Genomic DNA, 142938 nt, shown 5'->3' with positions numbered 1-142938 from the left:
CTTCTACAGCCATTTTGTAGGTAAACACCATTAATTTCTTTCTTGGACTGAGTGAAGCTTCTCACAACTTGCCTGAAGGTCAAAAAGTCATCCCATTTTTGCCCAGACAGCACAGCATGGACTTGATAATATTCTCCTGTCCAGCTGCAGCCAAAGAACCCACTGCTTCCATTTGTTTCATCCCTGCTGCATCTCAAATTGCTGCAGTCCAACAAAACCTACTACAGCCACTGCAGCGCTTTTCCTGAATTTCATCAGTTAATGTCAAAGCACAGGACACCTAACACACATCTACTGCAGCAGCCCTGAGAAAGCAGCTCACAAACATACAGTCCACTGTAATTCTTCCAAACACCACCCTGCACAACACATCTCAAGTGCTCACATTTTCATATTGACCTGCCCCCTACCTGTGCCAATCGTGGTCTCTAACCCATTCAACATCACCACAAATGGAGGAACAAACCATGGGTATGAAGAAAGACATAAAAAGGCAATTTAAACAGAAATTCCTCCAAAATACCATCTAAATATATATGAGAGTTATAAAAGATCAAACAACAGATAAGGGCCAAATTACAAAAAAAAAAATTGTCATTTGTACATCATGCTCACAAAAAGACATTCTAATTCCATTTTCTTTCATGTCTCTTTTCTTCTGCACAGCTCACTGTGTTTAAAACAACCTAAAGAAATAAAATTGGGGGTGAGGAGAGCGAGAAATATAAACAAAATTAATTAGTGACCTAAAATAAATGTATTTTATGCCTAGAATTTACAATTACATTAATCTAGTGTGAGTTCTGCACACAATACAGACCACCAGATTCCACAAAGTAGCTCCAGAATTCAATCAATATCTTTAGAGGACTCTGTTGAAAAGCCTTGCAGCCTGGAAGGTCTAAGCAACACATCAAACAAAGCCATTAGATTTCTCTTATTGCAATTACAACCAACACCAGAGAATTTTATCTACAAACAGCCACTTTTAACCAAAAAAAAAAAAAAAAGAAAAAGAAATGCAAAGCTAGTGATCTGAATCCTGCTCACTGACATATGACTTGCGGTTTCATTCAGAACTTAAAGACTGATAAACAGTCACAAGTTACACATTTCAGATCTTTTGGTGAATGCGTACCTTTATTCTTTTTTCTTCTCCTCTTCTGCCTTTTCATGAATCCTTATTCAAAAGTGACACATTTGTTCAGTTCAGGGAGATTCTTCTCTCTGGAGGGGAAATAATTTTTATCAGTAAGACTCCCTGGTGATCAGGTAGACTTGGAACTGCTGTTAATCAGCCTTTTTGACATGGTACCTTGAATAGCACTTCCCATGATGCTTTGTGTGCCTACCTTAATTCTTTCCTTTTGAACTCACCATGACTTATAGGTGTCTTTTTTTCCTTTTGTGTGTCTGAAGTTATCCCTCTATTAACTTTAATTGGAAAGGTACCTTTTGTTCCCCTAGAGTAGTCATATACTAACCACTGAACTCCCTAGGCTCAAATTTCTGGGGTAGCAAGAGTTCAGTTTTCTGACAACTCGTAAAAAAAAAAAAAAATCTAGAGGAAAAAATTGATGTCTTTATTTTTGCTAATAACATAAATTATATTTACACTAAAGATTAACTGTTGCATCCATTGATACCAGCAAATATAGATGATTCTGCTGGAAGTCACAGTGAACTCAAAATAAAGGAATTAAGGGCAGACAGACAGAACATCACAGAACTCCGACCCTTGCCATCTGCAAACCCTACTGAAAGGCATGCTGCTAAAAATTAATAAATAAATAGACTTTTTCTGAGGCACTGGGAGAAACATAGGTTCTCTCATAAAGGCAACAAAGCTTTGTTTCCTGTAGACTTGTGCCTCTCCCTCCACTGTTGGCAAGGGAGAGGGGACACATCCAGGCCAGCCTGCACCTCACTGGGTTCCAATTACCTGCACAGGACACTTGCATGGGATGGCCAGACAGTTACCAAGCACAATATGTTACAGCTGAGTTCCCCTCTCTCCCTCAGCATTTGCTCTCATTTGGGGCCTGTTCAACACCCAAGTGTTTTACAATTAATTTGTCAGAACTTCTGGGACCTGCAGCTCTTCTAGGTCTAGATGAAGGCATGCAGAAGCTCTAAAAGATTCTGCAAAGTGACAGGCATATTCTTTGGATATAACACATTTCTCTAGGAAAGCCAACTAAAAGTAAAATATCCTCTTGCACTGTATTGCCCATTCAAGAGATTTGTTCTCACCTACTTCATAGCCTGGTCATGGTCACATGAAAAGCTAAAGAAAAAAAATGTTCCACATAGGGTTCTGAATCAGAAGCTATATTTGAATCTTCCCAGAAAGCCGAGTTTCATCAACTTCATGCTTTTCAGCTGTTTGTATCCACAGAATGTCATCCAATCTTCTTGATTTTCTTTTTTCCAGAAGAAAAATTTGGACCTAGAAGGGCCAGGGCAGTCATACAGACAATTCTGCTGTCCCACAGATTCAGAAAACCCTGAGTTAAAGCAGCAGCTACCACCCTCTCTGTACTGACAGAATTAAAAACCCCACCAGTTGTATGTCAAGGATTAGCACCTCAACCCTGACATGAAAGTGATGCCCTAGAAGGAAAGACTGCTGGAGTATCCCCTTCCTGAAGACCTATGCAGCAGCTACAGCATTGCATTCTGAAAGGGGATGAAAATGAGATGGAAAAGTTTGTGGGTCATGGACATCACTTAAGGACAAAAAGAGACTCAACTTGGGGAAAAATAATGTAATTTATTGCCAATTAAAATAGAGTTGGATGCTGAGAAAAAATTAAATGTCTACCTTGCTACCATCTACTCCTTTTCCCAGGCTCATCATCTCTCCCGACTCCTCTACTCCCCTAGCCCTGAAGGCTCCTGCAGTCAGCCCAGGGCTGTGCCCATCTGTGCCCAGCACAGGGCAGCCCAGCCTGACCCCACTGACACCCCTGTGGCTGCCACTAGGACCTGCCCCCAGCCCAGGGCCACTCTGAAGAGCAGCATGAGCAGCAGCTTTTTGGGGCCAGCAGTATGATGGGACCATCAGCCACTGACCCTGGGCAGCCCCCAGCCAAGGCTGCTCCCAGCCCACCTCAGCCTGCCAGCACCCAGGCTGCTCCTGGCACATGTAGTTAGCCTGCTGACGGAAAGCAGCACAGGGACAGAAATTGCAGTTCTTAGAAACAGTGTGTAATTTTCTCTTATCTATCAAGAAGGTAGTACAAATAGAGCTTTCCTTACCATAAAAACAAATTGTTTTTTGGAGGGGAAGAATCCCAGGCAGCAGCTTTTCCCAGTGTGATTCAACTTGTTGGGGAAGTTTCTGGGAAAGCAGCCTTGCCAGAATTTTGGCCTTTAGGTGTGAAGTAACAGGCAGTAATAAAAAGTGAATTAAGATGACCATTGAGCTAAAAGAAGATGCTCCAAGCCACAGCACCAGCAGCCTCCTCTGCTGGGACTGCAAGGCTACCTGGTACTGGCTCCAAAATTAGTTCATCTTCATCCCTCTGACTGCCAAATTGCCTCCCTTCCCAGCTGAGGCAGCACACCAAGGAGATGTGCACAGGGACTTCGTAAAAGAAAAGCCAGCCCTGGAAGTCCTTCCTCCAGCCCCAAGAGAAGCTGCTTGAGCACAAGCAAGGCCATGCACAGGGTGGGAACAGCCTTTCCTACATGCCCCTTGGGCTCAAGGGGAAATCAAGCTCTGCCATTAGGGGAGAAAGGGAAGCAAGCCCCTAGCAGAGGTCACTGACAGGACCTGTGCTGTCATGCATGATGGCATGGGTGTCATACACAGCTCTGATCTACACCAGCCTGTTCCTTGGCTGCCAGTGGTGGTCAGCCCAGTACCCAAGTGCTACCTGCTACATCTGCTGGAAGTGTTCAAAAAACACGTGGACGTGGCACTTGGGGAAGTGCTGGTGGCTTGGTGGTGCACATGGTGGTACTGGGCTAATGGCTGGAGGTCTTTTCCAAACTTAACCTGTGATTCTCCCTCCCTTCCCCTCCCACCTTCGTTACCAACTTGCAAGCCAGGCACCAAAGCAAAGACAGCTACCTCACCTAGGGTGATCCTCTAAAGAAGGCACAGAATGTCTCACAGGTACAAAAATCCTCACAGGCAGCTCTGCAGCACTGGCAGCCCTCACGCCCCTCCAGCTCCACAGCTTGTCTTTGAAACAGCCTGATGACTGATTATGGGAATCTTCCCCATGCAGTACCCCCACACCATGACATCTCAATCATACTCCCATTTCTTTTTTAAAGTAAAAAATGTTTTTTTCTGGCCCAGTATGTTTATCAGTTAGTCTGAGCCAGTTATCTGCACAGGTTTACAGTATGCAGCCTAGAACCATTAGATTTTTATCACGTCTTATGAAAATCATACACAGCTTACTCTTGTAGCTGTATATTACAAGGGAATCATGCACAGAGAGACTGGTTCTCCTTAGATTACTATCTCTGAATTGATGCTGTATGAGGCACAACTGCTTAAAAGGTTATAACTGATGTAATTTTTGCCATTACAGGTAATTTATGGCTCCTGTGTGTCTGACTTGTCAAATCTTCTTACAGAGATCAAACAGGATCTGTTTGTCATATGCATTTATCTAACACTTGTTCCTCTGCAAGCTTCAAAAAGCAATAGTTATTCTTTTCTTGGGTGTCAATTTTCTCCTATACATCTCTCCTCTTAGTCCTTGTAAATGTCCTCCTAATGCAAAATGCAGGGGTGCTTCAGCAGCAAATATGCGCAATGACTTCTTCTCTAGAGGAATTTTTAAGAGAATTTTTTTCCCAAGCAGGGCTCCAGTCCTTCAGACAGGTCTGAAGTCATGCACACAGATGTTTGGAAACTCCAGCTGTGCTTCAAACCTTGCTGCAACCTCAACCCCTCAACTTTACATAACTCTAAGCTGATCTCTGCTGTTGTGAAAGAAACCCTTCAGGAAAACTCCTGGAGAACAAAATACCCTTTCATTGAATAAGGCAGGGGGATACACACATCAGGTGTACGTCCTCAGCTCCTGCCTCTACATCTGCCTCCATTTCACCTCAAGGCCAAACCCTCATATCCTGCTGTGTCTCCACTCTGTTTCCTCACCTCACATTGCTGGAAGTCATATTCTGCCTTACATACTGAGGCTAAACCCCAACTACTCACAGGGTGACAAAAGCCATGACAGTTCCTTGTTTACTCTGCACAGATTTCACAGCAAACTGAGCAGGTGTAAAGGCAGGAGGGAAAGCAGCGACAACACCCCCAGGGCTGCACAGGGGAGCACAGAGCTCTACCCACACCTGCTTTCTGCTGTGCAGATCCATCAGGGCTACAACAAGGGCATGCACAACAGAGGCAAAATATTTGCTAGGTAACAGAGAGGAGGGACACTTTTCATGAGGTCTGGGGATTTTGAGAATTACCAGTCTTTAGGAAATTCTCCAGTAGAGCTGAAATGGGAAAGGCTGCTGAAAACTTCATCCTGTTTGCCCAAGCAAGGAACACCTGGAGATGAAAGGATGTGCTTTGGCATCAGGCATGGGAGTCCCGAGGCTAACAGAGAGAGGAGCAGGCACCAGAGAGTTCAGCTCCAATGCTATTCAATTGGTATCTTCACTGACACACCACTTTTGACAGGGTTTACAGTACAGAAGATTTGTGCAGCAAATGGGAATATTCTGAAAAAGTACAAATAATTCTTCAAACATACATACAGAACAAGATTTCAAAACAGGATGTTCGTGCAAATTCACAAAAAATCTAGAGTTCTTAAGATCTAAGGATTTGGCCCAATAATACCATATGTGTTTGAGAAATGCCAGTCTTTGATTCAGAAACATCTAACGCCTTGCAAAAGCTGTTTTTAATATGAGGGACAACTTTGGTCTTGCCAATTGCTTAACATGGTTTTAATGTCAGGTAGAATTAAAGACTGGCAATTTAATAGCCATAAACAGTAAATTCCTGATGCAATATGCTGATGTTATGTATGATTTACATGTATGACTACAGAAGTTGCAAAAGCATGTTAGTAGCAAAACAACACTAACAACTTCATAATAATTATATAACTAGCATCCTGTTGGAAATATTGCCCAGTTCTATGGACATTTTGCATCCACATTTGGAATCTTTCTAGATTGTTTGAAAAGAATTCCAGCATATTTATTCAACAATCATTAAAATCCTAATAAGTGTAATAATAAATAATTTGCTTCTTCACAGATTAATTTTAACACTGACTTACTTTACCACGCTGATAAAATCTATCCCAATCTCAAATACTATTCAAACTGCCTCAGGATCTGCCATCTCTTTTTTTTCCCTAAGTTTGTTTTTAGTTTCTTTCTTTTCCTTCCAGTGTCTTAGATGAGGATCTCTCTTTATCTTTGCCCCAAGCTTTACGCTATAACAGTGTTGAATGGCATATCAGAGTCTATTTCTGAGTACTGGAACAATGTCTCTGACAATATGTATTAGTGTTCTGGCACTTTCCTCTAGAAGAAATTTTTATGTGCCTCAAACAATAGACAATGTCAGGGGATTTGGACAGACATTAAGAAGAAAAGTATTTAGTCAATCTTCTCAGAAACCACTCCAGTACTGGAAGCAGGAGTTGACAGAAGGCAGAAATACCGAGAGAGTCAACTACAAACCAGAAAGGAGCTCAGAGGTTGAGGATTTTATGAAACAGAGAGAATACTGTACTTCCTCTGGGTGGACTGATCCATCCAAAGGAAACATAGGCCCAAAAATCATGTGTTTGAGCCATTTTAGTCAACATATAAAGACCTGAAAAGAGTATGAAATAATTTCACTATCCATAGCTGCATGTTGCCTGCCTTTAGAGTAAAACATGAAAAAAAATAGAAAGGAGAAAGACAGATAAGAAAGTATTTTTCATTTATGAGCATAACTACATACTTACTTAGACTATCAACATGTGCTGGAAACACCTTCCTAAAATGAAAGTATGTGGTTTATAAAAACATACCGACGAGGGAACTAGTGCTCCCATTCAGATAGGACTGATTAAAGGAAATCCATGTGTCATGCCAGACAGACATATGCCAGTTCTGTGACAGTTAAGCACAACAGTCCTGGATAATGGGCTTCATGTGTATGATAGAAATAGTGACTGGAAATGATGCAGTTGATAGCACTGACTTAAACTGACTTTAATTTCAGAAAAATTTTACTGACCAGTTTTCACTCCAGAAAATTAAGTGCAGGCTGTACACAATCTAATTGCACAGCCAAGTGCTGTGCTGTTTTCTCTTTAGGGTATGATCATCAGAAAGACTCTCTTAGACCTTTTACAGACATCGACTGTACAAAATATTGATAGAGAGCCTTAGCAGCATTTGCCATCCATAACATGTTTTTTATGATAGCAACAACTTCAGAAACAGAAAACAGTGTGCCTTATTACAAATAATTTTCTTTTGTTCACCAGTGATATATTTACAATTTCTCCAGTCTGGCAGGCCCAAATAATTTATTCTGTAAGTTTCCTACAATTTACAGAAATGCTTTGCATGTTGTTACTGACACAATCCTTTGAGAAGATGAACTTTAATTTAGGTTATGAATTTGGAGGAATTTCAGCTGCCTTATTCACTAGTTATGGTGAGGTGTTATTTTCTCAAAATCATTTTCACAATTAAATCTACTGGAAAAATACACATAACCTTCCAATGAAATAGTACCTTTTATGTAAAAAAAAAAACCTCAACAAGCATTGTCATTAATTAATAATTAAAGTAATTAATTAAAATAATTAATCCACTCTGTGAAAGATACCTTACTTTGAAGGCACTTTTGTTTCAAATCAATGGACTCATGCTCTATGAGGTCCAAGACAGTTGACTAAAATAAATTATTTCATATGTGCTTTGCAGAAATCTATATATCCAAAATTTTATAATAGGAAATGTGTGAATCTGATAACCAGAGTAAAACCCACTGATTCACGCCATCAACTGCAAGTGTTGGTATATACTACAAATCAGTGCCTTCACATTAGTGACTAACATTTCAGCAGTACTCAGTACTGCCAGTAAAACAGACAGTGAAACCTCTGTCAACTCATTCCGGAATCATCATCTTGTGCATTAATACTACATGAGAACAGGATAACAGGAAATCAGGGAGAAAGAAAAATGGCAATGAAAGGCAGTGTCCCACAGAGGGTGTTCTCTCTGACCGAATCTCAGAACCGGGGATGAAGGTAACAAGAGAATAAAAAGCAGTAAGAGCCACAGTACTTGTGCTTCAAGGCAGAAGCATTCTGATTTCATTCATTAGATGAGCTGTGATCTGTAAAGAGAAGCAATACTCTTCCTTGCTAAAAAGACTTTTTCAATGCCACACAAATATAAACAAGTAACTGTCTGAAGTGTTAGCACAACCTTGGAGGTTTCTAGTAAGGGGAAGAGAAAGAACGTCTCTTTTTATCAGCCCTGTTACTCCTAGTCACACTGAAGGGACACTGTGCAGTCCCTCACTCAAGCTTTGCTCTCAGAAGTGCATGATCACCTTATCCCACGATCCAGCACAGGCTGTTACAGTCATCTGAACTGAGTAATTGCAGCAGGTCTTCCTGCACCCTTCCTAGTGCTGCACTATGCTCATTATACAGTGCAAGCACACCTAGGGATATGCAACAGGGAAAATTTTGCTCCTGGACCAGTACTGGCAGATCCCAAAATCTTTCCAACCAGTGCCATCGATCCGATGGCACTGGCATCCAACACGGCAGAATATGAGGGTTTGGCCCTGAGGTGGAGGCAGATGTAGAGGCAGGAGCTGAGGATGTACACCTGATGTGTGTTTTTACAGGGAAAAAGCAACCAGAAGCACTTTCAAAGCCCTCTCCCATGGGAGAACAGTGCAAATGAGGAATTTAGACTTTGTTATACCACTTTTCTCAAAATCTAGTTTGTGAACAATACCCTGTTTTCACTTCAGAGTGGCACATTTTCCACACAAAACCTGCTGTCTCCTTGCATCTATTAAAGCTGGAAGAGGCATTATTTACACCAAGCAGACAAGCTTGGGGCATCTTAAATCCCTTCCATTCATCGTGAAGCTCCTGTTAAACGGTGCAGTTCCCATTAGGGGCTGGACAAGTTTCTCCCTCCAATTAACAATGACACTTCCCCCACTTCAACTCAAAACACAAATACGGTGCAGGGATCATGCAGAAACACCCTTGAAATTGAGGAAGTTTTTCCCTGACATGGAAGACAGAGAACCCAGAGGCTCACATATGAAGTACCAACTACTCAGTTCCAAATTTTATACAAGTATTTGCATTTCATATTAACAACAACAACAACAAAAAAATCCCAACCATTCTGAGGGCCATATTTTTTCAGTGAAAAAAGAAAAAAAAAAGGAGAAAAAGGAAGAGAATATAAAAGGTGAATCAATTGTTAGCCTACAGGTGAATATCCTGAGGATAGCTATTTTCCCACCAACAGAATTTCAGATTGTTTCTATGTTTCTATTGTTCTATGTTTTGTTGTTTGATACTTGGAGAGGAAAACTTAATAGAAAACTGAGTGAAGTTTTCCCCTTTTGCCTCACAATGAACAAAAAATATTACTGCCTGTCATCTTCTGTGTCTGGCTAGTCACAGGCATCCAAGCATCAGGTAATAAACTGCAATAATCATGAAGCCTAAAATCTACCTGATTTCCTAAATTCCAAGTGCAGTAAAGGTAAGCTGGGTTGTCTGGATACTTCTGTTTTCAATTCTTACTCTTCTGACCTCTGTAGTTCTTCACTTTTCAAGCTGTTCTCTGCAAGGCTGGAGACTAACCATTTCTTCAATAGATCTGGATACCTAAAAGACCAGCCTCCAGCAGGAGCTGCTTACCACTCAGTTAAGCTGTATACAACTATCTCTATTTCCTGGGTTGCACATTTTTGCATTACACAGACTTGTGATGCTGCAAAGATTTATTATAACCCCTCTGTTCACTTCAAGTGCTCTAGAGGGTTTGACTGGATTTCTCATTGGGTATTTTTCCCAGGGCATTAGCCGAGCCTGCATGAGCAGTGGGAGCAGGGCTTTTCCATGAGTGGATCGAACCAGGAAGCACAGGTGACCCAGCTCAGGCCATGCCCTCACTGGTAGAGCAGCAGTCCCACAAGGTCTGAGGATGGGGCAGAGCCCAGTGGCCACAACAATGAACCAGCAGCCTCTGACCAGACAAAGTAACCAGGCACTTCCAAGGTCCATCCAGCAGACAAGGGCAAGATGTTGGACTGGAGACAGGACAGGGGTCCATCCAGAAGGCAAGGTCAGAGATAAACACGCCCACAGCATACACAGTTCAGGCCAGGACTGAGTGCCAAGCCCCATGATGAAACTGGTCTCCTGGAGAGAGGGGAGAAGCTGGTCAGGGTCAGTAAGGTTCAGCAGTGCCCCAAGGCAACTGAGAGCCATAAGCTCTGAGGGGAAGCTCAGGCACAGCCTCATGGAAAATGAAAGAAAATGCTGCCATTAATTTCCATGAGTTCAGGATCCACCTGATGTGTTTCTTTTCTAGCTCCTGTGACATGTACCTCAAATACCCTTGGGTCATGTATCAAATAAATAGATAAGAGTGACAAACGTTAACTAAAGCCATGCAACACTCATAGCACCTCTCAGTCACAGCTGTTTAGGATATTAACACTGTATCAACCACCAACAAAATAAAAATTGCTATTGTGTTTCTGGCCAGCACTGGAAGGTTTTGAAGTTTTTTTCCTAAGGCTAGCTGCCAACAGTGCCATGGGAGTGCTAACACACTGCCATTTCATTTCAAGGCTAATATTGAGATACAGTAAAAATCTGCATTTAAACAGAGCTATAAAGGCCAAAGAAAAGAATCCTCTTGCTTTCAGCAAGTTTTGGATCAAGCAGCGTACAAATAGTTTTCATGTGTGAGAGTGATGTTGCCCTCTGCTGGGTAACCCACAACCCGAGAAAGCTCTGCTCTTCAGAGTCCCAGCAGATTCAAGCAGAGGCAGCCTATTTTTGACACTAGCATATTTGCAAATAGCAGGTGATTTAGGTTTGCTGTACCCCAAAGAGGAGGTAGGAGTACACTGTTGGCCTCTTTTATAAGAGCAGAGGAAGGATGCAGTCTCAGTCCTCATCTCTTTGTGGAATATGGCCCATTGATTTCCAGTGCAGAATTAGCCCCATCCAATTTTTCCAAGGTCATCTGGAAAATCTGTAGGAAAGTCAAACAAAAAGAAACAATGAAAATTAAATACTCTGTTTCATGACTCTCAAGTTTTAAGCACATGATGGAAAGAAAAAACAAACCCTTAAATACATTCAGTCTTAAAACCCCTAGACACCAATTATTTACTGCAGGGTACGTCTACATCAATTCTCACCTATATTCATTTATTTGTTTTCCCTCCTTTCACGAAATCAGATTTAATTTTTCTTAAATAACAGATAAATTACTAGTGTCTATATTATCAGCACTCTATTAAGAGCAGGAATCCAGCTCGATGCCACTAGGACGTTGTAACATTCCTATCTCATCAGTGATCAGACTAAGGTCTAGGGAGTGAAATTTATCAAATGCCATTGTACAGTGTATCTGGAAGGATGATAAACATGATTAAAATTCATTTCACCAACACAGTTGCTCGTATGTATTTGATGTCCTTTTCCTTGGAATGGTTAGACAAATTGCACAGTTCCCTAAAATGAAATTCAGTCTTGGATTTTATACAATGTGCCCTGATAATACAAATCAATATTTTGACAAAAACACATTTTTGCCTGAAGATTAAGTATAATGTGTAATAAAATACATTTAAGTACTTTATAATTTATCCTGAAAGAACAGTGCATTTGACCAAATGTCATACATCATTCCATAGAAAACTAGGTGGAATATATAATCTATAATCCTTTAAGAAGCAACTGCATTGAGAGTGCACACAATATTCTTAACACTTAATATTCAGAAAACATTTCAAATTAAGGATGTATGTGAAACCTCTTGAAGATGTGCATTGTTCTACACAATTTAATTGCAAGATCACAGTTTTTCCTCAAATGCAGTATCATATTTTCTAATTACTTTCATCTTTAAGATGGAATACATTATCTTCTGTGTGTCAACTTGCTTTTTCCACGGACCTCACAAAGCCTGTTTACACATGTAATAGAAGGGGAGCCAAAAAAACCCCAAAAAGTTTCTGTGGACCTGCATGCTTTGTGACCGCCGCCCAATATCTCTAATGAATTAGATGTTTTCCTCTGAAATTTCCATGTCCTAGACCCATTTGGCTATTCATCCTCCAAGCCCTCTCCTGCTATGGAGCACACAGCAGAAAAATTTAATGAGCTAGAGTGGCACAGCTAGAAATTTAAATTTGGTAACATGTTCCTAAATCCAGTGCAGTCCAAAAGCATCAAGAACATTTAGGAGCTGGATTCTTCTTCATTTTACAGAAAAATATGACAATCTACATATCTTAATGGGTCTTGGCACCAAGTACCATGTGCATGGTCAGGTAAATAAATGAGTAGGGATTTAACCTTTGACTGAAGTATGAGCTGGGTGAGGGTGTATTTAATGGGAAGACTAACTCACCAGGCAAGACTCACAGATAAATAAAACCTGTGTATTTTGCTTACTAAGGTTTGCTCTGTACAGCAACACAACTTACTGCAGTCTCATTTACTGGTCTCTTGCCCAAAACAGCCTGGCATTTAGTCTTTACAAGGACTTTATGAGAATTCAAGACCTAAGTGCCTGGACCATAATCATTACACATGGATTGTTTTTGCTGAGGCCAAGACATGAGCACGTTCAGGCAGTACACAAAGATCTTGTTGCTAAAACATTTCCCACTTGAATGTAATTGTTCTCCAGTAAGGAAGCAATCACTGAAAAGCAAAATCCTACAGATGACACGCTGAGTTTTATGTTCACAGGAGGTTGATATATTTTCCATCCACAGCGGAACTGTGTGTAATTTATAGGCAAAAATCCAGCCCTGGTGCAGGCAAGTGCAGCTCTTATTGATCTCAATATTAGATGCACTCATTTATAGCAGGGCTGCTTTTGGCGTCATGTCTGTTTAGCACAGAATGAATAATATTACAAGGCAGGGCATAGGTTCACCGTGTGTGCTGAAAGCTTTTGCATTTGTGAATGTTAAAATAGCCTGCCTCCACAATAGCAACTATTTTGGGCTGGAGAACACAACATGTGCCAATCTTGAGTTGCATAATGCTTTCACATGTCTCAGGGTTCGTTACTCTGAATAGTTCCATGCCGAATGGCTGCTTAATATCTCCGTTACTGCGTATAGGTCCTGTCTCTAACAGCACGGTGCAGCGTGGTGCTCAATAGATGAGCCCTGAATTCACTCTCAAAAGCCCAAGCCAGGCTGCAGGAGAGGCTGAGGCAGAGCTTCATTTGAAGAGCCCTGTGGCTTACGCTATTTTGGTACGAGTTTAAAGAAAAACACTCACATTTTTTACACATTTGGTTTTCATTTGTTTGAAACAGTTTTGTAGCCTAATAAAAAGACCTACAGTTTCATAAAAGGAAGTTAACTGGTTGTCTTTGGGCAGTAGGAGACGTTTTCATATATTACTGGGTTATTTTAAGGGCATTAACTGCAGTCAGCCCATGAGCTCTGTTATAGAACTGATTTGATTTAGTTTTTTTTTTAATTACACTGTGTTTTATTAAAAAACAAACCCGAATGTCAGTGTGAAAAACTGGATCCTTTCTTATTACACTGCTCTGGCCTGGAAGGCAGAGCACTCCTTGTGTTCTAGCTTGTAAGCCATTCCCATTGTCCACTGCCTGTCTGCCTCCTGGCTAGCAGCAGACTTCCCCAACAGGAACAGAGGTTCAGGGTGCAGGTGTTCCCATCCAGGCTCCTTCAAGCAGCAGGAAGGGATCTAATTTACCAATACATTTTCACCTTCCAACAGAAAGAAATGTGACAGCCTGATCTCACCTTCCAGCACTCAGACCCAAGGGGAAGGCAATTTGACTGTCTAACCTTGTGTTTTGGCAGTGGGACAGGAAGGGAAGTAACCTGACCAGTACTGCCTTCCCACTGATAACGTGCAGACCTCAGGATGGCCATAACTTACCCAGTCAGCCGCAGTGCCTGCCATCCTCAAAATACACCTGGAACACTCTTCGGAAATGGATAATCACGGCACACAGCTCAGGCGTAAAACACGTGTGTTTTCCTTCCTAAAGCTCAAGGAAACATACACATACTGTGCTCGAAATATGTTTACATTCCTGTCTTCTTCTAGACAGCACAAACAAACTGCTGTGTGTAAGCATAAAACACTGGCAGCTACCCTTCACCTCAGTGGTATTATACAGGATAACAATCTTAATGAAAGTTTCATTTCCAAGAACCTAGCTTTCCTTTTTTAATTCCATATATTATATGCTATCTCAATACATCCCCTTTACATTTATGACTAGAATGGCTATTCAATGTATTAATTCAACCTTACATCAAGGGGCAAATTAAGATAAGGGCATAGTCCAGGTAAGTAGAGTAACAATCCTGGGTAGGTATATGGAAAGCTGAGTGGTTTGCTCAAACTGAGAGAGAAGAGAGAGGAGAAAAAGAAAAAAAATAAAATAGAAAATAAAATAAAATACAGGAAAATGAAAGATAAATAAAAGCTGTCTGGAGTCTCTTTAACAGGAAGATTAGCCACTGACTATAGAGTCATGGATCTTTTTGCTCTGGCCTAATACAATGCATCTTTTGTCCTTCTTTCTCAAATCATGTCCTATCAGGCAAGGTCACTGTCACATCCTCTCTCAGTAAAAAAAAAAGGAATTTATTTCCTAGACAAAACTCATGCCTCTGAGTCACACTGGAGTTGAGTCTGGAGGAACAGCATAGTAATGTGGGAGAACTACACAAACCCTGGAGCTATACCTAGAGGAAGAAGGGAAAAACAAAACCAAAACAGAAACGTAAGTGATAGAACACTCTTAGTGGGTTGGACCTGAAACCTACTCTAACTTGTGAACAACCAGAGTCCTAGAACAAGCAGTAAACTCTAGACATTTGAAAGCCAATATCTGCTGAGACAAAATCTCAGTGGCTGGAAATTTATGTAAATCGGGGAATCAGCATTTCTGGACATTTGGGTCTGTTATGGGTAGGTTAAAAACGAAGCCTAAGGAACATTACAAGTATCACACAGAGTATCAGAAGTCATTTGGCTTCAACATGCTACAGATTGGTCTTGCTCAGAGCTAATTACTCATCAGGAGAATCTGAGAGAAATTCCTGTATAAAAAGTCTGTGATACTAAAGTGCCTGCTCCCTCTTCCATCAAAGACAACAGCAAACTTCAGCCAAGCAAGAACCAGGTTGATAACTGCAGGTTCCTTAAAGCAGAGGAAGGTTGGGCTCTGAGTGAAAAACAAAATTTGCTATTCGATACACTAAGCATGGCACAAAACGAAAAAGTTGTTTTGCTTTGCAGGATGATGGAAGCCCCTTCTTTTATTGGAGCTGAATTCTATATCTGTTATGTCCAGCCAGAGTTTTTTAAAAAAACTCACACATGCATGTCAGTTATTGAATGATATTGTTTAAAGCTAGAAACTGTGAGCTGTTAGGCTTTAAAGAATAGGCAGACAGGCAAGAAATTCCACCAAGTGATTTATAAGCAGGTGGATGAGAAAGTGGAAACTTTTGTGAATCTTGGTTGTGATCCAGTTCAGAGCCTTATTTTGATGGAGGGCTCCCTCTTCTGGATTTTGATTGAAGCATATTTCCCAAAGTCCAAACCAGTTTATTTTTTTCCAATGCAATTGAAAGGTGTTTTCAACTAGAAAACAGATCAAGGAAAGTCTCTATGCACTCTCATAGTCAAACAGTGCCCCTGCCCAGATTACTGTGGGGATCTGGGTTTTGGGCAGCACATCTGACTGCATCTGCCCCACAGACCTGCTGGAGAGAAAGGGAGCTGACACCATGGTTTTTAATTTGTACATTTGTGTCCTAGGTACAAGGATAAGGGATTACTTTAGCTTATGATTCTTTATTTTTCTTGCTATCTAAATGCAGATTTTGGATAATTACATCATTAAGAAATAGTTTTAGTTGTAACAACTCCTAGGAACTCTGCCTCTGAACAAGAAGACCTTCAAGTTAGGAAGCTTCAAAAGAAAAATATCTGTTTGGCTGGAAGTTATCCAGTGACATGAAAAATAGCCTTTTAGTCCCTTACACAAATCAAAATAGTCTTACATGAAAAATCCTTCCTAATCTGTGGGGAATTTCCTCCCCCATAGGAATTCCATCTGAAAACAGACACTTCCTGAATGGCAGGTGGGACTGCAAGAAACTGAAACTGCAGCTTTGATTAATTTACATTTCTTAAAGTGAACAACCTTTTCAGGCAGAAACCTGCTTCAAGGCAGATTTTTCTTTAATACAGCCTGAGTTTAGTACCCCAGTGCAAATCTATCCATAAGACTGTGCTCCAAACTGTTATTGTGGTCACAAGGGAATTCTTTATTTCAGAAAGAGATAGGAATGCAAACAAAACTCTGAGTTTTGCTGAAAATTAAATAATAGCAATAATAATACATATGGCTTAGTGAAAAAGCATCAGATATCTCTGATTTTAAACAATGACTGCCAAGTGTGCATTTAGTTTACATGGAATAATAATCCAAATTTGAAGTAAACAGCTTAAATTTGAAAACAAGGAGGTGACAAAAGCTATACATCCCTTTATGAGAGAATTCTACACTGATATATGCCAGACCTTTGCCTTCTAATGTTACTGCCGCCCACAAGACAGCATTCATCTAGACCAGCTATCCCTTGGCTTTTTTTCCTTCCAGATTAGCGAGCAACAATCAGCCCAGTCAACACTGGGGGATAATAATGCCCACAGAACATTTACTGTGAGCTCCCAGACCCACCCACAGGCCCCCAGACCTCGATTTGGGAGCCACCAACTCACAAAGCCCTGGTTGACACCAAGTGACTCCTCCCTGCCCTGGGTGATTTTAGGCTACATTGAAAGCAGGCACACCAGCCCTAGCATTTGTCATTCGAAAAGATGAGATACTTAAGGGGTATGAGGAAGAGCAGAAGGAAAGTGAACTGCTTAGTGCCAAGCAGCAGACTGGATGGAAAGCCAGGAACAGAGCACAGGCTTCTTAGGAACAAGCTCAAAGCTCTCTGTGGAGCTACAGTCCTTAAACCGAGTCTGCAGACAAAGAAGGGATCATAAAAATGTACGCCCTGGAACACAGATACTTCAAACTTATGTAGAAATTTATGTTTAGGATAAGAGGTCCCCACAACTTCCAGCACTAAAACAAAAAAAAAGCCAAAACAAAACAACAACAAAAAAATAGCCAAGAACTGCCCTTCTGCTGAACTGGACAGCTACAGCTCTGCAATGACTTGGCCTGTAGTTTTGGGACAGTGTTGCATTTATATATTTTTTTTTAATACTTACTACTGTCATAATATAGAAGGAGAAAAGCTGTGATGTACACTAAACTCCTGTTACTTAGCTTTGCCAGGAGAGAGATCACAGCAAATTTGACCAGCATTATAAGAAAATTCTTTATTCCAAGAGAATAATTAATAAATAAACAAAAAGGCCTACTGTTTTCTTACTTAAGTGGGGCAAATAAAGTAAGAAGTTAATTTTCAAATTCATACAACTTGGTGGTGTTACAACAGGCTGTTGTTGAGAAACAGAAAGTTTTTAGTTTTTTCTAATGCACCCTAATTTAGCTTTGGTAAGGCTTTGTGTTCATATTTCCTGGAGGCAGAGTTGCTCAACACTATCAGCATTCCCCAGTGCTTCAGGCCACAGTTCTCCTGCATTTTAGCATCTGCCTGGGATATGTGAGCCCTGCGCTTGGCTCCCTCTGGAGCTATGACAACTTTAACCATTTGACAAGCCTTGTGACATAAAGCATTAAAAAAACACAACCACCCAGAACTATTAAAAACAATAGAACCAGCATAAGCCATATTAAACTGTTCCACAGAGAAAATCTGAGTGGACAAACTGCATTTGTTTTTTCCCAGGATCTCTGCCTCCATCTGTCTCTCAGGTCAGCCTGTCTGCTGGCAGTGCCTGGTAATATCCACCTCACAACAGGAATCAAGGCAATTCTTAATATTCAGTATTCCTCTCTGCTGGTAGTTATGACTTCCAATCAAACTGGGCTTGCAACAAGAAACAAGGTTTTCGATAATAATACCCATCCCACCTCACCTCTCTGGGAATATATTATGCTGCTTTCCTCCTGCCCTTCCTCGCAAATGGCCAAGGCACTGACATGACAAAATCCCACACCATATTAATTAGATTGTTACTATGGCTTTTCCTCAGAGAAACACAGCAGCTTCATTCTGTTACATTCAGACAAACCTCATTCAAGAACACAGTATCAGTTTTCCAGGAAAAAAGGCTTCAGAAAGGTGCTATTAGATGCAAGAAGAGCTGTCGAGCTGTGCCTTATTCCTTGCAAAGTTCCCATTATCTGTGAGAACCTCTCCCAGGGAGAGGTTCCTATTCCTTCCCAATCTCTTCACACATGCTCCTCCTTCCTACAGCTATTAATGGTGACGTCCAATTTCACACATTCCTCCAGGTGGATTCCTGCACTGTCCTTATAACACTTCCTTAATTTCTTCTGTTGTACCCACACAATCCTTACCAATATTTCCTAATTTCCCATGCTTCCCTTCTCCCATCACCACCACCACCTCCCAGTACCTGCTGGTCTGTGGCTTTGTCCTCTCTGTTGCTTAGAGGCTCCTTTCTGCTCTTTTCTGATAAACTTCAGCAGGGAAGAGCATGGGAAGACTTTGGGATCTGGGAGATTTTTCCCTCTTCTATGCCCTACATACCTATCCCCACCAAAAAGATGCTGGACATCTGTCACACCCCTGGACATCTATTATTGTGTCTATCATATACATAAAATGACATTCAAATATTGCTGTGAACATTGCACAGCCCACTACTCCACCTTTAGGAAGTGGCAGATCTGATTTCCCATGCAATATTTATACAAGTCCTCTCAGTCACATGCTGATATAACCTAAGTCTGCTGCTTCATCCAGAGTCCGTAACGGATAGCTGAACTAGGGAATGGCTATTCAGTTTTACCATAATTATTTGGTTTATGGTATTAAGAGCATATCTTCCCCCTGCTGGCCTATGCACAGAATTACAAACCCTAACAGGCTTTTCCACAGTATTCATCAGGAATATGATATCGTATTATATTATAAAATCATAATTAGAATATAATATATATATATTATATATATATATATATTCCTTATATATATATGGAATATTCCCCCAGCACATCAGAAACATACCTAAAACACTTGCAACATGCCTGTTCATCTCAGTGCCACGGGATTCATGGCTGCTGCCCCTTTTGGCAGAAGCAGTCTCTGCTTTACCTGTTTGCTCCAAGGGTCTCTTTGGCACTGGCAGCCTTCTCACTGTTTAGTTCTCGGAACAGTTTCAGCAGAGGATCAGACACCCTGCCCTAAGGCAAAGATAGAAGCATGCCTCTTGTGATGGGAAACAGGGAAAGAAGGACTGCCCTTTTTGGGAGCAGTTGCATTTGCTTACAAACATCCTAACAGACCAAACCCTGAGTTCCATTACATTGCCCAAGTGCTTGGCATATATTTTGTGAAATCAATAATGTAGGATAAATTCAAACTATATTTTAGAGGTATTTTAAATAGAGCTATTCGAGCTCTACTAGAACACAAACTGTTTAATTGATTAAAACACCTCAATAAGTCCTATAGCCAAAACTTCAGCTCCACTTCTAAATGGTCAACAAGCTTAATCTCTCTAGAGGTCAGCGCAGTACCAGAAACAAGCAAAGACAGAACAAAATAAAACCAAACTTGATTGACTGAAATTTTACATTTCCTCTGGAACTTCCGAGAAAGAGATAGAAGAAATTAATCATTTTCCAGAAGAGACAGGATTCACAGTATTTTTAGCTTGTAAAATAATTGATGCTGTCCAGAGAATGGAAGAACTTGGGGAGGTCTCTGGAGCTCAGGCTACAGCTCGCTGTGGTACTTAGTTCCTAACCAAGAGGTTGCTAACAAATCATAACAGATGTGACCAGGACTGCCAAGTTTGAACCAAAGTGTCAGGCTGAGGCATGGCACATGCACTCATGGTGTCACCTCAAGAATCATCCTTATAAACAGTTTTAGACTGGCTTTTATGTTCATGTGACCAAATCTAACTGAGTGTTGGTAGAGCAAATGCAAACAGCTTGGTCTTCCATTAAGGCAATCACATACCCAGATGTAAAATCCAGGACTCTGAGACTTCATATAAATCTGACAGTCCTTGGGGAACTTGGGTTTAATGAAAAATATATATAAATATTATAATCTGTGACAGATATAATCTCGCTCCAATATTTTCCACTTTATTTAAAAGGAAAGCTACCTATTTGGTTCAGTCCCACAGTCTGGCATTTACAGAGATAAAAGGACCTTTCAGCATGAGCAAACTGCAAAACATATTTGAAAAAAAAACTCTTAATGACAATTGGCATTAAACAATTTCTTTTCAAATACATTTTGCAGACTGTTCATGCTGAAGGGTGCTTTTATCTTCTGAACTGGATGCTGCTAGGCTGAGCAGAGATGAAATTTTAACTCTTTCAGTACCTCACAGAGAGCAGATTCCATCAGGATTTTCTGATAAAGCACTTACACCTGTATTAGATGAACATTGCGTTACAGGGGCTCAGCTTCTACTCCCAAGATAAGAAGCAGATAACCACAGTTCTCCTAGCCAATCATCTGACAAAAACTTCTAACTCAAAGAATATTTCTTCTTTAGTACAGTCATCAACCCCCCCCACCCCCTCTTTTTTCTCAAGAGAAATTTCAATTGCAGTGCTAGCAGTGCCTTTTTGGTTGGCCACAAATCACAGCAGCTTTACCTACTAAGTAGCAGGCACGCTTCTCAAGACCAGAATTTCCCATCTGCCAGGTGGGAGTCAGCATCCTATGTTACAAATAGCTCCTTTGTTGGCAAGGGAAAGGCAAGCTCTGCCTGTGTTTCTGGCATCCACTCCACTTTGCGTGCCTCAACCTCCATTGCAACTCAGGTGCTTTGAAAGTCACAAAATAAAGCTGGATCACTGCTGAACTGTGTAGTCCATCCTCCTCAGCTCTGCCCTGCTACAGTCATTACTATGCTTTCCCTTCGGATATTCACGCAGCTGCACCAGGACTGGAGGAAAAAAAAAAAAAGCAGCAGAAATCACCCTTTCTGTTTTAAGCCCTTTTTCAGCAAAATAGTTCCCCTGGCTTGTCTGCATAGCCAGACAAATGTCACAGAGGCAAGCTTAGAGGGTGGAAATAAGAGGGGGGATGTGCTGGAATTTGCATTTAAAAAGTAACCACAGACTAAAACAGAGGTATAATAGAAATTTCAATATAAAATTCTAGGAACCTCAAGGAAGTTGGGAGGCATATACATTACCCAGTATTATGAACCACCTAGGGGCTGCACCATGGTGCCAAGCTGACCATTATTTTCATTCCTGGCTTCACACTGTAATATAGGGAAACTAACATAACCAAACAAATGAGAACGAGAAGGGCCTGGAGAAAGTCAAACCCTTCCTGATGCCACTGGAAGTTAGATAAGAGTGTAGAATGTAATCCCTCCCCTGTGAAAACTCCATTTTTATTTCTCTGTGGGCAGAATGAGAAGAAAGAGAAATCATCTGAATACAGGACACAAGTTGTAAAAATGACTAAAGAAGAAATTCTGAAACATTCATTTTTGCCCAGCTTGCTCTGCCTTGGGAAGGAGGTGGGTAAAGGGAAAGTCAGAAGAGTTATTTTGGATCACTGCATCCAACCCCCCCAGTTATCCCCTTCAGATCACATAATCCCTTTCCATCTGACTGGTTAAACATCCTTCATAGCCATTCAGTTCACAAAGACAAACAGCGCATACCATAACTGCCAACTGAGTTGAATCCATGACTATCCAAGCCCACATCTAAGAGAATTATCAGAATGCTAAGGAAAGCTGTTGCTTGATCCAACAGCTGCTGCACTCAAGGGCTTTTGATATGGAAAACTTACCAAGAGTGGTAACAATAAACGTATGGAGTCAGAGCAAAGATGCATACCAAAAAGGTGTCCATAGAGAATAAAAAAGCTGTATGAACCCAATTTACTAGTGTGATATTAATGTGAAGAGGAACATCCCAGGAGAGGAAGATGACTCCTTCACTCATATAAGATTAAAAAAGGCAGAAGATATGAGTTCAAGCACTCCTCACAGCTGCTCTTATTGAAGTTGATAACACATCTTCTACTAGCTTTAAAAACACTGAATCCTAAAGAAGAAAAAATAATTAATAATAAACATGCTTCCCTGGTACAAGAAAGATGCTCATGAAATCTAACTTTATTATGATGCTTGCAAACCATTTTCAAAGCAGTCTCCCATTTTCCCAAGAACCTGCTGGAACTGGGATACTACGGTGGACACCTTTGACAGAACAGGTGAGCTCTGGTATCTGTGCTGTGCTGGCACTTGCTTTTTCATAAATCTTTACCTACACAAAGCATTCCATTTCAGAAAAGCTCCCATAGACAATGGGAAGCCATGACATATGGAGTCAAATATGCTGCTTGGTAAACCAAAGTTTTCAACAGTTGAGTAGGGTCACATTATCTCTGAGTAAGCATCTTTGCCCTCTGGCAGAAAGCTGAGAAGTCAAAGTTTCACAGATAAGAAAATGCTTCTGTCCACTCCTTCCTGGCAAAGTTCAGGTGAGCTCCTTCCCTCCTGACCTCTTTCAGATGAATGTCCGTGGAAGGGAGACCAAAGCTGTCTTATGAAACAGTGACAAACATGCATTTAGAAAAAAATGGCAGGAGAAGGATATGCAGAAAGGAAAGACTGAAAGGACACCACAATGTTGTGACATGAAGGGACACGGAACAAGAATACAAAGTGGAAAATATTGTCTTGATAAAAGCAAGCCTGCATCTCCTACTAAACAAACTAGCAGGTGAATGTATCAGCTAATCAATCCCATTTGTCTGTCTTTTCTCAGCAGAGCACCACTGCAAACTGCACATCTGCTTTGCTGGCTTGTACACTCTTGCCTGGTCTCAAATGGCAATCCCTGTCACTGTTAGTAACTATGGACAAGGTTGGGGGGCAGGAGAATTTCCACTAAAATCAACAAGGCTTGGGGGAAAGCTCAAAGTGCATTTCTGAGCTGTAGCACACCAATCCACAGCTCTGTCTGGTGCTGCCAAGTCCACTAGTGCCAGAAATTGCACGGGGGCTCTTCTGAGACAGCTCTGCTGTTCTGGCCCAAAACTACTACTTCCATATCAGCTCCATTTGGACTAATTACTGCTAATTTGTTCTTACATAGACAAAAAGCAGTTACAACCCACAGTTTCAATTTGTATCTTTCAAGAGCATTATGGAGCTACTAGATGAGATCAGCTGAGACAAGCAGCCACTGACATACTCTGTTCTTGGCCATGTGTTTCCACTGTTTCTCTGTATCACCACCAGTATTCACTTGACCTCTACTGAGGTATCCTAATTCTCCAGTACAGTAAGAAAATAAAGTTTTCTGCCTCATCAGCAGGTTGAATCAGCATCCCAGAAGGAAGTTAAGCAGCACTGGTACCAGAAGAGAAAGCACCAGGACAAAGCAGAAGAGGTGAGAGGATCAAGACTTCCTGGGTGACATTTCTGCTTTGTTAGTTAAGCTGGTTGAGTAACCTGTTATCACTTTACCCAGGTTCAATTCATGCAAGTCATAATAACGTCCAATTTAAGTTGTGGCAAATTACACCTCTCAAAATTAAACAGGAGCTTCTGTCAAGGCTTTTATATCAGTTCATATGCAAAAATTAAAATGAACATCCAAATTTACATGGCCAAAATTAGAGTACGCTCAATAAAGAACACAAAAAGTAAAGATTTACATGCTCTGTCTTCACTCCTTCAGTTGGTACAACTAACAGTGTTGTAGTGCATCTAAAAATCTTGGTACCTCCCAAGGGTAAAACTCACCTCTGTTTTGTGTAATGTTAGTTCCTACCTGAGAACCTTCTTTCCCTTCCCCCTTCCCATTGGCTGTGACCTCCCTGCATCCCCTAATCACCCCTGCCCCCTGGTATAAGAGATAAGACCCAGAGCATTTCGCTCTCTCTCTTGCCCCGGATGGACGACAGACAATAAAGCCAGGATTATTCCAGCAAGTCTGAGCCTCCTGTGTCTAGATACTTTGAGTCCGTGTTGTATCCACTCCAGGACCCCCTCTGCCGCTTGTGCCCAGAGACCAGCAGGCTCTCACCACGGGGGGTGGGACAGAGGGGTCCCATCGGGGAGGAGGATTACAACATAACAGGATATCAAAGTGAAGTGCTTAAGCAAAGCAGAAACTTTCTACAGAGGAACAAAGGGCTGCACAGCTTCAGAGAACTTCCAGTTTACTATGTTATAAACTCAAAGACTTGGCAGAAAAGATTAGACATAAAACCACCTCCTCAGTCCTTACAGCTTTAGAGGAGCTGCCTCTTATTTATCTACAGTATTTTCATTTCATTCATTTAATAACATCATATTAGGATATATTACCTAATGACTACCTGAGTGTTAAATAGAGAGCACAATTCTCTGTGGAAGTTGCATGAACCACTCCCTAGGAGACAACCACTTAAGCAAAACAGAATCAGACCATTCTCTTCGACACGAAGTGGCTTAAAGCTGCCTTACTTGAGCAGTTCAATGATCTCCTTGCACAGTGAACCTGTGGGTTGATTTAATCAGTCAAGCATCAAAGTCAGCTCTGAAATGTTTTTAGAAATGAAGACACATGAAACAACTTTTCTGACAACTTTTCTGCAAAGATCAACTCTCCATCTTGTTCTTCATCACATGTAATGAATTCATTTCTCAACTATCATTCATTTTTCCATCACTAGCTTATGGAAAGCACTGTCATCAGATTTAATAAGGCAAAACATGTAACAGGATTCCAAAAGTACCTAATGTTTCTGGAGAGAATGAGACAGCCCAAATAGCACTCACAGTGAGCAGAAACAAACATGGGATTTAGGCCTTCCTAAGCACATAATTGACAGCAAGAATGAAGGGATGTCTGTTGGAAAATTGTCCAGTGACAGTTTATGAAATGGCTTCTTCACCACCCCCTCCAATAAAAGTGGTTCTCAGCTTAGTGCAGGGCTCAACCGAGGACAGCAGGGTCTGTTTCAATTTTACCATTCCTGAGTTATTCTACAAAGAGCACACACCCAAAACACCAACTCCTTCTGACCTACCAAAGGTATCTTAACTTTCCATAACATCTCTCTCTCTCTCTCTCTTTATCTCGACCTCCTTTACCTCCTCTTTATGTCTCCTACTTCCCCACTCCCCACCCCACCCCCATCTCTGGAAAACTTGAAATAAATACTTTATTTTGAGACATCCCTGAGATGCAACAGGTTATCATTCAATCGGTCTTGTAGTCTCGTCTGTGCCTCAGTATCCCCAGCTGTGAAGTGATAAAAACTTATTTACCTTTATAAAGTACATTGGACCTCTGGGGCAAAAGAAAAATGTCTGTACTCCAAGTAGTGCTGAAAGTCTGGTCTGAATAACAAAACATTATTTCAAACCATTGTATTTAAAGCTTCTAATATGTAACTTGGCATACCCTGATCTATACACAAAAGATCCCAACTTTATATTTTTTCTCAGATTCTACAGAAAATGCCAATTGTTTCTTATTGGCAAACCAAATCAAACAATAAAGCAATTAGCTCCAAAAACCCTTATGAAACATTAAACACTTAATGAAGTACAAAAAACTCTTCTTTTTCTCCTGCAGAATTTGACTAGAATCTTTGACTTTTCTTTCAAGCTAATCTCCATGAAAAAGAAGAGAACTCTTTGTAAAACAAACATTAAGTACCTGAAGGGACAATACTTTTCCCAAAACATGAATAGTTATATCTGCCATGAGATGCCCTAGGCATCAGCTCACAAGAAAAGAATGCACTAGTCTTGGCATCCTTCACCTTTCCAGAAAGTCTGGTCCTTGCTGCTAACAAAAAAAAAAAAAAAAAGCTTGTTTTTAAAGCAGTAGTTTCTGTCTAGTGTTGTGCAATCTAATCTCACAGCTCATTAGCACTGAGTCAACTTCTCTAAATTTAACAATTTTCCAAATTATCTCTTTTACAAGATGCAAAAATAAAAACAAACCCAAAAAGCTCAAACCAGCCCTAAAACACATTATAAGAATTTTCTTATTTTTCAAACAGTAATGAAGATAACCATCTATGTTTGTTTTTAAGTGTTCTGCAGCTGTTTCAGAGACTCAAATTAGAACCAACACCCTTTCCTTCCCTACATTAGTCCAACAAAGGATAATGCATAACATAATCCAGTCTAACCAAGGATCTACCTAACCTAGTGTGCTATTTGCAAAGGTGCCCACGAGCTGATGCCCAGAAAAAAGTAAGAATTTAGAGAAAGTCTTTCTATTTTATACACATAAACACGTGCAATAGGTCAGCCCCCAACTAATATTCTCTCACTTTCCAGCCATTTATGAAGCTTTCCAAAAGCCATGCTTGACATAAGAAGATAAGGTTGCGAGGGTAGGAGACAACAGGCATAAGTTGAAACAAGGAATGTTCAGGTGGAACATAAAGAAACACTTCTTCACCATGAGGACTGTCAAGCATAGGAGCAAGTTTCCCAGAGAGATTATGCAGATTCCATCCTTGGAGGACTTCAGAATCAGACTGAATAAAGCTCTGGGTAAAATGGTATGATCCAGGTGGTCCTGCTTGCAGTGGGATATCAGACTAGAGACCCCCTGCAATCCATTCCAAATTGAATTAGTCTATAATCTTATTTTTCATCTGAGAAAATTTAGGTCTCAATGCTGCTTCCGTATCCCACATTTATTTGCCCACAGTTTCAGTTTTATATGCAGTTCTCTCCTCAGCCTGTGCAAACTTCTGACAACTAGTTCCTCCACTATCTGACAAATGATGTCCCTTGCTTTGGTCCTAGCTTCAATGAGCTTCATTTCATGACTCTGGCTTGCTTTCAAGTGGAAGAAATATAAAAAACATGCACAAAGGAAGAAGGGAAACAAGTTCTTAAAAATTAATTTAATATAATTTAGTATGATTTATTCACAATATTCTTAGGACATGAAAACACTTTCATTAAATATCCTGCACTGTCTTTCTGAATATGAAGGTGACAGGGAAGGGCAGTTATGTATCACATTCAGTTACCATCACTTGCTGTCAAAACTTCCCAGCACTCTGCTTGATGACTTCACAGCACACCTTCGGTGTTCTTGCACTCGGTCATTACAATGCAAGACAAGGCTCCACATCCAGTCACTGCATAGGCACAGAAGCATATGAAGAAATAATTTCTGCTGGAAAAGAAATTTCCAGTCCCAGTTGCCAGTCTCCATATCAACCAAGGCACCTGGACCAAATGGGTATTGAGAACAAGTTTCCCCTGCACAGAGATGGTTTGACACAGTGATGCCACTGTCACACTCCAGGTATCAGCAGAGAGTTTCAGTCACCATTGGGTTTCTATCAGATACCCTCCAAAACTCTAATTCACTTAAGGTGGAGTTCACTCCCATTGTCCTGACTAAAGACAAGAGGACACTTGCACAGCTTTCCACTTTCTGCACCAGAGTGAGGCAGACACAGTGTGTGAACAGCTTGTACAAACTGCCCATTTGTAACCATAATGTTACAAATGCTGTAACCTTCTTGCATTTTAACAGTGAGACCAAATATCTTCCACCACCTCACAGCGGAAGGTGGTGATCCGTCTCCACAGTATTTGCTCCTTCTTAGGAGTCCAATAGCAATCTGGACAATTGATTAAGACTCAAAAGTCAAGGAAAAGAGGAACCATTACACAGTCATACCTAGGGTATTTTTAATCCACTAGGTTTTTCAATACCCCTCCGTTCCCTCGTAAATCCAGTGATTAGTGCCTAAATAATGAATTTTGCTTTGGCACCAAGCCACAGTCTCTGGTTATGCCTCCATCCATGCCACTAATGACTGTTTTAGGACATAGCTTTTTGGGATTTTTTCCCCCTTTATGAAATGACAAAACGCAAGTCACTCTTGTACCCTTCTTTTTCTGATAAAATAAACAGACTTTATCTCTGAAAATATTTGTCTCTACAAAGTGAGGATTTTTTCCAACATTGATGGTTTATTTCTTTACCCTCTCTAGTTTGGTTATATTCTATAATGGATGTTAATATTTGGCCAGAGGGTCACATTTGGGAATCTGGGGACAAAAAGGTGTTGGAGCAAGACACTTCCAGGTGCAGCCCTCTTTGCTTAAGTATGGCTTTTATTCCCTTATGCAGTACATGTAACTTGCCTTGTTGGCTGGGGTGCATTGAAAAAAATTCTAAAAAATTTGTAGCTAAAAGCAATAAACCTGTAACACACCTCAGTCCCCACCACTACTTATTCAACAGGAGTCTTATCTCACCTGATGATTCCTTCAGTAAACTGTATTTACCTTCAGATCACTGAAGATACTGAATAGTGACAGGCTCTGTATTAACTCTAAAAAAACACCCCAGAACCTCAAACAGTAAGAAAGCCTACTCAAAATGTATCCCTTTGTTACTACTTTTTGAGATTTCCAGTTAACAATATGACCAGGAGCAGTGGAAAACCAGTGAAATTTAACTTTGTCTCCAGACAAACAACTTAGCTGAAACCCTGCCTTAAAATGCCTAAACTCACTGCTTCAAATGTTTAGAAACTATAACAATGAAACTAACAGAAGAACCTGGGAAGAGCAAGACGAGGAACTGTGCTCAATGAGGATCATTAAAAGATAAGATAAATATTTCAAAACCAAATTAGAGGTCCACCGAGGGAGTAATATGACAATTCTTCTTTCCTTGTACAGCAGTAACCCATTAGGAGTAACAAATTCTGCAAGATATTTATTTATGCTTCCTTCAAAACTAGCAGGGCCACAAGCCCATGAAAACTGTGTAAGAAAAACATTTTCAAGAACGAAAAACTAGAGCTCTTAGTCTACACTGAGGAATCTTACTCATTGCAGATAGTTATCTGCAGATTTCTGGCCTGTGCATCATATTCTTATAGGTGAGTTGGCAACAAATTCTTCCATACTGAAGAAAAGTTTTTCCACATTTGAAAAAAGATGATCTTACACATTAACATTCAGTTGAAACCAGTAGCACAGGAGAAATCTGCTGCAGCAGCCATGTACCAGTAAGTGTTCATGGGCATCAGTACCTCTTTTTCTTTTCAAGAAAAAAATAAAATCCTTCTGTTGCAGCATGATTAGAAGAATAATGCCTCAGGCAAACCCTAGAGGTAGAAGTAACTTGAAAGAACCACTGTGTTCAAAAACTAAGTTGATGTAATATTAAACAAGTGAAATCAGGGAAACAGGGCAGGGGAAAATCTTACAGAGTCAGATTCTGAATTCTTTTATATTGATTTGACATTAACCTAATTCAGCTAATTACTGCAGAATTGCTAGTTGCAGCAATGATACCACTCACTCATACAAGTCTAATATACACAGCCAGGCCCACATTTCTCTATCTACAACACAGAGAGGTGCTCTCACAGCCCTGAGGTTGACTACTCCTTCAGCAGACCCCAAAACGCAGCTTACCTGGTCACACTTGCCACAGCCTCTGAGTGTCTGGTCATGACCCACTTCCCTGGATGGGGAAGGTCAAGGGGAACTGAACTGCATGAATGCAATCAGAGGAACTTCTCTGTATCAGAAAAGGCCCTTGGACAAATAACTGTGCTTTGCTGATCAAACCACATACAGGAGACAGGTTCTCCTTAGACTTTCTGGTTCTGTCCAAACCTTCCAAGTGCATCTTTATGGGACTGAGATATCACAGGCTGAACAACACACACAGACAAGTTTTCAACAATGAAAAAGGAAATCTTCCCAATGAAATGCTTGACCAAAACATTGCAGTTCTTTCATACTGCTAGTATTACAACACAGAAGCCAGGTGACATTTTTTAGTCACGCCTCACCTTTCACCTGTTACCCATAAGGAATATTCAATCTGTCAAGTGTCATATCAAAGTATTTTTGAAGATCCTCATTCAAAACCAACAGGATCAATTGCCTGGAGAAACCAGCATTGCCAGAGGCACATAGTGACATCACTATCAGTGCTGCTGCAGTTTGGGCCACTGCTGTCCCACCTCTCTGCCCCCAAAGTCCTTTAATGTTTGCAGCAAAGGTTATCTCACCCTGAAGCAAAGGGCAGGAATTGCATGACTACAGTCTCTAACAGATCCTACATTCGTTTTGAGAATGTAATTTGATGTTGGTTTTGTAACCTGTTATTTTCAGGCAGATGTCAAAGCTCACAGATGCAGGGGCTTGCCTTTAAATATCCAGGGCTTTTTGCCCACCACACATTTAAAGTTTTGCTCCAAAGGCTTGCTCTTTACTTGGCATTTAGGTGACCATGCTGAAAAAGATGACAGTCCTTTCAACACTGCTGATTCTGATTCTGGTTGATCAACTAACGGCACAAGGTGAGTCAACAACCTACTGGCAAATCCACCCTTGTCAATTTAAGTAAGATTCACATTCATATTGTACTTACTCCTAGATTTACTTTTCTCCCCCTCCCTAAACTCCTGCTTGGGATCTCTGATCCACAAAAAGAGCTATGCACATTTTTGGATATCCAAATAGATAGGAATAGATAGAAATAGATAGAAATAATTTTTCAAACCATGCTCCTCCTCCTGTAACTTCCTTTCCCTTTATTTGTAGGTACTCCTGTTACCCCAGTGCTTGAGGCAACCAGTGTGGAGCAAAGCAGAGATCCCAGTGTACAGCCAAGCACAGAGCTGCCCCCAGACTACAGCGGAGACTCACACAAGGAGGATGGCACAGAGCAAGATGGGAGCAACGGAGTGCAAGAAGGTGAACAGACCTTTTGGGAGCTGAGTGGAGAGTCAAGTGCTGAGTCCACCCCTAAGCCCAGTGTGGAGCCAAGCCAAGAACCAACCCAGGAATCATCCACTGAAATATCTGGTAAGACACATTTTGTCTCTGATTGTCCGCATTACTGATATCTCAGTTTTGTTACTCCAGTCTCCTGCCTTTCCTGCACTAAGGCAGCAGGATGAATTAAAACACTGCTTTTCCTTGTAGTCTATTTTTGGCAGGATATATGGCATTCCAGATATCTAGACTCTCCTTATTCCAAAAACATAAATTGCTGCAACTGAGAGGAAGATGACACTCCTTAAGACAAATTGTATTATAGATGAGTGCATTCTACAACTGTATGTGAAGCAAAGAGGCCAGACCTCCCCTGACCTAGAAGAGGTTTCTCTTGTGGATATAGATAATGATGGCTTATAATGCACATTTCTAATGTGGGGGAAAAACCACAAACCCAACCACACCAAAAATTAAAACATATTTATATGGTCAAGTTTCATTCTTATGAAGGCCTGTGGTACGTCTGAGTGGCATTTCACTCTGGTGAACACCATCTCAATAAAGCTGGGCCAAATTAACCCCTACAGAAGAAAGACCAGAGGAGGATTTTGGCACCTGCACAGTATAAAGTTCTGTGGCCTGTATCTCATATTTCTCATTACCACACTGAGCTGATTTATCATGTACTCGGTCTCATTAATAAATAAAGGGGCACTTCTTCATTATCAGATATTAATTCTTTTGGGGATTTTGTGGGCATTTTCTTATTTTGTTGATTTGAGGTTTGATTTGGGGTCTTTTTATTTTATTATTTCATTTTATGTGAGGATCACTCACCTTCTCTAAGAGACATTATAAGTGAGGATCATTTAAATATACAGAATGGAATAATGAAGCTGTGAGGTGGGGGTTTTGTTTGCTTATTCCTTACAATAATTTATGTAGGAACAATCCTAATTTCCATCATATTCATAGGGAACAAGTTGCAAAGCTCCAAAGTCACAATTCTGGGCAGTGTAGTAATTTGATATTCACTCTCTTTTTTTTTTTTTTTTTTGCTCTAGAGTAAATTCCAACATTAAAATTTGATGAAAAAGCAGCACCCACTTACCTATAGAGGTGATTTCACCACCAAGAACACATGTGGGGTGCCTGTTGCAATCTAGATGGCAGAGCTATTCCCAGAACTACATCTTGCAAGAAAACTGTAACCATAGTCTTCCGTTCCAGAGCCCCATCTAACTCTTGATTACTTTACCAGATTAATTAGTTAACAGCTGATCTGTGCTGTTTTGCTTGCATAATAACCTGAAATAAAGAATGTCATTGCAAGTACATGCTACTGTAAATCCTTTCTTTGGTCCACTTCAACAAAAAAGATTAAAAAATATTTCAGGGTGGGTTTGTTTTTGTTTTATTTAATGTCGCCTCTCAAACATATTTCATACAACTGATGCTTGTGTTTTCTTATTTTATTCCTATTATGACCAAGCCAACTTTCAGTTTGCAGGAGCTACAAGCAGGGTTGTGAAAGCATTCTCAGACAGGCTCTAGCTGACTTCAGCAGAATGCTTTAAATCTGGTATTTATGAAGGTATCCTCAGACAACAGGGACAGTTTTAAACACAAACCACTATTTAGCCCATTAACTTTTAAACAGCTGTGGCTACAAACATGCAAAAACTATCTCTGAGTGGTTTTGTGGCTTTCAGGTACAATGGCAAATAAATCATTGATCTACAGGTTTTGTCAGCCAGAACAACAGCAAGTAAAGAACATACATAGAAACGTGAATGTACTAAAAATGTAACTTACTGATTTATTTCTGATATAATATCCAAGTGCTTCCTATTGCCTGGCATCAATTGCAGCATTCTTTGTCTGATATTCTTACTGTTGGAGCAAAGAGAGCATGCTGAGTGCTGCACAGAACAGAGATGTTTTCTCTCCTTAGAGACCATACAGAAATAATCTAAAATCTATTAGAAGTGTCAGAAGAAAAAGGTTCCCTAAAAAAATTTAGGACTCCATCTTTCCCAAGGAACTAAATGTTGAAAACTTAAAAAAAAAAAAAAATCCCTGAAAATCCATAGTAGCAACTGAGACATCTCCATATCCTCTAGTGCTTGGTACATGTAGACAAAGAAGTTGTGTGATGTTGGAAAAAAGGAAAAGAAGTCTCAGATTTCCATTTATTCAAACTAATTTCAAATACAATTTTCCATCTTCCAATGGCTCACTTGCAAAGTCATAAATGTGGAAAACGAGGTTCACATAATTTTGATAGAATTTAAAAGTTTAATAAAAAAAAAAAGACAATTAGGAGAAAAAAATAAAGTGTACAAATACAGCTGGGTGTCTCTGTATTCAGCCAAGAGAGCACACCTTACTAACAAAGGACTGTCCCTTAAAAACATAACCCTACTACATATCCATAAATTCTCATACATATTCATACACTCTCATACATATTCATACATTCTTCTTAGGATCTTTGGTGTTCTTCTGTTTAGTTTTCTCTTGCCCCCTTCCTAATAGATAAATCTTCTCGGCACCATTAAGATTTACATTCTCTGATACCAGAAATGCAATAAATTCCTCCCCCAGAGTTCTGGTCACTGCTGTCTTCATCTGGATAAGATAGTTTGCAAATGCAGGAGTTCTCTAGCTATTTTTTTTTTCCTCAGTCTTTGGGTTATACAAACAAAATTATTTTAATACTATGCCATAGCCTAACATATATGTATTATACCACTATTTCTAAATTTCATCAATAACAGAAATAAAGAAAACTATATCAATACAACAAAATTTCTCATTGTTATACACATAACAGTCATTTTAATATTTGTGAAAAGCCAACAATATAAAATGTACCTATAATAATAAATAAGAGAAATTCAACATCTAATCCCCTATTGGTGACATTAAGTAAAAGATATCTAAAAGCACCAAATCAGAACACTGGCTTATATGAGCAGATCATAAATATATTCAAAGGCAATATAAAAGCCACCAAATATTACAGCCAAAATACATTTGGTTTCCAAGCCAGCATTCTTTCTTCTTATAAAACAATTTTTAGAGTCTGTCAACCATGCCCTTCTGTTTGACTAATAAGCAAGAAAAACACTGTGGACAAAACAAACAAACAAACAAAAACATCCACATTCTGAGTTTTTCATTGCAAGATGCAACAGGGAGACAGAAAAAAACAATAAAACCATCAAGTTGCCCGATGCTGTGCAGAAAGAGTTCAATATTCCTAAAATACTGCCTATATGATTGACAGAAATTAGTAAAAGAAAGAAAATTGATTCATTAACAAATACCGTGTTGGTCAAAAAAGGCCTGGTAATGAAGGAAATCACCACAGGATGGCTCCATATACAGAGGTTTTTAAACAAACTTGCAGTTACTGGTCGCACAAGAGTGTCACTGCAAAACAAGTCTGCCAGCTCTGTAGCAGCAGCTTTGAAGGAATACAGCAAACAGAATTCACCCACTCCTGACCCCAGGAATGCAGAGGTCACCTGCTTTTTACTGCTTTCTCTGGCTCACCTACCATGTTAAAATGTGGGCTGCTGCTCTGTCACCTGTGGCTTGGAGAAAATTCTTTAGAGGGTGCCCAAGAGGATATTCAAGACTGCTGAATGCAATACAGCAAAGAAAATTATGGAAACACACTTCTTTAGAATCACAGCAAGAAGTGGAATGAAGCAGCTGTCTCCCATTTACTCACTCAAAGCCCTCATCAGGGTAAAAAGTCATTGAGTACACTAACTTAAATGCCAAGGATTGAAAGGCCATAATAAATTACTATGCATAAGTGCACTGTTACCATGTTCCTAGCTTTGACTATATCCTGTAATACTGGAAAACAGATTAATCAGTGAAAAATCACTGGCAAGGAGGAGGCATTGCCAGGACCATCCACGGGAAATTTAAACAGCTCCAGGGAGCTCAAGGGGCTGTTTGAATGGGCGGGTGCTGAGGCAGAGCACAAAACTTAGTGAGTGAGTCATCCCCCATCAAACTAAAGCAGGAGTAAGTATGCCTTCAACTCAGTCAAAAGCCCCTGGGAAAAGAAACTTGATGACCCAGATGGACCTCAGAGAGCAGGAGATAACTGGAACTGCCCAACTTGCTCCACAAATAAAGAAATTACCCACTAGTTCAACCACAAAAAGTGGCAGGTGGTAGGAGCAGGTGATTCCACTCTAGGAGGTACAGAGGCACTCATCTGTCAGCTTGACCCACTCTCAAGGGAGGTGTGCAGCCTTCCAGGAGCCTGGATCTGGGACATTTCTGAGAAGCTCTAAAGTCTACTCAAACTCAGACTATTACCCACTATTAATATTCCATGTGGGAGCCAGTGAAAGAGCTGGCACCACTCTGGGAAGCATTAGGAGGGACTAAGGAGTCCTGGGAGAGATAGTAAAGGGCCCTGGAGTTCAAGTAGTTTCTTCATGAATCCCCCAGGTCAAAGGAGAGGGACTTGAAATTTGCAGACAAATCTGGAAGGACAACAAATGGCTAGAGCAATTGTGTAGGGTCAGGGTTTTGGTTACACAGACTCACAGGACTTGGCTTTGCCAAACCTAGTTTACTGGGGGATGATAGGATCCATTTGCCAAAGAAGGAAAAAAGTATCTTTAGTGCCATTACTGGACCTTGCGCTCACCAAGAGGAAGGAGCTGGTGGGGAATGCAGTGCTTCAAGGTAGCCTTGGCTGCAGTGACCAGGAGATGGTGTTTATGATCCCGAGGATAGCGAGGGGGGGGCACACAGAAAGCTCACTGCCCTGGACTTCAGAAGAGCAGACTTTAGCCTCTCCAAGGACCTCTTTGGTAGAGTTTCATTGGCTAGAGCTCTGGAAAGCAGAAGGGTTCAAGAATGCTGACTGAATTTCAAGGATCACCTCCTCCGAGTATGGGAGCAAGGTATCTCAACCAGGTGGAGATTGGGAAAAAGCAACAGGAGGCCTCTGTGGATAAGGAGCTGCTGTGTAAACTCAAAGTGAAAAAAGAAGCTTTGAGAAAGTGGAAATGAGGACAGAGAGCCTGAAAAGAGTGGGAAAACTGTACCAGAAGCTAGGGACAAGGTTAGAGAAGCCAAAGCCTAGTTAGAATTGTGTCTGGCCAGAGATATTAAGGATAACAGGAAGGGCCTCCATAGACACATTGCAAGCAAGAGAAAGACTGAGCTAATGTGGGCCCTTTCCAGAAGGAAAAGGGAGACCTGACTACCCTGGACAAAGAAAAGGCTGGGGTTCCCAAGAACTTCTGTGCCTCTGTCTTCAATGACAAGTGCTCCAGCCATGCCACCCAAGTCATGAAAGGCAGATGTAGGGACTGGGAGGATGAAGACCCTGAGCCTCCTGTAGGAAATGACCAGGTTTGGGACCATCTCAAGTTTAAGAATGTGTACAAGTCTACAGGACCCGATAAGGCTCATCCATGGGTCCTGAGGGAGCTGGCAGACAAAGTTGCTGAGCCACTATCCATCATTTCTTAAAAATCATGGCAGTCAGATGAAGTCCCTGATGATGGGAAAAAGAGAAATGTAACCCCCATTTTTAAAAAGGGGAAAGCAAAAGACCTGGGGAATGATTGACTAGTCATTTTCACCTCTGTGCCAGGCAAGGTCATGGAGCAGGTTCTACTGGAAACTATGCTAAGGTACCTGGCCAACAAAGAGATGACTGGTAACAGCCAAAATGGTTTTACAAGGGGAAAATCATGTCTGACAGATCTGCTGGCCTTCCATGACAGGGCTACAGTGTTGGTGGACAGAGGCAGAGGAACTGACATTGCCTAGCTGGATTAAATACAAAATGTTTCACATTCCTGCAAAACATCCTTGTCTCCAGATTGGAGAAACAGGGATTTGATGGATGGACCACTCTGTGAATAAAGCTGCATAGCCACACACAAACAGCTGTGGTCAATGGCCACACATGGAGACCTGTGATGAGTGGTGTCCCTCAGAGATTGGTACTGGAGCTCTTCAACATCTTTACTGACAACATGGACAGGGGGACCAAGTGCACCTTCAGCAGATTTGCTGACAATACCAAGCCCTGTGGTGCAGTAGACACCATGGAGGGAAGGGATAATACCACCCAGGGGCCAATGCAAACCTCATGAAGTTCAACAAATCAAAGTGTAAGGTCCTACACCTGGGTCACGGCAATCCCAGACACACCAATGGGTTGGGCAGAGAAGTGATTGAGAGTAGCCCTGCTAAGAAAGACTTGGGGGTGGCAGGTGCTGAAAAACTCCACATGAGCCAGCTGTGTGTGCTCACAGCCCAGAAAGCCAATCAAATCCTGGGCTGCAGCACAAGGAGCGTGGCCAGAAGGTCAAAGGAGGTGATTCTGTCCCTCTTCTCTGCTCATGGGAGATCCCACCTGAAGCACTGTGCACAGTTCTGGTGTCTTCAACATAAGAAGGACATGGAGCTGTTGGAGCAAGTCCAAAGGAGGCCACAAAGCTGGTAAGGGCACCTCCCCTATGAACACAGGCTGAGAAAGCTGGAGCTGTTCAGCCTGCAGAAGGTTGCATGGAGACCTGATGGTAACCTTCCAGTATCTGAAAGGAACCTACAGGGAAGAGAGAGACTCCTTATCAGGAACTGCAATGACAGGACAAGGAGTTATGGGTACACATTTAAAGAGGGAAAATTTAGGTTAAATATTAGGAAGGATTTTTTTACTGCAAGTGTGGTGAGACACTGGAATGAGACACTGGATGTGGATGCCCCATCCCTGGCAGTGTGCAAGTCGGATAAGGCCTTGAGCAACCTGGTCTAGTGGGAAGTGTCCCTGCTCATGGCACTCAGGATTGGTTCTAGATGATCTAGATGATTGGTCCATTCCAACCCCTTAACATTTTGTGAATCTATGAAATAGCAAGCTGTCTTTTGGAACCTCAACTTCTACAGCTCTGAGCTGCAAACAAAAAGAACCCCTCTCTCCCAGGTCATTTCTTCATAAATTATTAACTAGGAGGTTTCCTGTGCCCTTTATCAGGACATACGATGCAAAACAGAAACACAATTTTGAAACACACAGTTTTCTTTTTTCTTTAGACAGTTGGCCTCCCCGAGCCCTATTCCCACACCTACTGCAGAGGAAAGACATCACGCAGGTGTCCAGAGTAAGAGCTCTCATGGCAGAAATGAAAGGTACTTTCCTTCCAGCTGTTTGTAACATTTCACAGACATCTCTGGCTGTGTCCGGTAAATCCCTGACACCATGATAGATTACTATCTCCCAAAGCTCCCACATGGTGAAGCTTGTGCTGTTAACTACTAAGGCAGACTTGCATTTCTGCAGCACAGCCAACTTATTATTGTTTCATTGTGCTGGTCCTCTTTTCCCTTCATAAGAATTTTCAAGAAAATTTATGGCTACAGTGGGGGATGAGTCCTGCCATGGATTCATTACACGGTGTTAGACTGTAGGAATGAGCTAGATGTTTTGCTAGAACTCACCAAAGAGGAACTGAAAAACTACACTGGATGCTGAAGCAGCAAACCCAAAATCGAGTTCTACACAAACATTTCACTCTACAGGCATAGTAAGAGCAGACCAAGAATCCCATCAAAAAGAAGTACACTTCTGCCCCTTGGGAGCTCATCTTACTCAGCTGAACAAGGCATGCAGGTCTTGCTGGCATTCCAGTATCCTTGAGTCACTGCTGGGGACCAGAAAGATATGGCTTGAGCTTATGGCTAAGGGCAGCACTGCAGACACATTGTACTGTAGAAAGAAATTTAGAGTGTATGTTCAAGAGAAAGTTCTTTGCCTGAACTATTAAGCTGCATGATAATGCAATTGTGTTGAACAACAGCCTATAAAATATTCAGTGGCTATCTCTTTCACTGACCTGATAAAAATGTAAAGCTTGGGGCTCAGAGCTTCACTGTGACATCTCAAAATTTTCCACTAGGAAACTGATGAAAACTAGTATCAAATAGCAAGTGCTGTCATTACAGCTTTCAGAAAAAAAACAAAATAAACAAACATGATAAAGACTGCTACAACAGCAAATCTCTGCTGGGCAAAGAAAAAGAGAAAAAAAATACAGCAAAATAGTTGTTTATTCTACACTTTGAATAAAAAGAGCAATTACACCACCAGCAAAAAGGCTTCTCTACACTACAGTGCAAACTAGGATTTAAAAACATACCCTGCAAATCTCCTCCATCACTCCAACACTGAAGGACCTCACTGAGGCTTTGTTTCAGGTAATCCACATGCAACAAAGCCAGATTCAAGTTTACCATGAGTCCTCAGCAAAGAGCATGCTAATATCAAAAACTACCTGAGTGCTGGCTCAGTTTAGGATTCTGTTATCTGAAGCTCTGAGTTGGGCTTTACAACCAGCAAGACTGCATTTAGACAAAGGCTAAGAGAAGAGCGGAGGTGCCTCCTTGGTCTGCTACCACTGGCTGTCCAGTTTAGCCCAAGAGCCACAACATATTAATATACATTATGTAAAACGTATGCATAATAAAAATTTATTTGCATGCTTTTGCAAAAAAACTCCAATTTCAACTGATTCTTCCAGGAATTTTAAAGCTGTTGCCCATTTCAATCTAACCATGGTATACATGTAGAGGTTCCTTTCAGTAAGACAAGGAAGGCTTAAGCTAGTTTCTATTCGTGGCTACTAATCACATCTTCATGGAACATCACATTCCCAAAAAGGCATAGGTCCCTGCACAAGGTCCCTCTGAATCAACCAAAAATAAGGTTGAATAGAATAGGGGAAAGAAAGATTTAAGTTCCATGTAAGTCAAGCCCAAAGTCATCTAAGATGATGAATGTTACCTCTCTGAAGAGGACAAAAATAACAAGAGCAGGTCAGTAACTGTGCTTTAACTGAACTTTTTAATGGGGATGGATACAATTAATACATTGTAAGCCAGTTAACAATTTTCGTTGAAGTCTTATTATTTTAGTGAATAAATTAACAGTCAGCTGGACAAAACATAACCTCAAGGAAGGAATAAAGATATTACAAGTCCCTTAAGGAGCTCTTCCACTGCTAGTTGCTGTCATCATCAATACACACCCAAAAACTGTATTGCTATGATTCTTCTGTTTCTCCAAATGCCTCAACTGCAGTACCTGCAGTATTTCCATTACTAACTCATTTAATGACTTATACTCCATTATCAGATGGGCAGCGCCTTGGTAGAGGTGTGGCAAAGGATTCCTTGCTTTCTGTCAGTGCTCGTGGCTGATGGACAAAAACACTGAACCTGACACCCTGGTTTGCTGCTGCCCTCACAAACCCACTATTTGCAGTCATGGTGATGGCTTTTAAAGTGTCTCCTGTCCCAAAAATGGCTAGAGAGCGGCTGTTGATTTTTGAGCTAGCCACTAGTCCTAAGGCACGGTCAGAAGGCTGATCTGGCACCACATTAATTCTTTCAACAAGCAATGCAGCTCGCTCTTTCTCCCCAGGTCCTCCCAGTGTTTCCAAGATGGACTGAAAATCTCTGACAGCAGATTCACAGGCAAAGAGCTCTTTTCCCTCCATGAATTCCTTCAGCTGGGGCAGGACTCTCTCCCTTCTTTCTTCGGCTGCTTGCTCTGTCAGCACTTTTTCTTTGAAGACAAAGTAGCAGCCACCATAGCTCAGCGCAGAGACATAGGTTATTAAGGTAGTGATGTCCAAATTAACTCTATTGCAGACGCTTACTTTGATGTGGGTAGGGAAAGCAATGCTGGCCACTAAATTCTCCCGGTCTACTCTGGTCACCTGCAGGAGTTCAGGGCCTTCTTCATCTGATTCACTGGTGTTAAGATGCTCATTTTCTGCAGATGGTTCTACCAGTGAGTTCACAGCAACAACATCTCCTCTCACAGATATTCCCATCTCCTTGAGCCTCTCTGCCATAGGACTGGACACGCTGTTGTAGAATGCAAAGATGATGTGGGGATTGCTGTACTCCACTGGCTGCTGACGGCTTGCTTGCAGGAAATCCTCTGCTTGCTCAATGACACTTTTGTCACCATACTGGCCTCTTCCCAGCCAGATGTTATGCAGGGCCTCAGCTTTACGACCTATGGCCTTCACCCACGTGTGACCTCCGTTTGCAACGACATCTACCACCAGTGTCTGCTTGTCTCCAAACCTGTCCTCGTAAGCAAAGACATGGAGGACACTGACAACATCCTCCAGGTTCTCTGCTGACTGAATAATGGCTTGGAGGTGGGTAAGGTTTGTACTCTGCAGATGGGATTCTTTAATGGCCACTTTCCCTGCCTCCACCTTGTGTAAGAAATTTAGCTCAGCCTTCAGTTTGCTACATAGCTTTGCTCCACCTTCTATTCTCCTTTTCTGGGACTTGGAAAGGGCTTCTGCTCTCTTAATCAAGTCTTTGGCAACAGCAATTCTTTCACAAAGCAGCGACTGCACAGACATGTTGGAAACATTATTCCTGTCAAGTGAGAACAAAGGAGAAGATTGTAATTGCATGGCCAAGAATAAAGACAGTCAAAAGAGTTCTTTCTAACAGTATACATTACAGCCTTCCAGTAGACTTCAGTGCAACAGCTACTACAAAGCACAAGCAACTGAAACCTCAACACAAAGTCCCGATGTTGAGTTCAATTACTTTCCTTCACCTTTAGCAATCCAACCTGCACCCTCAGAAGACCCCAGCTCTCAGCTAGGCAGCACTCAAGTCTACACACAGACTGCAAGCTTGTGGTTTCCTTCCACCTGCCACATAAGAGACCTTCACTCAGCCAGTCACTTAGAGGGATATTAACTCTCACAGCTCATTTGCAAATGCTGCCATCCAGAGCAAAATTAGAAACACAGTTAATGCCATAAGCAAATCCTGCCTCTCCCTCTCATCACACCCCTAAAATTAAAAGCTACCCAGCTTTCAACCTGCACTGTTCAACTCAGTGCATGAACCCCTCAGAGGGTGGTGAAGCACTGGGACACACTGCCCAGAGAAGCTGTGGATGCCACATCCCTTAAGTGGTCACGGTCACAGTCAGGTTAGATGGGGCTTGGAGCAACTTGGTCTAGTAAAAGGCACCACAGTAAAAGGTCTCTCAGCCCACAGCACTGGGGTTGGAACTAGATGATCTGTAATGTCCCTTCCAACCCAAACCATTGTATGTTTCTATTACACAGCCTCATGGTGGACAATGATTCATAATATGCTAAAGTTGCTATGTTTTCTAATTCTGCTAAGAGGTTTACTGGATTGCATCTGATAAATCTATTCCTTCACATCTGTATTACTTTAGTAGGCCTTCCTTGAGGAAAGCATTGTAAGAATTTCTTTATCAAATATGTGCTTTGAAAATGTAGGATTCATACTACACCAAACAATAGCATATTTAAAACAGTAACAACTATGAATAGTGAAATTAATAAATTTTGACTCCTGACTACAAGGTAGTACACTGTAATTCTTCCTATAATTCTTACCTAACCCGCAAGTTTAAGTAAACTGATATTAAAGGACAAGATAAATGAAACTCCAACTGAAAAGGAGAAACAGGATACAGCCTGGTCCTGCAACAGGCTCTGCCAGTGCAACTCAGTGGCCTGCCTTCACAGTGGGAACTTCTCCGGCTCTACATCCAAGTGGAAACACGGCCAGCATTAAGTGATACTGATCTGGTTCACATCCAGCATCAGCAACATCTCCTCCTGCTTCTTCACATGCCTTCCTGATGCCTTCGACACGACTTACCAAACTTCTTCAACGAGGAGGCCAGAAAAATCAGCCTTTCCACCTCGAAGTCCTTGCCACTGCCACAAGCTTATCCTTGCGTGTAACGCAACGACTTAAACCTCACGATTAGTAATTGGGCACCTGTCCCCACAGCAGCTGCGACTCCTACACACCCACACGCTTCAAAACACAGCGTAAATCAAGGGTTGCAGTGACAATAAAACCACAGACGCAACTACTTTTTCAGAACAAGAACTGCGCGGTGCCGCCACTCTCAACCACAAGGTCACACACAGTCCCCTGCCTTCGCCCCAGGGCCCGATCTCCCCTGGGCGGGGATCACCGGCGCCCGCCGCCCCTCCCGCCCGCGGCCCAGCCCTCTCCTCCCGCCGCTCCGCCCTCACGTGTTCGCCCCGCCGGGGAAGCCGCGCCGCCATCTCGGGTGAGGGCACGGCGCCCTCAGCGCTCACCCCAGCCCGGCTCGGCCGCCCGGCCGCCCCCGGCCTCACCCTCCGCCCACACGCCGGTCCAGGCAGAGCGGGCGGGTGCGGAAAGCCGCCCCTCGTCCCTCCCGTTCTCCCCGTCCCCCAGTCACTGCCGGGACGCGATGTGCTCAGGCCCGCCTCGCCTCTCCGGGGCTCCCGGCTCCGCTTCCTCCCCCGGGGCCGCCGCCTTTCGCCAGCCCCCGCAGCCCGTACTCACAGCTCGCTGGCCACAGCCCTCGCCCCGGGCTGGCGTGGCGTGTCCGCGGCTCAGCTCGACCCAGCCCGGCACCTCCCCCAGGGCCGCGGGCGGGGACAGCAGCACCACCCGCCTCGCTCCGCCGGCCGCGGCCCGCCCGGCCCGGCTCCGCTCCCCGGCGTGCCCGCGGGTTATCGGGAAAACCTTCAAGGGTGAAATGCATTACATCAGGTCAGACGCAATCTCAGAATATTCTGAGTTGGAAGGAACTCACAAGGACCAGGAGTTGTGTCCAACTCCTGGCCCTGCCCAGGACAGCCCCGAGAGTCACAGCGTGTGCCTGAGTGTTGTCTAAAAACCACTTGAACCGTGTCAGGCTTGGGGCTGGGGAGCCTGTTACAGTGCCCAACCACCCTCTGCGTGAAGAACCTTTTTCTTATCCAACCTAAACCTCCCCTGACGCAGCTCTAGACCACTCCCTCGGTCCTATCCACTGGTCACCACAGAGATCAGCGTCCGCCCCTCCTCTTCCACTCACCAGGAAGTTGTAAGTGCCACGAGGCTTGTGCTCGATCTCCTGCAGGATGAACAGACCGAGGGACCTTAGCTGTTCCTCATACAGCTTCCCGTCAAGACCCTTCACCATCTTTGCCCCACTTTGGATGCTCCCAAGCTTTGTATCTTGTGTGGTGCTCAAAACAGCACACAATATTCATTGTGAGGCTGCAGTAGCACAGAGTAATGGGAACAAACACAGGCCAGAAACAAATTAGGACTTTCAATTTCATTGGAGAAGTAACAGCAACCTCCATGCATGTTGGATCATGTTGGATCTGTGCACGCTGGGTCCATTACATTTAGACAAGAAAAAAGGGCTGTACTAAATCATTCTGTGAATATGTGAGCAAGTGCCCCCAACAATTACCCCATATTGCTGCCTGCCTTCATGCAGCAGACATAGCTGTGGTCCCACTCGTCTCCATGCAGCAATACTCCCTTACAGTGTGGAATAGACTTGGCTTCTGATTGCCAGTTCTTGCAGGGAAGGATGATCTCTACTTGTCTGAATGATTACACAAGATCTGGAAAGCAACAGTAAGCCAAAGCAAGTTGTATGGGGCTTACTGCACCTGTATGTCCTTTACTGTGGGTGACAGCACACTAGAACAGGCTGCCTAGAGAGGTTGTGGAGTCTCCTCCACTGGAGCTATTCAAGAACCATCTAAACACAATCGTGTGCCCTCTGCTCTAAGATGATCCTGCTTGAGAAGGGAGGTTGGACCAGATGTCAACCTGACCCATTCTGTGATTCTGGGACTTAAAGTAATAACTTCATTAAATGAAGATACTGTTCCCAGATCCCAATCCCATATGTTAAATAAAGCCCAATTATCATGTGTCACACTATCCTGAGGACCTTGGAGAAGATCCTCTTCCACAATAAGAAAATCAACATTACATGCTTCAAGTGATGAGTGTATTTTGCTTCTTTCAGATAACTGCATTAGGAGGAACAAGTTAAATTACACAAAGCTATAATTCATAGTGAGCTGAAGTAATCAAGCCTGAATTTGTCATTTCTCACAAAGGAACAGTGTTTGTCATTGCACCTTGACCCCTTTATGCAGTTTCTACAAAATATATTAAAAAAAGCTAATCTCATGCAACTAAAGGATGCACTTCTTAAAAATTAGCACAATCACCATATAATTTCGTAGTCCACTGCACCAGTACTGCTCACTCCTGAAGTGATTTTATGTAAGAAATGTATTTTCAAGTTAAAAATACTATTTCCTTAAATTTTAAATGGAAAAATGTTACTTAGTTCTCTGCAGTTTAAAGATTTCCCTTTAAATAGTAAATAACATTTAGCTACTATTCTAGACATGAAGTTAAAAAAAGATCCCTGCACTTAAAACAACACCACCTTCCTCATCAGAGAAGCATAATATCAAGGTCTATCTGACTACCACTGAGAAAATTATCTAATACTCTAAATAAAGCCTGAATTCAAAATATTATGCATATTGTTTCCAAATTACACCAATGTGCCATGAACTCTGATTCACTGTAGGGTGCAGGTATTACCAAGGAGTATCGGGATTTAGTTCTTAACAGTGTAAAAAGTCACCAGCTTGGCTCATCAAAGTGAAAACCACTGGTAGTAGACCGTAGATATATACCAACTCATACCCTTTAACACAAACCAAGGAGCAGTTTACCATAGTTTGAAACTTGCTCTAGTTTCAACTATCATTCAGTGTTCTTTGCTCATCAACTGTTTCTATTAGCAGAGGAAACTAAACCACTGCAGTCAATTTCTGAAGTACCTACACACATTTTTGCATGTAGAAAATTCTTGAATATTTATACAGCATTAAAAAACTATGTGTGCATAAATATTCTAAATCAAAGATGCAGCAATATAAAGCTTTCAGTTTCAGATCTGAGTTGTTTTATTTTTCTCTAGAATAAGAATCAGAGTATGGCCTGGTTTTCAGAGTAGAATACTCAAAAAGTGATCTGGCAGAACTCTTAACCTTTTGGACAGAGCTTTTATTTCTGACATTAGGAAATAAAACTTCATTTATGGCATGCTTCAGAAATTCTTATTCACCTGATGATAACATAAACCATCAGAAGACAGACATTAAAAAGCACAGGTCAATCAGCTTATATACTACCTTCTAGTCATATTCTGTATTTTCTTCATTAGTTATGGCTGGCTGACGTGGGACCTGCCCGGCTGCTTCCCTACATCCTTAGCCTTACACACAAGCAGACTGACCCAGCTACCACTCCCAGTTCATTATCAACATTTTAACAATGAGATTGCTTTAAAAATATAAAATCTGAAAACAGTAACTTAAATGGCGGCAGACCAGATTATTTCTGCTGGAAAAAAAAAAAAGTATATTTATCTCATTTCTTTTGTGGTAAATATAGGTCTTTATGACTTGAATGACTCTAACATGTAACAAATGTATTGATACATTCACACAATGATATCTGTAAAAGTTATGGTGCAAAAATTAAACGCTCCTTTCATTACATCTTTAGAATTATCTTGCAAGTTGGAAAATACTTTAGCACAATTCAAGGGATAAAGTAATTACATTACATACTCTCATTCTGTTTTGTAAATCCCACTGATTTTTATTGATGGTGATAAATGCATTTAGTTTTCAGTAAGAGTTACTACTTCTACTTTTCCTAACAATATTTCAAGATTGAAAAAGTGTTATTTCTAGGGCCAAGAAAATAACTCAAATAAAAAAAGTTATTGTGACACAAGGACCAGGAGGGTCAAAAGTAGAGAGGCTCAATCAGATCACAGTACACACCTGAAATTTCCTGCCCCTTTATCAAAGTACATGATCTTTTGCACCACATAAAACTATTTCTGGAGATTAATTAACATTTAAACAATACTCCAAAGTGAAAAAATTATCCTGTCACTCAACATTTAAATCTTTAAAAGAAGGCTGAACACAAGTCCATCTTGGATGTATATGAAAAACTGTTTCCTCAACAATAAGGATACTGAAAACTAAGCTTTATATAGATAAAAAAGCTAGAATTAAAAAGACACACAGACACCTTCCCCCAAAACAATGGCCTTTGATTTTATTCTTTAGCCTTTTTTAAGCTGTCACTATAACTTTACATTTTGTACAGTATTTTGTGTATCAAGGGAAAGAATTATCTTTAACAAGATTCCATGTATTACAATATCAAGGACCGTTGTATTTGCACCCATGATGTTTAAAAAATCTCTCAGACAAACCATGTAGAAATAAGTATGCAAAAACTGCAAAGAAAAACATTTAAGTAGCCAAAATTAAAAAGACCTTTGTGTGGACCACACAGTCTACCTCAGTTTCTACTAGGCTATTGCAGCCAAGTAGTCCTTAACCTCAGTTGGAGTGAGCCTCCTAAAACCAGCTTCATTACAGATGCCAACTTCAATGTTGTCTTCTGTCATTTGCCCTTCAAAGCTCTCCTATTAAAAAAAAAAATATATAGTTCAGTGAATCACATCAGTGAAGACATAAGAAACTTCTTTCTTAAATTCTTTGCTAACCTTTAGTGTTAAGATAGCTGTATGAATGGCATCTTCAAGCTCCAAATCTTCATTGTATCTGTAAACAGACATTAATTTATTTCAGTGTAGGACAAAAACCTTTACAAATTTTAATAATCCCAGAGTCTCTAAAATCTCCAAAACTACTAAAATCTTTTTGTTTCTCATACAAATATTATTTGTAAGCAGAGCGGCATTAATAATCAAAGTTATTATTTGTTTATTAAAAAATCCCTACTTTTCCTACTGACACTGCTAACATTGCTGCAAATCTGCTAAATATAATGTTTACTGCACTCAAGTAACACTACATAAACACAAAAGTTGGAGTTTAAATAAAACAAAGTTCCCGTGCACACAGAAACAAGTATCCTGGAAGCATCACACCTTTGGTATTTTAAAACTTTCTTCTTAGAATTTAAAAAGAGGGCATTTTTTAAAATCTGGCTATTTTATAGGAAACCCGAACAGAACACAGTATCCTTTCAGAGTTATCAAATACATTACCTTTTCTCAAGAAATGTTTTCCCATTGACGTAATTTTTTCCCATTGCTGTTGCTTTCCAGGCAAAATAAGCTCCCTGTAAAAGCAACAATCTATTGATTGAATTGTTTTGTGTAACTTAGTGAAATACTATGTATTCAATTACTTGGTAAAAAAGTACAGAAGTCATTATGAAAATACTGAGTGCTCTGAGACTACAGGAGACAATTTTGGATCATATTGAGACTAATTTTATATAGAAACATATGCTGTGAAACTGTACAAAATGTGTATTAGGCCCCACTTATTTTCATCCTCCCGCTACTTTGAAAGATGCATTTAGTAAGTCATTAGCATAGTTTTGATTTGGGATTCCTTAAACAGAAATAATATGTTTGTCTTTGAGAAAGTGTACATTCGAATCCTTATTGAGGCTCACCCCACATATTCTTCTTTTTGAAGATAAAGTAATCTAAGTGACTTGCTGCAAATCAGACATCTGATTTATGTTCACTATTACCAAGATATTAGTCATTGCTTCTATTCCCTCCTCTGGCATGAAGACCATCAGCAGTTCTATGCCTCAATCAAATTGCCTTGAACAAGTCATCCGCATTTTGCTTTTTACACTGGAGCATCAGGTAATTCAAACCACTGGAAGTTGCAATGATCACTACAATGACCTCATTTTTTCATCTGAAGGACTGCACCTTATATGTGCATCGAAGGGTAGTTTTTCTGAAGTGCAGTGCAAACCCAGCAAATAAACTCATTTAAATTAACCACCATCATTAACTACCAAAGCATATGTGCTACATTTCACAATGCAACAGGTCTTGGCTTAACTTCCATTTAGTTTGGAGCAGTATAAACAGTCAATTTGTTTTTTCCAAGTAGCTGTTTCAGAATGCCATTTTTGCTGGCATTATCAACTAGGTGGGAAGGTATGGAAAGGGATGATCTCCCTCACACACAGCTGCCATCACGCAAGCGGTACAGTAACATGTAAGCAGAGAATAAGGCAGGCTTGCTCCATTCAAAATGATCAGTCAATGATCCATTTTGACTGCTGAAATAATCTCTCATTCTAGCTCTGTATTATTATTCTCATCGCAGAAAGTATTTCATGAGCACATGCAAAGTTTCACATGTCTTATCAGAGCAGCAGAACTTAAAAGTGTGAGGTACTTACAGATGGATCTGACTGAAATAAATACGGCCGCCCTTCATTCCAGCCGCATATTAGCAGTGATACACCAAAGGGACGAACACCACTACAGGCAAACAAAACACAATAAATTATCCAGTGAAAGTCAAAGGTGATTAATCATTTGGATGTGTTCGTCTTCTCCCCAGACCAGGGCTGTAATGAGGACAAGTCAACCAACTGAACAAAACCAAAAGTGTCCTGCCTTGGCTGACATATTTTTGTGAAAGATATTCGTAAGACCCATTCTCACCCGCTGCCAGCCAGTGCTCCTCCCGTTGACATACTTTCTGTGCACATTCTCCACTGAAAAACTGCCTTTTCCACAAAAACTCCAATCACTGGCTAGCTGTTACTCATTACATTTAAACAACACAATCTTTCTAAGCAACTCCTCAATTCCAGCACGTACCCAGACTGCGTGTACTCCTGCATCACAGAAGCAATTCTCTGTACTAGCTGAGCTGTTGGAATGGGCTCGTGATAAACCAAGTAATACTGCTGGGCCAGCTTCCGAGCTCTGTGCACAAGTACTCTGAAAACAAAGACAAAAGTACTATGTCAAAAAATACTCCAACTAGAACTGAAAACTCATAGTAATAATTATCTATTCAGGAGTTGTATGTCTGGCATAACATCAATGTAAGAATACAAGACCATGCTGAGTTATCTTTATCAACCGAGTAATTGCTGAAATATTTAAAGTAAGGTTGAATTACACTGCTTTCATTCTTTAGATACAAGGTTATTTGACAAGTTAATGAATATATTAAGAAAAACTGCAAGTGAATGTGATTTACAGTGCAATACAGTATTCTGACATGCATTTAGAAAGAAACAGCTAATTGCTACCTGTTACTTAAACTTCTTGTATGAATATGCATTTAAATGGTGATCAAACAAATTGTTTTAATACCTGTAATCTGGACCCATACCACTGTACACTAAACCTATGTGTTTGGTAATTGGTTCTACTTTGTGGACACTCCTTTCATCATACAGAATGGATTTCTGCTTCTTCTCAGTTGCCAACACCACTCCATTTGCAGCTGGAAAAAGAACAAAAAGTTTCTTTAAAAATTTAACTAAAATTAGCAGTCAAAACACTAAATAAGCTTATTAAACTGTAAAAAAAATTCTTCCTCTCTTTCTAAAAGACATTCAAGCTTACAATCAGGTTAAAGAGAGAGATACTTTGATGAATACACCCAACACATTATTTCTTTTTTTAAATAACCATACCATAATTCCATTCTAAAGATTCTGTATAGCATTAATAATTGAGCAATCTAAGTAAATTTTCTGTGTTATTTCTATATATAAGGACAGGAACACTCAAAAAACCCTTAGTACCAAACATCTGCTTATACCAGCTGAATGTCTCCAAAATCTCCCAAAAAAAGTACCCCAGGAAACATTAAACCTTTTAAAGCATGTGAAAATCCACTGAAAGAGTAACAAAATATGTAACAGAAAGAAAAAGAAGGATCCAATCCAAAGAACTGATACAAAGTACATGACCCAAACTGGTTTTGTTCTCTCAAAAAACAGTCAAAATCCTAAATCTGTCAGTAAAGTATTTTTAGGACATACCTTTAATCCCAACTGATGGAGCTCCTGCAGCTACTGCAGCCAAAGCATATTCAATCTGAACAAGCTTTCCAGAAGGACTAAAAAGGAAGATACAAAATAAAGTTTTCCACTCAGTGGGAAAAATCTTCAGGGTATGTCATGACTTTCCATTGAAATTACATTGTATGTGTGGTTTCCAAAAGCTTTCAAGACACTAATACTCACTGCTGAAAGGAATCAGCGAAACACAGCTATGCTTTTTGACTCACAAGCACATGAGGTTAATGGCACAAGACAGCAACAACTCCCATTCCAGTTCCCAGTATTCCTGCATTTTGTTTTAACCACCCACCTTATTCTGGTAAGGGATGCAGAATCATCAGAATAGAGATACAGGTCTCAAGCAAAATAAATTACAAAGTAACTTATTCATAAGGAGGGGGGTGCAGGGGGTCCATTCTCCATTGCTAGAAAAAGGACACCAGAGACAGCCACTCACTGGGCAAGTGATTTTGCAAGTGGATCTATTCTCTAGGCTGAATTTCAGACAGGCTGCTTTAATAGTTGCAGAAGCAAAATAGGATATTATGTAACACCCAGTGCTCAGATGAAGAAAACAAAGCAAGCAATAATCAATCAGTGCAGTCATTTATACACTGAGGAAACAGGGTATAAGGGTGACAAAATAGTAATTCTGGTTTTTCCACTACAGAATATAACAAATCAGAACAATAATTCCAAGCATGTAGTGCTTCTTTAAAATACAAAAAGTTTATAACTCCCTTAGGAAACAATTTCTGAAAGCTAATAAAGAATTCAATCTACTTGAGCAGAATTAGCATGTTGGGCTGCTTCCATCCATCAAGAACATTCTTTTCATCATTTTAGGTTGCAAACTGCTTCATTTGCTCAACTGCAACAAGCCTTCAGCAATCCCTTTTGCAATTACACAGCGTGACTTTCCGCTGAGATTAAGGGGACACTTCACCATGAGCAGCATAAAGGTCCTTGTGTCGGTTTTTCTTTTTTCTATATGCAGCATAGGTCTGAATACTTTAATAGTTTCAAAAAATGAATGGAAGGTAATTTCCTTCACTTTGAATTAATCTTCTGTCTAGGTGTTAGTGCAACACCCCAACAGACACTACTCCAATAGCATATTCACTCCACATTCAGGCTGTGCACAACACCAAGTGCAAGGAAAGCAGCAACTGCCAAGTGTAGCAGAAAGGAACACGAACTATTTTAAAACTCCTCTGCTTCACTCATTCCTACATCTGCAAAGCTTGTTCTGAAGCAAGCCCTCAGGACACCACAGCTCAGCTATCATCACACATTTCCAATTAGCTCAGAATCACAGAATTACTTCCCAGCCTATAGTGTGTATGTGGTGACCCCGTTTGCTAAGCCAAGCACTCGCTGTAAGGCACTACAAGTGCCGAGACAGACTTTAACGTGGTCCTACAGCAGCTCTGTCTCACAGCAACGAGAAGACACAAGCGGCGCCCGCACTGGGGCCCGAGGTCAGCGACAGGCACCAGGCGGGACACAGGACCCTCCCCACCGCCCTTCGGGAAGCCTCTGGGCAGCTGCGTGTCCCCCTCGGGCGCCTGATCCCCGCCGCTCTCCCCACGCCCGTCACTCCTATCCAGACCCAGCCCCCGCTGCCCCCCAGCGCTCGCAGGCCCAATGACTCTGCAAAGCGCCCCCTCGGTCCTGCCTTGCCGCCGCCGGCAGGGCGCTCCGCTCAGGCTGCGCGCCGTTCTCCCGCTGGCCCGGCAGGCCGCCCGCCTCTGCCCCTGAGCCCACAGCCGCCCCTGCCCCGGCACCTGAAGGTGGTGAGGGAGAAGCTGTAGCCGCGCTCCGCCATTTTGGCACCAGCCCCTGCGCTCCCCGCGCCGGTTCCTCGGTGCAGGCGCAGGCGCAGACGCTGCTCCCGCTCCCGGAGAGAAGGCACAGCGAGAGCGCTGATTGGCGGGGAGGTGGCGAGCTCCTGAGCGTGCCGGGATGTGGTTGGCGGAGAGGCGAGCCGTGAGGCATGCTGGGAGTATGAGTCCTCCATTCGCCCTCCATCACCCCGCCTTCCTTGTAGCTAGCGCATGCTGGGAGTTGGAGTCCTGGTCCCGTCTCTCTGCAATGTCCTGACAAGCTGCGGGCACTCGGTTTCCCAGAAGGCTCAGGAACAGGGACACCTCCCCCCAAGGGTTCGGTGGGGCCGTGTGGGGTTATGGCTGTGCTGGTCCTGGTCCGCTCTCCGCTGCCGCGGCTTCGCGCTTTGCTCCAGCGCTGCTGGGGGCGGCTGGAGCGCGGCCTCTGGCCGGGTGTCTTCGGAGGCCAGAGCCCGCCCTGGGGTAGGTCCCGGCCTCTTCTCCGCCCAGCTGAAGGAACTGGACGCGTTACTGTGTCTCCTGCCTTGGGAAGGTTTTGGAATAGATGATCTCAGAGGTCCCTTCCAACGCCATCCATTCTGTGAGAGGGCGGCGTCGGGGCTGAGAGACTAGTCTTACCTATGAAGGGCGGAGGGAGGGAGGGTGCTGGGGCAGGAGAGCGCGGCCCGGGGGTCAGTGAGGGAGCGGGGCGGGGGCGCTGCTCTGGCCTTGCTTCGGGGGTGACGGCAGCGTCCGTGTCGTGTTTCCTCGGCCGCATGTAGGTGAGGCTTGGCTCTGAGGAATCTATTTCTCACAGAATCACAGATTATGGTGAGCTGGAAGGGGCACACAAGGATCATCAAGTCCAACGCAGCCCTGCACAGGTCACCCCCAAGAGTCACACCATGTGCCTGAGAGCATTGTCCAGATGCTTCCTGAACTCTGTCAGGCTTGGTGTTTTCTCCACTGCCCTGGGGAGCCTGTTCAGTGCCCACCCACCCTCTGGGGGAAGAATTTTTTCCTAATATCTGACCTAGACCTCCCTTGACTCAGCTTCATGCTATTCTCTCGAGTCCTGTCACCACAGAGAAGAGATCAATGCCTGCCTCTCTGCTTCCCCTCATGAGGAAGTTGCAGCCTGTGATGAGGTCTCTCCTCAATCTCCTCCAGGCTGAACAGATGAAATAACCTCAGCTGCTTCTTATATGGCTTCCTCTCCAGGCCCTTCACCATCCTTGTGGCCCTCCTTTGAATGCTCTGTAAGAGCTTTATATCCTTTTTATGTTGTGGTGCCCAAAATTGCACACAGTACTCAAGGGGAGGTTGCACCAGTACAGAGTGGGACAATCATCCCCTCTTTTCCTTTCTCCTGCAGGACCAGCCCTAGCTGTGCAAGGTCCGGCTCTTGTTCCACAAGGGATAAATGACGCTGGCGAGAGCAGCGCCGAGGCGCCCAGCCTGCTGGAGAGCATTGTGTGGATGGCAGCGCCCAAGCAGAGGCGCACCATCGAGGTGAACCGCTGCAGGCGGAGGAATCCCAGGAAGCTCATAGAAATAAAGGTAAGCAGGAAAGCCCTTGTTCTGGAGAATCATTGCAGAGGGAAGTACTGACTGTAAAAGCTCTCTGGACTTTGCTTATAAATAAATAAGCTTAAAAGATACTGTAGTCTTTAAAATTCTTTGTAACAAGTGCATTAACCTTGTGTGACAGTAGTCTGAGGTTAAATAAACACTTGAGGTGCAAGCCAACAAAATGTGAATTTTGGCTGAACAGATAATGTAAATGGAAAAGGCTTACGTTATCTGTGCACCTCATCAAGTCTACAGGTCTTTAATCTTCCAAACATAATTAGGCATAATGACTTAGGTAGTTCTTAGTGGTAAGCATTTGACATAGTAGCACATTATAGAAATGTTACATAGAAGAATACATTTTGAAATGATAGGTAAATTTCTCTAATTTAACATTTTTATTTGTAGTAGTTCTGTGTTTCTTTTTTTGCTGCTGTTGAAATTACAAAATTTCCCATTTTCCACTGTCACTTTAGAGGAACATAGATGTTTGTCCTGAATGTGGAAACTTGAAGCAGAAACACGTGCTTTGTGGCTATTGTTACGCAAAGGTCAAAGAAGAAACTCGACTGATACGGATGGAAATACACAAGAAAGAAGGAGGACCATTTAATGCTCCAACTGTAGAGACTGTTGTCCTTTATGAAGGAGAAAAACCCACAGAAGAAGATGAAGGCAAGCGGATCATTGAAAGAGCCAGGAAGCGTCCATCTTGGTTTGTTCAAAATTGATGCTGTAGAATTAAGGGTAGCAAAAGCAGTTGCTGAAGGGAGAGAATTAATGATTTTCAAGAATATCTTTCTCATTCATTCAGTGTGAACAGAACTCCTGTACTTTTGGGAAACCTGCTTGAATTTTGTATTGTGCTGTATGATTTTACAGTCAAGTGTTGTTCCTCTGGCATGCAGTGGGAAATGCTTCTCAGTGATGCATCACAGCAGTCAACAGAGAGAAATCAGGATCTGCCTTGGATTTGGATATCTACATACCATACCCTGAACAATTTGTATACTAATGTTTTGCGCTGGTTTTGTAAATAACATCTTTTAAATTCATGGATGTACAATAAAGTTTAAGTGTCCCAGGGAAATTTGCTTTCTGGATTTGGCTGCTGCTCTTTTGGAGAGGAAAGAAATGTTTAAAAGTCGTATTGATTAGAAACAAAGGATATTTAGAAGGTGTTGAGGGTTAGGTGGGAATTTTTACCCATTATGTGCTGAGACAACGTAACTACCGGTACTTAAGAGTGCTCACAAAGGACAAAGAGTGGCCGGGCCCAGGGTGGCGGGGGAAGGGGGCAGAAAAAGGAGGGTGGGGACAGTTTTTAGCTGGCTTTTTCCTCGGCTTCGGGGAAGAAGGATGTTCGTGCGCTGGGTCGCGGAGCTGCTTCTTTTCCTTCTCCCCTCTTGGTTGGTGGCCTCGCACCCCCTGTCCTGCCAGGCATCGCCGTAGAGCTGCTGATACACCTCATCCACCAGCCCAGGATCTCAGCTCATCCCTGCTGTTCCACCTCATCCACCAGCCCAGGATCTCAGCTCGTCCCTGCTGTCCCAGCCGACTGTTTCCTCAGAGCCCTGCAGGAGCACCGGGACTGACTGCCCGAGGGGTTTGTGAAAACAAAGCCTCTCCTCCATCCCGTCTCAGCCGAGAAAGCTGTCCTGGGGTCCCTGGTTCTGTTTTCTTGTTATTGCTGTAGTTATTGTTTGTTTATTTACCTGGTTATACTAGTAAAGAACTGTTATTCCTATCCCCAGATCTCTGCCTGAAAGCCCCCTTGATTTCAAAATTATAATAATTCGGAGGGAGGGGGTCTACATTCTTTCATCCCAAGGGAGGCTCCTGCTCTCCCTAGCAGACACCTGTCTTCTAGAACCGAGACAGATTTTGGCGCCCAACGTGGGGCACTGAGAGAAAAAGGGCAAAAAAGGAATAACAGTTCTTAAATAACCTAACTTTTGTGTGCTGGATTTAGGAACCTTGTTAGGTAGAACCATGTTGTTTAGCTTACCCAGGTTTGTGGGCCTTTTGCTGCACCTTACCTAAATATGAGTCCTATAACTAAGGCTACTGTGGCTATTATCCAGCTTGTTTTGTGAGTTGATAAGGTGAGGAATTCATGGATGTTTAACGTCCTCTGGACGGCGGGCTCATAGATTCAGAGCTGTCACACACTAACTGGATGGTTTCCAGGTTACTTTAATAATGGTACCTACTGAGAGAAAAAGACAGCTGGGGAAATTTTCTCCCAACCTTTCACCCAGTTCCTTGGGCCTACCCTGCCAGTTTTCAAAGGGTTAAAATCTTCTCTGGATGCTAATAACATCTTACAGTGGCTGGTGGTACTGATAGGCCTGTTCTACTTAGCCTTCAGAGACAAAGGGAAAGAGACCGGAGGTGCTGCTCCAGAGCCTGGCACAGCCCCAGAGCGAGGGGGTGCTGCCCCAGAGCCTGCCCCTGCCCCAGAGACAGGGAGTGGTGCTCCAGAGCCTGGCACAGCCCCAGAGACAGGGAGTGGTGCTCCAGAGCCTCCCCCTGCCCCAGAGACAGGGAGTGCTGCTCCAGAGCCTGCCCCTGCACCAGAGACTAGGGGTGCTGCTCCGGAGCCTGCCCCTGCCCCAGAGACAGGGAGTGCTGCTCCAGAGCCTGCCCCTGCCCCAGAGACAGGGAGTGCTGCTCCAGAGCCTGCCCCTGCCCCAGAGACTAGGGGTGCTGCTCCGGAGCCTGCCCCTGCCCCAGAGACAGGGAGTGGTGCTCCAGAGCCTGCCCCTGCCCCACAGCCCACCTCAGAAATGAACCACCTAGAGTGGATGGGGGCTCTGGTGAAGGAGATACGTGAGATGAGCCAAAAGATAGAGTACATTTCCTCAGCTGCTGGGAAACCCTCCCCCTGCCCCAAAGAGGGAGAGTCTGATGGTGCAGCAGTGGAACCCACAGATGTTACAACCATCCAAGTTCCAGATGAACCACAAGGGCAGTCACAGCCAGCAGCTGTTGCCCCTGTGGAAACGAGGAAGTCTAAGATGAAATCACAGCACCCTGCTGATAAAGATAAGAAAGGAGGGTCCTCACAACCCACAGGGGAGCCAGAAGTTGAAATCATCACTGAGTCTCTGACATATGACAGTCTCCGTAAGTTACAAAAAGACATTGTGAGGCGGGGGCGTGAGCCTTATACCACCTGGTTACTTCGGGTCTGGGACCTTATGGGTACAGGCGTGCAGCTGGATGGTGGTGAGGCGAGGAATGTGGGACCCTTGACGCAGGACTCAGGTGTGAATCAGATATTTGTCAGGGAGCAAGGGCCCCTTTCCCTCTGGGAGCGGCTTTTGATGAGTGTAAGAGAAAGGTTTGTCCATAGAGAGAGAATGGAAGAACACTATCATAGAAGGGAATGGAAAACCATTGAGGAAGGGATCCAACAGCTGAGAGAAGTGGCGATATTAGAAGTCCTTTTTGGAAGGGGTGGACAGCATGATAATGACCCCGACAAAGTCAGGTGCACTAGGCAGATATTGTAGAGTCTGGCAAATCTAGGGCCACGTGAATACACCACCTTCATTGCGATGATTAATGCCGATAACAGCCGAGAGACGGTGGGTTCTGTTGCCACCAGGCTTAGAAATTATGACAGTATGGTCCATGGCCCACATCAGGCTAAGATTTCTGCTGTGATTAAGGAACTCAAAGAGGAGATGAGGGAAATGAGGGAAGAGATGAGGAAGAGCAGTTCCCATATGGCACCAGTGCGGGTCACAAGCCCAAAACTCCAAGCCCAGCGTCCCCCAGCTAGAGAGAGAGGGTACACCCCACAAACTGAGCTGTAGTTCTTTCTACGTGACCATGGGGAAGACATGGGAAAGTGGGATGAGAAACCCACTTCTGCCCTGACAGCACGAGTGCGTCAACTCAGGCAGGGAACCAGTAACCAGAAAGGTTCCACTAAAGTGAAGGTAGCCTCAGCCTCCCGTGACGAAACTGTCAGATATTACAGAAAAGAGGATGATCCCCTTGAAAGAACCTCTAGCATGTATGCCCAGGGAAGAGAGGATGACCAGTGCTAGAGGGGCCCTGCCTCTAGCCAGGAAGAGGCACGGGAAAACCGGGTCTTTTGGACGGTGTGGATCCGATGGCCTGGCACATCAGAGCCACAAAAATACGAAGCTTTAGTTAATACTGGTGCACAGTGTACCCTAATGCCATCAGGACATGTGGAGGCAGAACCTGTTTCCATTGCTAGGGTGACGGGGGGATCGCAGCAGTTGACTCTGTTGAAAGCTGAGGTGAACCTGACTGGGAAGGAGTGGCAGAAACATCCCATTGTGACTGGCCCAGAAGCCCCGTGTATTCTGGGCATGGACTTCCTTCGAAATGGCTATTACAAAAACCCAAAAGGACTCAGGTGAGCTTTTGGAATAGCTGCTGTGGAGGCAGAGGACATTAAGCAATTGAACACCTTGCCTAGACTATCAGAGAACCCATCTGCAGTAAGACTCCTGAAGGTGGAAGAACAGCGAGTGCCAATTGCCACCTCGACGGTGCACCGCCGACAGTATAAGACAAATCGAGATGCTGTGATCCCCATCCACAAGATGATCCGAGAACTGGAGAGACAAGGGGTGTCAGCAAAACCCACTCACCCTTCAACAGCCCCATCTGGCCTGTGCGCAAGTCTGACAGAGAATGGAGATTGACTGTGGACTATCGTGCATTGAATGAAGTGACTCCACCGCTGAGCGCTGCCGTGCCGGACATGCTGGAGCTCCAGTATGAGCTGGAGTCCAAAGCAGCGAAGTGGTACGCCACTATTGACATTGCTAATACGTTTTTCTCCATTCCCTTGGCAGCAGAATGCAGGCCTCAGTTTGCCTTCACGTGGAGGGGAGTGCAGTACACCTGGAACCGACTGCCCCAGGGGTGGAAGCATAGCCCCACCATCTGCCATGGACTGATCCAGGCTGCACTGGAAAAGGGTGAAGCTCCAGAACATCTGCAGTACATTAATGACATCATTGTGTGGGGGAACACAGCAGTGGAAGTATTTGAGAAAGGAGAAAAGATCATCCAGATTCTGCTAGAAGCCGGCTTTGCCATCAAGAAGAACAAAGTCAAAGGACCTGCTCGAGAGATCCAGTTCCTGGGAGTAAAGTGGCAAGATGGACGGCGTCAGATTCCCACTGAAGTTGTCAATAAGATCACTGCAATGTCTCCACCAGCCAACAAGAAGGAAACACAAGCTTTCCTAAGTGCCATAGGTTTTTAGAGGATGCACATTCCTGAGTACAGCCAGATCGTGAGCCCTCTCTACCTGGTTACCCGAAAAAAGAATTATTTCCACTGAGGCCCTGAACAGCAGCAAGCCTTTGCTCAGATCAAACAGGAGATTGCTCATGCAGTAGCCCTTGGCCCAGTCAGGACAGGACCAGACGTGAAGAACGTGCTCTACTCTGCAGCCGGGAGCCATGGTCTGTCCTGGAGCCTTTGGCAGAAAGTGCCTGGGGAGACTCGAGGCCGACCACTGGGATTCTGGAGCCGAAGCTACAGAGGGTCCGAAGCCAACTACACTCCCACAGAGAAGGAAATCTTAGCTGCCTATAAAAGAGTTCAAACCGCCTCAGAAGTGATTAGCACAGAAGCACAACTCCTCCTGGCACCCCGACTGCCAGTGCTGGGGTGGATGTTTAAAAGAAAGGTTCCTGCTACCCACCACACCACTGACGCTACATGGAGCAAGTGGATCGCCCTCATCACGCAGCACGCCCGTATTAAAAACCCAAATCGCCCTGGGATTTTGGAAATAATTACAAACTGGCCTGAAGGTGAAAACTTTGATCTCACTGATGAAGAGGAGCAAGAACAAGTGACACGGGCTGAAGAAGCTCCACTGTACAACCAACTGCCAGCAGAAGAAACATGCTATGCTCTGTTCACTGATAGTTCCTGTCGCATCGTAGGGATGAACCGGAAGTAGAAAGCAGCTGTATAGAGCCCCACACAACAGGTCGCAGAGACCACTGAAAGAGAAAGTAAATCAAGCCAACTTGCTGAACTCAAAGCTGTTCAACTGGCCCTGGACATTGCTGAAAGAGAGAAGTAGCCAAAGCTCTACCTCTACACAGATTCATAGATAATAGGCAACGCTCTGTGGGGATGGCTGGAAAGGTGGAAAAAGGCCAACTAACAACGCAGAAGAAAGCCAATCTGGGCTGCTGATGAGTGAAAAGACATCGCCACCAGGGTAGAAAAACTGTCTGTGAGAGTCCGTCATGTAAATGCCCATGTCCCCAAAAGTAAGGCTAATGAAAAGCACCGAAACAATGAGCAAGTAGATCAGGCTGCAAAGATAAAGGTGTCAAAGACAGACTTAAATTAGCAACACAAGAGAGAGTTGTTCCTAGCTTGATGAGCCCATGACGCCTCAGGTCATCAGGGTAGAGATGCCACCTATAAGTGAGCACGAGACCGAGGAGTAGATCTAACCATGGACAGTATTTCTCAGGTTATCCATGACTGTGAAACGTGTGCCACGATCAAGCAGGCCAAGCGGTTGAAGCCCCTCTGGTACGGTGGGCGGTGGTCCAGATACAAGTATAAAGAAGCCTGGCAGATTGACTACATCACACTGCCCCAAACCCGCCAAGGAAAGCGCTACGTGCTCACGATGGTAGAAGCCACCACTGGATGGTTAGAAACCTACCCTGTGCCTCATGCCACTGCCCGGAACACCATCCTGAGACTTGAAAAGCAAGTCCTTTGGAGGCACGGCACCCCTGAGAGGATTGAGTCAGACAATGAAACTCATTTCAAGAACAGCCTTATAAACAGCTGGGCTAAAGAACATGACATTGAGTGAGTGTACCATATCCTGTACCATGCACCCGCTGCTGGAAAAGTTGAACGGTGCAATGGCCTGCTTAAAACCAGCTTAAAGGCACTGGGTGGGGGAACTTTCAAAAACTGAGAGATTAATTTAGCAAAAGCCACATAGTTAGTGAACACCCGAGGTTCCACTAACCGAGCAAGCCCAGCCCAATCTAAGCCCTTTAAAACGACAGATAGAAATAAAGTTCCAGTGATACATATGAGAAGTATGCTGAGAAAAACTGTTTAGGTTAATTCTGCCTCCAGCAAAGACAATCCAATCCGTGGGGTGCACTCTCTAATGGTGCCCTTCAGAGGTGCAGTTGCAGCACCTGCCTGGATTTTCACTTTGGTTTTAGCCACACAGCAGCAGCACCACTGCATTAGGGGTTTAAGAAGTTTTTCAGTTTTTGTTTGGGATTTCAGTGTACGCACACTAATCTTTGGTGTTGTGCCTCAGGCACCTTAGTAGCTATTTGCTGCCAAAAAATGCAAACCTGCTCCAACCATCTCTCAGAATCACGGAATTGCTAGGTTGGAAGAGACCTTCCAGATCATCGAGTCTGACCCAGCCCTAACACCATGTCAACTAAACCATGGAACCAAGTGCCACATCCAATCTTCTTTCAAACACATCCAGGGATGGTGACTCCACCACCTCTCTGGGCAAACCATTCTAGTACTTTATCACTCCTTCTGTGAAAACCTTTTTCCTAATATCCATCCTAAATTTCCCTTGGCACAGCTTAAGACTGTCCTCCCATTCTGTCAGTTGCTGCCTGGAAAAAGAGACCGACCCCAACCTGACTACAGCCACCTTTCAGGCAGTTGCAGAGAGGGGCTAAGGTCACCTCTGAGTCTCTGTTTCTCCAGGCTAAACAGCTCCAGCTTCCTTAGCCATTCCTCACAAGACTTGTGTTCCAAGCCTCTCACCAGCCTCGTTGCCTCCTCTGGATGTGCTCAAGCATCTCAAGGTCCTTCCTGAACTGAGGGCCCAGAACTGGACACAGCACTCCAGGTGTGGCCTCACCAGTGCCAAGTGCAGGGGAAGAATGACCTCCCTGCTCCTGCTGGCCACACTATTCCTGGTACAGGCCAGGGGCCATTGGCCTTCTTGGCTACCGGGGCACACTGCTGGCTCATGTTCAGCCGGCTGTCACCAGCACCCCAAGGTCCCCTTCTGCCTGGGCACTGTCCAGCCACACCATCCCCAGCCTATGACATTGCAGGGGGCTATTGTGTGGGTTTTCCAAGCAAGGCTAACACCCTTATTCCAGGAGCCAGCCCGTGGCCTCTCTCCAGGGCCACCCTGGCCAATCTACCCACAAGACATCAATATGATGGATGGCGAAGCAATGGCATTTATTGCAGGGGAATTTGACAATTTATAACCTAGGGTCATTGTGTTACTCCCATCTACATACGTCACACCTAAGTGCTATTGGCTAATTGCAGGTTTTGCTATCCTAACAGAGAGGGGGTCTAACAGCTTCCCGTTACAATCCCGAATTCTTCCGCAGCGCAATGCCCTAGACTACAACATATTCCCCCCTCTCTATGAATAATTGATTTGCTAAAATATAAGGTATATTAGTCTTAAAAATTCTAATGTTATTTTTTATACGTATTTCTAAACACTTTGTCTAACTTATCTATATTATAAAAATTTTAAAAATGGATAATATAAAATTGAGTAAAATATAAAATACTTAACTAAAAGGCTAAAAGCTTATAAAATGGATACTACAGTTTTCATTAGTAAATATGAGGCACAAGCGGCGACTAAATATATTTTTAAAGCATCTGTTGCCTTTCTATAAACAAAATGTTAACTTTTTCTAGTCGGCTTTTAACAAAGGATACAAGCTTATTTAAAACACACGGTCCAAAGATTAGCACAAGTAAAATCATCACAACTGGTCCGATCAGGGTAGACACCAGGGTGGTTAGCCACGGAGATTGGTTGAACCAGGACTGGAACCAGTTTTGCTGAGCTTCTCTCTCTGCCTTCCGTTGAGACAGCCTGTCTCGTAGCTCTGCCATGGTGTCTCTCACTACTCCGGTGTGGTCAGCGTAGAAGCAGCATTCTTCATTCAGGGCGATGCAGAGGCCTCCTTGCTGCATGAATAGAAGGTCGAGACCTCGCCTGTTCTGCAAAACAACTTCAGAGAGTGAGGAGACTGATTTTTCTAGAAAGGATATGGATTTCTCAATTCTCTGTAGATCTTCATCTACAGTCATTTGTAGCTGAGACAGTCTCTGTTGTTGGGTCACGATGGCAGAGACACCTGTGGCAGCACCAGTTGCTCTCAGGTTAAGCAGCATCGCTGTGGTTACACCTGTCACCAGTTCTCTTTTCTGAAGCCGGGTGAGTCTCTCCACTTGCAGGCTCAACTCTTCATCCAGGTGGTACAGGACTCTGGGGATGATAACAGCTAATACACACAAAAGTCAGCAGAGGAGTTAAAGCTTTGGGTATAAATGCAAGGGCTAGACTATTAGATCATGGGTTTTCAGCTTGTACCACAAAATTGGGGCTCACTGCTTCAGGTGTTATAACTATAAACAACACAATTACTATAAGCAGTTTATCATGTAAATGACACCATGCTTGCAAACTCACAGTTAAAACTTCAGCGTTAAATGAACCTTTAAAGATGCTTACACTACCTCTTAAAGGAAAATACTTATATTTTATACTAACATAACAATTACTACACAGACTAAACACTTTATCTTAAACTATTATCTAACTACTTTTAACACACGTGCTCTATATATATGTAGTCTAAGCGTGAAAGCAATTTGCTAAAAGGATAAACACACAATTACAATTTGCTTTATATATAGTTAGATGGAGTGTAGAAGATCTACACTTCTTAGATCTTCTACAGAATTTCTCTAACACGATTCAGTCCTGGAATGTTCACTGCTCCTGTGATGTCAGCTGGCAGCTGATCAGTGACTGAGGGCTTTGATGTTCAAGTTGTTCCTCAAACCCTTCTAAATCTTAAAACAAAGGACACCTGAAAATTAATAGAAACACCACATCATAATAACAGTATAAAATTTCTGTTGGCAGCTGTCTGTATAGTGTTCAGACACAACTGTGTCCTGACAGGTCCACTTCTGATCCAAGTCTGGAGTACCAAGGCTGTGTGATGACTTCTCTGTTCACTGGATCTCATGTGTTCAGAGGCAGACAGTCTGGTCAGATGGACAGGTGACCTTTTTGAACCTGCCAACAAAACACAGGCACTTCTCTCCTTAAAGTTAATGAATTACACTAATCAAATTGCTTTTAGGATATCAATTTCCCCCGTTTTCTAAAAAATAAAAATGAGATGTATTTCTGTTCAACATTAACACAAAACCTTATATATAATTAGTAAGAACCTCTAACAGTTAAAAATTAATTAATATAAAGGTACTGTTAATTATTAAAACACTGCACCAGCATCCCATAGTTAATAAACAAACAAAACCAAAAATCATCAGTAAAGGATTGGATCATCATCTCCGGAAATGATTCTCCAAGCCCACTTCAAAATTGATCCAGCTGTCATATTAATAGGGTCAAATTGCTGAGTCAAAAAGTGACTCAAATACAGTTTTGATACAGAAAACATCTGGATCTGCTGGCAAACATTCTGTCCAGGTAAAGTTAAGACTTGGCCAGGGCCTTAAACTTTAAACTGGAAAGATGCCTCTTAACTCATTTCTAAAACAAGGTTTTCAATAGCAACAGCTATGAGATGCTTATAGCACAACAAACTGTTAAAATGCATTTGTACAAAGCAAATGATTAAAAACTTTAGGTACCAGACTAATTAAATCATTCAGCAGTTGGTTTAATCTGAGGCTTATTCAATGACAGCTAATCTTCTTAAAATTCTGGAAACACTGAAAAATAATAAAGTTATAGCAAACAAAACTGCAAAAATTACAACAACTAAATAGAACTCCTGTTGCAGTCAGCAACCTCAGGATCTCGTCCAGGGAAGCAGCAGGGTTCTGGGGACCAGCATGAAACACCAACGAGACGGGCTCCCGTTCATGAAACCATTTATTCAGCATGGGAACAAACTCAGGTCCAGAACAGAGAGCCCCGAACAGAGGCACAGCAGGGGTTTTTGAGGGACAGAACCCCCGAGGGTTTACACCTTTGAGGGTGGAGTTCAGGGTCAGGGACCATTAGAAACACACCAAGGGAGAACCCCCCAGGGACTCAAACCCAATCAGAACTCCTGGGCCGCCCCTCACAAGGGGCTTGGGGTGGGACAATGTAACTCTTTGTCTCCCTGAGGTCGCTGCAACATCTGCTCCTTTTTTTTTTTTTTTTTTTTCAAATTTTAATTAGGAGCTTAAAATGTTTCCAAACATACACCTTAAAATCTCACCTCTTCCACAGAGCACCCACTTTGCTTTGTGGGACACCAATAGCTCAATAACAAAACACATTAAGCAAACAGAAAAAACAAAATTGAAAACAAACACTTAAATCTCGGACTACGCCGGGCAAATTAAACGGTGATGGTACTTAATGCAAACAATGTTTTTTAGTTCAGTCTCTTCCACTTCAGGATTCTCTCTTTGGAAGGGCACAGCTCTTAGATCTCCTCTCACGAGGGGCAGAATTCTTCGATCTCCAGCTTCGGCTCCGGCTCCCATGTGGGCGTCGCCTCTTTAGATGATCTGGGTGAAACACTGGCTTTCGGAGCTCGGTTACAGTTTCGATTTCCCCGGAGGAGGTGTTGCCCACGATGGAGAAGGCACAGCCCCCAGGGGTGGAGCACCGAACAAAGGGATGGGGCCAAGCAGGAGTTACTGGGAGGTTCGGGAAGGGAAGGTTTGGGACCGGAAAAGAAGGAGCAAGGCGGGAAACCAGGGATCCCAGACCGCGTGGCCGGCGCCATCTTGGGATGGGGGGGGGGGTCCGGGACAGGCTTTCCCGGACAGGGAACGGGAATATGGAGAGACAGGGGGTGAAGGAGGACACGGAACGGCGGGCAGACGGCAGCAGACCCGCAGCACTCTGGATGTTCTCCGTCCCTTGCCTGCCTTCAGGAGAACAGGGGATGGGATGGCAGAGACACCGGGGTGACGGGGAGTCGGCAGCAAGCCCGAGCCACCTTGGCTTTTTTCACCCTTTGTCCTGCCCTTAGGAACAGAGGAAAGGGGAAGGTACAGGGAGGTATACACCAAAAAAAAAAGGAACTTCACAGAAGACAGAAACAGTCCACCGGAAGATCCATACCGTCCATAATCGTCCATAATGTTGATATAATCGTCCATAATGTTGGTATCGTCCATAATCGTCCATAGTGTTAATAGAATCGTCCATAATGTTGATATCGTCCATAATACGTCTCGTTGGGTGATGTTAGGTGCTTGTCCCAGCGTCTGGTCTCGGCTCCCCCACCTCCGTAATCCCTTTTCTTCCCCCATGCCCGAGGCACTCCCAACCCAGCTTCCCTGCCAGGTACTCTCGAGTCCTCCTTTCCAAGGCGGGGGTCTCGCTGGCTCTCAAGCCATCAGCCGGGGACTTACGAGGTGTCCATGGAGCCGGGTCCTGCTGTTCTCCTGGTGCTTCGCTGGATGCCACGCATTCTCTCACCATTTGTTGCAGTCAGCAACCTCAGGATCTCGTCCAGGGAAGCAGCAGGGTTCTGGGGACCAGCATGAAACACCAACGAGACGGGCTCCCGTTCATGAAACCATTTATTCAGCATGGGAACAAACTCAGGTCCAGAACAGAGAGCCCCGAACAGAGGCACAGCAGGGGTTTTTGAGGGACAGAACCCCCGAGGGTTTACACCTTTGAGGGTGGAGTTCAGGGTCAGGGACCATTAGAAACACACCAAGGGAGAACCCCCCAGGGACTCAAACCCAATCAGAACTCCTGGGCCGCCCCTCACAAGGGGCTTGGGGTGGGACAATGTAACTCTTTGTCTCCCTGAGGTCGCTGCAACAAACTCCCAATGAAGTCTAGGGTGTCACAGTCTGCATTCATTTCTGTCCACAAGCAGGTGTTCATCAGTGGTTTATCACAGTTGCTTCAGTTGTAGCTGTCTTCATATTTCTAAAACAATAACTATACTTTACAATTTAAACAAGTGTTTCCAATAAAACATAAAACAATTCAAATTAAACAAAATTTAAACTTAACAATAATTATTTATAACAAAAGGAAATAACAAAACCTAACTTTAAAAAAATATCCAAGTTATACAGCTTAACTTAAAAACATTTAAGTAAACAGTAACATGGATTTACTATAAAAATTATAAAAATTTAACAAATACATCACAATTCCATGTCATCTAGCTTTAAGAATAACCCACAATAACTGCAAATATTACTAAAAATACTCATTCACAACAAGAATTTGCCTAGTATATGCTCAAATTAGCTAAGATTACAAAGTGCAGCCTCTCTAAAAAAAAGCCACAACACAGGATTGGGCAAGTTGTCATTTAGCTTTTGTAGCACTTTTCAGGAACATCAAGTCTAATTTTTAAATTAAAATCTAAAATCTGAATTGATATATATGCTGTTATATGTGTTTTATATAACAAAAAGATTCACATTAAAATTTCCTTATTAAAATTGTCAAAAACTCAGCAAATGGGTAATATATAATTAACATAACTTTGAAATTATTAAAACAAAGCAAAAATCTTTTAAGTTTCTTGGGATACAAAAATACAACATTTAAACTTTTTAATTTATTTTCAAAGGCACTTCATTCAATAAAAACTTATTTTTAAATCTCAATTTTAATTACAACAATCTGCTAATTTATAAACAATACAATTTACAAAACTTCTAGTTTTTTAAATTGTCTAATTAAAACTCTCTCTTTTTGTATCTCTCTCAAAAATGTCCAGGTTTCTGTTGTTTTTTGTTGTTTTATTGCTTTACTTTCCGCGGTTCCATTGAAGTAGCTGTTACTTGTTTCACTGGTGGTTGCCATGGCGACAGCGTTCTGCCGTGTGTTTTCCTGAACTCGGCCGTGCCGGGCTACTTTTTAAATCTGAGAAAAACTCTGAAAACTCCAACTGCATAAACTCATAATTATTTAAAACACAAAATTAACTCCAAGAGGATACATAAACACCTTTTAAAAACTCAAGAAATCATGACTTTGTAGGAAACTCGCTATTATCCCAGCGCTTCTTCCCGGGGGGGGGGGGGGGGGGGGGGTGTGCTGACCCGCTCGTGTCTGGGTTACAGTTAGAACTCAACTGGTCAGCTACTTCCTGCTTGTCGTGCCTTTTCCTTGGGCCCCGACTACCACCCCTGTGGGCAGGCCGTTCCCTCCCCCCTGGCTCCACTCCGCCTCCATCCCACCTTTCCCTTCGCCCCTCACTCCAGGCTCTAACCCGCCTTTTGCCACCCCTCGTTTCCACCGCCTTCGCATTCCAAGAATTCTGCACACATCCACTTTCTTCTCTACATTTCTTATCTCTCTCAACTCCCCAACTGTGCCCATCTTCCAAGGCCAGCTTTTGTTCTTTGTTAAAGACATACTTTTCCCGCTCTATAACATTTTTCTCAGCGCCATCTTTAAGTCCAAGGGGGGATGTGTCTCCCCTTACTTTCTTTGCTACATTTCTGGCTTCTTCTGTTAAATTTTCCCAAAAATCTCTTGTTTTCTGTTGCCCTTCTGAGAGCAGCTCAGGGTTTGGGGTTTTAGGAGGCATATCATCCTCCTGTGTCCCCTTCTGCTCAGCTGAGCTACTCTCATCTGGGGATTCTAAAGTTTGTGTTGTAGCACTCACCCCTAGTTTTGGGGTGACCAACAGACAGCTTTTTGTTGCTGTCCAGGTTTCCTGCTTTTGTCTAGCTTTTTTCAAGGCCTTAACGACCTTCCCCCATAACTTAAAATGTTTCATATTAACAGAATCTACAGTTTCATTAGCCAGAGCTCTGGTACATTTCTCCCACACCTCAGGGTGAAGAATGTCCACTGGCTGTTCTATAATACCGATTTGTAAAAGCTGTGTAACAGCAAGCATAAAATCCTTAGATTTACAGTCTACACCCCACTGTTTATATAGTTCAGATACGACCTTTATCCTTGGGTCCATCGTCGTTCAAGATGCAGGGACGTCTCCCTCGTCTAGGAAAGGTCCAGCCTGTCCTGACCGCTGCTCCTGTTTTTTCAGGGATTCCTCGCTTTCCGGATTTTTTCCCACTTTTCTTCCCGGGTTTCGGCACCAATTGTGGGTTTTCCAAGCAAGGCTAACACCCTTATTCCAGGAGCCAGCCCGTGGCCTCTCTCCAGGGCCACCCTGGCCAATCTACCCACAAGACATCAATATGATGGATGGCGAAGCAATGGCGTTTATTGCAGGGGAATTTGACAATTTATAACCTAGGGTCATTGTGTTACTCCCATCTACATACGTCACACCTAAGTGCTATTGGCTAATTGCAGGTTTTGCTATCCTAACAGAGAGGGGGTCTAACAGCTTCCCGTTACAATCCCGAATTCTTCCGCAGCGCAATGCCCTAGACTACAACACTATTGTGGCCAAAATGCAGGACTTGGTACTTGGACTTATTAAACTTCATCCCTCTGAACTCTGCCCATCCATCCACCCATTCCAGGTCTCTCTGCAGAGCCCTCCCACCTTCCAACAGATCGCCACATAGTCCCAGCTTAGTGTCTGTCATCCACAAATTTACTAGTGAAAGACTCAATACCCTCATCCAGGTGATCAATAAAAATATTGATCAGAACTGGCCCCAGCACAGAGCCCTGAGGGACACCACTGGTAACTGGCCTCCAGCTGGATGCAGCACCATTCACCACCACTCTCTGGGCCCAGTCATCCAGCCAGTTCCTAACCCAGCAAAGAGTGCTCCTGTCCAAACCATGCGCTGCCAGCTTTTCCAGGAGTGTGCTGTGGGAGACAGTGTCAAAGGCCTTGCTGAAGTCCAAATAGACAGCATCCACAAGTGGGTGACCTGGTCATAAAAGGAGATCAGGTTGGTCAAACACAACTTACCCCTTCTAAGCCTGTGCTGGCTGGGTCTGACACCCTGGCCATCCTGTAAGTGCTGTGTGATGACACTCAGTATAAACTGCTCCATTACCTTACCGGGTACTGAGGTCAGGCTCACTGGCCTGTAATTACCAGGATCCTCCTTCCCGCCGTTTTTTGTGAATGGGCATCACATTGGCCAGCTTCCAGTCATCTGGAACCTCCCCAGTGAGCCAGGACTGCTGGTAAATGATGGAGAGCAGTTTCACAAACTCATCTGCCAGCTCCCTCATCACCCTGGGGTGGATCCCATCTGGGCCCATAGATTCATGAACATCCAGCAGCTCAGCAGTTCTCTGACTGCCTCCTCCTGGATAACACGGGGACCGTTCTGCTCCCTGCTACCATCCACCAGCCCAGGAGGACAGTTGTCCTGAGGACAAGCCATCTTCCCATTAAAGACTGAGGCAAAGAAGGCGTTAAGCACCTCCACCTTCTCCTCATCTGCAGTTACTAAATTCCTTCCTGCGTTCAGTAGAAAACAAAGCCTGGTCTTACCCTTCCTTTTGCCGTTAATATATTTGTAAAATATTTTTTATTATCCTTTACAAAAGTTGCCAAATTAAGTTTGAACTGAACTTTGGCCTCTTTAATTTTTTTCCTACATGCCCCAGCAATATACTTCCTGAGAGAACTGACCCTCCTTCCAAAGATGATACATCTTGTTCTTATTCCTAAATTCCTTCAAAACCTAGTTGCCCATCCAGGCTGGATATTTGCCTTGTTGACTCATTTTTTGGCACACAGGGACAGTCTGTTCCTGTGCCCTCAAGATCTCTGTTTTAAGCATGCCCACCTTTCCTGGACTCCTTTGTTTTTAAGGGCTGCTTCCCAAGGAACTCTCTGAACAAGCCTCCTAAATAGCAGTAAAGACTAAAGCAAGACCAAAGTCTGCCCTCTGGAAGTCCAATGTAAAAGATCTTATTGATGTTCCTCCTGATTTCACCAAATATTGAGAACTCTACAATTTCATTATCACTGTGCCCCAAGTGGCCTCCAACCACCACATCTCCCACCAGCTCATCTCTATTTGCAAACAACAGGTCTAACATAGTCCCTCCCCTGGTGGTCTCACCCACCAGCTGTGACAAGAAGTTGTCCTGCACACACTCTAAGAACTTCCTGAACTGTCTCTTTTATGCTATGTTAAGTTCCCAGCAGATGTCTGGCAGGTAGAAGTCACCCACAAGAACAAGGGCTGGTGATCCTGAGACATTCTCCAGCTGTCTATAGGATAAGTTGTCTCCTCTTCTTCCTGCTTGGGTGGATGATAACAGACTCCCAGGAGGATGTCAGTCTTGTTGGCCTTCCCTTTAATTATTATCCACAGGCATTCAACTTCATTGTCATTAGTTTCAATACTCATGGCGTCAAAAACTTCCCAAATATAAAGGGTCACCCCTCCACCTCTTCCCCTTTCCTGTCTCGTCTGAAGAGCTTATAGCCATCAAGTGCAGTGCTCCAGCTATGAGAGTTGTCTCACTAGGTTTCCATGATGGCAACTGCATCATAGTTCTGCTACTGCACTCAGGCCTCCAGCTCCTCTTAATTCTTACCAATTCTGTGTGCATTACTGCATTTGCACCACAACTGGGCTATTGAATTCACCCCTAACCCAGGCTTACCACCTTTAGGCCTTCTTCCAGACAGCCCAGCTGCATCCCCATCCCCCTTCAAATCTATTTGAAAGCCCTGTAAGAGTGTGCTAAAGATAGAAATAAAGCCAAGTTCACTTTTACCTCTGAGAGGACTGTGTGAATATTCGGAGCGGTTTTCCATTAAAACCCCGCCTTCTTTCCAAATGCATCGCATCCCAAAGCCAATGGAAGGGGCACATTACACAGGCAACCAGGACGGCACGACTGCCTCTTGCCATGACACCTGTGGTCGGCTGAGCTTTAACCAGTCCTGTCCCCACCTGCTGCTTGATCCCTAAATTACAGCCTCAAGCTCCCTCTGCCATAGGATTGTTTCTTTCTTCAGGCGGCTAGATTAAAAACCCCACCATTTAAATGAGCTCCAGAGCTGGACAAGATGGGCGGTGGGGCAGTGATTCCTGCAGCGTTGCCGTGAGGTTTGGGCTCTGCCACAGGTGCTGGCAGCATGCGGCGCTACCCTACTGCAGAAACCTTTCAGGGCCAAGCTGGGCTGGGGGGAGGGAGATTGGCGGCCCTCCCAGCTCCTGAGCACAAGGTGAGGAAAAAGAAACGGTGTTACCCAAAAACCCCCAAGAAATGACAAATGATAACAGAGTAAGGAGAGGGGCAAAGGCACAGTTTTGAGTTTTGTCTAGGCAGCACCAAGAGCAGACCATTCAAATCCAGGTGCGCAACACAGAAAATGCCACACGTTTTCCTGTGGCGGGGGGAAAAGGCTCCAAAAAAAGCACAACACAAACCCCAAACCACAATAGTGTTTGAATTTTCTGTCATTTTTGGCTGCAAGAAGCTGCTGTGCACTGCTGATGGCCTCTTCTCTGCGCTCTCCTCATCTTTGCTTGTCTCAGGGCTCTACAAAGCCAGGCTTTGGGGGCTTCTTTCTGCTCTTGCCAGGCCTGAGACCAAACAGCCTGGCGGGCCCGGGGCTGTTAGCAGGAGAGCTGCTGAAAGTCACCCCAAGCCATGCGGCCTTCCCCTGCAAGGCTCCAGAGATACAAGGGCAGAAAGCTGTAGCCTAAGCTCTACTGCACTAGCACCTTGTTGAGCTTGTCTGTCCTCAGGCATCCTTCAGGTTGCCCAGTGTAAATCTGAGCGGCTTTCTTAGGGACTTCGGGCTTTGCCCACACTGTGGCCTTGCTGAAGGCCAAGGCCAAGGAAAGGCTCTCATCTGTGCTGCCAGTTCCATGGAAGGCCCCAGAGCAAGAGGGCATCTCTTGGCTGCCGGGATCCCACCTTCACGGTCTGGCCTTGCAGGTTGGCAAAACCCACGTGGGTATCCTGGCACATTCCGGCACTGACTTTCCCTCTTAAGCTTCCCATTTTCTACAAGGAGAATTCTGATTTTTCCTTCTGCTTGGAAGGGGACGGATTGCCTTGGGTGATGTATTTGGCAGCAAGGTTCTCCTCGCATGGAAACACTTCCTGGCAGCCTTCTGCCCACTGACAAGCCATTTGGTCCCACTGCATCCCGGGGACCAGAGTGCAAAAGCAGCACCTTTCCTCTCCTCTGGGAAGAGCTGGTCTCACAGCCCTAACATCTGCACCCGACACAATGCAGATGGTGCCTGAAGGGAGTTTGTAGCTAATTGGGGCTCATTAGATTTACCAGCCCAGGGAACAAACAATATGATCAGAGGAAATGACCTCAAGTTGTGCCAAAGGAGATTTAGATTGGATCTCCAGGAAGTATTCCTTCAACAAAAGGATCTCAAGCTTGGCAACAGGCTGCCTAGGGCAATCAATGGCTGAGTCACCCCCCTCAGAGAGGTTTAAAAGTCATGGGCATGTGCCATCTGGGGACCTGGTGGAGTAGGCAGTGTTAAGTTTGCAGTGGAACTGTGTGAACTTCAGGGACTTTTTCAAGCCGCATGATGCAGAGATTTCAGGGTAGCTCAAGCAGTGTGGAGTCGAGGCTTAGACTCAATGATCCCCAAGGGTGCCTTCCAACATGGAGATCTAGGAGACTGGCAATGGAGGCCAGAAAGACAAAAGAAAGACCAAGGGACGTTCTTTGAAGAAGATTTACTCCAAAGCAGCCTTAAGCCCTTAACCAGGGCCACTCTAAGTGGCTGAGCTGGGGTAGGGACAAAGGGTGCAGTTGGCTGGCTTGTGATGCGCTGCGGCACCTGTGACATCACAGGGGGCGCCTCACAATGGGGGCAGCTGGAAAAGGCCCCAGCAGGTAACTCTGGCCCTGTATTGCTTGGGCAAGCGGTGAGTGCACATGTGGCGGGCAGGCTGTGCTGGGGATAAGGGCCGGGGCAGAAACGCTGCACCTGGGGCTGGGTTCTCCCTGCTGCATGCAGGGACAGCCCCTCATGGTAGAGCCTTGGCTAGGGTACCAGCTGCTACTGCTGCTGCTGCTGCTGCTGCTGCTGCTGCTGCTGCTGGGGCAGTGGGACAGGCCTTGCTGCCCCCAGATCCCTGGGATTCCCAGACCTGCTGCCCCCACTGCCAGCTGCCTCTTTCCCCGCTCCCCTCACGGCCTTCTCTCTATCCTCCTGCAGACCATGGATACCTGGGTATTGTGGTTCTTGCTCTTGCAAAGCATAGTCCACTACCCACAGCCCGTGGGGGACGATTTGGACGAGGCGACGCGTCTGCTCATGGAGGAGCGTGCAAGATTCCAGGAACGCGAGAGGATTCTGCTGGAGCTGGAGGTGGAGCAGCTCGCCCTGATGCAGAGTGGCCCATCCTGGGGAGACCTGCTCTGGTCTGCCTTGCAGGCCTGGCAGGTCTGGGCATTTGTCGGGCTCTTGCTTCTTCTCTTGCCCCTATGGTTTATGTGGAGGAAGAGAAGGCGTGAGGCAGAGGTCAGCGGCGAGCGGGAGAAGGAGAGCGAGGAAGAGGACGAGGCACGGTCATACAATCTGGCATGGCTTCTGGAGGAGCGCATACAGTGGCCTGCACAGGACCTGCAGGCAGGCTGCGACAGGACAACGGCCATGATGGAGAAATTGCTAAGTGCCCTCAGGCGTTCCTTGGTTGGGACTTTCTTCCCGGTGCTGCACCAAGCCATTGGTTTTGGCAGTGCCTTTGAAGGCTGGACTGAGAGCGGGGAGGAAAGCGTGTACCATGTGCTTGTACCCCTGACTGCTCCCTCAGGCCACATCTTCCGCCTGGAGCGTGACACTGACTGGCTGAGGCCCGGCAGGAACTTCCGCGTCCGCGTGGAGCTGGTGTGCAGCTGCCCGAGGGGGCAGGAGGGTGTGAACATGATGTGCTTCCGCCACCACCCTGACGTGATTGGCATGCTAACTGAGCAGCCCAACCTCCTAGACATGCTGTGCACCGGCTCCTACCTTGACGTGGAGAAAACGGTCTACTTCTTCTACAGACTGCTGGGAGTAAGCTGGCAGCGTTTGCCTGAGTCACGCAGTTGGCATTTAGCGCTGCACTGCTCCCAACGCTTCTGCCACCTCAGGCTGTCCAACGGCCAGGAAAGCTTCCAGGTTCAAGTGATGCTTGGGCTACAGCGATTTACCTCGGACATCTTTATCAGCAGCCGGCCTCGAGGGGCCCACACCCCAAGCACAGTGTGGCCTGAGACCTACAGCATGGCAGAGACAAAGTTCTTCAGGCACATGGCCAGGCAGCTCCCTCAGGACAGCTCGCACCTCAAATGCCTGCAGCTCCTTGCTGCAGCTTTTCAGGAGTGCAAGGGCTTCTCCATCCATTCCATCAAGACCATCATCATGCACCAGCTGAACACCGTACCGCTCTCACAGTGGCACAGCAGGTATTTCCTGCTTCAGCTGTCCGATGTCCTGGAGCAGCTGCGCTTAGCTCTGCAAAAGAAACACCTGCAGCATTTTATTGTGGGCAACCAGAGGCTTCCAGAGGAGATCAGGTTGCCCCGTGACGTACGAACGGCTAGGCCATCCAACCTCTTCCACAGCCTGTGGCAGGATCAGGCTGCCCACTCCCAGGCCATGCAAGCCTACCTTGATCTGCGCCATCGCCTGGCGAGGTTGCTGGCCTATGGCCACTGTTAGCAGGGCTCCTAGAATCACAGCATTGCTAGGTCGCAAGAGCCATTTAACATCATCAAGTTCAAGCCATGCCCTAACACCACCTCAACTAAACCATGACACTGAGTGCCACATCCAATCTTTTTTTAACACATCCAGGGATGGTGACTCCATCACCTCCCCCGAGAAGACAATTCCTCTACTTTTACCACTCTTTCAGTCAAAACCTTTTGCCTAACATGCAACCGAAATGTCCCTTGGCACAGCTTAAGACTGTGCCCTCTCCTTCCGTCACTTGCTGCCTGGAAAAAGAGACCGACCCCAACCTGACTACAGCCACCTTTCAGGCAGTTGTAGAGAGGGGCTAAGGTCACCTCTGAGTCTCTGTTTCTCCAGGCTAAACAGCTCCAGCTCCCTCACTTGTTCCTCACAGGGCTTGTGTTCCAAGGCCCTCACCGCGCCCTCTTGTTGTCCTTTGCATGTGTGTGCTCATGGGGCTTGCAGCTCCTGGCAGACGATCGCTTTTTAGTGCCGTGACAAAGAAGAAGGAATGGGATACACAGACAAATAGATATACACATATATAACTAGAACGTGTAGCTATATATATAAATAGCTACAAAGACTTTTATTAACAGATGTGTTTTTAATAGATACAAATGATAGAGTTCTGTTTTTAATAGATACAAATGATAACAATAGTTTATCAATGATCGTATGATTTGACAAAAAGATAGAGCACATATGTAATGTCACTTCCTGTTGTGACACATATTCATGCTCTACAGTTACTGCATTTATGAGAGGCCAAATTTTTATTACATAGATATACTTAAAAATATATATATACATATATACATGTATTGTATTTAATACAAAACAATAATTTCATAAATAAAATGGAAATGAAATAGAAAACCAATTAGAGAAAATTCCTATATAATTACCGCAAATGATATATATTTATTATTAAATTATGTTTACTAAATATGTAAAATGTTATAGAATGAAAAAAATCATTGGAATAGATATGATAATAAAACACTATAAATTCAGTATGTAGATTATGTCACTATCTGTAGTGACAACAGTGACTATCTATAGTGACTATCTACAGTAAAAATATTATGCTCTGTAATTATTTATGTATTTATGTATCTGTATTTATAATCTGTATGTATAATATGTATTTATAATCTGTAAGTATTTATGACAGGAAAGTTGTCATAAATACTTATGACAACTAAAATAATAAAATAATAAAAAATAAATAATAAAAATAATAAAATAATAAAATCAATAATAAATATTATTTATATATAATAAAATAATAAATAATAAAATAATAAAATTAAATAATAAAATAATAAAACTAAATATAGTTTTCAAATATATAGGATGCATATCACATCTCTAATCTTTTTGGACAGAAGTATGGCCATATACAGTGTCACTGTCTGTTTGGACACATATTAATTAACACGTATCACTAAGTGGCCGTATGACTGGCAAGCATGAAACTGTTTTGCTGGTTTTTCAATAAAACGCAATCTGACAGAAGCCGGAGTGTGCAAGACTTTCTTGATCTCAGCCACCCCTCTCGTATTGGTAAATGTCATGCGCCGGGAGCCTGGGCTTGTGAGCAGTCTCCTTCAGCTCATCCAGACTTACAGGGCTGAATTGGTTCTCATCAGAAATGAAGGCCACCTGTCCACAGCCCCTCATTCGCTCAGCTTACTTTTCAAAGTCTGTGGATTCAGCAGATATTCTTCATGATAAAAAAAATAAAAAAAAATAAATAAAGCCAAGTCTGCCCTTAGACTTTATTTAAAATAAAGTTGCTCAGAGGTGAATGCGGTGGTCTTTGCGGCTCATTGGGTTTGCAGGGTGAGGAATGGGTGCTAGAACATGCAGTTAGCACAACTGGAGAAAATAATGAGGACACAAAGAATAAGAAGTTCAAAGCTACAAAGATTGAGTCTCCTTTTGAGCTCGGCAAAATAACCACTGCCAGTCCCTTCAGAAGAACACAAACCATGCTTCACTGAATGAAACTGCTGCTCTTCGCAAACAGTCACTCAGCTCACTCTCGGAAGACACTGAGAGATCTGTATGTGTAAAAGTGGTTCTTGACCATGAGGATGTAAACCCAAGAAGAAGAATCCAGAAAAATCAGCACTCCAGAATAAGGGAAGTTTCCTGATGCAATCGTAAGAGATCTTCAAGTATTTTACTATCAATTCTTACTAAATTGATAATATTTCATTAGAATGTCATTATTCATAATTCTTCTCTAAGTGCTACGCACTGCTTGTGACAGTTTTTAGGAAGACTAATTAAGTATTCTTATGATATGAATATTATATATCTAGGAAGATATTCTAGTAAAAGCCTGTCTGCACGACCCAGCTTTCAAGCCAGACGACAATTCCGGGGACAGTGCTCTTGGAACTTCTCTGGAGCAGCGAGAATGAAGAAAAACAATGATGTTGTGGACAAGAAAAGGAAGGATCAACAAAACGTATTAGCCAATAGCAGCTGGTTAAGCTGCGCGATCCCTGTGGGACCCTGTAAGAGCGTGCTAAAGATAGAAATAAAGCCAAGTTCACTTTTACCTCTGAGAGGACTGTGTGAATATTCGGAGCGGTTTTCCATTAAAACCCCGCCTTCTTTCCAAATGCATCACATCCCAAAGCCAATGGAAGGGGCACATTACACAGGCAACCAGGACGGCACGACTGCCTCTTGCCATGACACCTGTGGTCGGCTGAGCTTTAACCAGTCCTGTCCCCACCTGCTGCTTGATCCCGAAATTACAGCCTCAAGCTCCCTCTGCCATAGGATTGTTTCTTTCTTCAGGCGGCTAGATTAAAAACCCCACCATTTAAATGAGCTCCAGAGCTGGACAAGATGGGCGGTGGGGCAGTGATTCCTGCAGCGTTGCCGTGAGGTTTGGGCTCTGCCACAGGTGCTGGCAGCATGCGGCGCTACCCTACTGCAGAAACCTTTCAGGGCCAAGCTGGGCTGGGGGGAGGGAGATTGGCGGCCCTCCCAGCTCCTGAGCACAAGGTGAGGAAAAAGAAACGGTGTTACCCAAAAACCCCCAAGAAATGACAAATGATAACAGAGTAAGGAGAGGGGCAAAGGCACAGTTTTGAGTTTTGTCTAGGCAGCACCAAGAGCAGACCATTCAAATCCAGGTGCGCAACACAGAAAATGCCACACGTTTTCCTGTGGCGGGGGGAAAAGGCTCCAAAAAAAGCACAACACAAACCCCAAACCACAATAGTGTTTGAATTTTCTGTCATTTTTGGCTGCAAGAAGCTGCTGTGCACTGCTGATGGCCTCTTCTCTGCGCTCTCCTCATCTTTGCTTGTCTCAGGGCTCTACAAAGCCAGGCTTTGGGGGCTTCTTTCTGCTCTTGCCAGGCCTGAGACCAAACAGCCTGGCGGGCCCGGGGCTGTTAGCAGGAGAGCTGCTGAAAGTCACCCCAAGCCATGCGGCCTTCCCCTGCAAGGCTCCAGAGATACAAGGGCAGAAAGCTGTAGCCTAAGCTCTACTGCACTAGCACCTTGTTGAGCTTGTCTGTCCTCAGGCATCCTTCAGGTTGCCCAGTGTAAATCTGAGCTGCTTTCTTAGGGACTTCGGGCTTTGCCCACACTGTGGCCTTGCTGAAGGCCAAGGCCAAGGAAAGGCTCTCATCTGTGCTGCCAGTTCCATGGAAGGCCCCAGAGCAAGAGGGCATCTCTTGGCTGCCGGGATCCCACCTTCACGGTCTGGCCTTGCAGGTTGGCAAAACCCACGTGGGTATCCTGGCACATTCCGGCACTGACTTTCCCTCTTAAGCTTCCCATTTTCTACAAGGAGAATTCTGATTTTTCCTTCTGCTTGGAAGGGGACGGATTGCCTTGGGTGATGTATTTGGCAGCAAGGTTCTCCTCGCATGGAAACACTTCCTGGCAGCCTTCTGCCCACTGACAAGCCATTTGGTCCCACTGCATCCCGGGGACCAGAGTGCAAAAGCAGCACCTTTCCTCTCCTCTGGGAAGAGCTGGTCTCACAGCCCTAACATCTGCACCCGACACAATGCAGATGGTGCCTGAAGGGAGTTTGTAGCTAATTGGGGCTCATTAGATTTACCAGCCCAGGGAACAAACAATATGATCAGAGGAAATGACCTCAAGTTGTGCCAAAGGAGATTTAGATTGGATCTCCAGGAAGTATTCCTTCAACAAAAGGATCTCAAGCTTGGCAACAGGCTGCCTAGGGCAATCAATGGCTGAGTCACCCCCCTCAGAGAGGTTTAAAAGTCATGGGCATGTGCCATCTGGGGACCTGGTGGAGTAGGCAGTGTTAAGTTTGCAGTGGAACTGTGTGAACTTCAGGGACTTTTTCAAGCCGCATGATGCAGAGATTTCAGGGTAGCTCAAGCAGTGTGGAGTCGAGGCTTAGACTCAATGATCCCCAAGGGTGCCTTCCAACATGGAGATCTAGGAGACTGGCAATGGAGGCCAGAAAGACAAAAGAAAGACCAAGGGACGTTCTTTGAAGAAGATTTACTCCAAAGCAGCCTTAAGCCCTTAACCAGGGCCACTCTAAGTGGCTGAGCTGGGGTAGGGACAAAGGGTGCAGTTGGCTGGCTTGTGATGCGCTGCGGCACCTGTGACATCACAGGGGGCGCCTCACAATGGGGGCAGCTGGAAAAGGCCCCAGCAGGTAACTCTGGCCCTGTATTGCTTGGGCAAGCGGTGAGTGCACATGTGGCGGGGAGGCTGTGCTGGGGATAAGGGCCGGGGCAGAAACGCTGCACCTGGGGCTGGGTTCTCCCTGCTGCATGCAGGGACAGCCCCTCATGGTAGAGCCTTGGCTAGGGTACCAGCTGCTACTGCTACTGCTGCTGCTGCTGCTGCTGGGGCAGTGGGACAGGCCTTGCTGCCCCCAGATCCCTGGGATTCCCAGACCTGCTGCCCCCACTGCCAGCTGCCTCTTTCCCCGCTCCCCTCACGGCCTTCTCTCTGTCCTCCTGCAGACCATGGATACCTGGGTATTGTGGTTCTTGCTCTTGCAAAGCATAGTCCACTACCCACAGCCCGTGGGGGACGATTTGGACGAGGCGACGCGTCTGCTCATGGAGGAGCGTGCAAGATTCCAGGAACGCGAGAGGATTCTGCTGGAGCTGGAGGTGGAGCAGCTCGCCCTGATGCAGAGTGGCCCATCCTGGGGAGACCTGCTCTGGTCTGCCTTGCAGGCCTGGCAGGTCTGGGCATTTGTCGGGCTCTTGCTTCTTCTCTTGCCCCTATGGTTTATGTGGAGGAAGAGAAGGCGTGAGGCAGAGGTCAGCGGCGAGCGGGAGAAGGAGAGCGAGGAAGAGGACGAGGCACGGTCATACAATCTGGCATGGCTTCTGGAGGAGCGCATACAGTGGCCTGCACAGGACCTGCAGGCAGGCTGCGACAGGACAACGGCCATGATGGAGAAATTGCTAAGTGCCCTCAGGCGTTCCTTGGTTGGGACTTTCTTCCCGGTGCTGCACCAAGCCATTGGTTTTGGCAGTGCCTTTGAAGGCTGGACTGAGAGCGGGGAGGAAAGCGTGTACCATGTGCTTGTACCCCTGACTGCTCCCTCAGGCCACATCTTCCGCCTGGAGCGTGACACTGACTGGCTGAGGCCTGGCAGGAACTTCCGCGTCCGCGTGGAGCTGGTGTGCAGCTGCCCGAGGGGGCAGGAGGGTGTGAACATGATGTGCTTCCGCCACCACCCTGACGTGATTGGCATGCTAACTGAGCAGCCCAACCTCCTAGACATGCTGTGCACCGGCTCCTACCTTGACGTGGAGAAAACGGTCTACTTCTTCTACAGACTGCTGGGAGTAAGCTGGCAGCGTTTGCCTGAGTCACGCAGTTGGCATTTAGCGCTGCACTGCTCCCAACGCTTCTGCCACCTCAGGCTGTCCAACGGCCAGGAAAGCTTCCAGGTTCAAGTGATGCTTGGGCTACAGCGATTTACCTCGGACATCTTTATCAGCAGCCGGCCTCGAGGGGCCCACACCCCAAGCACAGTGTGGCCTGAGACCTACAGCATGGCAGAGACAAAGTTCTTCAGGCACATGGCCAGGCAGCTCCCTCAGGACAGCTCGCACCTCAAATGCCTGCAGCTCCTTGCTGCAGCTTTTCAGGAGTGCAAGGGCTTCTCCATCCATTCCATCAAGACCATCATCATGCACCAGCTGAACACCGTACCGCTCTCACAGTGGCACAGCAGGTATTTCCTGCTTCAGCTGTCCGATGTCCTGGAGCAGCTGCGCTTAGCTCTGCAAAAGAAACACCTGCAGCATTTTATTGTGGGCAACCAGAGGCTTCCAGAGGAGATCAGGCTGCCCCCAGATGTACGAACGGCTAGGCCATCCAACCTCTTCCACAGCCTGTGGCAGGATCGGGCTGCCCACTCCCAGGCCATGCAAGCCTACCTTGATCTGCGCCATCGCCTGGCGAGGTTGCTGGCCTATGGCCACTGTTAGCAGGGCTCCTAGAATCACAGCATTGCTAGGTCGCAAGAGCCATTTAACATCATCAAGTTCAAGCCATGCCCTAACACCACCTCAACTAAACCATGACACTGAGTGCCACATCCAATCTTTTTTTAACACATCCAGGGATGGTGACTCCATCACCTCCCCCGAGAAGACAATTCCTCTACTTTTACCACTCTTTCAGTCAAAACCTTTTGCCTAACATGCAACCGAAATGTCCCTTGGCACAGCTTAAGACTGTGCCCTCTACTTCCGTCACTTGCTGCCTGGAAAAAGAGACCGACCCCAACCTGACTACAGCCACCTTTCAGGCAGTTGTAGAGAGGGGCTAAGGTCACCTCTGAGTCTCTGTTTCTCCAGGCTAAACAGCTCCAGCTCCCTCACTTGTTCCTCACAGGGCTTGTGTTCCAAGGCCCTCACCACGCCCTCTTCTTGACCTTTGCATGTGTGTGCTCATGGGGCTTGCAGCTCCTGGCAGACGATCGTTTTTTAGTGCCGTGACAAAGAAGAAGGAATGGGATACACAGACAAATAGATATACGCATATATAACTAGAACGTGTAGCTGTCCGTTTAGGGGACTTTTTGATTCGGGTTCTTTTTCCCTTTGAACTGAAGATTGATGAGAGGGAGGCGATTTTTTTTCTCGTTCGGTCTCAGTTGTTTATTTTTTCTTATCAGCATTACAAGGTACAAGGAGCTATGTGCACTATGATAGAAAAGGGGTAAAATGGCTAACAAAGATCTTCTTCAAGGTCTTTTATATGTCCATTTACCCAATTAACAGATGCCAACTAAGCTATTTTTCTTAGTGACCCAATGACCCAACACTTGTGTGCTGCACTGTGATATTTTCTACCCAATCACCTACTACTACCCAAAAACCCCTAGGAGGAGAAGATGAAGAAGAAAGAAGAAGGACAAGAGACAACACCCTAAATCCTCCATCTTGTCTCCTGTTCTCTAAACTACTTTTTCACCCAGTGATTTAAGAAACTTTCTAATCTACACATTTACACATTTCCTATTTAACTTTAACATTTGTTTTCATGTATCACCATGAAAACATGCACATGAATTTCATATTATATGAAATTCAGTGTTTCTTTGAATCCTGGAACTAAATATTAAAAGCAAGGGCACACAGTCTGTATCTCAGACTCCAACATCTGCCCCTCTCTTTTTAAAAAAAAAATTTTAAAAAAATCAACCTAAATCTTTTCTTGGATTACTTTTCAAGAAAGGTTATTTTTCCTTCACTTCTGTTTTAACAAATGAGGCTTTACAATATTAATTTTCCCACTTTTTCACTTGAAACCCAAAGTCCATTGTTCTTGCATGTGGGATCCAAGCCGTTCTGCTGTCAACTGTTGTCTCGATACAGTTCATATCAGCATGCTCGCTCTTCTGCTCTCTGGGCTGTCTGCTTGTCTCTGCAGCTGATCAGTTTCCACGTTCTTCTCTAGGAAGTTACTTCTGCTTTGAACCTGTGAATACACAAACATAGACTTTCCTCCAAATTATTAATTGAAATGAATTTTTTAATCTTGTTTCTGAACCTTTGACTAGACGCAAAGAATTCTCTCTTAACTTTGCTTGAGTACTGTTAGAACAATACCTGATAATTGATGGAACTGGCTTCGTAAAAGACTTGTCTAAAAAGGACTGTTCAAGAATTATTTGCAATAGATGTAAGATCTTTACGCTTTTTCCAAAAATTTAAGATATATAAGGTTTTTATACTTCCGAGGCATAGCCTTGGTTCCCCCCTTTTTCTTTATATAATTAAGTAAGGTATTTGTTTTTTTGTTATGACAATGAAAAACCATCAAATTAAAACACTTGCACATGTATACACATAGGAAATAACACTTTTACAGAAATCAAAAACTTATTAAGAAGATGCATAATTAATATTATGCGATATTAAACTTATCTGAATAATCTGTAATATGAATTGATAAATGTACTAAATATATACTCTCATCCCAGAGTCTGCCACAGCTGATAAATCAATGGAAGATTGGAAAATCATGTCCGGATAACAATTTTCCAAGCTCACTGTAAAATCCAGCTGCTATATTAAGTCACTAATTGCCAAGTCAAATTGACCTGAATATTGTTTTGATGCAGAAAACTTCTGGGTTTATTGGTAAATTCTCCATCCAGGTAAAGTCAAGGCTTGGCCAGAGCCTTAGGCTTCATCTGGAAAGATGTCTCCTAACTCATTTTCAAAGCAAGGGGTTTAAAAATAGCAGCTATAAGATGCTTAAAACACAGCAAACCTTTAAAAGGCATTTGTATAAAACAATGATCAGATGTCCTAGGCAATCGACCAATCAAACCATTCAGTAGTCAATTCAATCTGAAGTTTTTTTCATAACCCTTGACTTTCAACCATGACACATCTTCTTAGAATTTTGGAAACTAAAATAATAAAGATACACTGGATTAGGCAAATGCAAATCTTTTTAAACAAAGAAAAGAGTAAAAACCAAGACAAAAAAAACTCTGTATAGAGCAGCTGCATAACTTATTTACCAAGATGCATCTGTAGTGAGAAGATAAAAAAACTTAAATGACACGTGTCTAAAAGGTAATTACACAAAGACACATCAAAATATGCACAAAGCCGGCTGCAAACACAGTGACACTCCATAGATAATGCTCATCATAGAAATCTATAAATTTACATTATAGAATGAATATGTCATCAGTGAGTGTCTGAGGAAATCAAGATAATAAATTGAAAATATTTGTAATTATCTTTATCTCTATAGGAAAATAACTATGCAGTTTAAACAAATGTCTTCAATAAGACATGAAGCAATTTAAATTTAAACTTGTTAAAAGTTAATTATGATAAAAGGAAGTAACAAAACTTAAAATTAAAAAATACCAAAGTTATAACTTAACTTAAAAACACTCAAACTTAAACATAGTGAAATTTAACTTTGATTAATCTTATTAACACAATCTATATTAGATGAAAACACAACTTAATCTTACTCTGTTATTATAAAAAAAGGCAATTAAAAGTTTGGTATACACTTCTTTGAACACAATATAACAGGAATATTGATTCACTATAGAGATTATAGGGATGTAACAAATTTATCACCATTCTATGCTATCTGGTTTTGAGAATAACTTATAATAACTGTAGATGTTATTAAAAATACCATTCGTAACAAGAATTTGCTTGGTATATGCTTAAATTTGTTAGGATTTTTAGAATGCAGTTTTACTAGAGAAAAAATACAACACCACAGATTTGGTAATTTGCGATTCAGCTTTTGTAGTACTTTTCAGAAACATTAAGTTTAACTTTTTTAACTAAAATCCAAATTGGTATATATGCTGTTATACAGGTTTGGTTTTGGTTTTTTTGTTTGTTTGTTTGTTTGTTTTGTTTTTTTTTTTTTTTGTTTTTTATAACAAAAGGACTCACATTAAAATTTCTTTATTAAAACTGTAAAAAAAAATACCAAGCAAATGGGTAATATATGGTTAATATGACTTTCAGATTACTGAAAACTGTATTGAACTAAATCTACAATACACTTATTCAAATGAAAGGTTAAAAATGAAAGAAACCTGTCATTAAATCCTTTTTCTGTAGGATTAATCATATGATTTTTCAACTTAATTTTAAAGAAATGCATCTTGCAGAAATTAACTGTAATTTCAGTAATACTGCTTGATCACTCTATATCATACAATACTACATTATCAGTAGATATATAGAGAAGATAACATTTTCAAAGCTTTCATGTATTGAGAATACCAAAACTGAAGAAAAATCTTTTAAATTTCTTGGGATGCATAAATATCATGTTTTTTTACGTTATTCTGTAAAAACAAAATCAACAGATATCATTAGAAATACAACATCCATATGCATTCTATTATGCAACATTTTTAAACTTTTAAATCTATTTTTGAAGGCACTTCAATAGGGGCTTCTCTCTGAAGCTTGTGACTGCTATAATTTGCAGATAAGCCAGTAATGCATCTTACAATGCTTTTGATTTTTGCTTTTCGGCTGTTTTTCTGAAACCATTCCAGAGATGCTGGACTTTGTACTGACATGTCCTGTAACCCTGTGTCCATGTCTGTGGGAGGATTTGTAGATTGAAAGAACTGTGCATTACCACGGCTATGCTCAAAAGACTCTTGGCTTTGTGTGGTGTCCAGTAAATCTATCTGCGGTGGTGAAGCTGTTGTTTTTTCAGGCTGTTGTTGCTCTGCCGCAGCTTTATTGTAAAGTGGATTCAATTTTAAAAGTGCCGCCGCAGCGCTTGGTGCAGGCCAAGGCTCGGTTTCTCCCCCCGCCTGTCCCCTGGCTCCGGGCTGGGCATGGAGGGACGGGACCACGCCTCCCTGTGACGTCACGGGCGCCCCTGATGAGGGCTGGCCTGGGGACGGTGCCGCAGGCGGGGTCTGGAGCTGCTGCTGTGGTTGCGTCACTGCTGACGTCACGCTGACTGACAGCTGTGGCTCCAAGCCCACCCCTGGAAGGCGGGGCGCAAGGGCCGCCGAGCCCGTGGAGGTCCCGGACCGCTCTGGGTCGGGCTGAACCCCCCCGTACCCTCCCAGGGGGGACAGGGCTGTCCCCTCCACCCCCCTAGGGCCGGAAAGGGACTCGGCTGCTGGCACACAGGCAGCCAAGGAAGTTTCCCCTCCCTCTTCTGCCGGCACCAGCATACCGGCTGCTGGAACAGCTCCAAGAGAACTGAGACACTCTTGCAAAAGCTCTAAGACCCCTTTTTGCAAATTCTGCCCGCATTTTTGAATCGCCTCCTCGTCTCTGTATAGTTGTTTCTCTGGGCTTTCAACAGGCTTAGACATTCCTGAGGTAGATTTCAGGAAGTCTAATACAGACTTTTCAGCGTGCAGTAATAAGCATTCCGCATCTGGCTGAAACAAACCCTTCTGTTTTTCTGGACCCATAGTGTCCTTTGCCTGAGTTTCAAACTCCCATTTACAGGCGATGACTTCATAAGTCACTGCAGAAGCTGTTAAAAGTTCAGCTGCTACCTTGTCTCCAAGAGTGTTTTTTTCATATACTGTTACGTTTATCTTCTCCCACAGGCTTGGGGTAAAAATATTCTCTGAATTCACATTAGGGAATTCTACTCGTACCCAGGATATAAGGCTTTTAAACTCATCCGTGGATACAGAGAGCGGGTGCTCCTTTACCATAGCTTCCAAGGTAGCCAAAACCTCCCCCTCAGGTTTGGACATGTTTCTCATATTTTTGCTCCCTTTTGACGGCTTACCTGACCTCAGGGTCAGCTTTGTCTCAGCTCCTCTATCCGTGATCCGTTCCACAGCTCACAGACGTCTGGCTTGGCTTGTCCGCTCTCACCAGCACCGGGATTACTGAGATCTTCTTTTTCCCCTTTCCAGGGAGTTTTCCAGCTTTCCGCTGTCTTCTCCTTTTTTCCAGCTTTTCGCTGTCTTCTCTTCTTCTCTCTTTTTTTTTTTTACTGGAGCCTTCAGTTCAAAGAGCCCCAAGTTTGGGAGCCATTTGTCCGTTTAGGGGACTTTTTGATTCGGGTTCTTTTTCCCTTTGAACTGAAGATTGATGAGAGGGAGGCGATTTTTTTTCTCGTTCGGTCTCAGTTGTTTATTTTTTCTTATCAGCATTACAAGGTACAAGGAGCTATGTGCACTATGATAGAAAAGGGGTAAAATGGCTAACAAAGATCTTCTTCAAGGTCTTTTATATGTCCATTTACCCAATTAACAGATGATAACTAAGCTATTTTTCTTAGTGACCCAATGACCCAACACTTGTGTGCTGCACTGTGATATTTTCTACCTAATCACCTACTACTACCCAAAAACCCCTAGGAGGAGAAGATGAAGAAGAAAGAAGAAGGACAAGAGACAACACCCTAAATCCTCCATCTTGTCTCCTGTTCTCTAAACTACTTTTTCACCCAGTGATTTAAGAAACTTTCTAATCTACACATTTACACATTTCCTATTTAACTTTAACATTTGTTTTCATGTATCACCATGAAAACATGCACATGAATTTCATATTATATGAAATTCAGTGTTTCTTTGAATCCTGGAACTAAATATTAAAAGCAAGGGCACACAGTCTGTATCTCAGACTCCAACATGTAGCTATATATATAAATAGCTACAAAGACTTTTATTAACAGATGTGTTTTTAATAGATACAAATGATAGAGTTCTGTTTTTAATAGATACAAATGATAACAATAGTTTATCAATGATCGTATGATTTGACAAAAAGATAGAGCACATATGTAATGTCACTTCCTGTTGTGACACATATTCATGCTCTACAGTTACTGCATTTATGAGAGGCCAAATTTTTATTACATAGATATACTTAAAAATATATATATACATATATACATGTATTGTATTTAATACAAAACAATAATTTCATAAATAAAATGGAAATGAAATAGAAAACCAATTAGAGATAATTCCTATATAATTACAGCAAATGATATATATTTATTATTAAATTATGTTTACTAAATAAGTAAAATGTTATAGAATGAAAAAATCATTGGAATAGATATGATAATAAAACACTATAAATTCAGTATGTAGATTATGTCACTATCTATAGTGACAACAGTGACTATCTACAGTGACTATCTACAGTAAAAATATTATGCTCTGTAATTATTTATGTATTTATGTATCTGTATTTATAATCTGTATGTATAATATGTATTTATAATCTGTAAGTATTTATGACAGGAAAGTTGTCATAAATACTTATGACAACTAAAATAATAAAATAATAAAAAATAAATAATAAAAATAATAAAATAATAAAATCAATAATAAATATTATTTATATATAATAAAATAATAAATAATAAAATAATAAAATTAAATAATAAAATAATAAAACTAAATATAGTTTTCAAATATATAGGATGCATATCACATCTCTAATATTTTTGGACAGAAGTATGGCCATATACAGTGTCACTGTCTGTTTGGACACATATTAATTAACACATATCACTAAGTGGCCGTATGACTGGCAAGCATGAAACTGTTTTGCTGGTTTTTCAATAAAATGCAATCTGACAGAAGCCGGAGTGTGCAAGACTTTCTTGATCTCAGCCACCCCTCTCGTATTGGTAAATGTCATGCGCCGGGAGCCTGGGCTTGTGAGCAGTCTCCTTCAACTCATCCAGACTTACAGGGCTGAATTGGTTCTCATCAGAAATGAAGGCCACCTGTCCACAGCCCCTCATTCGCTCAGCTTACTTTTCAAAGTCTGTGGATTCAGCAGATATTCTTCATGATAAAAAAAATAAAAAAAAATAAATAAAGCCAAGTCTGCCCTTAGACTTTATTTAAAATAAAGTTGCTCAGAGGTGAATGCGGTGGTCTTTGCGGCTCATTGGGTTTGCAGGGTGAGGAATGGGTGCTAGAACATGCAGTTAGCACAACTGGAGAAAATAATGAGGACACAAAGAATAAGAAGTTCAAAGCTACAAAGATTGAGTCTCCTTTTGAGCTCGGCAAAATAACCACTGCCAGTCCCTTCAGAAGAACACAAACCATGCTTCACTGAATGAAACTGCTGCTCTTCGCAAACAGTCACTCAGCTCACTCTCGGAAGACACTGAGAGATCTGTATGTGTAAAAGTGGTTCTTGACCATGAGGATGTAAACCCAAGAAGAAGAATCCAGAAAAATCAGCACTCCAGAATAAGGGAAGTTTCCTGATGCAATCGTAAGAGATCTTCAAGTATTTTACTATCAATTCTTACTAAATTGATAATATTTCATTAGAATGTCATTATTCATAATTCTTCTCTAAGTGCTACGCACTGCTTGTGACAGTTTTTAGGAAGACTAATTAAGTATTCTTATGATATGAATATTATATATCTAGGAAGATATTCTAGTAAAAGCCTGTCTGCACGACCCAGCTTTCAAGCCAGACGACAATTCCGGGGACAGTGCTCTTGGAACTTCTCTGGAGCAGCGAGAATGAAGAAAAACAATGATGTTGTGGACAAGAAAAGGAAGGATCAACAAAACGTATTAGCCAATAGCAGCTGGTTAAGCTGCGCGATCCCTGTGGGACCCTGTAAGAGCGTGCTAAAGATAGAAATAAAGCCAAGTTCACTTTTACCTCTGAGAGGACTGTGTGAATATTCGGAGCGGTTTTCCATTAAAACCCCGCCTTCTTTCCAAATGCATCACATCCCAAAGCCAATGGAAGGGGCACATTACACAGGCAACCAGGACGGCACGACTGCCTCTTGCCATGACACCTGTGGTCGGCTGAGCTTTAACCAGTCCTGTCCCCACCTGCTGCTTGATCCCTAAATTACAGCCTCAAGCTCCCTCTGCCATAGGATTGTTTCTTTCTTCAGGCGGCTAGATTAAAAACCCCACCATTTAAATGAGCTCCAGAGCTGGACAAGATGGGCGGTGGGGCAGTGATTCCTGCAGCGTTGCCGTGAGATCTGGGCTCTGCCACAGGTGCTGGCAGCATGCGGTGCTACCCTACTGCAGAAACCTTTCAGGGCCAAGCTGGGCTGGGGGGAGGGAGATTGGCGGCCCTCCCAGCTCCTGAGCACAAGGTGAGGAAAAAGAAACGGTGTTACCCAAAAACCCGCAAGAAATGACAAATGATAACAGAGTAAGGAGAGGGGCAAAGGCACAGTTTTGAGTTTTGTCTAGGCAGCACCAAGAGCAGACCATTCAAATCCAGGTGCGCAACACAGAAAATGCCACACGTTTTCCTGTGGCGGGGGGAAAAGGCTCCAAAAAAAGCACAACACAAACCCCAAACCACAATAGTGTTTGAATTTTCTGTCATTTTTGGCTGCAAGAAGCTGCTGTGCACTGCTGATGGCCTCTTCTCCGCGCTCTCCTCATCTTTGCTTGTCTCAGGGCTCTACAAAGCCAGGCTTTGGGGGCTTCTTTCTGCTCTTGCCAGGCCTGAGACCAAACAGCCTGGCGGGCCCGGGGCTGTTAGCAGGAGAGCTGCTGAAAGTCACCCCAAGCCATGCGGCCTTCCCCTCCAAGGCTCCAGAGATACAAGGGCAGAAAGCTGTAGCCTAAGCTCTACTGCACTAGCACCTTGTTGAGCTTGTCTGTCCTCGGGCATCCTTCAGGTTGCCTAGTGTAAATCTGAGCGGCTTTCTTAGGGACTTCGGGCTTTGCCCACACTGTGGCCTTGCTGAAGGCCAAGGCCAAGGAAAGGCTCTCATCTGTGCTGCCAGTTCCATGGAAGGCCCCAGAGCAAGAGGGCATCTCTTGGCTGCCGGGATCCCACCTTCACGGTCTGGCCTTGCAGGTTGGCAAAACCCACGTGGGTATCCTGGCACATTCCGGCACTGACTTTCCCTCTTAAGCTTCCCATTTTCTACAAGGAGAATTCTGATTTTTCCTTCTGCTTGGAAGGGGACGGATTGCCTTGGGTGATGTATTTGGCAGCAAGGTTCTCCTCGCATGGAAACACTTCCTGGCAGCCTTCTGCCCACTGACAAGCCATTTGGTCCCACTGCATCCCGGGGACCAGAGTGCAAAAGCAGCACCTTTCCTCTCCTCTGGGAAGAGCTGGTCTCACAGCCCTAACATCTGCACCCGACACAATGCAGATGGTGCCTGAAGGGAGTTTGTAGCTAATTGGGGCTCATTAGATTTACCAGCCCAGGGAACAAACAATATGATCAGAGGAAATGACCTCAAGTTGTGCCAAAGGAGATTTAGATTGGATCTCCAGGAAGTATTCCTTCAACAAAAGGATCTCAAGCTTGGCAACAGGCTGCCTAGGGCAATCAATGGCTGAGTCACCCCCCTCAGAGAGGTTTAAAAGTCATGGGCATGTGCCATCTGGGGACCTGGTGGAGTAGGCAGTGTTAAGTTTGCAGTGGAACTGTGTGAACTTCAGGGACTTTTTCAAGCCGCATGATGCAGAGATTTCAGGGTAGCTCAAGCAGTGTGGAGTCGAGGCTTAGACTCAATGATCCCCAAGGGTGCCTTCCAACATGGAGATCTAGGAGACTGGCAATGGAGGCCAGAAAGACAAAAGAAAGACCAAGGGACGTTCTTTGAAGAAGATTTACTCCAAAGCAGCCTTAAGCCCTTAACCAGGGCCACTCTAAGTGGCTGAGCTGGGGTAGGGACAAAGGGTGCAGTTGGCTGGCTTGTGATGCGCTGCGGCACCTGTGACATCACAGGGGGCGCCTCACAATGGGGGCAGCTGGAAAAGGCCCCAGCAGGTAACTCTGGCCCTGTATTGCTTCTGCAAGCGGTGAGTGCACATGTGGCGGGGAGGCTGTGCTGGGGATAAGGGCCGGGGCAGAAACGCTGCACCTGGGGCTGGGTTCTCCCTGCTGCATGCAGGGACAGCCCCTCATGGTAGAGCCTTGGCTAGGGTACCAGCTGCTACTGCTACTGCTGCTGCTGCTGCTGCTGGGGCAGTGGGACAGGCCTTGCTGCCCCCAGATCCCTGGGATTCCCAGACCTGCTGCTCCCACTGCCAGCTGCCTCTTTCCCCGCTCCCCTCACGGCCTTCTCTCTATCCTCCTGCAGACCATGGATACCTGGGTATTGTGGTTCTTGCTCTTGCAAAGCATAGTCCACTACCCACAGCCCGTGGGGGACGATTTGGACGAGGCGACGCGTCTGCTCATGGAGGAGCGTGCAAGATTCCAGGAACGCGAGAGGATTCTGCTGGAGCTGGAGGTGGAGCAGCTCGCCCTGATGCAGAGTGGCCCATCCTGGGGAGACCTGCTCTGGTCTGCCTTGCAGGCCTGGCAGGTCTGGGCATTTGTCGGGCTCTTGCTTCTTCTCTTGCCCCTATGGTTTATGTGGAGGAAGAGAAGGCGTGAGGCAGAGGTCAGCGGCGAGCGGGAGAAGGAGAGCGAGGAAGAGGACGAGGCACGGTCATACAATCTGGCATGGCTTCTGGAGGAGCGCATACAGTGGCCTGCACAGGACCTGCAGGCAGGCTGCGACAGGACAACGGCCATGATGGAGAAATTGCTAAGTGCCCTCAGGCGTTCCTTGGTTGGGACTTTCTTCCCGGTGCTGCACCAAGCCATTGGTTTTGGCAGTGCCTTTGAAGGCTGGACTGAGAGCGGGGAGGAAAGTGTGTACCATGTGCTTGTACCCCTGACTGCTCCCTCAGGCCACATCTTCCGCCTGGAGCGTGACACTGACTGGCTGAGGCCCGGCAGGAACTTCCGCGTCCGCGTGGAGCTGGTGTGCAGCTGCCCGAGGGGGCAGGAGGGTGTGAACATGATGTGCTTCCGCCACCACCCTGACGTGATTGGCATGCTAACTGAGCAGCCCAACCTCCTAGACATGCTGTGCACCGGCTCCTACCTTGACGTGGAGAAAACGGTCTACTTCTTCTACAGACTGCTGGGAGTAAGCTGGCAGCGTTTGCCTGAGTCACGCAGTTGGCATTTAGCGCTGCACTGCTCCCAACGCTTCTGCCACCTCAGGCTGTCCAACGGCCAGGAAAGCTTCCAGGTTCAAGTGATGCTTGGGCTACAGCGATTTACCTCGGACATCTTTATCAGCAGCCGGCCTCGAGGGGCCCACACCCCAAGCACAGTGTGGCCTGAGACCTACAGCATGGCAGAGACAAAGTTCTTCAGGCACATGGCCAGGCAGCTCCCTCAGGACAGCTCGCACCTCAAATGCCTGCAGCTCCTTGCTGCAGCTTTTCAGGAGTGCAAGGGCTTCTCCATCCATTCCATCAAGACCATCATCATGCACCAGCTGAACACCGTACCGCTCTCACAGTGGCACAGCAGGTATTTCCTGCTTCAGCTGTCCGATGTCCTGGAGCAGCTGCGCTTAGCTCTGCAAAAGAAACACCTGCAGCATTTTATTGTGGGCAACCAGAGGCTTCCAGAGGAGATCAGGTTGCCCCGTGATGTACGAACGGCTAGGCCATCCAACCTCTTCCACAGCCTGTGGCAGGATCGGGCTGCCCACTCCCAGGCCATGCAAGCCTACCTTGATCTGTGCCATCGCCTGGCGAGGTTGCTGGCCTATGGCCACTGTTAGCAGGGCTCCTAGAATCACAGCATTGCTAGGTCGCAAGAGCCATTTAACATCATCAAGTTCAAGCCATGCCCTAACACCACCTCAACTAAACCATGACACTGAGTGCCACATCCAATCTTTTTTTAACACATCCAGGGATGGTGACTCCATCACCTCCCCCGAGAAGACAATTCCTCTACTTTTACCACTCTTTCAGTCAAAACCTTTTGCCTAACATGCAACCGAAATGTCCCTTGGCACAGCTTAAGACTGTGCCCTCTCCTTCCGTCACTTGCTGCCTGGAAAAAGAGACCGACCCCAACCTGACTACAGCCACCTTTCAGGCAGTTGTAGAGAGGGGCTAAGGTCACCTCTGAGTCTCTGTTTCTCCAGGCTAAACAGCTCCAGCTCCCTCACTTGTTCCTCACAGGGCTTGTGTTCCAAGGCCCTCACCGCGCCCTCTTGTTGTCCTTTGCATGTGTGTGCTCATGGGGCTTGCAGCTCCTGGCAGACGATCGCTTTTTAGTGCCGTGACAAAGAAGAAGGAATGGGATACACAGACAAATAGATATACACATATATAACTAGAACGTGTAGCTATATATATAAATAGCTACAAAGACTTTTATTAACAGATGTGTTTTTAATAGATACAAATGATAGAGTTCTGTTTTTAATAGATACAAATGATAACAATAGTTTATCAATGATCGTATGATTTGACAAAAAGATAGAGCACATATGTAATGTCACTTCCTGTTGTGACACATATTCATGCTCTACAGTTACTGCATTTATGAGAGGCCAAATTTTTATTACATAGATATACTTAAAAATATATATATACATATATGCATGTATTGTATTTAATACAAAACAATAATTTCATAAATAAAATGGAAATGAAATAGAAAACCAATTAGAAATAATTCCTATATAATTACAGCAAATGATATATATTTATTATTAAATTATGTTTACTAAATAAGTAAAATGTTATAGAATGAAAAAAATCATTGGAATAGATATGATAATAAAACACTATAAATTCAGTATGTAGATTATGTCACTATCTATAGTGACAACAGTGACTATCTATAGTGACTATCTACAGTAAAAATATTATGCTCTGTAATTATTTATGTATTTATGTATCTGTATTTATAATCTGTATGTATAATATGTATTTATAATCTGTAAGTATTTATGACAGGAAAGTTGTCATAAATACTTATGACAACTAAAATAATAAAATAATAAAAAATAAATAATAAAAATAATAAAATAATAAAATCAATAATAAATATTATTTATATATAATAAAATAATAAATAATAAAATAATAAAATTAAATAATAAAATAATAAAACTAAATATAGTTTTCAAATATATAGGATGCATATCACATCTCTAATCTTTTTGGACAGAAGTATGGCCATATACAGTGTCACTGTCTGTTTGGACACATATTAATTAACACATATCACTAAGTGGCCGTATGACTGGCAAGCATGAAACTGTTTTGCTGGTTTTTCAATAAAATGCAATCTGACAGAAGCCGGAGTGTGCAAGACTTTCTTGATCTCAGCCACCCCTCTCGTATTGGTAAATGTCATGCGCCGGGAGCCTGAGCTTGTGAGCAGTCTCCTTCAACTCATCCAGACTTACAGGGCTGAATTGGTTCTCATCAGAAATGAAGGCCACCTGTCCACAGCCCCTCATTCGCTCAGCTTACTTTTCAAAGTCTGTGGATTCAGCAGATATTCTTCATGATAAAAAAAATAAAAAAAAATAAATAAAGCCAAGTCTGCCCTTAGACTTTATTTAAAATAAAGTTGCTCAGAGGTGAATGCGGTGGTCTTTGCGGCTCATTGGGTTTGCAGGGTGAGGAATGGGTGCTAGAACATGCAGTTAGCACAACTGGAGAAAATAATGAGGACACAAAGAATAAGAAGTTCAAAGCTACAAAGATTGAGTCTCCTTTTGAGCTCGGCAAAATAACCACTGCCAGTCCCTTCAGAAGAACACAAACCATGCTTCACTGAATGAAACTGCTGCTCTTCGCAAACAGTCACTCAGCTCACTCTCGGAAGACACTGAGAGATCTGTATGTGTAAAAGTGGTTCTTGACCATGAGGATGTAAACCCAAGAAGAAGAATCCAGAAAAATCAGCACTCCAGAATAAGGGAAGTTTCCTGATGCAATCGTAAGAGATCTTCAAGTATTTTACTATCAATTCTTACTAAATTGATAATATTTCATTAGAATGTCATTATTCATAATTCTTCTCTAAGTGCTACGCACTGCTTGTGACAGTTTTTAGGAAGACTAATTAAGTATTCTTATGATATGAATATTATATATCTAGGAAGATATTCTAGTAAAAGCCTGTCTGCACGACCCAGCTTTCAAGCCAGACGACAATTCCGGGGACAGTGCTCTTGGAACTTCTCTGGAGCAGCGAGAATGAAGAAAAACAATGATGTTGTGGACAAGAAAAGGAAGGATCAACAAAACGTATTGGCCAATAGTAGCTGGTTAAGCTGCGCGATCCCTGTGGGACCCTGTAAGAGCGTGCTAAAGATAGAAATAAAGCCAAGTTCACTTTTACCTCTGAGAGGACTGTGTGAATATTCGGAGCGGTTTTCCATTAAAACCCCGCCTTCTTTCCAAATGCATCACATCCCAAAGCCAATGGAAGGGGCACATTACACAGGCAACCAGGACGGCACGACTGCCTCTTGCCATGACGCCTGTGGTCGGCTGAGCTTTAACCAGTCCTGTCCCCACCTGCTGCTTGATCCCGAAATTACAGCCTCAAGCTCCCTCTGCCATAGGATTGTTTCTTTCTTCAGGCGGCTAGATTAAAAACCCCACCATTTAAATGAGCTCCAGAGCTGGACAAGATGGGCGGTGGGGCAGTGATTCCTGCAGCGTTGCCGTGAGGTTTGGGCTCTGCCACAGGTGCTGGCAGCATGCGGCGCTACCCTACTGCAGAAACCTTTCAGGGCCAAGCTGGGCTGGGGGGAGGGAGATTGGCGGCCCTCCCAGCTCCTGAGCACAAGGTGAGGAAAAAGAAACGGTGTTACCCAAAAACCCCCAAGAAATGACAAATGATAACAGAGTAAGGAGAGGGGCAAAGGCACAGTTTTGAGTTTTGTCTAGGCAGCACCAAGAGCAGACCATTCAAATCCAGGTGTGCAACACAGAAAATGCCACACGTTTTCCTGTGGCGGGGGAAAAGGCTCCAAAAAAAGCACAACACAAACCCCAAACCACAATAGTGTTTGAATTTTCTGTCATTTTTGGCTGCAAGAAGCTGCTGTGCACTGCTGATGGCCTCTTCTCCGCGCTCTCCTCATCTTTGCTTGTCTCAGGGCTCTACAAAGCCAGGCTTTGGGGGCTTCTTTCTGCTCTTGCCAGGCCTGAGACCAAACAGCCTGGCGGGCCCGGGGCTGTTAGCAGGAGAGCTGCTGAAAGTCACCCCAAGCCATGCGGCCTTCCCCTGCAAGGCTCCAGAGATACAAGGGCAGAAAGCTGTAGCCTAAGCTCTACTGCACTAGCACCTTGTTGAGCTTGTCTGTCCTCAGGCATCCTTCAGGTTGCCCAGTGTAAATCTGAGCGGCTTTCTTAGGGACTTCGGGCTTTGCCCACACTGTGGCCTTGCTGAAGGCCAAGGCCAAGGAAAGGCTCTCATCTGTGCTGCCAGTTCCATGGAAGGCCCCAGAGCAAGAGGGCATCTCTTGGCTGCCGGGATCCCACCTTCACGGTCTGGCCTTGCAGGTTGGCAAAACCCACGTGGGTATCCTGGCACATTCCGGCACTGACTTTCCCTCTTAAGCTTCCCATTTTCTACAAGGAGAATTCTGATTTTTCCTTCTGCTTGGAAGGGGACGGATTGCCTTGGGTGATGTATTTGGCAGCAAGGTTCTCCTCGCATGGAAACACTTCCTGGCAGCCTTCTGCCCACTGACAAGCCATTTGGTCCCACTGCATCCCGGGGACCAGAGTGCAAAAGCAGCACCTTTCCTCTCCTCTGGGAAGAGCTGGTCTCACAGCCCTAACATCTGCACCCGACACAATGCAGATGGTGCCTGAAGGGAGTTTGTAGCTAATTGGGGCTCATTAGATTTACCAGCCCAGGGAACAAACAATATGATCAGAGGAAATGACCTCAAGTTGTGCCAAAGGAGATTTAGATTGGATCTCCAGGAAGTATTCCTTCAACAAAAGGATCTCAAGCTTGGCAACAGGCTGCCTAGGGCAATCAATGGCTGAGTCACCCCCCTCAGAGAGGTTTAAAAGTCATGGGCATGTGCCATCTGGGGACCTGGTGGAGTAGGCAGTGTTAAGTTTGCAGTGGAACTGTGTGAACTTCAGGGACTTTTTCAAGCCGCATGATGCAGAGATTTCAGGGTAGCTCAAGCAGTGTGGAGTCGAGGCTTAGACTCAATGATCCCCAAGGGTGCCTTCCAACATGGAGATCTAGGAGACTGGCAATGGAGGCCAGAAAGACAAAAGAAAGACCAAGGGACGTTCTTTGAAGAAGATTTACTCCAAAGCAGCCTTAAGCCCTTAACCAGGGCCACTCTAAGTGGCTGAGCTGGGGTAGGGACAAAGGGTGCAGTTGGCTGGCTTGTGATGCGCTGCGGCACCTGTGACATCACAGGGGGCGCCTCACAATGGGGGCAGCTGGAAAAGGCCCCAGCAGGTAACTCTGGCCCTGTATTGCTTGGGCAAGCGGTGAGTGCACATGTGGCGGGGAGGCTGTGCTGGGGATAAGGGCCGGGGCAGAAACGCTGCACCTGGGGCTGGGTTCTCCCTGCTGCATGCAGGGACAGCCCCTCATGGTAGAGCCTTGGCTAGGGTACCAGCTGCTACTGCTGCTGCTGCTGCTGCTGCTGCTGCTGCTGCTGCTGGGGCAGTGGGACAGGCCTTGCTGCCCCCAGATCCCTGGGATTCCCAGACCTGCTGCCCCCACTGCCAGCTGCCTCTTTCCCCGCTCCCCTCACGGCCTTCTCTCTATCCTCCTGCAGACCATGGATACCTGGGTATTGTGGTTCTTGCTCTTGCAAAGCATAGTCCACTACCCACAGCCCGTGGGGGACGATTTGGACGAGGCGACGCGTCTGCTCATGGAGGAGCGTGCAAGATTCCAGGAACGCGAGAGGATTCTGCTGGAGCTGGAGGTGGAGCAGCTCGCCCTGATGCAGAGTGGCCCATCCTGGGGAGACCTGCTCTGGTCTGCCTTGCAGGCCTGGCAGGTCTGGGCATTTGTAGGGCTCTTGCTTCTTCTCTTGCCCCTATGGTTTATGTGGAGGAAGAGAAGGCGTGAGGCAGAGGTCAGCGGCGAGCGGGAGAAGGAGAGCGAGGAAGAGGACGAGGCACGGTCATACAATCTGGCATGGCTTCTGGAGGAGCGCATACAGTGGCCTGCACAGGACCTGCAGGCAGGCTGCGACAGGACAACGGCCATGATGGAGAAATTGCTAAGTGCCCTCAGGCGTTCCTTGGTTGGGACTTTCTTCCCGGTGCTGCACCAAGCCATTGGTTTTGGCAGTGCCTTTGAAGGCTGGACTGAGAGCGGGGAGGAAAGCGTGTACCATGTGCTTGTACCCCTGACTGCTCCCTCAGGCCACATCTTCCGCCTGGAGCGTGACACTGACTGGCTGAGGCCCGGCAGGAACTTCCGCGTCCGCGTGGAGCTGGTGTGCAGCTGCCCGAGGGGGCAGGAGGGTGTGAACATGATGTGCTTCCGCCACCACCCTGACGTGATTGGCATGCTAACTGAGCAGCCCAACCTCCTAGACATGCTGTGCACCGGCTCCTACCTTGACGTGGAGAAAACGGTCTACTTCTTCTACAGACTGCTGGGAGTAAGCTGGCAGCGTTTGCCTGAGTCACGCAGTTGGCATTTAGCGCTGCACTGCTCCCAACGCTTCTGCCACCTCAGGCTGTCCAACGGCCAGGAAAGCTTCCAGGTTCAAGTGATGCTTGGGCTACAGCGATTTACCTCGGACATCTTTATCAGCAGCCGGCCTCGAGGGGCCCACACCCCAAGCACAGTGTGGCCTGAGACCTACAGCATGGCAGAGACAAAGTTCTTCAGGCACATGGCCAGGCAGCTCCCTCAGGACAGCTCGCACCTCAAATGCCTGCAGCTCCTTGCTGCAGCTTTTCAGGAGTGCAAGGGCTTCTCCATCCATTCCATCAAGACCATCATCATGCACCAGCTGAACACCGTACCGCTCTCACAGTGGCACAGCAGGTATTTCCTGCTTCAGCTGTCCGATGTCCTGGAGCAGCTGCGCTTAGCTCTGCAAAAGAAACACCTGCAGCATTTTATTGTGGGCAACCAGAGGCTTCCAGAGGAGATCAGGTTGCCCCGTGACGTACGAACGGCTAGGCCATCCAACCTCTTCCACAGCCTGTGGCAGGATCGGGCTGCCCACTCCCAGGCCATGCAAGCCTACCTTGATCTGCGCCATCGCCTGGCGAGGTTGCTGGCCTATGGCCACTGTTAGCAGGGCTCCTAGAATCACAGCATTGCTAGGTCGCAAGAGCCATTTAACATCATCAAGTTCAAGCCATGCCCTAACACCACCTCAACTAAACCATGACACTGAGTGCCACATCCAATCTTTTTTTAACACATCCAGGGATGGTGACTCCATCACCTCCCCCGAGAAGACAATTCCTCTACTTTTACCACTCTTTCAGTCAAAACCTTTTGCCTAACATGCAACCGAAATGTCCCTTGGCACAGCTTAAGACTGTGCCCTCTCCTTCCGTCACTTGCTGCCTGGAAAAAGAGACCGACCCCAACCTGACTACAGCCACCTTTCAGGCAGTTGTAGAGAGGGGCTAAGGTCACCTCTGAGTCTCTGTTTCTCCAGGCTAAACAGCTCCAGCTCCCTCACTTGTTCCTCACAGGGCTTGTGTTCCAAGGCCCTCACCGCGCCCTCTTGTTGTCCTTTGCATGTGTGTGCTCATGGGGCTTGCAGCTCCTGGCAGACGATCGCTTTTTAGTGCCGTGACAAAGAAGAAGGAATGGGATACACAGACAAATAGATATACACATATATAACTAGAACGTGTAGCTATATATATAAATAGCTACAAAGACTTTTATTAACAGATGTGTTTTTAATAGATACAAATGATAGAGTTCTGTTTTTAATAGATACAAATGATAACAATAGTTTATCAATGATCGTATGATTTGACAAAAAGATAGAGCACATATGTAATGTCACTTCCTGTTGTGACACATATTCATGCTCTACAGTTACTGCATTTATGAGAGGCCAAATTTTTATTACATAGATATACTTAAAAATATATATATACATATATACATGTATTGTATTTAATACAAAACAATAATTTCATAAATAAAATGGAAATGAAATAGAAAACCAATTAGAGAAAATTCCTATATAATTACCGCAAATGATATATATTTATTATTAAATTATGTTTACTAAATATGTAAAATGTTATAGAATGAAAAAAATCATTGGAATAGATATGATAATAAAACACTATAAATTCAGTATGTAGATTATGTCACTATCTGTAGTGACAACAGTGACTATCTATAGTGACTATCTACAGTAAAAATATTATGCTCTGTAATTATTTATGTATTTATGTATCTGTATTTATAATCTGTATGTATAATATGTATTTATAATCTGTAAGTATTTATGACAGGAAAGTTGTCATAAATACTTATGACAACTAAAATAATAAAATAATAAAAAATAAATAATAAAAATAATAAAATAATAAAATCAATAATAAATATTATTTATATATAATAAAATAATAAATAATAAAATAATAAAATTAAATAATAAAATAATAAAACTAAATATAGTTTTCAAATATATAGGATGCATATCACATCTCTAATCTTTTTGGACAGAAGTATGGCCATATACAGTGTCACTGTCTGTTTGGACACATATTAATTAACACGTATCACTAAGTGGCCGTATGACTGGCAAGCATGAAACTGTTTTGCTGGTTTTTCAATAAAACGCAATCTGACAGAAGCCGGAGTGTGCAAGACTTTCTTGATCTCAGCCACCCCTCTCGTATTGGTAAATGTCATGCGCCGGGAGCCTGGGCTTGTGAGCAGTCTCCTTCAGCTCATCCAGACTTACAGGGCTGAATTGGTTCTCATCAGAAATGAAGGCCACCTGTCCACAGCCCCTCATTCGCTCAGCTTACTTTTCAAAGTCTGTGGATTCAGCAGATATTCTTCATGATAAAAAAAATAAAAAAAAATAAATAAAGCCAAGTCTGCCCTTAGACTTTATTTAAAATAAAGTTGCTCAGAGGTGAATGCGGTGGTCTTTGCGGCTCATTGGGTTTGCAGGGTGAGGAATGGGTGCTAGAACATGCAGTTAGCACAACTGGAGAAAATAATGAGGACACAAAGAATAAGAAGTTCAAAGCTACAAAGATTGAGTCTCCTTTTGAGCTCGGCAAAATAACCACTGCCAGTCCCTTCAGAAGAACACAAACCATGCTTCACTGAATGAAACTGCTGCTCTTCGCAAACAGTCACTCAGCTCACTCTCGGAAGACACTGAGAGATCTGTATGTGTAAAAGTGGTTCTTGACCATGAGGATGTAAACCCAAGAAGAAGAATCCAGAAAAATCAGCACTCCAGAATAAGGGAAGTTTCCTGATGCAATCGTAAGAGATCTTCAAGTATTTTACTATCAATTCTTACTAAATTGATAATATTTCATTAGAATGTCATTATTCATAATTCTTCTCTAAGTGCTACGCACTGCTTGTGACAGTTTTTAGGAAGACTAATTAAGTATTCTTATGATATGAATATTATATATCTAGGAAGATATTCTAGTAAAAGCCTGTCTGCACGACCCAGCTTTCAAGCCAGACGACAATTCCGGGGACAGTGCTCTTGGAACTTCTCTGGAGCAGCGAGAATGAAGAAAAACAATGATGTTGTGGACAAGAAAAGGAAGGATCAACAAAACGTATTAGCCAATAGCAGCTGGTTAAGCTGCGCGATCCCTGTGGGACCCTGTAAGAGCGTGCTAAAGATAGAAATAAAGCCAAGTTCACTTTTACCTCTGAGAGGACTGTGTGAATATTCGGAGCGGTTTTCCATTAAAACCCCGCCTTCTTTCCAAATGCATCACATCCCAAAGCCAATGGAAGGGGCACATTACACAGGCAACCAGGACGGCACGACTGCCTCTTGCCATGACACCTGTGGTCGGCTGAGCTTTAACCAGTCCTGTCCCCACCTGCTGCTTGATCCCGAAATTACAGCCTCAAGCTCCCTCTGCCATAGGATTGTTTCTTTCTTCAGGCGGCTAGATTAAAAACCCCACCATTTAAATGAGCTCCAGAGCTGGACAAGATGGGCGGTGGGGCAGTGATTCCTGCAGCGTTGCCGTGAGGTTTGGGCTCTGCCACAGGTGCTGGCAGCATGCGGCGCTACCCTACTGCAGAAACCTTTCAGGGCCAAGCTGGGCTGGGGGGAGGGAGATTGGCGGCCCTCCCAGCTCCTGAGCACAAGGTGAGGAAAAAGAAACGGTGTTACCCAAAAACCCCCAAGAAATGACAAATGATAACAGAGTAAGGAGAGGGGCAAAGGCACAGTTTTGAGTTTTGTCTAGGCAGCACCAAGAGCAGACCATTCAAATCCAGGTGCGCAACACAGAAAATGCCACACGTTTTCCTGTGGCGGGGGGAAAAGGCTCCAAAAAAAGCACAACACAAACCCCAAACCACAATAGTGTTTGAATTTTCTGTCATTTTTGGCTGCAAGAAGCTGCTGTGCACTGCTGATGGCCTCTTCTCCGCGCTCTCCTCATCTTTGCTTGTCTCAGGGCTCTACAAAGCCAGGCTTTGGGGGCTTCTTTCTGCTCTTGCCAGGCCTGAGACCAAACAGCCTGGCGGGCCCGGGGCTGTTAGCAGGAGAGCTGCTGAAAGTCACCCCAAGCCATGCGGCCTTCCCCTGCAAGGCTCCAGAGATACAAGGGCAGAAAGCTGTAGCCTAAGCTCTACTGCACTAGCACCTTGTTGAGCTTGTCTGTCCTCAGGCATCCTTCAGGTTGCCCAGTGTAAATCTGAGCGGCTTTCTTAGGGACTTCGGGCTTTGCCCACACTGTGGCCTTGCTGAAGGCCAAGGCCAAGGAAAGGCTCTCATCTGTGCTGCCAGTTCCATGGAAGGCCCCAGAGCAAGAGGGCATCTCTTGGCTGCCGGGATCCCACCTTCACGGTCTGGCCTTGCAGGTTGGCAAAACCCACGTGGGTATCCTGGCACATTCCGGCACTGACTTTCCCTCTTAAGCTTCCCATTTTCTACAAGGAGAATTCTGATTTTTCCTTCTGCTTGGAAGGGGACGGATTGCCTTGGGTGATGTATTTGGCAGCAAGGTTCTCCTCGCATGGAAACACTTCCTGGCAGCCTTCTGCCCACTGACAAGCCATTTGGTCCCACTGCATCCCGGGGACCAGAGTGCAAAAGCAGCACCTTTCCTCTCCTCTGGGAAGAGCTGGTCTCACAGCCCTAACATCTGCACCCGACACAATGCAGATGGTGCCTGAAGGGAGTTTGTAGCTAATTGGGGCTCATTAGATTTACCAGCCCAGGGAACAAACAATATGATCAGAGGAAATGACCTCAAGTTGTGCCAAAGGAGATTTAGATTGGATCTCCAGGAAGTATTCCTTCAACAAAAGGATCTCAAGCTTGGCAACAGGCTGCCTAGGGCAATCAATGGCTGAGTCACCCCCCTCAGAGAGGTTTAAAAGTCATGGGCATGTGCCATCTGGGGACCTGGTGGAGTAGGCAGTGTTAAGTTTGCAGTGGAACTGTGTGAACTTCAGGGACTTTTTCAAGCCGCATGATGCAGAGATTTCAGGGTAGCTCAAGCAGTGTGGAGTCGAGGCTTAGACTCAATGATCCCCAAGGGTGCCTTCCAACATGGAGATCTAGGAGACTGGCAATGGAGGCCAGAAAGACAAAAGAAAGACCAAGGGACGTTCTTTGAAGAAGATTTACTCCAAAGCAGCCTTAAGCCCTTAACCAGGGCCACTCTAAGTGGCTGAGCTGGGGTAGGGACAAAGGGTGCAGTTGGCTGGCTTGTGATGCGCTGCGGCACCTGTGACATCACAGGGGGCGCCTCACAATGGGGGCAGCTGGAAAAGGCCCCAGCAGGTAACTCTGGCCCTGTATTGCTTGGGCAAGCGGTGAGTGCACATGTGGCGGGGAGGCTGTGCTGGGGATAAGGGCCGGGGCAGAAACGCTGCACCTGGGGCTGGGTTCTCCCTGCTGCATGCAGGGACAGCCCCTCATGGTAGAGCCTTGGCTAGGGTACCAGCTGCTACTGCTGCTGCTGCTGCTGCTGCTGCTGCTGCTGCTGCTGCTGGGGCAGTGGGACAGGCCTTGCTGCCCCCAGATCCCTGGGATTCCCAGACCTGCTGCCCCCACTGCCAGCTGCCTCTTTCCCCGCTCCCCTCACGGCCTTCTCTCTATCCTCCTGCAGACCATGGATACCTGGGTATTGTGGTTCTTGCTCTTGCAAAGCATAGTCCACTACCCACAGCCCGTGGGGGACGATTTGGATGAGGCGACGCGTCTGCTCATGGAGGAGCGTGCAAGATTCCAGGAACGCGAGAGGATTCTGCTGGAGCTGGAGGTGGAGCAGCTCGCCCTGATGCAGAGTGGCCCATCCTGGGGAGACCTGCTCTGGTCTGCCTTGCAGGCCTGGCAGGTCTGGGCATTTGTAGGGCTCTTGCTTCTTCTCTTGCCCCTATGGTTTATGTGGAGGAAGAGAAGGCGTGAGGCAGAGGTCAGCGGCGAGCGGGAGAAGGAGAGCGAGGAAGAGGACGAGGCACGGTCATACAATCTGGCATGGCTTCTGGAGGAGCGCATACAGTGGCCTGCACAGGACCTGCAGGCAGGCTGCGACAGGACAACGGCCATGATGGAGAAATTGCTAAGTGCCCTCAGGCGTTCCTTGGTTGGGACTTTCTTCCCGGTGCTGCACCAAGCCATTGGTTTTGGCAGTGCCTTTGAAGGCTGGACTGAGAGCGGGGAGGAAAGCGTGTACCATGTGCTTGTACCCCTGACTGCTCCCTCAGGCCACATCTTCCGCCTGGAGCGTGACACTGACTGGCTGAGGCCCGGCAGGAACTTCCGCGTCCGCGTGGAGCTGGTGTGCAGCTGCCCGAGGGGGCAGGAGGGTGTGAACATGATGTGCTTCCGCCACCACCCTGACGTGATTGGCATGCTAACTGAGCAGCCCAACCTCCTAGACATGCTGTGCACCGGCTCCTACCTTGACGTGGAGAAAACGGTCTACTTCTTCTACAGACTGCTGGGAGTAAGCTGGCAGCGTTTGCCTGAGTCACGCAGTTGGCATTTAGCGCTGCACTGCTCCCAACGCTTCTGCCACCTCAGGCTGTCCAACGGCCAGGAAAGCTTCCAGGTTCAAGTGATGCTTGGGCTACAGCGATTTACCTCGGACATCTTTATCAGCAGCCGGCCTCGAGGGGCCCACACCCCAAGCACAGTGTGGCCTGAGACCTACAGCATGGCAGAGACAAAGTTCTTCAGGCACATGGCCAGGCAGCTCCCTCAGGACAGCTCGCACCTCAAATGCCTGCAGCTCCTTGCTGCAGCTTTTCAGGAGTGCAAGGGCTTCTCCATCCATTCCATCAAGACCATCATCATGCACCAGCTGAACACCGTACCGCTCTCACAGTGGCACAGCAGGTATTTCCTGCTTCAGCTGTCCGATGTCCTGGAGCAGCTGCGCTTAGCTCTGCAAAAGAAACACCTGCAGCATTTTATTGTGGGCAACCAGAGGCTTCCAGAGGAGATCAGGTTGCCCCGTGACGTACGAACGGCTAGGCCATCCAACCTCTTCCACAGCCTGTGGCAGGATCGGGCTGCCCACTCCCAGGCCATGCAAGCCTACCTTGATCTGCGCCATCGCCTGGCGAGGTTGCTGGCCTATGGCCACTGTTAGCAGGGCTCCTAGAATCACAGCATTGCTAGGTCGCAAGAGCCATTTAACATCATCAAGTTCAAGCCATGCCCTAACACCACCTCAACTAAACCATGACACTGAGTGCCACATCCAATCTTTTTTTAACACATCCAGGGATGGTGACTCCATCACCTCCCCCGAGAAGACAATTCCTCTACTTTTACCACTCTTTCAGTCAAAACCTTTTGCCTAACATGCAACCGAAATGTCCCTTGGCACAGCTTAAGACTGTGCCCTCTCCTTCCGTCACTTGCTGCCTGGAAAAAGAGACCGACCCCAACCTGACTACAGCCACCTTTCAGGCAGTTGTAGAGAGGGGCTAAGGTCACCTCTGAGTCTCTGTTTCTCCAGGCTAAACAGCTCCAGCTCCCTCACTTGTTCCTCACAGGGCTTGTGTTCCAAGGCCCTCACCGCGCCCTCTTGTTGTCCTTTGCATGTGTGTGCTCATGGGGCTTGCAGCTCCTGGCAGACGATCGCTTTTTAGTGCCGTGACAAAGAAGAAGGAATGGGATACACAGACAAATAGATATACACATATATAACTAGAACGTGTAGCTATATATATAAATAGCTACAAAGACTTTTATTAACAGATGTGTTTTTAATAGATACAAATGATAGAGTTCTGTTTTTAATAGATACAAATGATAACAATAGTTTATCAATGATCGTATGATTTGACAAAAAGATAGAGCACATATGTAATGTCACTTCCTGTTGTGACACATATTCATGCTCTACAGTTACTGCATTTATGAGAGGCCAAATTTTTATTACATAGATATACTTAAAAATATATATATACATATATACATGTATTGTATTTAATACAAAACAATAATTTCATAAATAAAATGGAAATGAAATAGAAAACCAATTAGAGAAAATTCCTATATAATTACCGCAAATGATATATATTTATTATTAAATTATGTTTACTAAATATGTAAAATGTTATAGAATGAAAAAAATCATTGGAATAGATATGATAATAAAACACTATAAATTCAGTATGTAGATTATGTCACTATCTGTAGTGACAACAGTGACTATCTATAGTGACTATCTACAGTAAAAATATTATGCTCTGTAATTATTTATGTATTTATGTATCTGTATTTATAATCTGTATGTATAATATGTATTTATAATCTGTAAGTATTTATGACAGGAAAGTTGTCATAAATACTTATGACAACTAAAATAATAAAATAATAAAAAATAAATAATAAAAATAATAAAATAATAAAATCAATAATAAATATTATTTATATATAATAAAATAATAAATAATAAAATAATAAAATTAAATAATAAAATAATAAAACTAAATATAGTTTTCAAATATATAGGATGCATATCACATCTCTAATCTTTTTGGACAGAAGTATGGCCATATACAGTGTCACTGTCTGTTTGGACACATATTAATTAACACGTATCACTAAGTGGCCGTATGACTGGCAAGCATGAAACTGTTTTGCTGGTTTTTCAATAAAACGCAATCTGACAGAAGCCGGAGTGTGCAAGACTTTCTTGATCTCAGCCACCCCTCTCGTATTGGTAAATGTCATGCGCCGGGAGCCTGGGCTTGTGAGCAGTCTCCTTCAGCTCATCCAGACTTACAGGGCTGAATTGGTTCTCATCAGAAATGAAGGCCACCTGTCCACAGCCCCTCATTCGCTCAGCTTACTTTTCAAAGTCTGTGGATTCAGCAGATATTCTTCATGATAAAAAAAATAAAAAAAAATAAATAAAGCCAAGTCTGCCCTTAGACTTTATTTAAAATAAAGTTGCTCAGAGGTGAATGCGGTGGTCTTTGCGGCTCATTGGGTTTGCAGGGTGAGGAATGGGTGCTAGAACATGCAGTTAGCACAACTGGAGAAAATAATGAGGACACAAAGAATAAGAAGTTCAAAGCTACAAAGATTGAGTCTCCTTTTGAGCTCGGCAAAATAACCACTGCCAGTCCCTTCAGAAGAACACAAACCATGCTTCACTGAATGAAACTGCTGCTCTTCGCAAACAGTCACTCAGCTCACTCTCGGAAGACACTGAGAGATCTGTATGTGTAAAAGTGGTTCTTGACCATGAGGATGTAAACCCAAGAAGAAGAATCCAGAAAAATCAGCACTCCAGAATAAGGGAAGTTTCCTGATGCAATCGTAAGAGATCTTCAAGTATTTTACTATCAATTCTTACTAAATTGATAATATTTCATTAGAATGTCATTATTCATAATTCTTCTCTAAGTGCTACGCACTGCTTGTGACAGTTTTTAGGAAGACTAATTAAGTATTCTTATGATATGAATATTATATATCTAGGAAGATATTCTAGTAAAAGCCTGTCTGCACGACCCAGCTTTCAAGCCAGACGACAATTCCGGGGACAGTGCTCTTGGAACTTCTCTGGAGCAGCGAGAATGAAGAAAAACAATGATGTTGTGGACAAGAAAAGGAAGGATCAACAAAACGTATTAGCCAATAGCAGCTGGTTAAGCTGCGCGATCCCTGTGGGACCCTGTAAGAGCGTGCTAAAGATAGAAATAAAGCCAAGTTCACTTTTACCTCTGAGAGGACTGTGTGAATATTCGGAGCGGTTTTCCATTAAAACCCCGCCTTCTTTCCAAATGCATCACATCCCAAAGCCAATGGAAGGGGCACATTACACAGGCAACCAGGACGGCACGACTGCCTCTTGCCATGACACCTGTGGTCGGCTGAGCTTTAACCAGTCCTGTCCCCACCTGCTGCTTGATCCCGAAATTACAGCCTCAAGCTCCCTCTGCCATAGGATTGTTTCTTTCTTCAGGCGGCTAGATTAAAAACCCCACCATTTAAATGAGCTCCAGAGCTGGACAAGATGGGCGGTGGGGCAGTGATTCCTGCAGCGTTGCCGTGAGGTTTGGGCTCTGCCACAGGTGCTGGCAGCATGCGGCGCTACCCTACTGCAGAAACCTTTCAGGGCCAAGCTGGGCTGGGGGGAGGGAGATTGGCGGCCCTCCCAGCTCCTGAGCACAAGGTGAGGAAAAAGAAACGGTGTTACCCAAAAACCCCCAAGAAATGACAAATGATAACAGAGTAAGGAGAGGGGCAAAGGCACAGTTTTGAGTTTTGTCTAGGCAGCACCAAGAGCAGACCATTCAAATCCAGGTGCGCAACACAGAAAATGCCACACGTTTTCCTGTGGCGGGGGGAAAAGGCTCCAAAAAAAGCACAACACAAACCCCAAACCACAATAGTGTTTGAATTTTCTGTCATTTTTGGCTGCAAGAAGCTGCTGTGCACTGCTGATGGCCTCTTCTCCGCGCTCTCCTCATCTTTGCTTGTCTCAGGGCTCTACAAAGCCAGGCTTTGGGGGCTTCTTTCTGCTCTTGCCAGGCCTGAGACCAAACAGCCTGGCGGGCCCGGGGCTGTTAGCAGGAGAGCTGCTGAAAGTCACCCCAAGCCATGCGGCCTTCCCCTGCAAGGCTCCAGAGATACAAGGGCAGAAAGCTGTAGCCTAAGCTCTACTGCACTAGCACCTTGTTGAGCTTGTCTGTCCTCAGGCATCCTTCAGGTTGCCCAGTGTAAATCTGAGCGGCTTTCTTAGGGACTTCGGGCTTTGCCCACACTGTGGCCTTGCTGAAGGCCAAGGCCAAGGAAAGGCTCTCATCTGTGCTGCCAGTTCCATGGAAGGCCCCAGAGCAAGAGGGCATCTCTTGGCTGCCGGGATCCCACCTTCACGGTCTGGCCTTGCAGGTTGGCAAAACCCACGTGGGTATCCTGGCACATTCCGGCACTGACTTTCCCTCTTAAGCTTCCCATTTTCTACAAGGAGAATTCTGATTTTTCCTTCTGCTTGGAAGGGGACGGATTGCCTTGGGTGATGTATTTGGCAGCAAGGTTCTCCTCGCATGGAAACACTTCCTGGCAGCCTTCTGCCCACTGACAAGCCATTTGGTCCCACTGCATCCCGGGGACCAGAGTGCAAAAGCAGCACCTTTCCTCTCCTCTGGGAAGAGCTGGTCTCACAGCCCTAACATCTGCACCCGACACAATGCAGATGGTGCCTGAAGGGAGTTTGTAGCTAATTGGGGCTCATTAGATTTACCAGCCCAGGGAACAAACAATATGATCAGAGGAAATGACCTCAAGTTGTGCCAAAGGAGATTTAGATTGGATCTCCAGGAAGTATTCCTTCAACAAAAGGATCTCAAGCTTGGCAACAGGCTGCCTAGGGCAATCAATGGCTGAGTCACCCCCCTCAGAGAGGTTTAAAAGTCATGGGCATGTGCCATCTGGGGACCTGGTGGAGTAGGCAGTGTTAAGTTTGCAGTGGAACTGTGTGAACTTCAGGGACTTTTTCAAGCCGCATGATGCAGAGATTTCAGGGTAGCTCAAGCAGTGTGGAGTCGAGGCTTAGACTCAATGATCCCCAAGGGTGCCTTCCAACATGGAGATCTAGGAGACTGGCAATGGAGGCCAGAAAGACAAAAGAAAGACCAAGGGACGTTCTTTGAAGAAGATTTACTCCAAAGCAGCCTTAAGCCCTTAACCAGGGCCACTCTAAGTGGCTGAGCTGGGGTAGGGACAAAGGGTGCAGTTGGCTGGCTTGTGATGCGCTGCGGCACCTGTGACATCACAGGGGGCGCCTCACAATGGGGGCAGCTGGAAAAGGCCCCAGCAGGTAACTCTGGCCCTGTATTGCTTGGGCAAGCGGTGAGTGCACATGTGGCGGGCAGGCTGTGCTGGGGATAAGGGCCGGGGCAGAAACGCTGCACCTGGGGCTGGGTTCTCCCTGCTGCATGCAGGGACAGCCCCTCATGGTAGAGCCTTGGCTAGGGTACCAGCTGCTACTGCTGCTGCTGCTGCTGCTGCTGCTGCTGCTGCTGCTGCTGGGGCAGTGGGACAGGCCTTGCTGCCCCCAGATCCCTGGGATTCCCAGACCTGCTGCCCCCACTGCCAGCTGCCTCTTTCCCCGCTCCCCTCACGGCCTTCTCTCTATCCTCCTGCAGACCATGGATACCTGGGTATTGTGGTTCTTGCTCTTGCAAAGCATAGTCCACTACCCACAGCCCGTGGGGGACGATTTGGATGAGGCGACGCGTCTGCTCATGGAGGAGCGTGCAAGATTCCAGGAACGCGAGAGGATTCTGCTGGAGCTGGAGGTGGAGCAGCTCGCCCTGATGCAGAGTGGCCCATCCTGGGGAGACCTGCTCTGGTCTGCCTTGCAGGCCTGGCAGGTCTGGGCATTTGTAGGGCTCTTGCTTCTTCTCTTGCCCCTATGGTTTATGTGGAGGAAGAGAAGGCGTGAGGCAGAGGTCAGCGGCGAGCGGGAGAAGGAGAGCGAGGAAGAGGACGAGGCACGGTCATACAATCTGGCATGGCTTCTGGAGGAGCGCATACAGTGGCCTGCACAGGACCTGCAGGCAGGCTGCGACAGGACAACGGCCATGATGGAGAAATTGCTAAGTGCCCTCAGGCGTTCCTTGGTTGGGACTTTCTTCCCGGTGCTGCACCAAGCCATTGGTTTTGGCAGTGCCTTTGAAGGCTGGACTGAGAGCGGGGAGGAAAGCGTGTACCATGTGCTTGTACCCCTGACTGCTCCCTCAGGCCACATCTTCCGCCTGGAGCGTGACACTGACTGGCTGAGGCCCGGCAGGAACTTCCGCGTCCGCGTGGAGCTGGTGTGCAGCTGCCCGAGGGGGCAGGAGGGTGTGAACATGATGTGCTTCCGCCACCACCCTGACGTGATTGGCATGCTAACTGAGCAGCCCAACCTCCTAGACATGCTGTGCACCGGCTCCTACCTTGACGTGGAGAAAACGGTCTACTTCTTCTACAGACTGCTGGGAGTAAGCTGGCAGCGTTTGCCTGAGTCACGCAGTTGGCATTTAGCGCTGCACTGCTCCCAACGCTTCTGCCACCTCAGGCTGTCCAACGGCCAGGAAAGCTTCCAGGTTCAAGTGATGCTTGGGCTACAGCGATTTACCTCGGACATCTTTATCAGCAGCCGGCCTCGAGGGGCCCACACCCCAAGCACAGTGTGGCCTGAGACCTACAGCATGGCAGAGACAAAGTTCTTCAGGCACATGGCCAGGCAGCTCCCTCAGGACAGCTCGCACCTCAAATGCCTGCAGCTCCTTGCTGCAGCTTTTCAGGAGTGCAAGGGCTTCTCCATCCATTCCATCAAGACCATCATCATGCACCAGCTGAACACCGTACCGCTCTCACAGTGGCACAGCAGGTATTTCCTGCTTCAGCTGTCCGATGTCCTGGAGCAGCTGCGCTTAGCTCTGCAAAAGAAACACCTGCAGCATTTTATTGTGGGCAACCAGAGGCTTCCAGAGGAGATCAGGTTGCCCCGTGACGTACGAACGGCTAGGCCATCCAACCTCTTCCACAGCCTGTGGCAGGATCGGGCTGCCCACTCCCAGGCCATGCAAGCCTACCTTGATCTGCGCCATCGCCTGGCGAGGTTGCTGGCCTATGGCCACTGTTAGCAGGGCTCCTAGAATCACAGCATTGCTAGGTCGCAAGAGCCATTTAACATCATCAAGTTCAAGCCATGCCCTAACACCACCTCAACTAAACCATGACACTGAGTGCCACATCCAATCTTTTTTTAACACATCCAGGGATGGTGACTCCATCACCTCCCCCGAGAAGACAATTCCTCTACTTTTACCACTCTTTCAGTCAAAACCTTTTGCCTAACATGCAACCGAAATGTCCCTTGGCACAGCTTAAGACTGTGCCCTCTCCTTCCGTCACTTGCTGCCTGGAAAAAGAGACCGACCCCAACCTGACTACAGCCACCTTTCAGGCAGTTGTAGAGAGGGGCTAAGGTCACCTCTGAGTCTCTGTTTCTCCAGGCTAAACAGCTCCAGCTCCCTCACTTGTTCCTCACAGGGCTTGTGTTCCAAGGCCCTCACCGCGCCCTCTTGTTGTCCTTTGCATGTGTGTGCTCATGGGGCTTGCAGCTCCTGGCAGACGATCGCTTTTTAGTGCCGTGACAAAGAAGAAGGAATGGGATACACAGACAAATAGATATACACATATATAACTAGAACGTGTAGCTATATATATAAATAGCTACAAAGACTTTTATTAACAGATGTGTTTTTAATAGATACAAATGATAGAGTTCTGTTTTTAATAGATACAAATGATAACAATAGTTTATCAATGATCGTATGATTTGACAAAAAGATAGAGCACATATGTAATGTCACTTCCTGTTGTGACACATATTCATGCTCTACAGTTACTGCATTTATGAGAGGCCAAATTTTTATTACATAGATATACTTAAAAATATATATATACATATATACATGTATTGTATTTAATACAAAACAATAATTTCATAAATAAAATGGAAATGAAATAGAAAACCAATTAGAGAAAATTCCTATATAATTACCGCAAATGATATATATTTATTATTAAATTATGTTTACTAAATATGTAAAATGTTATAGAATGAAAAAAATCATTGGAATAGATATGATAATAAAACACTATAAATTCAGTATGTAGATTATGTCACTATCTGTAGTGACAACAGTGACTATCTATAGTGACTATCTACAGTAAAAATATTATGCTCTGTAATTATTTATGTATTTATGTATCTGTATTTATAATCTGTATGTATAATATGTATTTATAATCTGTAAGTATTTATGACAGGAAAGTTGTCATAAATACTTATGACAACTAAAATAATAAAATAATAAAAAATAAATAATAAAAATAATAAAATAATAAAATCAATAATAAATATTATTTATATATAATAAAATAATAAATAATAAAATAATAAAATTAAATAATAAAATAATAAAACTAAATATAGTTTTCAAATATATAGGATGCATATCACATCTCTAATCTTTTTGGACAGAAGTATGGCCATATACAGTGTCACTGTCTGTTTGGACACATATTAATTAACACGTATCACTAAGTGGCCGTATGACTGGCAAGCATGAAACTGTTTTGCTGGTTTTTCAATAAAACGCAATCTGACAGAAGCCGGAGTGTGCAAGACTTTCTTGATCTCAGCCACCCCTCTCGTATTGGTAAATGTCATGCGCCGGGAGCCTGGGCTTGTGAGCAGTCTCCTTCAGCTCATCCAGACTTACAGGGCTGAATTGGTTCTCATCAGAAATGAAGGCCACCTGTCCACAGCCCCTCATTCGCTCAGCTTACTTTTCAAAGTCTGTGGATTCAGCAGATATTCTTCATGATAAAAAAAATAAAAAAAAATAAATAAAGCCAAGTCTGCCCTTAGACTTTATTTAAAATAAAGTTGCTCAGAGGTGAATGCGGTGGTCTTTGCGGCTCATTGGGTTTGCAGGGTGAGGAATGGGTGCTAGAACATGCAGTTAGCACAACTGGAGAAAATAATGAGGACACAAAGAATAAGAAGTTCAAAGCTACAAAGATTGAGTCTCCTTTTGAGCTCGGCAAAATAACCACTGCCAGTCCCTTCAGAAGAACACAAACCATGCTTCACTGAATGAAACTGCTGCTCTTCGCAAACAGTCACTCAGCTCACTCTCGGAAGACACTGAGAGATCTGTATGTGTAAAAGTGGTTCTTGACCATGAGGATGTAAACCCAAGAAGAAGAATCCAGAAAAATCAGCACTCCAGAATAAGGGAAGTTTCCTGATGCAATCGTAAGAGATCTTCAAGTATTTTACTATCAATTCTTACTAAATTGATAATATTTCATTAGAATGTCATTATTCATAATTCTTCTCTAAGTGCTACGCACTGCTTGTGACAGTTTTTAGGAAGACTAATTAAGTATTCTTATGATATGAATATTATATATCTAGGAAGATATTCTAGTAAAAGCCTGTCTGCACGACCCAGCTTTCAAGCCAGACGACAATTCCGGGGACAGTGCTCTTGGAACTTCTCTGGAGCAGCGAGAATGAAGAAAAACAATGATGTTGTGGACAAGAAAAGGAAGGATCAACAAAACGTATTAGCCAATAGCAGCTGGTTAAGCTGCGCGATCCCTGTGGGACCCTGTAAGAGCGTGCTAAAGATAGAAATAAAGCCAAGTTCACTTTTACCTCTGAGAGGACTGTGTGAATATTCGGAGCGGTTTTCCATTAAAACCCCGCCTTCTTTCCAAATGCATCACATCCCAAAGCCAATGGAAGGGGCACATTACACAGGCAACCAGGACGGCACGACTGCCTCTTGCCATGACACCTGTGGTCGGCTGAGCTTTAACCAGTCCTGTCCCCACCTGCTGCTTGATCCCGAAATTACAGCCTCAAGCTCCCTCTGCCATAGGATTGTTTCTTTCTTCAGGCGGCTAGATTAAAAACCCCACCATTTAAATGAGCTCCAGAGCTGGACAAGATGGGCGGTGGGGCAGTGATTCCTGCAGCGTTGCCGTGAGGTTTGGGCTCTGCCACAGGTGCTGGCAGCATGCGGCGCTACCCTACTGCAGAAACCTTTCAGGGCCAAGCTGGGCTGGGGGGAGGGAGATTGGCGGCCCTCCCAGCTCCTGAGCACAAGGTGAGGAAAAAGAAACGGTGTTACCCAAAAACCCCCAAGAAATGACAAATGATAACAGAGTAAGGAGAGGGGCAAAGGCACAGTTTTGAGTTTTGTCTAGGCAGCACCAAGAGCAGACCATTCAAATCCAGGTGCGCAACACAGAAAATGCCACACGTTTTCCTGTGGCGGGGGGAAAAGGCTCCAAAAAAAGCACAACACAAACCCCAAACCACAATAGTGTTTGAATTTTCTGTCATTTTTGGCTGCAAGAAGCTGCTGTGCACTGCTGATGGCCTCTTCTCCGCGCTCTCCTCATCTTTGCTTGTCTCAGGGCTCTACAAAGCCAGGCTTTGGGGGCTTCTTTCTGCTCTTGCCAGGCCTGAGACCAAACAGCCTGGCGGGCCCGGGGCTGTTAGCAGGAGAGCTGCTGAAAGTCACCCCAAGCCATGCGGCCTTCCCCTGCAAGGCTCCAGAGATACAAGGGCAGAAAGCTGTAGCCTAAGCTCTACTGCACTAGCACCTTGTTGAGCTTGTCTGTCCTCAGGCATCCTTCAGGTTGCCCAGTGTAAATCTGAGCGGCTTTCTTAGGGACTTCGGGCTTTGCCCACACTGTGGCCTTGCTGAAGGCCAAGGCCAAGGAAAGGCTCTCATCTGTGCTGCCAGTTCCATGGAAGGCCCCAGAGCAAGAGGGCATCTCTTGGCTGCCGGGATCCCACCTTCACGGTCTGGCCTTGCAGGTTGGCAAAACCCACGTGGGTATCCTGGCACATTCCGGCACTGACTTTCCCTCTTAAGCTTCCCATTTTCTACAAGGAGAATTCTGATTTTTCCTTCTGCTTGGAAGGGGACGGATTGCCTTGGGTGATGTATTTGGCAGCAAGGTTCTCCTCGCATGGAAACACTTCCTGGCAGCCTTCTGCCCACTGACAAGCCATTTGGTCCCACTGCATCCCGGGGACCAGAGTGCAAAAGCAGCACCTTTCCTCTCCTCTGGGAAGAGCTGGTCTCACAGCCCTAACATCTGCACCCGACACAATGCAGATGGTGCCTGAAGGGAGTTTGTAGCTAATTGGGGCTCATTAGATTTACCAGCCCAGGGAACAAACAATATGATCAGAGGAAATGACCTCAAGTTGTGCCAAAGGAGATTTAGATTGGATCTCCAGGAAGTATTCCTTCAACAAAAGGATCTCAAGCTTGGCAACAGGCTGCCTAGGGCAATCAATGGCTGAGTCACCCCCCTCAGAGAGGTTTAAAAGTCATGGGCATGTGCCATCTGGGGACCTGGTGGAGTAGGCAGTGTTAAGTTTGCAGTGGAACTGTGTGAACTTCAGGGACTTTTTCAAGCCGCATGATGCAGAGATTTCAGGGTAGCTCAAGCAGTGTGGAGTCGAGGCTTAGACTCAATGATCCCCAAGGGTGCCTTCCAACATGGAGATCTAGGAGACTGGCAATGGAGGCCAGAAAGACAAAAGAAAGACCAAGGGACGTTCTTTGAAGAAGATTTACTCCAAAGCAGCCTTAAGCCCTTAACCAGGGCCACTCTAAGTGGCTGAGCTGGGGTAGGGACAAAGGGTGCAGTTGGCTGGCTTGTGATGCGCTGCGGCACCTGTGACATCACAGGGGGCGCCTCACAATGGGGGCAGCTGGAAAAGGCCCCAGCAGGTAACTCTGGCCCTGTATTGCTTGGGCAAGCGGTGAGTGCACATGTGGCGGGGAGGCTGTGCTGGGGATAAGGGCCGGGGCAGAAACGCTGCACCTGGGGCTGGGTTCTCCCTGCTGCATGCAGGGACAGCCCCTCATGGTAGAGCCTTGGCTAGGGTACCAGCTGCTACTGCTACTGCTGCTGCTGCTGCTGCTGGGGCAGTGGGACAGGCCTTGCTGCCCCCAGATCCCTGGGATTCCCAGACCTGCTGCTCCCACTGCCAGCTGCCTCTTTCCCCGCTCCCCTCACAGCCTTCTCTCTATCCTCCTGCAGACCATGGATACCTGGGTATTGTGGTTCTTGCTCTTGCAAAGCATAGTCCACTACCCACAGCCCGTGGGGGACGATTTGGACGAGGCGACGCGTCTGCTCATGGAGGAGCGTGCAAGATTCCAGGAACGCGAGAGGATTCTGCTGGAGCTGGAGGTGGAGCAGCTCGCCCTGATGCAGAGTGGCCCATCCTGGGGAGACCTGCTCTGGTCTGCCTTGCAGGCCTGGCAGGTCTGGGCATTTGTCGGGCTCTTGCTTCTTCTCTTGCCCCTATGGTTTATGTGGAGGAAGAGAAGGCGTGAGGCAGAGGTCAGCGGCGAGCGGGAGAAGGAGAGCGAGGAAGAGGACGAGGCACGGTCATACAATCTGGCATGGCTTCTGGAGGAGCGCATACAGTGGCCTGCACAGGACCTGCAGGCAGGCTGCGACAGGACAACGGCCATGATGGAGAAATTGCTAAGTGCCCTCAGGCGTTCCTTGGTTGGGACTTTCTTCCCGGTGCTGCACCAAGCCATTGGTTTTGGCAGTGCCTTTGAAGGCTGGACTGAGAGCGGGGAGGAAAGTGTGTACCATGTGCTTGTACCCCTGACTGCTCCCTCAGGCCACATCTTCCGCCTGGAGCGTGACACTGACTGGCTGAGGCCCGGCAGGAACTTCCGCGTCCGCGTGGAGCTGGTGTGCAGCTGCCCGAGGGGGCAGGAGGGTGTGAACATGATGTGCTTCCGCCACCACCCTGACGTGATTGGCATGCTAACTGAGCAGCCCAACCTCCTAGACATGCTGTGCACCGGCTCCTACCTTGACGTGGAGAAAACGGTCTACTTCTTCTACAGACTGCTGGGAGTAAGCTGGCAGCGTTTGCCTGAGTCACGCAGTTGGCATTTAGCGCTGCACTGCTCCCAGCGCTTCTGCCACCTCAGGCTGTCCAACGGCCAGGAAAGCTTCCAGGTTCAAGTGATGCTTGGGCTACAGCGATTTACCTCGGACATCTTTATCAGCAGCCGGCCTCGAGGGGCCCACACCCCAAGCACAGTGTGGCCTGAGACCTACAGCATGGCAGAGACAAAGTTCTTCCGGCACATGGCCAGGCAGCTCCCTCAGGACAGCTCGCACCTCAAATGCCTGCAGCTCCTTGCTGCAGCTTTTCAGGAGTGCAAGGGCTTCTCCATCCATTCCATCAAGACCATCATCATGCACCAGCTGAACACCGTACCGCTCTCACAGTGGCACAGCAGGTATTTCCTGCTTCAGCTGTCCGATGTCCTGGAGCAGCTGCGCTTAGCTCTGCAAAAGAAACACCTGCAGCATTTTATTGTGGGCAACCAGAGGCTTCCAGAGGAGATCAGGCTGCCCCCAGATGTACGAACGGCTAGGCCATCCAACCTCTTCCACAGCCTGTGGCAGGATCGGGCTGCCCACTCCCAGGCCATGCAAGCCTACCTTGATCTGCGCCATCGCCTGGCGAGGTTGCTGGCCTATGGCCACTGTTAGCAGGGCTCCTAGAATCACAGCATTGCTAGGTCGCAAGAGCCATTTAACATCATCAAGTTCAAGCCATGCCCTAACACCACCTCAACTAAACCATGACACTGAGTGCCACATCCAATCTTTTTTTAACACATCCAGGGATGGTGACTCCATCACCTCCCCTGAGAAGACAATTCCTCTACTTTTACCACTCTTTCAGTCAAAACCTTTTGCCTAACATGCAACCGAAATGTCCCTTGGCACAGCTTAAGACTGTGCCCTCTCCTTCCATCACTTGCTGCCTGGAAAAAGAGACCGACCCCAACCTGACTACAGCCACCTTTCAGGCAGTTGTAGAGAGGGGCTAAGGTCACCTCTGAGTCTCTGTTTCTCCAGGCTAAACAGCTCCAGCTCCCTCACTTGTTCCTCACAGGGCTTGTGTTCCAAGGCCCTCACCACGCCCTCTTCTTGACCTTTGCATGTGTGTGCTCATGGGGCGTGCAGCTGCTGGCAGACGATCGCTTTTTAGTGCCGTGACAAAGAAGAAGGAATGGGATACACAGACAAATAGATATACACATATATAACTAGAACGTGTAGCTATATATATAAATAGCTACAAAGACTTTTATTAACAGATGTGTTTTTAATAGATACAAATGATAGAGTTCTGTTTTTAATAGATACAAATGATAACAATAGTTTATCAATGATCGCATGATTTGACAAAAAGATGGAGCACATATGTAATGTCACTTCCTGTTGTGACACATATTCATGCTCTACAGTTACTGCATTTATGAGAGGCCAAATTTTTATTACATAGATATACTTAAAAATATATATATACATATATGCATGTATTGTATTTAATACAAAACAATAATTTCATAAATAAAATGGAAATGAAATAGAAAACCAATTAGAAATAATTCCTATATAATTACAGCAAATGATATATATTTATTATTAAATTATGTTTACTAAATAAGTAAAATGTTATAGAATGAAAAAAATCATTGGAATAGATATGATAATAAAACACTATAAATTCAGTATGTAGATTATGTCACTATCTATAGTGACAACAGTGACTATCTATAGTGACTATCTACAGTAAAAATATTATGCTCTGTAATTATTTATGTATTTATGTATCTGTATTTATAATCTGTATGTATAATATGTATTTATAATCTGTAAGTATTTATGACAGGAAAGTTGTCATAAATACTTATGACAACTAAAATAATAAAATAATAAAAAATAAATAATAAAAATAATAAAATAATAAAATCAATAATAAATATTATTTATATATAATAAAATAATAAATAATAAAATAATAAAATTAAATAATAAAATAATAAAACTAAATATAGTTTTCAAATATATAGGATGCATATCACATCTCTAATCTTTTTGGACAGAAGTATGGCCATATACAGTGTCACTGTCTGTTTGGACACATATTAATTAACACATATCACTAAGTGGCCGTATGACTGGCAAGCATGAAACTGTTTTGCTGGTTTTTCAATAAAATGCAATCTGACAGAAGCCGGAGTGTGCAAGACTTTCTTGATCTCAGCCACCCTTCTCGTATTGGTAAATGTCATGCGCCGGGAGCCTGGGCTTGTGAGCAGTCTCCTTCAACTCATCCAGACTTACAGGGCTGAATTGGTTCTCATCAGAAATGAAGGCCACCTGTCCACAGCCCCTCATTCGCTCAGCTTACTTTTCAAAGTCTGTGGATTCAGCAGATATTCTTCATGATAAAAAAAATAAAAAAAAATAAAAATAAAGCCAAGTCTGCCCTTAGACTTTATTTAAAATAAAGTTGCTCAGAGGTGAATGCGGTGGTCTTTGCGGCTCATTGGGTTTGCAGGGTGAGGAATGGGTGCTAGAACATGCAGTTAGCACAACTGGAGAAAATAATGAGGACACAAAGAATAAGAAGTTCAAAGCTACAAAGATTGAGTCTCCTTTTGAGCTCGGCAAAATAACCACTGCCAGTCCCTTCAGAAGAACACAAACCATGCTTCACTGAATTAAACTGCTGCTCTTCGCAAACAGTCACTCAGCTCACTCTCGGAAGACACTGAGAGATCTGTATGTGTAAAAGTGGTTCTTGACCATGAGGATGTAAACCCAAGAAGAAGAATCCAGAAAAATCAGCACTCCAGAATAAGGGAAGTTTCCTGATGCAATCGTAAGAGATCTTCAAGTATTTTACTATCAATTCTTACTAAATTGATAATATTTCGTTAGAATGTTATCGTGGTTTTAAACCAATAACTAAAAAAATTACTTATTTCTTGCTGTGAGATATGGATTAGAACAAGAGCAAAATAAGCTTAAAACTTTAAAGGAATAAAGACAGTTTATTAACAAACTACAAGAATAAGAACACCAGAATAAACTTCCAGAAAACCCTTTTATCTCCCACTACTCGACCATTTTTTTGTACACATGATAATATAGAGACAAAAAAACTTTAGAACTTTGGTGGTCAAAAACAGTCCCAGTTCTTGCTAGAGTCTTATCATCAGTCTTTGTAGAGAAACAGAAGTCTCCTTCTGCTAACTTATGGAGTTTTTCACAAGGAAACTATTTCTGTTATAGTTTCTATGGCTTTGATGTCAGCTGCCGGGAAATGTCATCAGATCTTCTCTTCTCATTTCACATCACTCTGAGGTGTGTATGGGCCATGAGTTTAGGGATGTTATTTTAAGGATGAGTTATTTAAAGGCAAAAGTCTTCTTCATCAGTCTCTGTGAGCTTTCCTGGTAGGCAGTTTTCTCTTTGCCCCCAAGGCTTCAAAATTTTCACTTTACCCAGTTCCAGCAACTCACAGTATCACAAGTACTCTCTCTTTTTCTCCCACCACTTTGAACACTCTATTCCTCCCAATACTCTGTTATGAATTAAAGGAGTCTTTTTTAAACTATTATTATCCATCTCCATAGCTTTAACAGAAAGATATTTCAGCTATAGAGCATCTTCTTATTCCCTCTCTCTTATTTAAAACTTAACTCTTTTCCTCACTGTTTTTGGTGGTTTTATGATGTTTTCATGTTGATTGTCCCTCTTTCTCTATCTTTCTGAGAAAAGGAGTAATCTGTACGTTTATCCAGGTAGTAAAAGAATTAAAATCTTTAAAAAAGCTGTAAGACTTCATGGTGTCAGGTTTCAGTCCAGCAGCAGCAGTAACTGAGCAGCTCTGCTTTCTTTTCCTCCCCCCCCCCCCCCCCTTTCATCCTCTGCGGCCTTATCCAGCCGAGGGAGAGGGGGGGGTGGGAAAGAGGAGGATACGACAGTGCCCTGTTACTTTCTCAAAAGCTGGAAACAAAAAATGACAAGAGAGCTCTGACTGTACTTCTTAAAGGGGTGTTCACAGGTTGAATTCACTTTTTAATGGTCAGACCTGCAGTCAATTTTAGAAATGACTGATAATTGGTTAGGAGAAAAAACTCCCATCAGCCACCAGCAGTTTCAACTTCCTTAGCTCTCAAAACCACCTTAAAGGTAAAGCTACCCCATGACAAATGTCATTATTCATAATTCTTCTCTAAGTGCTATGCACTGCTTGTGACAGTTTTTAGGAAGACTAATTAAGTATTCTTATGATATGAATATTATATATCTAGGAAGATATTCTAGTAAAAGCCTGTCTGCATGACCCAGCTTTCAAGCCAAATGACAATTCCGGGGACAGTGCTCTTGGAACTTTTCTGGAGCAGCGAGAATGAAGAAAAACAATGATGTTGTGGACAAGAAAAGGAAGGATCAACAGAACGTATTAGCCAATAGTAGCTGGTTAAGCTGCGCGAACCCTGTAAGAGCGTGCGAAAGATAGAAATAAATGGAACTTTCCATGACTTCTGCCAGTTTATGAACTAGCATCCTTCAGCTGTTAACAGAGAGATGGAGCCCATCCAGTGCCAGCAGAGCAGATGCTATAAAAGTTGCCCCATATTCAAAGAACCCTATATTCTGCTGGTGACAACAACCCTCGAGCCACTTGCTGATTATGTGGGCTCTCCTATTCCTTTCATTGTTTTTCTCTGCCACCAAAGGGACTGCCTCCTTGAGAAGAACACTATCTGTGTCTGGGTTGCCCCTCTATTCCCTTGGCACTTGGGTTTATGTTCTCCTTTGCTTCCTAGTTCAGGGAGCTGTGCTGACAGAACTGTTCCCTGGCTTTCTACATCATGGGTTTTTTTGGTGGGGGTCTCCCCATAGGAATCTTCTGTCAGGGTCAGAAAAGTGGCAGTATGGATTTTAGGAATATGGAAGTGGAGCTCACAGGACCACACTTTCCCCAATATCTTTAATTTACAGTTGGCTGAGCTCCTTATGCCTGCTTAAGGGGTGGGCTGGTGTGTGCTGGAATGTTTCGCTTTTGCTTTCCTTGCTCTGGATCCCATGCTTGGAAGCAGAACTTGTAGTAACAGATGTTAGTGGAGGTATTACGTTTCCTCCATAAAGTAAGGGCATAATGAAAGCTGATATGTGTAAATTGATGCCATTCAGTATCCAAGCAAATGACACAAGTCCTTTTGATTTGTCCAAACAGAATTTAGTCCAGTTGTGTTGATTTTTTGCTTGTTCCGAAATGAAGCCAATAAAATGTGTCCAGCAGGATGTGGAGTGGAAAGCTAACTTTTGACAGAGCTGCATGGGATGAGACTGACACATTAGAGGTGAGATTAGCCAAGCAGTAAGGCAGATACATACTTTCCCTCAGGGCAGTGTATTTTAGAGAGAGTGTGAGGGTCCTTAGATTTGCCCACATATAGGACCTTGCCAATTGCACTTAGTTGATTTTTAGATATTAATATTTGACAGTACTGTAGGAAAAAAGCTGAATAAGCATCAATTCCTCCAGGATCAAAATCACTGAATTTTTGCAGGTAAGAAATCAAGCAAAGGGGAAAGACACTTGAAAAGATGAGCAATGAGCTTCTGGCAAAACATAATGAGAATGAGGAAGTTTATGAAAGCTTGTGAAAAAAGGGGCAGGGTTTTTGGGCACTTGGGAGGGATATAGGAATGTTTTCAGAGTATACAGTAATGAGATCTGGAAGGCTAAGGTCCATTTGGAATTAAATCTGGCAAGGGATATCAAGGACATCAACAGGGGCTCCCTCCAGTACATCAGCAGCAACAGGAAGATTTGGGGAAACATGGGCTCACTGCTGATGGTAACAAAGGATCCAGAGAATGCAGAGTTATGGAAGGTTTCTTTTTGCTTTAGTCTTTACTGCTAAGGCAGCCCTCAGGAATCTCTGACTCAGTAGGCAAGTGAAAAAGTCTGGAGAAAAGATTTTGTGTTGTGGAGTATCAGATTAGCATTGTGGATGTCCAGGGAAACTTAACACCCACTGTGATGAGCTGGCATCTAAGAAAAAGAAAAAAAAAAAATAGAAATTCATGGGCCTTGAAGGGGTGCACCCTCAAGTGCTGAGGGTTATTTGTAAAATCATGGAAAGGTACATGAGAACTTCAAAAAGAACAAGAAGGACAGGATCCAGGGAACTACAAGCTGGTTAGCCTCAGTCCCTGGAAAGGTGATGGAATGGCCTTGTTGTCATCTCCTAGTGTGGAGGCAGAAAAGAAGGTTATGACAAGTAGTCAACATTTATCCACCAAGGGGAAATCATGCTTGGCTAACCATCCTTGTATGATGGAATGACTAGCTGGGGGGATGAGGGGAAGAGCAGTGGATAATGTCTTCTTAACCTTCTTCAGGGCTTTTGACACTGTCTTCCATAGCATTCCCCTAGGTCAGAGCTGTCTGAGTGGCAGATCGCAGAGCATTGTGATCATCAGCACAGAGTCCAGCTGGAGGCTTGTACCTAGCAGTGTTCCCCAGGGGTCAGCAGGGGTTCCCTGTCTTGTTCAACAAAGATCATTAAGGGACTGGAGGACAGGCTGAGGGAGCTGGACCTGTTCAGCCTCGAGGAGAGATGACTGCAGGGATTTTTCCAAAGCACAAACTGCTCTAGATGAACCTTCTTTAACAGGAGGTTTGAACTAGATGATCTCCAGAGGTCCCTTCCAACCCCAGCCATTTTGTGATTCATCTCATAGCCATATAGTTTATGTTGGTTCTGTATTTATGCAATCCAGACAAGAGGAGATGCTTGACAATGTTTCATAGTCCTTTCTGAGTAATGTGTTGGGAAAATAATTTGGTATTCATGGAATCTAAAGGAAAAATTAGAACTAACTGATAAATATTGAAGATTTGTATATGTAATTCAAGTCGTACCAGTTAATTTTCCATAGAAGAGATTATCTTCAGTGAGAGTCAGACCAGGCTTGCTTGAATGACTTTTCCTTCAAAAGAGGAGCAAAGCTCACTTTCATAGCTTTGCCATGTCAACTCTACCAATGTCAAGCTCCATTACCTTTAAATAAAATTGCAAACAATGAAAATTCCTCTAAAATATGTAGCCTGATCTGTTACTTGAAATAAGCCCTGTTTAAATGTTATTTTAGAAAAATATAAATCAGAATAGTGCTAATGTAGAAACACACTTTTGGAAACAGTGTAAATTAAAATTAACAAGAGACAAGCTGGTTGTTGCAAATGCTATGCTTTGGAATCTATTTACAAACAAAAATTTTATGCACCAGTAATTTAATTTTGATTCTTTGGGTACTTGCTAGAACTTGAAATAGACATTTTTTGTCTAAAAATTTCATATGATTAAATACACTTGATATTCAATTACAGTTTTTGTTCTATAAGGATTTTATGTAAAAATTAATTTATTTTGCATTTTCAAAAGATCCATAAAGATGATGTAATATCTTAACATACAAAGATGCAAGTTGCTAAACAAATTTGTATATTACTAAGATCTGCAGGCATAGAGGCGATGTCTGGCAGCGATCAATTACGGTATCCTTAGAGGCTGTTAAACCAAGTTGCTCATTAATCACCCATTTAGTGAGGAAACGGTAATAAAATGTTTTTATAGAGACACATCTATTCTCTTGAGCATCCTGCGCCGGCATTTGATGTAATACACCCTCCCTCAGAGCGCTAGGTGGCAGAGCAGTGCAGGATTCGGGCAAGTTCAAAACAAAAGCCCAAGGTCTCAAGTGCGGTAGGAAAGAGATTCAAAGAATTTGCACCTGCGCGAAAAGACTGGGTTTGATGAATACGAAGAAATATACAGTAATTGTTAAGATATAAATTAATGTATTGTAATTAATTGTTCCAACTAGATTTAATTCAATCTCTATGGAGAACTAATACGCTGCCTTTTGTTTATATTTATGCACTTCTGTTCTTTGCTGGATGAATTATTTGAAATTACAGTTTTACCTATCATTTCTTCTTAATTACAGATAGCTTTTCATATTGTTTTCTATGCCTATGGAAAGCAATGCCTCTGTATTTCTATGCCTATATATTCAGATAGTTTACATTTTATTTATGCAGCTCGAAAGTCCCCAGAATAACAGGTCTGATGGCATTCCAGTGAATTTCAAGGTATAATTGTCTTGAATTCATAGAGCCATAAGGATCTATTTGTAAACAGCAGACAGAAACTGGAAAGAAAAGGAAACCATTGTGGTGTTTAAAAAAATATTAGTTGCTCAGAAGGGAATAGAAGATTTTGTGCCCCATCAAAGGTTTGAAATGTTTTAGAAGCACAGGAAGATAAGGGTTCCTGTGTCTTTAGAGCTTGTGAATTAATATTTATATCAGATATTAACAAAATTCCTTCTTTCACCTCAGATGACTGCATTGTGTAATTTATGCTGTGAAGGAGGATCAATAAATATGAGACGTTTCCAAAAAATTTACCTCACTCTTAACCTGCCAAAGACTTAAGAATGAGGCCAAATGGAAGGAAAACCCATGAAATGAATGCAAAAACAGTGGACTATGCAGCAGTGATGGATCTAGATTTGCATACTCTTATGTATATTCCTAGGAGATTCTGTTGAAATGGTGTATAATCCAAGGGAGAATTTGGTTGAGTTTTCTGAAATGTGGGCATATGGATGTATGCAAGTTCATATATATATTTAATGCAGAGCATGTACCTGGGAAACTACTGCTGGGGACCAAACAGATTTGGTCTATGGCTGAAAACTGAGATTGCCTTTGATGAATGTAGTAAATTGAGTCTAATCAGTTGATGTCTTTAAAACATTCTGTATTTCAGTCTGAGTTCCTATATTTTCCTCACTATTTGAGGACAATACACATAGTTTAAAAAAAGTTATAGGATTCATTTCATATTTAAAGTGCTGGTTAATATATGAAAAAGAAACCTCAAACTGGAGCAGAAGACCCAAAGCAAAGCTTTTGTGGAGTTGTCAACTTACTAAATATGGCAGGGAGTTCTCTGGAGTGCCACTGCTGAATCCTGTGATTTTTAATTGCTTTTTTTCAATAAAGCAAATTTCCTGGTTTTAAGATGGTGGGTCAAATATGAGGAAGCAAAGATTTGGAAAAGCATTCAGCAGAAATCCAGGCCTAACTTATAATTTGTAGCATGTTCTACCTTTTAAACTAATCCTAAGATTTTGAAAATTTGGGATACACTTACTCAAATACACAGGTATCTGACTGTTTCCTTTGGTTTCTTCAAAGGGTACAGGCTCTTCTCTATACAAGATGATTCTAATGGAGCTGTTCTCACTAAACAATCATACAGGAATGTTCTGACACGTCCTGGTTGTAAGGTAGAATAACACTTTATGTGTCCTAAATTTGGAATAAGCTCACCAAAGCGCAAGAGGAATAGGCACCATAAATGCAGAGTGTGTCATGTAGGAAGGACAATGAGCCCCTTCTTCTGGGGCTGCCAGCTTTTACATCCATTCCCAAGGTATACTAAAGCTGTTTCTATTCCCAGCCCCATCGCACAGCTCATCAGCCTGTCTGTCAATATGGCTTACTGCTCTGTTTTCCAGTACGCTGTAACTCTAGAGCACATTGTGTGACATTCTCTCAGTGGAACTGAGGATTTTGAACAGGCTGTTGGAAAGATACTTATTTCATTTTATAATCTGGGATTACTATTAAATACAGAGAATAGAGGTTTTCAAGGGGCTATACTGTATAGCTTAAGGCTCAAAATTGACAGGCCAGTCCTATACGAAAGGCTTGCTCTAAGTATACTGGCTTTGGAAGTTCCTACTCATTCGTCTTTTCACAGTTACTGATCAGTCATAGTCAGATCAAGTAGAGAATCCAGGGTGTTTTGAATAACATCAGGAGTCTATCCAATTATAGGTATCTTACATAATTCTGTCTCCCTTACACAGGATAAATGATATCTTGATCTTCAAGAAGCCATTGGTTTCCACAGGATTTCTTTTAAATGAAATTGTAATTCCAAGTGATTGAGAGACAGGCTATAAAACATGAAGCTGTTGGTGACAAAGTCAATTAATGAGATCATGAAATCTTTAAATTTTCAATTTTTAAAATGGAAGTCAAGGAAATAAAAATTAAGCCTGTCCATTTCCAACACCCTTCATGATATATCACTTGAGCCCAAGGGTCCAGGTCTGCCACAGTCTTATGGATAAGGTCATTTGTGAGCAAAGAATGTAATCTTTTAGGAGTTCAGGAGAATGCTCACACATTTCTCTTGCCCCAGATGAGTATTTGCAAGGTGTTTTTGTAAAGCAGAGAGCAGATTACCACAGAGTTCCTATGGGAAAGGAACAGAGGAAGGGTTAAAGCCCAAGAAGGTCATTGGCAAGTATGTAGAAGTAAGAGGCATCCAGTGTCTGTGTGTGTAATACAAGGAGCACAACAGGAGCCGCTGCAAGAAATGCAACTGAGAAACTGTGAAGTGCCGGTGTGTGTGGCCCTGCAGAAAGGGGTGCAGAGCAAATACCACACCCTCACACATCTCTTTGGTAGTAGCAAGTTATGTTGGAAGCTAAATGGCACGACTGCTATGTGACAGGTGGCAAACTGAAGTGCCAAAAGCACGAGTGAATTCCTCAAAATTGCTCCATCAGTTGGTTGCAGGGGAAGGATCTGGAGCTATTTGCAGGTTATCAGCCTGTTGTGCTCTCTGCTATCACAGGTGAAGGAATAATGACAAATATCACTTGTGGTGACTGTTAATGTGGCCTGGTTTGTGTTCTCATTGAGTAAACTACTGCAATAATGACAAATATCACTTGTGGTGACTGTTAATGTGGACTGGTTTGTGTTCTCATCAAGGATTACTGCAAGGATACCATATATGAAAACATTTGATGGGACACAGGCTCATGATGGCCTTTATCCAGAGCTCTTCAGATAAACTAGAAATCTTGTTTGTTACTAAATCACACACCCTTTATTGATTATTTTTTCCCCTTTCATTGTAAAGCAGGAAGAAAAACAGTGAGATTTTTGCAGGAAGCTTCCAAGGACCAAACCAAATCGCTTCTGATCTGCAGAAACAATGTCTATGCTAAAAGAAAAGCCATTCTGTGCACTGAGGTTATTTATAAAAGTATGACTCAGCTGGACAACAATGGCAGAATCTATCCCCAGGAATTTTTAATGTATAAATCTAAAAATGAGTGTAATCCTAGAAGTAAAAGGCTTCTTCTCCACAGATTAGACTCTTTTGGTAAAGAAATAAGGTGCATTTTTTATCTGCTATAAACTGTATATTTTATCTACTAGGAAAAGTAAAAGAAGAAAGGCAACACAAACAACACAAGTGATTAAATTGTTAGGAAGAAAAACCCCAAGAACATAAGAGACCATTCACAAGCAAAACCAACAGCACCAATGTGCAAAGAATTGGTTTAGATCATTTCTCAAAGAAATCATTTTTCCTGTGAGACACTTCATACTGAAAAATATGAAGGAAGAGAATTTTCAATAATTTCTTCCCTTTTCTTTCTGATCAAAGAGTTGTACTTCATTTTCAAGCCACCAGAGTGTATCTTCCTCATCTTGCTGATTTGGCTGATACAAATTCAGCAGGCAACCAATTGAGAATAGTCAGTTTTGATCAAAAGTAATTTAATTCTTGTCAGTTTATTGATTTTATAGTAACCCTGATTGCAATGACTATATCTTCCCAAGAGCATAGACATTGGCTTTGTTAATATGATTTTCAAGAATTCTATCTGTATGAGGAACATTACATTTGAAGCAGGGAAAAAAAGGACTGCATAATCTTTGACAGACCTTATAGTTACATTTGTGTCTCACAAATATGAAAGAAAATTTGAGACTTTAAGCAAGATTCCATTCTTTTCAAAGATTAAGCTGAAATAAAAAAGCAATGACCAGGGCTTTGACCAGGGCATGTTTTCCCAGCCTGTGCAGGTAAAAAAAAATAATAAAAGTGAAAGCTCCTTGCTGAATTTAAAGCTGTAGACAGCATTGTTAAACAGGCTGCTTTTTGTGCATTCTATATTCACATCCCAAGAGAATTTCTCTTACACATTCACTGTTAATCATGACTACAAATAGTTCTCCATGAAAGAGCAGGGACCAGAAAAAGCTGTGAGAAAAAGGTGAGTTACAAGGCCCCTTCTTCGAGGGTGAAATCCATAGTAGCATTTGTCAAGTAATAGGGATCTAAATTTCACCATTGAGCATCTTCCCTTAAGTCTCAGAGGAGTAGTTGTGGTAAATAATAACAACTATCTGACCTTCTTAGGTTCTGAGGAGGCAGGAGGGAGAAGAGTCACCAGCTTTGAGGCTTATTGCTGCGCAAGAGCTGCCTTCTGAAGTCTTCCATGGCCTCTTCATGCTCTGCTTTCCCAGACTCCATGCCATGAGGCAATTCTTACTGCATTGCATTGTAATTTGTTACTTGACCGTGGTGGACTCCCCTTTGCTGCTTGCTGTCCTGCCAAAATATGCATACCTTTGGCATGTCTTGTGATTTCCCAACCTAATCTCTTCTTTTCCCCATTCGAAATTTTAAGAAAATGCTAGCTGTTGAGCACCTTTCTTACAAGAAGATCTTACACATTTTATACAGCCTGATTTTCCTAGTGTCCTCCTCCTATTTTCTGTGGATGGCCTTAGGGCTGATTTCACCTTTGGTAAACTACTGATCTAAGCAGTGTACATGGGGAAAAGCATGGTTCCATACTTCCACCCAGCTGTTGCTGGGCTCTGCAGTAATCCCTCTGGATTTTGCAAAAAAAGAATTTGTGCAGGGCAGAAATAAAGCACTATGCTCAGACTTCCTATATATTTTTTTTTAAATAGTGGACTGGCACGATTACTATCTCTTCCTGGCAAAGCAAAATCCTGAGCCGAAGCTCCAGAACTGGTCAACAACTTGGTGCAAATTACTTTCAGCATTCAGTCCCTGAGACAGTCAATAAACATGGAGGACTCCTTGTACCTTGTTGACTTCTTCTTTCCAGTTTGTGTTTTCCTGTGAAGAAAAGGACATTGTGCTTCAGTGACATTCAGCCCCTACAAAAGACAGCTTTGTGTCTGCACAGCTCCAGTGGCAGCAATACATAACAGTGACAATGATGAAAAGTCTGTGCTGAGAAGGAGCCTTCATTTGCTCACCCAGAGATGAGTATCCACTTTTTTCTATTTCTGATCAGCTTGAAAGATACTGGCAACATGTAGAAGAAGAGGTCTGATGCATCGTTCATTATTCTGAGACTAATATGGCTTTATATCTTGTTTTAGCTACAGAGGAAGTCCCGAGGCCATGGGGGATTATCAGAAAAGCAGCAATATGGAAATGTGTATGGAGGGGAAAGGGGATTGAACAGCTGGAGAGTACTCAGTGCTGGTACTCTATAGGGAAAGCAGAGCTCTCATCCTAAGTGCCAAGATTGTATTGTAAGCACATTAATCTCATAGGGTCATGCAAAGACAGTGCGGATTGTTACTTCTGGACCACCACCAACACTTATGGATTTTATATCCCATTGTGACCATCACAGTTTTGATTTCCTTGCCATGGAGTACATCTGCTATACCTTTTCATTAATTTATGCACTGTTTCTCTTGGAGCCGGCAGAAAGCCATATTTTGTAATTAATTAATTTTTAATATTATATCTGTGTATGAGAAGGGGTTTAATTAGCCCATCACTTTTCTTGAGGGGTAAGATTTTTCTCCTGCTACTTATTCACACATAGTCCATATATTCTTCTAAGTATCAGAAAATTTCTTAATATTTTAGGAACTGTTATTGGCTAAACAAGTTCTCTAACAGAGAAACTAATTACTTCACTGCCTTGTTCAGAAATTATTTTCAAGTGGATGACTTTGTCACAAGTTAATAACTAGAAACGTGGATCACTATGGGAAGCATATATGCAAATTTAGCAACTGAGAGAAAGCTGCCATAAGGATAGTTAATTATGTCTTTAAAAAGTGCCTTCTTACTTTCTCTCCTATTTCATGTATAATCCCAAATCCATTCTCCCTCTTGCTTTCCACATTCCTTTGTCTCAGTGAAGCTGTCCAGTTTGTTTCACTATAGCCACATCTTTGACCCATCTGTTGAATCATAGAATGGTTTGGGTTGGGAGGGACCTTAAAGATCACCTAGTTCCAGCCCCTGTGCCATGGGCAGGAACACCTTCTTCCTGTTTTCTTCCAAGCATTGTGGGAGCTGGACTAGATGATCTCCAGAGGTCACTTCCAACCCTAACAATTCATTTTTAGCTATTGTACAAACCCCTTATCTTCACCCCCCACTAAAGTCTGAGATAGCTTATGATCTTCCCTAGCTCCTGAAAATAAGTGTTTCCTTCTTCTGATGTCTTGCTTTGAAATGTGTTTGGGACCTGGTATTTCCACTCAGATTACTGGGGGAAGCCACACAAAAGCTTTGTTGAGGAAAGGTGATGCAAAGAGTTCTTATGGAAGTAAAACAAAAAGACAGTAAGAGAAGGAAGCAGGGAGGGAAGAAGGCAGATCCTGTGTGCTTGGAGATGTGAGATTAGGCTCAGATGGAGAACAGCTCCAGGACTCACTCTCCCAGATGTTGTGTCTGCGCAGTCGCGGCTGCATTCCTAGAGTGCTCCACCTCACATGCTCAATTGTGGGGTTTTCCACTCTGGTAATTAATAATTCAACTGGAAAGACTGAGCAACCACTGACTGAATTATTGAAGGTGTAATTAAACTGGCAGTAGTTAAGGGGAGCATATGAACATTTTCTTAGCAAAAATAAAGGGTTTCCAATGAGATGAAATGTCACAGGTAAATTCAGTTACTACCCTGAACCTTCTTCCTCTTCCTCTATTAAACAGCTGAGGCAGTAGTGAGTTTTCAGGAAAACCACCCAGCTGTTTGGAAGGTGGCCAACTTCTAACACTACAGGGAAAAATGGGCTCTCATCTTCCCCTTCTTTATCTTCTGCAGCAGCAGTGGTGAGCTCCTGTTTGAAGGCAAGGACACTCCTACATATAGGTCTGGGTAAATATTGAGCTATTGCATGAAATAATTTAGCAGCCTCTGAAGTGCAAAGATTATTATAGGCTGTGAAACTGCTCCCTGGTTGCCTGGAGCTCCTCTGAGGTAGAGATAAGGAGCTCACAATTTTGTCCTATGTGTAGCAGAGTTCTATAGGGTTGTGACAAAGATATAACTCAGTAAAATTAGACTTGATAATGAAGCAAAGGCTATTTTTAGGTAGGCTTCCTTTTTGAAAGACTTTCGCTAATCTTGGCTGTCTCGCTCCAACCTAAGAAGGCATAATCCAGGTGTGGAAATCAGGTCTGAGAGAATTTTATTTAGCCTAGGAAATGCTTGCATTAATTCTGGAATTTAATCATTCCACAGCTGAGAGCTGTGGTTTTGACGAAGTTGTGATGGGTGTCTCTATCGAGTTATTTTGGCTCTTATGGGACATAGCCTGAAATGGAAAAATGCATCTTTTCCTTCTTTGCCTCCTTACCTTTGAGTTTATGACTGCAGGTAATGGGAGATGCCCAGGGAATATTTTTTCCCTCCTACTTCAAATTTTGCTGCTTAGCTGGTTTCAGTTGGATTTTTTGGGTTTGCTATCCTTTTTCCTCTGGAGAAGAAGAAAGATTGTATTAATAAGGTAGAGTAGGTATAACCTTCCCTCCAAAATTTGCGTTGGGGCAGCAGAACGTGGACCATCCATTTTGCCTCTCCCTGCTCTAATACAGAAGCAGCATCCGTCCTGCAAGTGTGATTGAAGCAGTGTCCAAGAAGCCTTGGACCCAGCGTCAAGATGTGGCTGCTCCAAGTCACAGTCTAGCTCCAAGATTTATTTAACAGCCAGAGAAACTGCTATGTTGGGTGGAGTTCTAGGGGAAACCTGTAGCCATGGGAGGAAGCCAGCAGTGAAAAGGCATGGAGAAGTAGACAGAATTTAATGAAACAAAACACTTTGAAATTTAAAAAAAGCCAACACAGTGTAAGCACTTTAAAATAAAAAGGAATTTCTCTTCCTAGGCATAGGCTGCTTTGAAAATTTCACTTATATTCTCCCGTCATATTTTTCATTTTTTTTTTATTTGCCCTGACTTAGCCTTTTTTGAACAGCTTATGACAACTGAGCATCCAGCAGATTGTGTCTGTGTCTGTGTAGTCCAGGTCCTCTTGGGAAAATGGTGAAGTTAGCTTATTAAGTAATTATCCTATGACCTGAGAAATGCCAGTAATACAGTTGGATAATAAATAAAGAAGTGTTTCCAGAGACAGTTAAAAGGCAGGTGAAATACAGTTTATTTTGTGATTATGTGGGTTGGTGAGGAATATGATAGGTGGCATAAAGAGAAGTTAAGCTCTACCACCACCACACCCCAGGTATATAAATGCAAACATCATATTGTCTATGCTAGTAAGGGTTCTGAGAACTTCTTTAAGCAGGGAATGAAGTAGAAAAGTGAGACTCATATGAGATTCCTTAGATAATTTCTGACCAATTGGCAGAGGTAAAATTTGCTCTGCAGCAGAAATATGATTCACAAAAATCTTGAAAGTATTCTCAGTGCTTCAGGTTTCCCAAATAAACTGTAGTATTGCCTCAATTCACCCTCTTCCAGAATTCTCCTTCCCTGCTTCTTTTGTGTTGAGCTTGGTCTTTATCTCTCCAGCCCGAGATAAACCAGAGACAGGATGCCTTTACACAAGGCACTGTACTTTGTTACATTTCAGCTAATTACTGTACCACTGGCCTTCCCCTCAAAACTAAACTAGACTAAACATCTTCATTAAAATTGTGTATAAGTGTGTACTGAGCCAGCTGCCAGATATATTGGAGGTCACAAAGGCTGCCAGACTTGTGAGTAAAGCAAGTGCTGGGAATGAGAAAACTTGTGTTGAATTATGAGGAATGGGTAAGCCAAAAGAAAAGGGATGCTGAATGAAGCAGGGAGGATGAACACAGAGGAGCTGTGGCTGATATTGGTAGAGACCCAAGTCACTTCCTACTGAGCCGGACTCACATCCCACAGCCCTACTGGTGTGTGACAGTGGAGGCTGGGAAGGCTCCCTTCTGCTGTCATCAAGGCTGGGATGCCGGCACCTCAACCACAGTTGCCAAACTGTGCTCTGGCAAGTTTTCCAGGAAACCCGAAGCATTTTAAGAGAGACATTTACAAGAAGCAGCAGCTCACACTGAGAGAAAAACTCAGCAGAAGGGAGAGTTGCTGTTCTCTACAGAGGCACATCGCACCAGCAGCGTGTCTCCCACTGAGTTTTTGTCACCACGGTGATTTGGGAAATAAAGACATGGTCTGACACACCAACCTTGCAATTTGCTGAACCCTTGATGAAACTGTTGCCAGATGTGACAAGGAAATGCAACAATTGTGCAGTCACAGCTCCAGATCACATCACGGCTCTTCTGATCTCTCGTGCTGCACGTCCAAGATGGAGAGCTCTGTCTGGCACAAAGTCTGCCAGCAGGCTTCCAGCTGCTTTCTCTTCTTGCAGACGCTTAGGCAGACACTTTCCGGGTTTTCAGCTTTGCTTATCCTTAGTCCCTCAGCCCACATCTCCTTTGGGCAGAAAAAGCTAATAATTGTATGTGATTTTGTAGGTTATGCTGCTTGATGGCAGCTTTTGTCTCCATCTCTCCCAGTGTCTCCTGAGTGCTAGGTTTGCATTCTGCAGACCATGGGGTGAGTAAGATGTGGTGGGGGTGACCACCTCAAATGAGAAAGAGAAGTCTCTTGACAGAGGCATGAGAGAGGCTTGAGAGAGATCCATGCCAGCGATCTCTCAGAAAACCAACAAGAGCATGTTTGGATGAGTGACTTTTACCCTGAAGCTACAACCTATGTCTGAGAGTTTGGGGATGCTGTGGAAACAAAGGAAAGAGAAACAGATCCCTACAGCCAAGGTGAATTTCACTTCTCCTAGAAACCTGGTGCTCAGGACAAAAATAGTAACATTCACTTTACACCTATTATCACCTTGAATGAGAAAGGCTGTTTTCGTTTTAGATCAGATATCCAGGGTGGCCTGGTATCAGTCTTGTTGCTGTTTCCAAACATATTAATTTAAACTAAACTTTATTTTCTTAGAGGAAATAATCCAAAAGAAATAATTTTACCCTTCTTTTTCTCTTATCCTGCTCATTGAAGATATATTGTGCATGAGAAATAGAAGATCCATCTCTGCTCCCCCCAATGTTTCAATAATATTTTCAAGTCTTAGTTCTCTTTTGAGATTTCATTCTATTTTATAAAAGTGGAAAAAAGGAAAAACAAAATATAGCTTCCAGCCAGCCCTCTTTCAATATGACAGGGTAGATCTCTTATCCCTTATCCGGATTCAGTGAACTTTTCCCACAGGTACTAGCATCATGACAACTCAGAAATGTAAAATCAAAACAACTGAGCGAATTAGCTGTACAGTTTGCATGAAAAATTGATCTTCTTTGTAAGATGGATGAAGATGTTGAGGAGGAGAAACTAAGGGACAAAAAAGAAAAAGACATTTTCCTCTTGGAACATTAGTTGTCAGATTTTCAGATTTTCAAACACACAGGGAAGAATGTGGTCATCTGAATCTCTAGTTTAATAGTTTATTATGTTGTGTTTTATGATGGGAAAGTAATTTTTTTTCTGAAAGGAAAAACAGAATAATGTATGCATGTCTGCTAATTATGGGATTTATTTGAGGTCTTCTATACTGCTGTTTCACATTTATCCTGGGCAAGTACAAAATGCTGGTGCAGGCTTAGCCCTTGTGGTCTTGGTGGCATCCTCAATTGGGTTTGAGGCAGAAGCTAGAGGGGTGAGAAGCAAGCTTATCTTCAAGGCAGTCACCCAGGCAGCTGCCTGTGCACTGAGGCAGGCAGCAGAAGCACTGGTTAGTGTCCATTTAGGTTACAGCATCAGATCTGCATGGAAATAAATGGAGATCACTTCTTCTTTGCAGCTTAACCCCGTGCAAGTAGCTGAGTTGTTGCTGAAACAGCTGGATGCATTTGTGGTGGCTTCCAAGGGAGGTGAGCAGATCAATGGCAGTGTGTGTGCCACCTCAACAGAGGGAAATCCCATTCTGGGCTCAGGAAGCTGTGGGTGTCTATCAAGAGGACTGCCTTTTGTTTGTGGATAGAACTGCCAAGCATTAGGATTTATCACAGAGGTGAGCTGCTTATCAGAAATGCTCCAGGGAGGACAGGTTAAGCCAAAATGGTGAAATTCCAGACTTCAATTCCTACAGCTGCTCAAAAATTTGGTATGGCAGTCTACAAGAGAAACCCACAGGACTCAGGTTTTTTCAAAAGGGATTTTTATATTGAGAGTTCAAACTCAGAACACCCTAAATTAATTAACTATATGTGTAGATATTAAATTTCTGAGGATTATGTGTTTACTTGTGTGGAGGCTAAACAGAATGGGTTCCCTGGACAGCTATAATTTCCTGTAATAGCATTATTAACAACAAAAATGCAGATAATTCTTGAGACAATGAAGCATTTGCTGTTGCCTGAAAATAATGTTGTAAAAGGCAGCAGGGCATTATTATGTGGCTCACCTAAAAAGGTCTGCATTGACATGTTACTTCCTTCTGGATATGCAAATTTTTTTCAGGGTGTTCCTGATTTTTGCTTTGGTCTTGCATTTTTTTAAAGACTTGGCCTAGAATGGCAGAGAAGTCAGCCCTAACCTGTCTGTACTCAGCTGGGAGAGATGGGAGAGCTGCTGACAAAAGGCTTTGCACTTGGGATTGTTCAGCCTGCAGAAGAAAAGGAACTGGGGAGACTGTAACTGGGCCTTTCCATATATAAGGGATGTTCAAAAGAAACATGGGAAGAGACTTTTTACCAGGGCCTGTAGGGACAGTTCAAGAAGTAATGGTTTTAAACTGAATGTGGTTTGATTTAGACTGGACATAAGGAAGAAATATTTTACAGTGAGGGTAGTGAAACACTGGAAGGTGTTGTTCAGATACACTGTGAATGCCCCATTCCTGGAAGTGTTCAAGGACAGGTTGGATGGGAATTTGGGCAATCTGATCTAGTGGGTGGAATCCCTGACTATGGCAGGAGGGTTGGACTTTGGTAGATCTTTAAAGGTCCCTTCCAACCCAAATAATTCTGTGGTTGTGAGATTTTGCTTCCACTCCTGTGGGACATTTTTCTTCTCTCATCAGGAGCATTTTCCTGTACAGCTGAATAAGAGAACTTGTGAAAACATATGTGCTTACTGGAAATCATACAAAGACATCTTTGGACAGCCCTGTTATCTGATCCTTAGGTACCTTTTTGCACAGGCTCCCTGATGCAAAAGGAAATGTAGATTTGGTGGGTTGCAGCTGTCTAAGGATGATTCCAGCTGAGGAGAATCCTCATATGGTACATGTTAGAGCAGCTGTAGTGTTCCTGTGCCAGTGCTCTCTGGAGTTTCTGGATGGCATGTACTACAAATAGCCTGAAGAAAATCATAAAAAATGAGTAGTGAGATTAGGAGAGACACTGTTATATTTTCCAGGCTTGATGTGGGGACCTAGGGCTGTGCCATGCTCCTGAACCATCCAGGATTTTATGTGCTGCTCCCTGGGATTTTGCAACCTTCAGCTCTCTAGCAGAGCAGGTGAGAGGACCACCTGAGCTGACTTTTCTTGCAGCACTCCACAGAGAACAAATGTTCCTAACTCCTCACTGGAACTCAGGGCCACACTGCTGAGGGGCTGCCAGGCCCATAGGGACTCCCATCAACATCAGGCATTGTTTTCCACAGTGCATGAAGCAAATAGAAAGCATCAATCTTTGGAAAACTGTCCTGAAGAAAACAATTCATCCAATCATTCTTAGCACCACAATCTCAGAAGCCAGTCTTTGCTGGAATGAAGAAAGAGGCATTCATTTAATAAATTATGAGGAGCAGCCTGACTCAATGCACAGCTTCTTAATAGTACTTGGCAGTGCTACTGCTTGTGATTATATCCTTAATGCATTTGCTACTGAATAAGTAATAGATTTTCCCAATGTGATTGTACATTCTGCTCAACTCATTCTTCTTGAATATTCAGGCATTCTGTTTCAGATACTAGGATTATTTTGTTGAAATGAACTATCTTGTAGCCTATATTTCTTTTTGGTTTCTATTAATTGCCATGGTGTTATTTCTTTGCAGGAGGAAAATTTAATCCCTGGACCCAAGACACATTTGCCTCATGTTAAGCATAAGCGAAGTCACATTTCACTAGATCCTTACATGGTACATTTATATTTGTATATATTAGAGGGCCATATTAGATTCTTGCACATTAGACTCATTTATAAGGGACTTTTTTTTTAATTCTTGGATCTGTTTTTTTTTTTTAATGTGGAGGCAGTTCTGCTTGACTCTGTACTACAGAGGAAATTCTTGAACAAATTAGGATTGTAGCATCTGTTTTCTCTTATTTGCTGTAAACAACCAGTTTTGCTTGAGCATAAGTGAGGAGTCTGCTCTCTAAGCCAGCTCCACTCCAGTAGCTGGCCAGAGAAGGAATCAGATTGCACCTTCCCCTCGTAGCCAACAGGTTGTTAGCTACCGCTTCCTCCTGCACAGGAGACCTCAGCTCAAAACTTTCCTCTGTCTAGAATTCCTGATCTATATCTCCCAAAGCCCCAACACTGCACTGATTCTCGGAGCCTTCCAGGTGCACATCCTAAGTTACTGAGCAGAAGGAAGTGGTGGTGGTGGTGTCTGCCCACTCGCTCGGCAGTGCAGGGGGATCGGTGCATGGAGACCACCCGCTCTGGTTTGAGCCTGGCACATGGAACCAGCAGGTCGATGGGGTTTTGTCACTTGTGGTGGGCCCTGAATGAGCACCAGATACCTTGTGGTTTGGGGCTGTGGGCCTTTGGGCAGCAGTGCCAGCACCTGAGCAGTGGGGATATGTGAAGACATCTGAGCCATTGCTGAATACACCAACGTGGTGTTGGAAGCAGCCCAGACGTGTGGCTGTAGCATTTCACTCTGCGTCTTTTTGGCCTCCTGGAGAAGCATCAGGTGTTGGCCTGGGAATCCCCACACTTTTCTGTCCACCTTCCACCTCCAGGCTTCCTTGCTTACAGATAGCCTTGCTTACAGATATTTGCAGATAAATAGCATATGGCTATTTATAATGTAACGATATGTATCATAATGGACCTATATAATTACACCATTATACCGTGACACACCTACAAGGTTAGTTGTCACCGAGGGGTGGCTTTGTGAATGTCAGTGATATCTCAGCTGTGTATCTAAGTACCCAGAGTCCCTTGGGAAGCCAGGTTTATTGCTTCTAAACACCTTTAAAAGTGCAGAGTGCTCTTCAAGTGGGAAATACAGTTATTTGCACTGTATAAGCAAGAAGTTCAGTGGCTGCCAAAGGCAACTTTAAGAGTCAGGAAAGTTTTGGTCCCTTGTGTAAAACCACAGACAAAACTACTCCTTTGATTCTGTGCTCTTGTATTGCTTTTTTATGTTGGAGCTGACTGATGCCTACAAGGAAATGCTTCAGCTATCTTGGGCTCTAAGAGCTAGCAAGGGAGATGCTCACATTCTGTATAAATGTGCATCCCGTTTGCCTGCTGTTGAATAATTTATATCTTTGCTATTTATGGAAGCTGTCAGCATGCTTTGCTCTGCTGCCTTGACAGGGGAAGCAAAGGAATCTGAGTGAACTGGCCAACTAAGAGTTAAAATTTATTATTAATAGTTGCACTGCAGTCAGTTGCATTTTGCTGAGTATTTGGCAGTCCTCAGAGATATCACCTGTTACTATAAATAAAACACGTGCTGCCAGGGTAACTGTTCTTCTTTCTGTGGCAAATGAGCCATTTCTTATTTTACTTTTAAAATTTGTATTGTTAAGGCTTGTGTGTGTGTATTTGGGCTCTCAGCACAGACAGCTTCTACACTAGGCTCATGTTGCTGTTCCTCCATGTGGTGTTTGTACTCAGAGAGGGATTTCACATGCTAATGCTGAAAGCTTACATGCACCACAGAAATGCAGACCAGTCTGCATGTGTTGATGAACAACTGCACTGTAATCAAATAAAAAAATGCCCTCTTCATTCAGCAGGGGGGTTTGCTTAC

The 142938-nt window shown here is 44.0% G+C and overlaps 10 protein-coding genes across 14 annotated transcripts; 8 read left to right on the top strand and 2 right to left on the bottom strand.

The window, feature by feature from the left end:
• Positions 1 to 40025: 40025 nt before the first annotated feature.
• C2H7orf25 (chromosome 2 C7orf25 homolog) lies at positions 40026 to 43929 on the bottom strand. Of its 5 annotated transcripts, none has more exons than XM_058833080.1 (2): positions 43566 to 43929; positions 40026 to 41603 (listed from the first exon to the last, which is right to left on the bottom strand). In XM_058833080.1, exon 2 carries the CDS (start codon positions 41585 to 41587, stop codon positions 40319 to 40321), a length of 1269 nt encoding a protein of 422 aa, XP_058689063.1. In that variant the 5' UTR covers positions 41588 to 41603; positions 43566 to 43929; the 3' UTR covers positions 40026 to 40318. The 5 variants fall into 5 exon arrangements, with proteins under 5 accessions (XP_058689063.1, XP_058689068.1, XP_058689067.1 ...); XM_058833085.1 differs by having other exon boundaries at positions 43492 to 43736; XM_058833084.1 differs by lacking the exon at positions 43566 to 43929 and adding an exon at positions 43373 to 43489.
• Positions 43930 to 47145: 3216 nt separating this feature from the next.
• Positions 47146 to 52840, bottom strand: PSMA2 (proteasome 20S subunit alpha 2). The gene is made up of 8 exons (XM_058831780.1): positions 52721 to 52840; positions 50913 to 50989; positions 50236 to 50368; positions 49732 to 49854; positions 49305 to 49386; positions 48136 to 48209; positions 47629 to 47686; positions 47146 to 47547 (listed from the first exon to the last, which is right to left on the bottom strand). Exons 1-8 carry the CDS (start codon positions 52759 to 52761, stop codon positions 47431 to 47433), a joined length of 705 nt encoding a protein of 234 aa, XP_058687763.1. The 5' UTR covers positions 52762 to 52840; the 3' UTR covers positions 47146 to 47430.
• A 235-nt stretch (positions 52841 to 53075) lies between these two features.
• On the top strand, positions 53076 to 55421 carry MRPL32 (mitochondrial ribosomal protein L32). Its single transcript, XM_058831781.1, has 3 exons — positions 53076 to 53242; positions 54135 to 54319; positions 54808 to 55421. The coding sequence occupies exons 1-3, from the start codon at positions 53119 to 53121 to the stop codon at positions 55060 to 55062; spliced, it is 564 nt and encodes a 187-aa protein (XP_058687764.1). The 5' UTR covers positions 53076 to 53118; the 3' UTR covers positions 55063 to 55421.
• An 18989-nt stretch (positions 55422 to 74410) lies between these two features.
• Positions 74411 to 75895, top strand: LOC131575514 (inositol 1,4,5-trisphosphate receptor-interacting protein-like 1). The gene has a single exon (XM_058831101.1). The coding sequence runs from the start codon at positions 74411 to 74413 to the stop codon at positions 75893 to 75895; it is 1485 nt and encodes a 494-aa protein (XP_058687084.1).
• Positions 75896 to 80903: 5008 nt separating this feature from the next.
• On the top strand, positions 80904 to 82388 carry LOC131575513 (inositol 1,4,5-trisphosphate receptor-interacting protein-like 1). The gene has a single exon (XM_058831100.1). The coding sequence runs from the start codon at positions 80904 to 80906 to the stop codon at positions 82386 to 82388; it is 1485 nt and encodes a 494-aa protein (XP_058687083.1).
• Positions 82389 to 92971: 10583 nt separating this feature from the next.
• Positions 92972 to 94456, top strand: LOC131575512 (inositol 1,4,5-trisphosphate receptor-interacting protein-like 1). The gene has a single exon (XM_058831099.1). The coding sequence runs from the start codon at positions 92972 to 92974 to the stop codon at positions 94454 to 94456; it is 1485 nt and encodes a 494-aa protein (XP_058687082.1).
• Positions 94457 to 99475: 5019 nt separating this feature from the next.
• LOC131575511 (inositol 1,4,5-trisphosphate receptor-interacting protein-like 1) lies at positions 99476 to 100960 on the top strand. The gene has a single exon (XM_058831098.1). It carries the CDS (start codon positions 99476 to 99478, stop codon positions 100958 to 100960), a length of 1485 nt encoding a protein of 494 aa, XP_058687081.1.
• Positions 100961 to 105983: 5023 nt separating this feature from the next.
• Positions 105984 to 107468, top strand: LOC131575510 (inositol 1,4,5-trisphosphate receptor-interacting protein-like 1). Its single transcript, XM_058831097.1, has one exon. It carries the CDS (start codon positions 105984 to 105986, stop codon positions 107466 to 107468), a length of 1485 nt encoding a protein of 494 aa, XP_058687080.1.
• Positions 107469 to 112491: 5023 nt separating this feature from the next.
• Positions 112492 to 113976, top strand: LOC131575509 (inositol 1,4,5-trisphosphate receptor-interacting protein-like 1). Its single transcript, XM_058831096.1, has one exon. It carries the CDS (start codon positions 112492 to 112494, stop codon positions 113974 to 113976), a length of 1485 nt encoding a protein of 494 aa, XP_058687079.1.
• Positions 113977 to 118984: 5008 nt separating this feature from the next.
• Positions 118985 to 120469, top strand: LOC131575508 (inositol 1,4,5-trisphosphate receptor-interacting protein-like 1). The gene has a single exon (XM_058831095.1). The coding sequence runs from the start codon at positions 118985 to 118987 to the stop codon at positions 120467 to 120469; it is 1485 nt and encodes a 494-aa protein (XP_058687078.1).
• The last annotated feature ends 22469 nt before the right edge of the window (positions 120470 to 142938 follow it).

This window comes from Poecile atricapillus, chromosome 2, assembly GCF_030490865.1.
Source record: "Poecile atricapillus isolate bPoeAtr1 chromosome 2, bPoeAtr1.hap1, whole genome shotgun sequence".
In the NCBI taxonomy this organism is placed as follows: Eukaryota; Metazoa; Chordata; class Aves; order Passeriformes; family Paridae; genus Poecile; species Poecile atricapillus.
The sequence above is the reverse complement of the archived record's forward strand: the minus strand, read 5'-3'. Positions and strand labels throughout refer to the sequence as shown.

Excerpts from the sequence above, each read along its gene's own strand:
- C2H7orf25 (XM_058833080.1), bottom strand. The coding sequence starts at position 41,587 with ATGTCTGTGCAGTCGCTGCTTTGTGAAAGAATTGCTGTTGCCAAAGAC.
- PSMA2 (XM_058831780.1), bottom strand. The coding sequence starts at position 52,761 with ATGGCGGAGCGCGGCTACAGCTTCTCCCTCACCACCTTCAG. Across the intron at positions 50,990-52,720 it reads TTCTCCCTCACCACCTTCAG|TCCTTCTGGAAAGCTTGTTC; the intron begins GTGCCGGGGCAG and ends CTTCCTTTTTAG. Across the intron at positions 49,855-50,235 it reads GGTATGGGTCCAGATTACAG|AGTACTTGTGCACAGAGCTC; the intron begins GTATTAAAACAA and ends CTTTGTTTTCAG.
- MRPL32 (XM_058831781.1), top strand. The coding sequence starts at position 53,119 with ATGGCTGTGCTGGTCCTGGTCCGCTCTCCGCTGCCGCGGCTTCGCGCT. Across the intron at positions 53,243-54,134 it reads AGGCCAGAGCCCGCCCTGGG|GACCAGCCCTAGCTGTGCAA; the intron begins GTAGGTCCCGGC and ends TTTCTCCTGCAG. Across the intron at positions 54,320-54,807 it reads GGAAGCTCATAGAAATAAAG|AGGAACATAGATGTTTGTCC; the intron begins GTAAGCAGGAAA and ends CTGTCACTTTAG.
- LOC131575514 (XM_058831101.1), top strand. The coding sequence starts at position 74,411 with ATGGATACCTGGGTATTGTGGTTCTTGCTCTTGCAAAGCATAGTCCAC.
- LOC131575513 (XM_058831100.1), top strand. The coding sequence starts at position 80,904 with ATGGATACCTGGGTATTGTGGTTCTTGCTCTTGCAAAGCATAGTCCAC.
- LOC131575512 (XM_058831099.1), top strand. The coding sequence starts at position 92,972 with ATGGATACCTGGGTATTGTGGTTCTTGCTCTTGCAAAGCATAGTCCAC.
- LOC131575511 (XM_058831098.1), top strand. The coding sequence starts at position 99,476 with ATGGATACCTGGGTATTGTGGTTCTTGCTCTTGCAAAGCATAGTCCAC.
- LOC131575510 (XM_058831097.1), top strand. The coding sequence starts at position 105,984 with ATGGATACCTGGGTATTGTGGTTCTTGCTCTTGCAAAGCATAGTCCAC.
- LOC131575509 (XM_058831096.1), top strand. The coding sequence starts at position 112,492 with ATGGATACCTGGGTATTGTGGTTCTTGCTCTTGCAAAGCATAGTCCAC.
- LOC131575508 (XM_058831095.1), top strand. The coding sequence starts at position 118,985 with ATGGATACCTGGGTATTGTGGTTCTTGCTCTTGCAAAGCATAGTCCAC.